The sequence below is a fragment of the Salvelinus namaycush genome, chromosome 22 (assembly GCF_016432855.1).
Source record: "Salvelinus namaycush isolate Seneca chromosome 22, SaNama_1.0, whole genome shotgun sequence".
In the NCBI taxonomy this organism is placed as follows: Eukaryota; Metazoa; Chordata; class Actinopteri; order Salmoniformes; family Salmonidae; genus Salvelinus; species Salvelinus namaycush.
In genome coordinates this window covers 29,690,258-29,825,765 of record NC_052328.1, presented here as the reverse complement: position 1 = coordinate 29,825,765, position 135,508 = coordinate 29,690,258, and the positions used below count along the sequence as shown (strand labels likewise).

Below are 135,508 nucleotides of genomic sequence, written 5' to 3'. Positions count from 1 at the left end.
AGTGTAGCTTAATCTTCCAGTGTGAAGTAATTGGTAACCTAAATTTTCAGAGTAGCTACCCCAACACTGAATGTTTCTAGTTATTTCATGACATTTAATTTAAGCTTTGCTTTCTGATATCTGGGGCATGTATGCTACCTAGGCACATCTTGAGTAATTTGACATACAGTGGGGCAAAAAAGTATTTAGTCAGCCACCAATTGTGCAAGTTCTCCCACTTAAAAAGATGAGAGAGGCCTGTAATTTTCATCATAGGTACACTTCAACTATGACAGACAAAATGAGAAAAAAAATCCAGAAAATCACATTGTAGGATTTTTAATGAATTTATTTGCAAATTATGGTGGAAAATAAGTATTTGGTCACCTACAAACAAGCAAGATTTCTGGCTCTCACAGACCTGTAACTTCTTCTTTAAGAGGCTCCTCTGTCCTCCACTCGTTACCTGTATTAATGGCACCTGTTTGAACTTGTTATCAGTATAAAAGACACCTGTCCACAACCTCAAACAGTCACACTCCAAACTCGAACAGGCCTACACCATGCCATTGTAACGGATGTGAAATGGCTAGCTAGTTAGCGGGTACGCGCTAGTAGCGTTTCAATCAGTTACGTCACTTGCTCTGAAACCTATTAGTAGTGTTGCCCCTTGCTCTGCACGGGCCGTGGCTTTTGTGGAGCGATGGGTAACGATGCTTCGTGGGTGACTGTTGTTGATGTGTGCAGAGGGTCCCTGGTTCGCGCCCGTGTCGGGGCGAGGGGACGTAATAAAGTTATACTGTTACATTGATGCTGTTGACCCAGATCACTGGTTGCTGCGGAAAAGGAGGAGGTTGAAAGGGTGGTGAGTGTAACGGATGTGAAATGGCTAGCTAGTTAGCGGGTACGCGCTAGTAGCGTTTCAATCAGTTACGTCACTTGCTCTGAAACCTATTAGTAGTGTTGCCCCTTGCTCTGCAAGGGCCGCGGCTTTTGTGGAGCGATGGGTAACGACGCTTCGTGGGTGACTGTTGTTGATGTGTGCAGAGGGTCCCTGGTTCGCGCCCGTGTCGGGGTGAGGGGACGGTTTAAAGTTATACTGTTAGACCATCTACTGGACAGGTTAGGGTACTACTTCTACACTGTAAACTACATACATGAAGGTACTTAAGATGAAACATAATATAGCCTGCATATCACTTGTAAGTACATTAATTTATTTGACACTTCTCAATATAACTGACCACATACCAGGGGAACGACTGCCCCCTTTCGTTAAAACCACGGAAGTTCAAGGCATTAGCGGTACTACAGGCATTAGCAGAAAACAGGATTCCCCATGATAGTGTATGGAAATATGGCAATCTTCGTGTAAACATTTTTTTAAGACAATCGTGGTACAAATAATTGCTTCTAATACATCAGATGTATGTCCTTGAACCAATAATTTTAATATCGCACTCAAAAGAAGAAGATAATGTACAGGTAACTGCCAAAATAATGGAAACACGATTAAATGAGGGATACAAAGGATATTGAAAGCAGGTGCTTTTCCACACAGGTGTGGTCCTTAGTTAATTAAGCAATTAACATCCCATCATGCTTAGGGTCATTTGTAAAAATACTGGGCAGGGTATTATTTTGGCTACCATGTCTATGCCCCATAGGATGACATTGCCCCCATCCACAGGGCACGAGTGGTCACTGAATGGTTTGATCAGTCTGAAAACAATATAAACCATATTCTATGGCAGTCTCAGTCACCAGATCTCAACCCAACTGAACTCTTATGGGAGATTCTGGAGCTGCGCCTGAGACAGCATTTTCCACCACCATCAACAAAACACCAAATGATGGAATTTATCATAGAAGAATGGTGTCACATCCCTCCAATAGACACTTGTTTGAATCTAAGCCAAGGTCCATTGAAGCTGTTCTGACTCATTGAAGACACTTTATGTTGGTGTTTCCTTTATTTTGGCAGTTACCTGTAGTTGCAGCCTGCAGTACCATAGTCGGCCTTCAACATAAGATACTTAATGAGAAGGGGCAGCACTGAGCTAGCCTGCAACATCACTTCCTATGGTAGCTCAAACTGTGCATGTTATGTTTGGGACGCCATCTTAACCGACTTCATCTGGTTTCAATGCGCTATTGAGTCTTCACATAGGAATTATCCAGATTTTCAGCAACTAAACTATTCTAAACACTAGCTTTTGAGTTTTGAAAAACAAAAACACTTAATCCTGATTAAAGTTCGGATTGGATCACCAAATCCAAATCCATATCTGGATGATCAGAAGAAAAATGTTCTGTTTTGAAGTTTCCAATTGTAACATTTCATCCAAACCGATTGCTGAAATGCGATCAGAAAAGTGGTCCCAGATGTGCCGTGGCTTTAAGAACTGTCATTATTACCCCTTCTTCTTGGGGGTCCCTAGTTACCACAGCCACAAAGTAATAAAGCTTGCCCATTTCTAAAATGTTTCTACAATCTGACCCCAACCTTAACCCTAACCTTAATCACACTGCTAACCTTATGCCTAACCCTAAACTTAAGTTAAAACCCTATTTTATTTTATTTTTTATAAATGTTTACAATATAGCCAATTTTGACTTTGTATCTGTGCTTGGTGGGTATTATCAAATCATTGCAAAATCACAACTTAAAATTGTGTAACATATGGCCAGCTTTAGTCCTGCTTGCTACCAAAATCTTTCAAGGTTCGCCCTCTGGTGGATATTATGATCGGAACAACATTATCCAACTTTCAAGCAGACTGTAACGTCCGTCGTTAAATGAAGACCGTACATTTTCTTAAATTTTATATGTTCCACCAAAAAACAATAAACAACTCAACGAACGTAAAGCTGGTGCAACACATGCAACACACAAAGACAAGATCCCACAACAGAAGGTGGGAAAAAGTGCTGCCTAAGTATGATCCCCAATCAGAGACAACGATAGACAGCTGCCTCTGATTGGGAACCATACTCGGCCAACAAAGAAATATAAACATAGATTTCCCACCCTAGTCACACCCTAACCTACCAAATAGAGAATATAAAGGATCTCTAAGGTCAGGGCGTGACAGTAACCCCCCCCAAAGGTGCGGACTCCCGGCGGCAAACCTGAACCTATAGGGGAGGGTCCGGGTGGGCATCTACCCTCGTTGGCGGCTCCGGTTCGGGACGTAGCCCCCGCTCCCTACGCTGATCCCTGCGCTTCTGTGGAACCGGACCGTGGATCGTCGCCAGAGACTCCGGACCGTGAATCGTTGCCGGAGGAACCGGACCGTGGATCATCGCCAGAGGCTCTGAACTGGGAACCACCGCTGGAGGCTCCGGACTGCAGATCGTTGCCGGAGGCTCCGGACTGGGAACCCCCGCTGGAGGCTCTGGACCGTAGCTCATCGCTGAAGACTCCGGACCGCAGACCGTCGCTGGAGACTCCGGACCGCGGACCGCCGCTGGAGACTCCGGACCGCGGACCGCCGCTGGAGACTCCGGACCGGGGACCGTCGCTGGAGGCTCCGGACCGGGGACCGTCGCTGGAGGCTCCGGACCGGGGACCGTCGCTGGAGGCTCCGGACTGGGCCATGGATCATCACTGGAGGCTTCGTGCCATGGATCATCACTGGAGGCTCCGGGCCATGGATTATCACTGGACGCTTCGTGCCATGGATCATCACTACAGGCTCCGGGCCATGGATCATCACTGGAGGCTTCAAACCATGGATCATCACTGGAGGCTTCGTACGTGGAGCCGGAACAGGTCTCACCGGACTGAGGAGACGTACTGGAAACCTGGTGCGGGGAGCTGCCACAACGCGTCCTGGCTGGATACCCACTTTAGCTCGGTGAGTGTGGAGAGCTGGCACGGGACACACTGGGCTATGAAGGCGCACTGGAGGCATAGTGCGTAGAGCCGGCGCAGGATATGCTGGGCCGTGGAGGCGCACTGGAGGTCTGGAGCGTAGAGCTGGCACAACGCGTCCTGGCTGAATCCCCCCTGTAGCACGGCAAGTGCGGGGAGCTGGCACAGGCCGCACTGGGTTGTGCTGGCGAACTGGGGATACCGTGCGTAGCGCTGGCGCAGGATATCCTGGGCCGAAGAAACGCACCGGAGACCAGGAGCGCTGAGCTGGCACAATCCTGGCTGAATGCCCACTCTAGCACGGCAACTGCGGGGAGCTAGCACAGAGCGCACCGGGCTGTGAATGCGCACTGGAGACACAGTGCGCATCATCGCATAACACGGTGCCTGACCGGTCACTCGCTCCCCACGGTAAGCACGGGGAGTTGGCTCAGGTCTAAACCCTGACTCCGCCAATCTCCCCGTGTGCCCCCCAAATATTTTGGGGAGGGGCTGCCTCTCGTGCTTGCTTTGTTGTTTTTACTCCTCGTAACGTCGCCGTTCCGTTTTCGCTGCCTCCATCTGCTCCTTCGGACAACGATACTCCCCGGCCCTTGTCCAGGGTCCTGCTGCCTCCAGGATTTCCTCCCAGGTCCAGTCCTCCTGACCACTCTGCTTGGTCCGTTGGTGGTGGGATCTTCTGTAACGTCCGTCGTTAAATGAAGACCAAGGTGCAGCGTGGTAGGCGTACATTTTCTTTAATTTTAAATGTTCCACCAAAAAACAATAAACAACTCAACGAACGTAAACCTAGGAGTGCAACACACAACAGAAGGTGGGAAAAAGGGCTGCCTATGTATGATCCCCAATCAGAGACAACGATAGACAGCTGCCTCTGATTGGGAACCATACTCGGCCAACAAAGAAATATAAACATAGATTTCCAACCCTAGTCACACCCTGACCTACCAAATAGAGAATATAAAGGATCTCTAAGGTCAGGGCGTGACACAGACTAAGGCCAATTTATCTATATGACAATCATTCTGTACCCTAGCTGCGGGAAGTAGGTGTGCTGAGGGTGCTGCAGCATCCCTGAGAAATCAGGAATACATTTTAAAAATGTAATATTTAAAATAAAATAATATTTTTACTAGTCCTGTATTAGCCAACCTTTATAGCCGTCTGTAGCATATGTAAAAGGTTTTCGTACCACTCCCACCCCCAAACATCTTCCTGTGGCTTTGTTCCGTACAACTGAAATAAAGTATTTCATTGTCTACTGCGGAAAATCTACTGTGGCAATGATTACCCGACATGTTATATGAATGAAACACTAACATTGGTGTAGGCTACTGTTATTATTTTATTAGTCTCCAATTTATATAATCCATTAAATACAACAATAAATCTGTCTCATATGGCCATTTCTTATCAAGATCATGATTAAAAATCCCTGGACTGCACATATTTGAAATGTGTAATTTTATGAAGTAATATACTCCGTTTTTGTATCAAATGAACATTTTGTTTAAAAAAGTTATTTCAAATGGCATATATTATATCATTTAGCCATTTAAGGTGAGATAGGTTGCATTTAGACAGGCACCCAATTCTGATATTTATTTCACTAACAGTTAAGGTCTGAAAAAGATCTGATGTGAAACGATCTGATGTGATTGGTCAATAGACCAATTAGTGGAAAATACATCTGAATTGGGCTGCCTGTCTAAACATAGCCTTATAGGCCTACTACTTCTGTATTATTAAACTGTAATAGGCTAGGTATTTTTACATTAATCAGTCTTACAGTTTCCGAAGCTCCTGATAGTGTCACGTTCCTGACCTTATTTCCTTTGTTCAGTCTTGTTTAGTTGGTCAGGACGTGAGCTGGGTGGGCATTCTATGTTATGTGTTTCTATGTTGGGTTTATTGTTTGGCCTAATATGGTTCTCAATCAGGGGCAGGTGTTTGTCATTGTCTCTGATTGGGAACCATATTAAGGTAGGCTGTTTCTCACTGTTTGTTTGTTCCTGTTCGTGCGTTCATTGTTTTTTCATTGTTCACTTGTTCAGGACTGTAGCGTCGTTGGTTTCGTTTTGTTTATTGTTTTGTTCGTATTGAAAGTAAGTGTTCCAATAAATATGGAAACGTACCACGCTGCATATTGGTCTGATCCTTGCTCCTCCTCAGACGAGGAGGATTACGACGATCGTTACAGATAGGTCGATATTTTCATGGGGGCGAGAGTAGAGAACCTAGATACAGATGTCTGGTATCATAATCACTTAAAATCAAATCAAATCAAATTGTATTGGTCACATACACATGGTTAGCAGATGATATTGTGAGTGTAGAGAAATGCTTGTGCTTCTAGTTCCGACAGTGCAGTAATATCTAACATGAAATCTAACAATTCTACAACAACTACCTAATACACACAAATCTGAGTAAGAAATAGAATAGGAATATACACAAATAAATATACGGATGAGCAATGGCAAAGCAGCATAGGCAAGATGCAATAGATGGTATAAAATACAGTATATACATATGAGATGAGTAATGCAAGATACAGTGGCTTGCGAAAGTATTCACCCCCCTTGGCATTTTTCCTATTTTGTTGCCTTACAACCTGGAATTAAAATCGATTTTTGGGGGGTATTATCTTTTGATTTACACAACATGCCTACCACTTTGAAGATACAAAATATGTTTTACTGTGAAACAAACAAGAAATAAGACAAAAAACTGAAAACTTGAGCGTGCATAACTATTCACCCCCCCAAAGTCAATACTTTGTAGAGCCCCCTTTTGCAGCAGTTACTGCTACAAGTCTCTTGGCACATCTAGCCACTGGGATGTTTGCCCATTCTTCAAGGCAAAACTGCTCCAGCTCCTTCAAGTTGGATGGGTTCCGCTGGTGTACAGCAATATTTAAGTCATACCACAGATTCTCAATTGGATTGAGGTCTGGGATTTGACTAGGCCATTCCAAGATATTTAAATGTTTCCCCTTAAACCACTTGAGTGTTGCTTTAGCAGTATGCTTAGGGTCATTGTCCTGCTGGAAGGTGAACCTCTGTCCCAGTCTCAAATCTCTGAAAGACTGAAACAGGTTTACCTCAAGAATTTCCCTGTATTTAGCGCCATCCATCACTCCTTCAATTCTGACCAGTTTCCCAGTCCCTGCCGATGAAAAACCATCCCCACAGCATGATGCTGCCACCACCATGCTTCACTGTGGGGATGGTGTTCTCGGGGTGATGAGAGGTGTTGGGTTTGCGCCAGACATAGAGTTTTCCTTGATGGCCAAAAAGCTAAATTTTAGTCTCATCTGACCAGTGTACCTTCTTCCATATGTTTGGGGAGTCTCCCACATGGCATTTGGCAAACACCAAATGTGTTTGCATATTTTTTTCATTAAGCAATGGCTTTTTTCTGGCCACTCTTCTGTAAAGCCCAGCTCTGTGGAGTGTACGGCTTGAAGTGGTCCTATGGACAGATACTCCAATTTCCGCTGTGGAGCTTTGCAGCTCCTTCAGGGTTATTTTTGGTCTCTTTGTTGCCTCTCTGATTAATACCCTCCTTGCCTGGTCCGTGAGTTTTGGTGGGCGGCTCTCTCTTGGCAGGTTTGTTGTGGTTCCATATTTTTTCAATTTTTTAATAATGGATTTAATGGTGCTCCGTGGGATGTTCAACGTTTCTGATATTTTTTTATAACCCAACCCTGATCTGTACTTCTCCACAACTTTGTGCCTGACCTGTTTGGAGAGCTCCTTGGTCCTCATGGTGCCGCTAGCTTGGTGGTGCCCCTTGCTTAGTGGTGTTACAGACTCTGGGCCCTTTCAGAACAAGTGAATATATACTGAGATCATGTGACATCATGTGACACTTAGATTGCACACAGGTGGACTTTATTTAACTAATTACGTGACTTCTGAAGGTAATTGGTTGCACCAGATCTTATTTAGGAGCTTCATAGCAAAATGCATATGCACGCACCACTTTTCCGTATTTTATTTATTATAATTGTTTTTAACAAGTTTTTATTTAATTTCACTTCACCAATTTAGACTATTTTGGTTATGTCCATTACATGAAATCCAAATAAAAATCCATTTAAATGACAGGTTGTAATGCAACAAAATAGGAAAAACGCCAAGGGGGATGAATACTTTTGCAAGGCACTGTATGTGAACATTATTAAAGTTGTAACGAAAGTCGTCTGGAGAAGGAGAGGAGGACCAAAGTGCAGCGTGGTACGTATCCATAACTTTTAATCAAGATGAATACACGAACAAAAACAACAAAACGACCAACGAACAGTTCTGACAGGTGCAACAAACACTAACCAGAAAATAATCACCCACAACTCAAAGTGGGAAAACAGGCTACCTAAATATGGTTCTCAATCAGAGACAATGATAGACAGCTGCCTCTGATTGAGAACCACACACGGCCAAACACAAAGAAATAGACAACATAGAACACCAGACATAGAATGCCCACCCAAACTGGGCGTGACAGTACCCCCCCCCCCCCCCCCAAAGGTGCGGACTCCGGCCGCAAAACCTGAACCTATAGGGGAGGGTCTGGGTGGGCATTTCATCGCGGTGGCGGCTCTGGTGCGGGACGTGGACCCCGCTCCACCTTAGTCTTGGCCCACTTAGGTGGCGCCTCTGGAGCGGGGACCATTACCGCCGACCCCGGACCGGGGACCCTCGCAGCGGGCCCCGGACAGGAAGGCGACTCTGGCTGCTCCGGACAGGAGGGAGACTCTGGCTGCTCCGGACAGGAGGGCGACTGTGGCTGCTCCGGACGGGAGGGAGACTCTGGCTGCTCCGGACAGGAGGGCGACTGTGGCTGCTCCGGACGGGAGGGAGACTCTGGCTGCTCCGGACAGGAGGGAGACTCTGGCTGCTCCGGACAGGAGGGAGACTCTGGCTGCTCCTGACTGAAGCCCATCGCTGCAGGCGCCGGACTAGAGGGCGTCGCTGGAGACTCCGGACTAGAGGGCGTCGCTGGAGGCTCCGGACAGGAGGGCGTCGCTAGAGGCTCCGGACTAGAGGGCGTCGCTGGAGGCTCCGGACTAGAGGGCGACGCTGGAGGCTCCGGACTAGAGGGCGACGCTGGAGGCTCCGGACTAGAGGGCGACGCTGGAGGCTCCGGACTAGAGGGCGACGCTGGAGGCTCCGGACTAGAGGGCGACGCTGGAGGCTCCGGACTAGAGGGCGACGCTGGAGGCTCCGGACTAGAGGGCGACGCTGGAGGCTCCGGACTAGAGGGCGACGCTGGAGGCTACGGACTAGAGGGCGTCGCTGGAGGCTCCGGACTAGAGGGTGTCGTTGGAGGCTCCGGACTAGAGGGTGTCGCTGGAGGCTCCGGACTAGAGGGCATCACTGGAGGCTCCGGACTAGAGGGCATCACTGGAGGCTCCGGACTAGAGGGCGACGCTGGAGGCTCCGGACTAGCGTCCTTCGTTGGAGACCTCGTGCCATAACTCCTCACTGGAGGCTTCGTGCCATGGATCATCACAGGAGGCTTCGTGCCATGGATCATCACAGGAGGCTTCGTGCCATGGATCATCACTGGAGGCTTCTTGCCATGGATCATCACTGGAGGCTTCGTGCCATGGAGCATCACTGGAGGCTTCGTGCCATGGATCATCACTGGAGGCTTCGTGCCATGGATCACCACTGGAGGCTTCTTGCCATGGATCACCACTGGAGGCTTCTTGCCATGGATCATCACTGGAGGCTTCGTGCCATGGATTATCACTGGAGGCTTCGTGCCATGGATCATCACTGGAAGCTTCTTGCTATGGATCATCACAGGAGGCTTGGCTCTGGGAGAAGGCACAGGACTCACCAGGCTGGGGAGACATGCAGGAGGGTTAGAGCTTAGCACAGGCACAGGACTCACCAGGCTGGGGAGACATGCAGGAGGCCTTGTCCTTGGCCGAGGCACCGGATACACTGGGCCGTGGAGGCGCACTGGAGGTCTCGAGAAAAAAGCCTGCACAACCCGTCCTGGCTGTATGGTAACTTTGGCCCTGCACCTGCGGGGTGCAGGCACAGGACGCACTGGGCTGTGCAGACGCACAGGAGACACAGTGCGCAAAGCTGGCGAAGGATAACCCGGACCGAGGAGATGCACTGGAGACCAGATGCGCTGAGCCGGCATCATCCCTCCTGGCTCGATGCCCACTCTAGCCCGGCAGATGCGAGGAGCTGCGATGTAACGTACCAGACTAAGCACACGTACTGGAGACACCGTGCGCTCCACCGCATAACACGGTGCCTGACCAGTACGACCAGTACGACTGACCAGTGCAGCGTAGTACGTATCCATAACTTTTAATCAAGATGAATACACGAACAAAAACAACAAAACGACCAACAAACAGTTCTGACAGGTGCAACAAACCCTAACCAGAAAATAATCACCCACAAATCAAAGTGGGAAAACAGGCTACCTAAATATGGTTCTCAACCTGCTGATTTATTTTTGTGTGTTATTGTTTGCAAGCATGTTTGCCTCAACACGTACGTGCATGTAATAGCGTTAGTTTTAAGAAATCGATTGGTAATGGCAAAGATGGTGTATAATGAAGATGATGCATAAAGGCTGTTTACCATTGACACACACACACTCTTCTTAAAAATAAATAGTGTTAGTTGTGTCTCTCCAGTACTGAGTCATGCAACAGTAGCCCAGAAGATTGTGATGGACTGAATTGTCCTCGTTATTAGACCTTGAGAGAGGGAGGATTTACCCAGTTGATCACGAAGCCACTGTCTCCTGCATTGTTCCATTTCGACTGGAGATGTTTTTTATTTTATTTTAGAAAATATTCTGAGAATTGCATAATGGGAATGCATAATAAGAACATTTATAATGCCTTATGAGTTATGTATGATGCTTCATCATGTTTAGTTTTTCTCACAATACATTTCTCACAAAAGTAGTACTATGTGCTGAGAAATACATTAGTATAATTTAGGTCACTTCATGACAACTTTCAGTGTAAATAGATCAGACCTGGGTTCAAATACAGTGCATGTGTATTTGACTATTTGTTATAGGGGTTCACATCAAAGCTCTCAGGCTGAATAGTTTGCCTCAAGGACCCATACGTTGATTTTACTCCATCTTGGACATTTTGGAACACCTTTGAAAAACGTATACTCATGAACCATAATTCCAAATAACACCAGCATGTAGGTCCATGGTACATCTCTTAACTTAGTTTGAGAAAAGCTAAGGTTTTTTTAAGAGATGGCTGAATGCTAATGCTTAAAATAATCATAAAAAATCTTCTTATGGATTTAAAGTCAGATTCACTCCAAATGTGTTATTTGGACTCATGACAATAGACCCTAAAGAGTTTGAGAAAATAATGTTAATACATTGAAAGATGGCCAGTATGAATATTAGCACAAATGCTAATATGCTAATTCTCATTAACTGCAGGACGAAATTACACCAAAATGTCTCAGCTTAGTTTGAGAAAAGCTAAGGGATTGGTCAAAAGTTAGCTGAGTTATTCACAAATCAAAAATCTGATTTTACATGGCCATTTTAAACTACTGTAAATCCACAGTGGCCTATTAACTTGATCCTTCGGTCATCGGTTTCATTGACATCCCTAAGATGAACCACACTGAATTTGGTAGTGATATCTCAAAAAACAAGGAAACTATTAACTCATTCTTTCCATATGTAACTCCAATGCTCAAAATCATCTGCAATAATTTTCTCCTCGTGAACCATACATCAGATTCACTCCAGATTTTGTATTTATACTAATTACATCAGTCTTTAATGGTTTTGAGAAAAAAACAAATATGGCTGCACTGTACATATACTGTAGAGGCACGTTAGCACATATGCTAATGTTATTTATTTTTTAAATTTTTAAATTTATAAATACTTTTAAATCTTCTTATCATGAACCGTAAGTCAGATTGACTCCAGATTTAGTATATAGACTCCGTGAATTAGGGCTTTATTAAATCCGTATCATCGGAATTCACCGTTACAGTGTGATTGAAATTTAAACCAATGTTCCCGCGTTAGCGGAGACAGCAGTCACGGTAAATGCAGCAGATGTCGGATCAATAGGAAATTACATTTACATGTCAGCGATACAGATTGAATAGAGAGAGCCCTTAACCTCTAATGACTTTGAGAATGATTAGTTGCTGCATTCAAAGTCGGCCGTGCTACACCAGATGGCACCATATCACACCAGGGCTATAAGAACTGATCCGATGGACATTGGACCATACAATTTAGAATGTAAACCTTATGTATACAGTGCCTTCGGAAAGTATTCAGACCTCTTGACTTTTTCCAAATGTTGTTATGGTACAGCCTTGTTCTAAAATGTATTAAATAAATAAAAATCCTCAGCAATCTATACACAATACCCCATAATGACGAAGCAAAACAGGTTTTTAGACACTTTTGCAAATGTTTTAAAATTTAAAAACAGAAATATATTATTTGCTTAAGTATTCAGACCCTTTACTATGAGACTCAAAATTGAGCTCAGGTAAATCCTGTTTCCATTATTCATCGTTTAGATGTTTCTACAACTTGATTGGAGTCCTGGGGTAAATTCAGTTGACTGTACATGATTTGGAAAGGCACACACCTGGCTATATAAGGTCCCACAGTTGACAGTGCATGTCAGAGGAAAAAAACAAGCCATGAGGTCAAAGGAATTGTCCGTAAAGCTCTGAAATGGGTACCATTTTTTTTTCAGCATTGAAGGTTCCCAAGAACACACTGGCCTCCATCATTCTTAAAAGGAAGAAGAACAAGACTCTTCCTAGAGCTGGCTGCCAGGCCAAACTGAGCAATCGGGGGAGAAGGGTCTCAGTCAGGGAGGTGACCAAGAACCCAATGGTCACTCTGACAGAGCTCCAGAGTACCTCTGTGGAGATAGAAGAACCTTCCAGAAGGACAACCATCTCTACAGCACTCCACCAATCAGGCATTTATTATACAGTGGCAAGACAAATCAAATCAAATTTTATTTGTCACATACACATGGTTAGCAGATGTTAATGCGAGTGTAGCTCCGACAATGCAGTAATAACCAACGAGTAATCTAACCTAACAATTCCACAACTACTACCTTATACACACACAAGTGTAAAGGTATAAAGAATATGTACATAAAGATATATGAATGAGTGATGGTACAGAACGGCATAGGCAAGATGCAGTAGATGGTATAGAGTACAGTATATACATATGAGATGAGTAATGTAGGGTATATAAACATAAAGTGGCATAGTTTAAAGTGGCTAGTGGTACATGTATTACATAAAGATGGCAAGATGCAGTAGATGATATAGAGTACAGTATATACATATGAGATGAGTAATGTAGGATATGTAAACATTATATTAAGTGGCATTGTTTAAAGAAGCCACTCCTCAGTAAAAAGCACATGACAGCCCGCTTGGAGTTTGCCAAAAGGCACCTATAGACTCTTAGACCATGAGAAACAAGATTCTCTGGTCTGATGAAACCAAGACTGAAATCTTTGGCCTGAATGCCAAGCGTCACGTCTGAAGGAAACCTGGCACCACCCTTACAGTGAAGCATGGTGGTGGCAGCATCATGCTGTGGGGATGTTTTTCAGCGGCAGGGACTGGAGACTAGTAAGGATTGAGGGAAAGATGAACGGAGCAAAGTACAGAGAGATCCTTGATGAAAACCTGCTCCAGAGCGCTCAGGACCTCAGACTGGGGCGAAGGTTCACCTTCCAACAGGACAGCGACCCTAAGCACACAGCCAAGAAAATGCAGGAGTGGCTTCGGGACAAGTCTCTGAATGTCTTTCAGTGGCCCAACCAGAGCCCGGACTTGAACCCGATCGAACATCTCTGGAGAGATCTGAAAATAGCTGTGCAGCAACACTCCCCATCCAACCTGACAGAGTACTGAGTAAAGGGTTCGAATACTTATGTAAATGTGATATTTCAGTTTTTCATGAGAGCCAATGAGGGCTCATGAGAGCCGATCACTCAGTTTTTCACAATTCCTGACATTTAATCCTAGTAAAAATTCCCTGTCTTAGGTCAGTTAGGATCACAACTTTATTTTAAGAATGTGAAATGTCAGAATAATAGTAGGGCGAATGATTTATTTCAGGTTTTATTTCTTTCATCACATTCCCAGTGTGTCAGAAGTTTACATACACTCAATTAGTATTTGGTAGCGTTGCCTTTAAATTGTTTAACTTGGGTCAAACGTTTCGGTAGCCTTCCACAAGCTTCCCACAATAAGTTGGGTGAATTTTGGCCCATTCCTCCTGACAGAGCTGGTGTAAATGAGTTAGGTTCGTAGGCCTCCTTGCTCGCACACACTTTTTCAGTTCTGCCCACAAATTTTCTATAGGATTGAGGTCAGGGCTTTGTGATGGCCACTCCAATACCTTGACTTTGTTTCGTCTTAAGCTATTTTGCCACAACTTTGGAAGTATGCTTGGGGTCATTGTCCATTTGGAAGACCCATTTGCAACCAAGCTTTAACTTCCTGACTGATGTCTTGAGATGTAGCTTCAATATACCCACATAATTTTCTCTCCTAATGATGCCATCTATGTTGTGAATTGCACCAGTCCCTCCTGCAGCAAAGCACCCCCACAACGTGATGCTGCCACCCCCGTGCTTCACGGTTGGGATGGGGTTCTTCGGTTTGCAAGCCTCCCCCTTTCTCTCCAAACATAACGATGGCCAAACAGTTCTATTTTTGTTTCATCAGACCAGAGGACATTTCTCCAAAAAGTACGATCTTTGTCCCCATGTGCAGTTGGAAACCGTAGTCTGGCTTTTTTATGGCAGTTTTGGAGCAGTGGCTTCTTCCTTGCTGAGCGGCCTTTCAAGTTATGTCGATATAGGACTCGTTTTACTGTGGATATAGATACATTTGTACCTGTTTCCTCCAGCATCTTCACAAGGTCCTTTGCTGTTGTTCTGGGATTGATTTGCACTTTTCGCACCAAAGTACGTTCATCTCTAGGAGACAGAACGCATCTCCTTTCTGAGTGGTATGACGGCTGCGTGGTCCCATGGTGTTTATACTTGCATACTATTGTTTGTACAGATGAACGTGGTACCTTCAGGCGGTTGGAAATTGCTCCCAAGGATGAACCAGACTTGTGGAGGTCTACAATGTTTTTTCTGAGGTCTTGGCTGATTTCTTTTGATTTTCCCATGATGTCAAGCAAAGAGGCACTGAGTTCGAAGGTAGGCCTTGAAATACATCCACAGGTTCACCTCCAATTGACTCAAATGATGTCAATTAGCCTATCAGAAGCTTCTAAAGCCATGACATAATTTTCTGGAATTTTTCAAGCTGCTTAAAGGCACAGTCAACTCAGTGAATGTAAACTTCTGACCCACTGGAATTGTGATACAGAGAATTATAAGTGAAATAATCTGTCTGTAAACGATTGTTGGAAAAATGACTTGTGTCATGCACAAAGTAGATGTCCTAACCGACTTGCTAAAACTATAGTTTGTTCACAAGAAATTTGTGGAGTGGTTGAAAAATGAGTTTTAATGACTCCAACCTAAGTGTATGTAAACTTCCAACTTCAACTGTATATATACACAGTAGCAGTCAAAAGTTTGAACTCACCTACTCATTCCAGGTTTTTATTTATTTATACTATTTCTACATTGTAGAATAATAGTGAAGACATCAAAACTATAAAATAACACATATGGAATCATGTAGTAAACAAAAAAGTGTTAAAGAAATCAAAATATATTTTATATTTGAGATTCTTCAAAGTAGCCACCCTTTGCCTTGATGACAGCTTTGCACACTCTTGGCATTCTCTCAACCAGCTTCAGGTAGTCACCTGGAATGCATTTCAATTAACAGGTGTGCCTTCTTAAAAGTTAATTTGTGGAATTTCATTCCTTCTTAATGTGTTTGAGTCAGTCAGTTGTGTTTTGACAAGGTAAGGGTGGTATACAGAATATAGCCCTATTTGGTAAAAGACCAAGTCCATATTATGGCAAGAACAGCTCAAATAAGCAAAGAGAAACGACAGTCCATCATTACTTTAAGTAATGAAGATCAGTCAATATGGAAAATTTCAAGAACTTTTAAAGTTTCTTCAAGTGCAGTCGCAAAAACCATCAAGCGCTATGATGAAATTGGCTCTCATGAGGACCGCCACAGGAAAGGAAGACCCAGAGTTACCTCTGCTGTAGAGGATAAGTTCATTAGAGTTACTGGCCTCAGAAATTGCAGCCCAAATAAATGCTTCACAGAGTTCAAGTAACACACGCAGCTCAACATTTCAGAGGAGACTGTGTGAATCAGGCCTTCATGTTGAAATTGCTGCAAAGAAACCACTACTAAAGTACACCAATAAGAAGAAGAGACTTGCTTGGGCCAAGAAACATGAGCAATGGACATTACACTGGTGGAAATCTGTCCTTTGCTCTGATGAGTCCAAATGTGAGATTGGTTCCAACCGCTGTGTCTTTGTGAGACGCAGAGTTGGGGAACGGATGATCTCGGTATGTGTATTTACCACCGTAAAGCATGGAGGAGGAGGTGTGATGGTGTGGGGGTGCTTTGCTTGTGACACTATGTAATTTATTTTGAATTCAAGGCACACTTAACCAGCATGGCTACCACAGCATTCTGCAGCAATACGCCATCCCATCTGGTTTGCGCTTAGTGGGCCTGTCATTTGTTTTTCAACAGGATAATGACCCAACACACATCCAGGCTGTGTAAGGGCTATTTGACCAAGAAGGAGAGAGATGGAGTGCTGCATCAGATGACCTGGCCTCCACAATCACTTGACCTCAACCCACATTTTTTTATTTAACCAGGCAAGTCAGTGAAGAACAAATTCTTATTTACAGTGATGGCATACACCGGCCAAACCCGGACGACTCTTGAGATGGTTTGGGATGAGTTGGACCGGCAGAGTGAAGGAAATGCAGCCAACAAGTGCTCAGCATATGTGGGAACTCCTTCAAGACTGTTGGAAAAGCATTCTAAGTGAAGCTGGTTGAGAGTATGCCAAGAGTGTGCAAAGCTGTCATGAAGGCCAAGGGTGGCTACTTGGAAGAATCTCAAATATAAAATATATTTTGATTTGTTGAACACTTTTTTGGTTACTACATGATTCCATATGTGTTATTTCATAGTTTTGATGTCTTCACTATTATTCTATAATAAAGAAAATAGTAAAAATGAAGAAAAACCCTTGAATGACAAGGTGTGTCCAAAGTTTTGACTGGTACTGTATATATATTTCAAAATATTTATATTTATATTCGAACGAAATGCATTAAGTAATGAAGAATAATTACCTGCTGCATTCAAATATAACTTACAGCACTAGACTAAACTTCATCCTGGTATCGAGAGATAAACATGGTACTACTTTCACTGATCGCACATAAAAGAAGATAGTTCCATCATGAGAGTGCTTGGTTTGTTATCCAACTGATCTTATGTACTTTCTGTCATCCTGTGAATCCCAAATGTCTTGTACTGAAAGAAATATTACCACTACCTTTTTAAAACCATGTATAGCTTTATTTTCTCAAAGACAATTCAATACAATCACAATCATTTTTTTGTATTTTAGTAATTTTAAGCATCTTTTAACACAGGGTCACCTAATAATCACGTTGTGCATTTTCAAAACACTTTTAACAAGGGCTAGGCCCTGTTGCTACCTCATGTCCCAGCGATAATGCCTTTGTTTTAGATACAACAATCATGAAACCTCTAACACAATACATTAATTGGACTTTGTGAAAATCGTTTTTTTGGACCTCACTTGATTATCACTTTTTCCATGTGGTTTCTTCCTTCCCAGGCTCCATGAAGTGAAAAAGCTAGGTGTTCCATGAGAGAGGGAGGAGGAGGAAGAGGAGAGGGGAAGACCCCCTACTGTGCTGTTACCTATGTAGCGAGCCCTGCTAGCAGCATGACATCAAGGCCAAAGACAAGAAAGAAAAAGATGAGAATCAAAATGTATAAGCAGCTAGCCTTACCTTGACGTCTCTCTCCCTTCGAACAGCACAAGCTGTTTCATGATGCCATCTCTCTCTTTAGCACCACCTATATATTATTTAAGAAATAGTATGTGTCTGAAATAGCACCGTATTCCCTTTATAGTGCACTACTTTTGGAGCAGTGGAGGCTGCTGAGGGGGAGGATGGCTCATAATAATGGCTGGAACGGAGTGAATAGAATGGCATCAAACACATGGTTTCCATGTATTTGATACGATCCCACCTATTCCGCTCCAGCCATTACCACGAGACCGTCCTCCCCAATTATTGTTATACGAGCTTATTCATCAGATTTTTATTTATTTTTTTATTTCACCTTTATTTAACCAGGTAGGCTAGTTGAGAACAAGTTCTCATTTGCAACTGCGACCTGGCCAAGATAAAGCATAGCAGTGTGAACAGACAACAACACAGAGTTACACATGGAGTAAACAATAAACAAGTCAATAACATAGTAGGAAAAAAAAGAAAAAAAAAGAGAATCTATACACAATGTGTGCAAAAGGCATGAGGAGGTAGGCAATACATAGGCCATAGGAGCGAATAATTACAATTTAGCAGATTAACACTGGGGTGATAAATCATCAGATGATCATGTGCAAATAGAGATACTGGTGTGCAAAAGAGCAGAAAAGTAAATAAATGAAAACAGTATGGGGATGAGGTAGGTAAATTGGGTGGGCTATAAACCGATGGACTATGTACAGCTGCAGCGATCGGTTAGCTGCTCAGATAGCAGACGTTTAAAGTTGTTGAGGGAGGTAAAAGTCTCCAACTTCAGAGATTTTTGCAATTCGTTCCAGTCGCAGGCAGCAGAGAACTGGAAGGAAAGGCGGCCAAATTAGGTTTTGGCTTTAGGGATGATCAGTGAGATACACCTGCTGGAGCGCGTACTACGGGTGGGTGTTGCCATCGTGACCAGTGAACTGAGATAAGGCGGCGCTTTACCTAGCATAGCCTTGTAGATGACCTGGAGCCAGTGGGTCTGACGACGAACATGCAGCGAGGGCCAGCCGACTAGAGCCTACAGGTCGCAGTGGTGGGTGGTATAAGGTGCTTTAGTAACAAAACGGATGGCACTGTGATAAACTGCATCCAGTTTGCTGAGTAGAGTATTGGAAGCTATTTTGTAGATGACATCGCCGAAGTCGAGGATCGGTAGGATAGTCAGTTTTACTAGGGTAAGTTTGGCGGCGTGAGTGAAGGAGGCTTTGTTGCGAAATAGAAAGCCGACTCTCGATTTGATTTTGGATTGGAGATGTTTGATATGAGTCTGGAAGGAGAGTTTGCAGTCTAGCCAGACACCTAGGTACTTATAGATGTCCACATATTCTAGGTCGGAACCATCCAGGGTGGTGATGCTAGTCGGGCGGGTGCAGGCAGCGACCGGTTGAAAAGCATGCATTTGGTTTTACTAGCGTTTAAGAGCAGTTGGAGGCCACGGAAGGAGTGTTGTATGGCATTGAAGCTCGTTTGGAGGTTAGATAGCACAGTGTCCAAGGAAGGGCCAGAAGTATACAGAATGGTGTCGTCTGCGTAGAGGTGGATCAGGGAATCGCCCGCAGCAAGAGCAACATAAACAAAGATGATCCCATAACTTTACATTACTTTTAATGCTATTTTAGACCAGGACGTGAAGTTATAGGTAGCAAGCCACTTAATAATTGTTTGTATTTTTTTTATTCTGCCATCATGTGGCAACCAATTTGTCTTCTTAAATTGTTGGTCTACTTTGTTTATTCTGCTTTTCGCTGGACGGCCTTCCAATAATGAAATGATGTCATACCACCTCATCCATGTGATGCAGAAGCTATATAATTAGAGATCACATCCTTACCCTTGGGGGAGCAATGAACCTACATCCTACACTGACTCCATTAGTGGCCCATAGCTACCATTTCCGTACCGATAATAACAAACCATAACTCATATTTTCATAGCATGCATATGGTAGCTCTTGTTCGTCATGAAGTACATCCAGGACATTGGATCTCCGGATCTTACATCTCTTCTCCCTGAAACCGAGCAGAATTCCAGTTTCTCTCCCTTCCATTGAGAAAGAATGAGACCTGAGGTAACTGGAATGATACGGATTGTCATCATGATCGCTGCCATTGAGAGACAATATTTATTCCCAGCTGCTGTAAGGGGGTAAACCTGATCTCACGTCTCCTCACCCTGGAGGCAGGCATTCCACCGCCACCATCAGTTTCTCTATCTCTCCTTGAGAAACAATGGGACCCAAGGAAACCCAGAGTAAAATGTACATTTGAAAAGTTTTTCCCTCATGTGATAAAGAAAATTCCCACATCTGGAACTTTTTCCCAAAACATTTATTTTTCACAACTTCCGTCTAGTCTCCTATCCATGGACCGACCAGGATCAACCCTGTTTAGCTTTAGAGGCAAACCAGTAGCAGGATGCAGGGTGCTATATTGCTGGAATTAATGAGCCAAAACTTGCTGGAAAGTAGGAAGCGAAAGCAAAGGCCAGGGTAACATAACGAATGCTCAGTGGCAACTTTAGAATGTATATCTTGGTGGGGCAAAAAATAAAAATAAATGTTTATGCATGCCAACAAAACCACAATACAATACAACACAACACAACACTAAACAATACCTTCATTGCACTATAACGGTGACAAACGGTGCCCACAAACTGTTAGGGCCTACATAACAGCAGAGTCCCATCAGCAGTCCCAACACCTTCCCACTGCTACACCTGGCTATCAGTGGCGCCTTGTCTGGCAACGAAACAGTTAATTCAGCCTCATTTACTGACTTTTAATTACGCTCAGATCCCGCTACCGGGATCGATTTGACAACATCCGTTGAAATTGCAGAGCGCGAAATTCAAATGACAAAAATCCTAATATTAAACATGAATGAAAATACAAGTGCCATACATCATTTAAAAGCTTAACTTCTTGTTAATCCAGAGGCTTTGTCAGATTTCAAAAAGGCTTTGCGGCGAAAGCACACCATGTGATTATCTATGGACAGTGCCCCGCACACAAAAGCATTACATACATTTCCAACCAAGCAGAGGCGTCACGAAAGTCAGATATAGCAATAAAATAAATCACATACCTTTGAAGATCTTCATCTGGTTGCAATCACAAAGGTCCCAGCTACATAACAAATGGTCCTTTTGTTCGATAAAGTCCTTCTTTATATCCCCAAAAAGTAAGTTTAGTTGGCGCGCTTGACTCAGTAATCCACCGGTTTCCCTCGTTCAAAATGCATACGAATGAATCCTGTAAGTTACCAATAAACTTCTTCCAAACAAGTCAAACAACATTTATAATCAATCATCAGCCACCCTAATATGTAAATAAACGATACAATTTAAGACGGAGAATAGTATTGTCATTACGGGAGATAAATAACGAAGTGCGCGCCCTCATCGGAACGCGCTACAAACACTAAAGCCAAAATGGGAGCCACTTACAAAAACTACAAATTCTAGCTCATTTTTCAAAAAACAAGCCTGAAACTTTTTCAGGACACGGGCGTTCTTAAAGTATTCTCCCTGTACACCAAATAGGAACCATAGGATAAGAACCATAGGATAAATAAAGGGGGCATGTAAGCAGACAATGAAAGCTCTTACAATATTTGATTATTACATTTCTCTATAGGTTACATGTACACCACCAAGTCAGAACAATAGGCTAAATTATGAGGGGAAAATGGACCAAATTATTAGGGTGAGGCACATGGGCTACTAACAGCTTACTACACAACATACACTTAGTATTGTCACACCCTGATCTGTTTCACCTGTCTTTGTGATTGTCTCCACCCACCTCCAGGTGTCACCTGTTTTCCCCGTTAGTCCCTGGGTACTTATTCCTGTGTTCCCTGTTTGTCCGTTGCCAGTTCATCTTGTTTTGTCAAGTCAACCAGCGTGTTTTTCTGTGCTCCTGTTTTTCCTCATCTCTGTTTTGCTAGTTCTCCCGGGTTTTGACCCTTGCCTGCCTTGACTCTGAACCCGCCTGCCTAACCATACTGCCTGCCTGACCTCGAGCGTGCCTGCCACTCTGTACCTCCTGGACCCTGACCTTGTTTATGATCTTTTGCCTGTTCACAACCATTCTCTTGCCTGCCCCTTGGATTATAATAAATATCAGAGACTCGAACCATCTGCCTCCCGTGTCTGCATCTGGGTCTTGCCCTGTGCCCTTATAAGTTTTACTTTCTTAGCTACATTATACACATCTCCCTGACATATTACATAATTTATGCAGCAGCATACAAGACACTTTTTAAGCGGCAATCCTTAACTGAAACATTAACAAATTATATTCCCCGCCACAGTTTTGGTAAAAAGCTGATGGATCGGGCTGGAGAAATTCAACCACTCTTAAATCCATAGACACTGTGGATGCATTATATAAAATTCTAGTTTTAACCATGTTTGTCACGGATCCCTCTGGAACTGTCATTACACACACATGGTCCCTATTCCCATTGATTAGTAATTGTATAAGTGTGCCCTTTGTTCACCATTGTGCTGTCGATTATTGTTCCAATGGCCGTTGGTCGTGTGCTATGTTTTGGCTTTCATGCCACGTGTATTGTGTGATAATCATTGTGCCTTTGTTATTTATTTGAGGTACTCCTCGCTCTTTTGTTTGGGTTTCAACCCTGTGTTTTGTATAGTGTTTGTTTGGTCTTCGTCCCTGTGCCTTTACATGGCACTCTGTAATTTGGGTAAAAAAAAAATATATTACGCATCCCTGCGCCTGTCTCCCGACCCTTTATACCAACGTGATAATGTTTGTAGGCCATACAGTGTTAGTGTACATTTACTTGGTTGACAAACATTGGAGTAAAAGCAGAGTTTTCTTACATGTGACACTGCAAATATGATTTTGTGGAATTGGAAGTTAAACAATCAAATGTGCTGTTTCATATGTGAAAAACCTTTACATGTGAAAATCTCACTTTCCCATGTGGAATTGCAAGTTCACATGTGAAAAACAATCATGTGTAAAAAATCTAATTTGAAGTTTCTTATGTGAAAATGCAATTCCACATGTGAAAGTTTTTTACATAAGAAACTGCAAATTAGATTTTTACACAAGATTGTTTTACACATGTCAAACTGCAATTCACACTAGGTGAAAACATGTTATATTCTCCTCACATGTGAAAAGATGGTGTTAACGTGTGACCTGAAATTATATACATGTGAAAATACGGTTTCACATGTGAAATGTAAGCTCAACATGTGAAAACAGCTATTTCACATGTGAAAATTTAAATTTGACATGTGTTTTTTTTGTAAGGGCTCTGCCTGTCACATCCAATCAGTCCAGAGGCTGAGGCTCATGTGTCAAATTCATGCCCAATTTCCCATGCAGTGACATTGCAGTCTTTCCCCCCACTTCTGCTCCTTGAGTGCAGGGGTAATAGCAGACTAGGCCCATTATCCAAACATGTAACACACATGGTACAAGGACCATGCAATGGGGTGGGTGGTGGATGAAATTTAGAGAATCCTTAAATTCTATGGTTATGTAGTTGCTGGGTAAATGCATTAGATGCTTTCTTAAAACCTAGACTTACTGCTGTAGCCCCAGATCCAGAAATGCCTTTTCTGGGTCAGTTGTATTGTGGTCTGGTCAGAATTTCCACTGTGTCAACATTACACCTAGGGTTGCAAAATTCCTGGAACTTTCAATAAATTCCCTGGTTTTCCCGAAATATCGTTTGGAGGATTTCTGGAATAAGCAGGAAACCCGAAGACCTCCAACCAGTATTTCTGGAAATCCAGGGAATTTATTGAAAGTTACCAGAATTTTGCAACCCTAGTTACACCTCACCAAGTTAGTCTTGTTAGTCTAGCATCCTTAACACTTGTGTAGGCAACCTTAACACCAGTAGATGCATCATTTTCATACTGTATAGTTGAGGTACTGTTGCTATGGTTGTTTGCAGTATAGTGTTGATATCACTTCGTACATAAGCACGGGTCGTGATGAATGCGAGACATGCACAGTCTTCACAATAAAGACGAGCGATAGATGTACTAGTCAGTCCCATTTCCCATCTGAATTCAATTTAGCTCTGTGTATTCATGTGTGCGTTTTCAATCAAAACATTTTTTTTCTACCCCCTCGCTCTCCTTTGCCGGCACACTGATTGCTTTCTGTGGAGAGGTCAGATTATCCCCTTCACATACTGGCTTTAGAGAAAGGATCGCAACATGTTTATTTTCAGCTGAGGAATAGTAAAGATGGTATCAGTTAATACACTATTTCAGTTACAGCGTGTCTAAAGCAGAATTCCCCCTGGGGCTGGCTTATCCTACCTAGGACAGAGATGGGGCTGGCTTATCCTACCTAGGACAGAGATGGGGCTGGCTTATCCTACCTAGGACAGAGATGGGGCTGGCTTATCCTACCTAGGACAGAGATGGGGCTGGCTTATCCTACCTAGGACAGAGATGGGGCTGGCTTATCCTACCTAGGACAGAGATGGGGCTGGCTTATCCTACCTAGGACAGAGATGGGGCTGGCTTATCCTACCTAGGACAGAGATGGGGCTGGCTTATCCTACCTAGGCCAGAGATGGGGCTGGCGTAAAAGAGGAATTTATTTAGGCAGGACAGTAATAGGTAGGAGAGTGATATAAAGTGATATAAGGTGATTCCCAGCAGTGCATTATTGCCACACTCATCCCACTGTGTACACACTGGTTGAATCAATGTTGTTTCCACGTCATTTCAATTAAATAACGTTGAACCAACATGGAATAGACATTGAATTGACGTCTGTGCCCAGTGGGATGATCTTTGTTACATCCAGAGTGTGGGACTATAAGGTTCTATTTGCAAAAAATATGAGTCTGAGATAATTTACTCTGAGAAAACCCACATTAATGCAAATCATTTTTTCCCCTGCCAAGAAGTTTCCTTTCGTTTGAAACAAAATTTGAAAAAATTCAATGGGGGAATAGCCCACTTATGATGCCCACTGTAGATATGAATTTACCTTTGATGTGTAATTGCACGGGCAGGTGCTACACATTTCATAACACATGACAGTGGGTGCGTTTCAGTGGTAAAGCAATTGACTGTAGACGAAAGTCAAGGAGTGAAGTTGGGGAAGGTGCATCTGCGACAGCCTAAAGTTGGACACTGATGTGGTTTTCCAACAGCAAGGCTCAGATCAACATGGCAGTGTTTCCATTGTTTATAATGTCAAAATAAACATGTCTCCAACCCCCATATCACACACTCACAAACTGATATCATATCCCACTGGGCACTCACTGGTTGAATCAACGTTGTTTCTACGTCATAGACATTGAATTGACGTTTGTGCCCAGTGGGATGTGTGTACATTGTATAATCAATTAGTGAGATTAGCCTTAAATATCACATTCATTTGTATCAACTGTATGAATAGCAGCAAAGTTGGTTCCTGATTCCGTCTTCAGTCATCTCTTTGTGACATTTGTTTAGGTCAAAAAAAAAAAAACGAAGATATGTTGACAATAGAGCCTTCCACAATGCAGGGGATGGCTGTGATGACGTTGGTGAAGAGCAACTGCAGAAACTGGTAGTCAACTGCAGTCAAAACTTCATGACCTTTGATCACAAGATTTGTGTTAAGTTCATGCAGTGGACAAGTAGGCGCAAGTCGGACAATGCAACACACCTTGAAAGGCGGTGACCAGACTTGTCAAAAGTGATCGGCTTGAACGCGCCCAGTGTCACCCCAGTCTCTCTCTCTCTCTCTCTTTTTTTCTTTCTCCCAGCAGCAGGAAGGCGCAATCAGGTCGCATCATACTCCTCTTCTCATCCTCGTGAAGAGAAGCTAGAACGAAGTGCCGCGCGCGTTTTCTAACCGCACCATGTTGGGAATGACGGAATTGGGGTGCCTTTTCGTCCCGGTGATGATGCTGGTGGGGTTCACCTTGCAAGCGGAAATTAACAACGGGAAAGAGGAGGAGAAAACGGGGAATTTCATGGAAGACGAGCATTGGCTGTCCACCATTTCACAGTACAGCCGCAAGATCAAGCATTGGAATCGCTTCAGAGACGTAAGTCGCTGTTTTGGTTGATTGAGAGATCTGCCGTAATGCGGTAAGCTATATTGATAGGGAAACAGAAGCCAGCAGCACGATTCCGCTTGGCAAACGTCCTAATAACCGTGATGCGTTTGCTAGGCTACTCCGATTTTATTTGGCAGATAATTAATATCAAGGGTTTGGTGTCATTGCTTAAGATACACATCTGAAGCGTTTGTGTAGCCAGATGTTATGGTGTTTTTTTTATTGTAAACATTATCTTATGTAAAAAAAAAATGTTGGGCATAATCATTCAGATGTAGCCTAGGATGTTGACCTCAGATATGCCCTAGAGGAGTGTAGCCTAGGGTACAGCCTCATTGTGGTCATGGTGCACTGATCTATTGCATTTTCTGGAGAACTGGAGAATGTAGGGTTGCCTATGTAGTCATATCATTATTATACATCATTTGTAAACACTCAAAGGACCTCTAAAAGGTAACCTACATTTAATTGCGTAACTGCCAAAATAAAGGAAACACCAACATAAAGTGTCTTAATAGGGTGTTGGGCCACCACGAGCCAGAACAGCTTCAATGCTCCTTGGCATAGATTCTACAAGTGTCTGGAAATCTATTGGAGGGATGCAACACTATTCTATCCCAATAAATTCTATAATTTGGTGTTTTGTTGATGGCGGTGGAGAACGCTGTCTCAGGGACCGCTCCAGCATTTCCCATAAGTGTTCAGTTGGGCTGAGATCTGGTGACTGAGACAAACACACACCCTTTAAACCCCATATGCTTCTTTGAGACCCCTCTTTCAAAGTCGTTTAGATCTCTTCCTCAAGCCATGGTAGCCAAAATAATGGGAAACTGGGCATGATGGGATGTTAATTGCTTAATTAACTCAGGAACTACACCTGTATGGAAGCACCTGCTTTCAATATACTTTGTTTCCCCCATTTACTCAAGTGTTTCCTTTATTTTGGCAGTTACATGTACATACATGCAATGCATAATGTGTGATTTACACTACTACATAGGTACCTGCCATCTTCAAACCAATACAAGATTGAAAGCGTGTTTTGAAACCATCATATCAGGATATTTTCTACCACCTAGCCTCACTGTCCATAGGCCTACCTGTTGATACTTTACCATTCTTTGGCATATTATTGGCAGTAGTAATTATGCACATTGCAAATTTGCAATGATTTAGAATGACATTTGTTCCCCTTTAAAGATCCGTCCCCACATTAACCCCTTATACTTATTCCATCATGCTTTTCACGGTATGCATTCTGGCCTGCTGTCCTACTGCTAATGACTCAGCCTAGTGTTTGCAAATGATCTGTTACAAACAGAATAGGCACAATGCAACAATGCAATTATAATACAAGTTCTGATCATTGATTGCTGAGGTAATGCGGTTAGCTTTAAACTGAATCCGGCTGTAGCGAATGATTTTAGCCTAAAGGGCATGTAAATATTGCTTTGTTTACGAATATTGTGTGTGTGTGTGTGTGAAATCCTGCATCCAGTAATGATTACCAAAGATCACAGCAGGGCATTTGCACGGTAATGGAATTTCGTTGAGACTCAGATTTCTCACTTAAAATGTAACAAAAAACATTGATTTCAAAGTTATAACAAACCATACAACACTATGCACAAGGAACACTTTAAACAATGTACACAGAAAATGTTACAAAACACATTTTACTGGAAGAACTGTGCAGATGCAAAGTTTGGTAACAGAATTTCTGTCAAATCTCCCTCAGTTTTTTATATGACCACGTTTTCCAAAAAACTCAGTTAAATATCTGCTCAGAATTAAGATTGAAAGATGTCTGCAGAACTAATGGGGTTTCAGCGATGACATGACACCTTGAGTTTGAAAACATCTCTTTTGGTATTGAGCTACAATAAGTGAAGTGGATTTACACCCGGTAACGGAATTGTGGTAACGGAATTTCTTCATGGGTCCCTGATCTGTACAACACAGAAATGCATAATTATGGATATGAGTGTCATTCTCTTCATGGTGATGTATCCTGAATAGGTACACAAAGGTAGAATTATGCAATATCCTCATTATTTTAATGAGCTCCACCACCAAACCAGACCAAATTTGGTTGGTCCGAACCGGACCAAATCTGAACCAATCATAGACATCCTTGTTTCACAAGTTTGGACATCAACGTATAGCCCAGTACAGTACAATACAGCAAAGAACAGTAGTGTTCAGTACAGTACATTTTAGTGTACTCAAGTCTTGTGTGTGCTGAACTATAATCTACTCTATTCTACTGTACTGAACTATAATCTACTGTACTGAACTATAATCTACTGTACTGAACTATAATCTACTCTATAGTTCAGTACAGTGGATTATTGTTCAGTACAGTAGAATAGAGTAGATTATAGTTCAGTACAGTGGATTGTAGTTCAGTACAGTAGAATAATCTACTCTATTCTACTGTACTGAACTATAATCTACTGTACTGAACTATAATCTACTCTATTCTACTGTACTGAACTATAATCTACTCTATTCTACTGTACTGAACTATAATCTACTATAATCTACTGTACTGAACTATAATCTACTCTATTCTACTGTACTGAACTATAATCTACTCTATTCTACTGAACTATAATCTACTCTGTGTAGCGAAATGCTTGTGCTTCTAGCTTTGACAGTGCAGTAATATCTAACAAATTACACAACATATACTCAATACACACAAATCTAAGTAGGAATGAATATATACATATGGACGAGTGATGTCGAGATCTATGATTGGTTCAGATTTGGCCTGTACCGGACTAAATCTGAAACAATCATGGACGTCTATGTTTGGGCCAAATGAAGGCCGGTCCAGACGTTTGTAGACTTTGAAATCAAGGCTAGACCAAAAAATGACATCTGTGAGTGATGAAATCAAAGTTTCAAGTGTATTTAGTTGTATGTACAGGATACACATGGTATACATTGTTCAATGAAATGCTTACTTGCAGCTTCCTTCTTGACAATGCAACAACAATAAGAAATAATAAAAGATAAGAATATGAACATAAAGTAAATGGCTCAGTAGAATATAATAAACATTTTACCATAAGTATAATACAGGAAGGCACAATTTATAGTCTAATATTTACACATGTTTTGGGGAAGGGGGGGAGACAATTGTTTCAATCATAATAAAAGTCTGGTAGCAGCAGTTGTGATGTGTGTGTGTGTAGCATGAATGTACTGTATATGTGTGTGTGTGTGTGGAGTGAGTGCATGTGTGCTAAGGTGTGGAGAATCAGATCAGGTGGTCAGTCCAGTTTGGTGCTCAGTGAGGGAGGATGCTAGGTACAGTGAATGGAAAGAGAGGGGGCTCATGGGTAGGTGTCAGTAAGAGCCGGGAGAGGTGACATAAATTGGAGAGAGAAAAAGAGAGCGAGGTTGGGGTTGTCCAGATTTTTCACACTCTTGCTTTGACCACCAGATGACAGAAAGATAAATACAAAAACAGTGGGCCCTATAAAATCAGTTGTTTCCCAAAATCTATTTTCTCCATTTTGTTTTTCCAGGTTTATTTCTCCCTGTTTTTAAGGTTTTCACTCTCAAAATCACACTTTTAATAGTAAAACAACTTCATTGGATGTTCTAAATCCACGCTTAAACCACATCAGAAGGCTACTTTTGAGGTCTGGAAAAATGTGGATACATTTATATTTTTGAGTGTAGTTACCCTTTAACTCCAGTGAGCACCTAACAAGAGGCTGTTTGCCATGTTTTCTTGTAGCACACACGTGATGGTAGGGTTTGCAAAAGCAAATAATCATAATATCATTCTGCCAGGCAAGCAAGCATAGGCTACTTTGTAGTTATATTTAATTGAGAAGGTTGTTAGGAAAACCTTTCCATCTACCAGAAGATGTTTTATTAGTATCATTGCTAACGGCTACACGATGTGGTAGCTGCGTGCTCCGCACATAGACAGGGGAAATTCTCGTTGCCTCTTCAGAAAGTTGCAGGAAATACCGAATCACTGATGCATTCTGTTAATGTCTTATGATTAACTTGGGTAAATTAATACATGTTCAATACATTTAGTTGATTCCCAACCAAGTTCAAAGTTTTACTATTGTTGAATTCCATTTTATTGTCTGGACTCTGTGATTCTGTCCACTTTTTCCGTATCACGGATTTTATAGAGCCCTAAAACAGTTCAGCTGAACATAACAGTATGCCAGTGGAAGAGAGGACAGTAGCAGGTGACCCAACTGTGGTTTGTGACAACTATGATTTCCCATTGCAGCCAATTCAATTGCAGATATTCCGTTACAGATTTTTCGTAAATTCTGTTACCTATTTGGTAACAGAATTGAGTTTTAATCACTTAATAATTCATAACAAAATGTATATCAGTAAAAACACTAACTAATTGATAGGTCTACCTTTTACTTGTTACTTCTGTGAACTTGTATTATTCTCCCTCATGAGGCGCGTACATAACGTGAGAGAAAGCAATAACACCTAGTGACTGAAGACCACTGAGGGCTAAATAAAGGAGGAGTAATCAAGGAGAAATTATGAGCAGGTGTGCACAATGATGGTTGCCAGGTGTGCGCAATGTGTGTTACCAGGACCGGTGGTTAGTAGACCAGCGACGTCGAGCGCCGGAGGGAGCAGGAGTAGGTGTGACAGGAAGCTCCCCAGCTCCTGGTTGGTCCTCTCCACCTGCCCGTTGGACTGAGGCCGGTACCCGGATGTGAGGCTGACTGTGACCCCCAGCTTCTCCATAAAGGCTTTCCAGACCCGCGACGAACTGAGGACCACGGTCGGAAACGATGTCCTCTGGAAGGCCATAGAACTAGAAGACCTGCTGGAACAGTGCCTCAGTGACCTGGAGATCGGTGGGTAGACCAGAGAGAGGGATACAACTGCAGGACTTAGAGAATCTGTCCTCTGGCATCCTGGTCCCCAGATGGTAATTTTCATACTCGACGTTGGAGTCACGGGAGGCCGAGGATTACCTGGTATACAGAGGTGATGAAGGGAAGGCTTTCTTGGTGCATGGGTCCCACTCCAACGCCTGTCCGGTCTGCAGGGAAATGACCGTGGCAACCTTGGACCTCTCGGTGGTGGGGCTTCCCGTTTGATATGCGAAATAGAGGGAGCACTGGCGTAGGAAGCCACGGCATTTCAATGGAGTGCCGTCATATTTCTCCGGAAGTGATAGTTGGGAATCGCTGACCTGGGTGGATGTCTGGGTAGGCTGGGGGACTGGCTCACTGTGACGACCCGTGGTAGGAGGCCCTCTGATAGGGGAATGGAGAAACCCGCTGGTGATGGTGAGGCGGTGGAGAACTCTGACGACCTCCTCCATGGCCGTACCCAGTTTCGCCAGCTGGTCGTGGTGTTGATAGAGTAGATGACCTTGTTCATTAACCGTCTGGAAGAGCGTTGACTCTTCTGCTGCTTCCATGTTTTACAGGTGTTATTCTGTAACGTATACGCCGGGAGCCAGGAAACGGAAGCAGAAGATGATTTTAATAACCAAAGCAAGTGAACAAACATGAGTACATAACGTGAGAAAAAACAATAACACCTAGTAGGCGTGAACGCAGGGTTCTTTACTTTAATGTTATTGTTTTGATGTATTTCTAATACCTTTTATGACTTTATCTGGTAGAAATTCCTTATTCCTAATTCTTAGGGTGGAAAATGGTTGAAAAATGTATATATGCTAAAAAAAATTAGAAAGACTCTTAGCTGTTATTTGACATCCAATTTGACATGCTCCTATGCACTACACATTGGTCCTTTTACATGGAAATGACCAGCATTACTTGGATGAGAGGCCTGTTGTATTATGTTCCAACCTTATAGGCCTATCATGATTATATTCCTTGAGAGGAGTTTTAGTTGATCCCGTATCTAGGTTGAGGGATCGTATGACTTCATTGGAGCATACAATACATGCTTTTTTCTGAGTTGATTATTGGATTGAAATATTATAATAAATACTATAATAAATATCCTTATTTTGTTTGAAGGAAATAGCCGAGCCCCTCCATGTCCAAAATAATTCTGCCATACTGTGTCATTAGTGTCATATTGTAATCATTCTAAATTAAACCCTCTGCTAAATGACAAAAATTTCAACAAAATCTATTATTGCACAAAAATGACAAATCCCCACTTCCCAAGTATGTCTAACTAAGCTTCTATATCAGTGTTATGCAAATTGTTAAGCACTTTCTAATGCAATTATGAAATGTTCCCAACCCCAGTAAAGCAGGTAAATGTGTCTAAATTGTTGTACGTCTTCCCTGCTGTCCCGGGTGCACACACACACACGCATAGACATACACACACACACACACACACGCATAGACATACACACACACACACACACACACACACGCATAGACATACACATACACACACACACACGCATAGACATACACACACACACACACACACACGCATACACACACACACACACACACACACACACACACACACACACACACACACACACACACACACACACACACACACACACATGCATAGAGACATACACACACATGCATAGAGGCGCACACACACACACACACACACACCAGAGTACTCTCCTGGCATAGCAGGATTAAGTTTAGATATATGTTCTCTGGAACTGTATTGTAGAAATAATGAAATTGTGGGCATGAAGATTAAGTATGAATTACAGTGGGATTATTATGATGGGCCTGGATGGGTGCTGCTGTGTCTTTACACTGGCAGTGGCACACACACACACACACACACACACACACACACACACACACACACACACACACACACACACACACACACACACACACACACACACACACACAATGGAATCTGTACACAACCCTGCACACATCACAACCATCCCCCACCCGCTCCTTTTTTGTAGAAAAAAAACAAAAAAACTCAGCTCTTCTCAGTGGGTTTGCCGTCCAGAAGAGTTAAGATTTCTCTTTTCCTCAGTTTGAAATCAAACCCCAGATGAGGCACAAACAGAGACCACAGCTCTGCCTGCATGCCCTGAATGAAGGAGTTTATGTATTTTTCTCTCTGAAGTCTGAAGATTACTGTGTATGATGTCAGAGGTGACATGGAATATCTTTGTGGTTACCATTCCCGGAGGGAGGTGTGGATGTGTGTGTGACGGTTTGTTTGTGTTTGTGGGGGAATGTTGTGTGTGTGTTTGTAGGGGGGTGCATGGTGTGTGTGTGTATTTAAGGGGGAAAAAGTGCTGATATGTCTCTGGTGATGTTGACAGAAGAAACATCAGAGGCAGCACATCACAGAACTCCCTGGGGATCGCCAATAGCAACATCTTTGATGTCAGTGTGCAGCCGTAGCAACGGAGGTCCTCTGAAATGGGCCTGAAAGTAACTCGTTTCAGAGGGAAGTTGATGACTATTCCCCCACCACTCTCTGTAAGAGGATGGAGGGGGGGTAGAGTGGTAAAGTACATCCAGTTTGTTGAGGGCGGACTTTGGGCCGTGCTGTAGATGACATCTCCATAATCCAGGATGGGTAGTATTGTCATTTGGAAAAGGATGTGTTTAGCAGAGTGTGTGAATGAAGATTTGTTCCGGTAGGGAAAGCCTATTCTGGACTTGACCTTTGCTTGAAGACTTTTGATGTGTGTGTGGAATGATAGTGCCGTGTCCACACAGATTCCCAGGGATTTGTATGAGCCCATCGAGTGAGTAGATGTCAAGGGGAGGGTTGATGTGCCTTTTCCTTTTGTTTTGTTTGTGTTCATTATAACATACAGGTAAGTGCCAAAATAATGGAAACACTTAAATGAGGGATACAAAGTAGATTTGAAAGCAGGTGCTTCCACACAGGTGTGGTTCCTGAGTTAATTAAGCAATTAACGTCCCATTATGATTAGGGTCATGTATAAAAATGCTGGGCAGACCATTATTTTGGCTATTATTTTGGCTACCATGTCCTAAGGGGGCATAGCCAACGCTCCCATTCACAGGGCACGAGTGGTTACTGAATGGTTTTATGAGCATGAAAACAATGTAAACCATATGCCATGGCCGTCTCAGTCACCAGATCTCAATCTAATTGAACACGTATTGGAGATTTTGGCACCTGTGACAGCGTTTTTCACCACCATTAACAAAGCACCAAATTATGGAATTTCTCGTGGAAGAATGGTGTCACATCCCTCTAATAGAGTTCCAGACACTTGTAGAATCTATGACAAGGCGCATTGAAGCTGTTCTGGCTCGTGGTGGCCCAACACCCTATTAAGACACTTTATGTTGGTGTTTCTGTTATTTTGGCAGTTACCTGTACTTTTAGTATCATTACAGGGAAAGATTATGGATTCATCAATACCTTCCTTATTATCCATATGGATAATGATACAGTATCATTTGAGAGTTATACACTCTCCTCAGTCCTCATATTAAGCATTAGTCTGAATCCCCATGCAGCTGATGAGACAATCAGACTACTAATGATTTTACTCCTATGAACCCTGACCTGAGCTGCATGAAACATTGGTTCATTACATCAACCCCAATAACCAAATGGTCAGAGGACCCATAATCAGAGGATGTATGTGTGTTCATAGAGACTCCAGAGTAATGTGTATTCTCTGCTGCAATATATTGGTTTACTCCGAATATACAGTATTATATTTTAATCACTATTGTTGTTTCCCATGATGTGTTTGAAGAAAAATAAAATACAAAAAAATGCTAACAAAACCAGAAAATGAGTTCAAAGGGTATTTTTCAGGAAATAATTTGGTTAATCTATGAAGGGTCGCCCATGATGCTACCTAATAAGCCAAATTACTAAAATTGGTGTTGACTCACTGAGTTTTTGAGGGGAAGAATTTTGAATTTTAATGCAACAATGTATTTATACATGAATATTCTATATTTATTTTTCTCCTCTTTCAAGTATAAGACCCACGGTACAGTATGCATTGGATAGAGTGTGGATGACGGCTGTTTCGTATTCGATAAAAATAGCCATCACCACTCCACACTTCAATCAATCCAATTCCCGTCATTGAAAAGACAAGGCGATTAGAAGTAACAATTACCGTCAACAACTACATTTAATACATCCAATCCTTTAATCTGGCAGACAGGTGCACTGGACAATTCTTCATTCCACTAATGCACCCAGGCTGGAAATCCCAAATCAAAGGAAAACACAATAATGTTGATTGGCTGCTGGAGGAAGAAGGCCTTACAGTGGTTTAAAGGCCTTACAGTGTCACGAGTCCCATTGAGAAGACCACCCTTTGACTGAAACTGTTGGCACACAAGCCTTACAATTTAATTTCATGTCTTGATTTGACGACGTGAGTGATTTATAATTTAAAGAACAACATCTCATCTCCCATCTCTAAATAGACTTCATTCATCCTTGAATATTATTCTTAACTTCTTCTTCTATACAGCAGTATCTCTATATTCCTGGTGTAGTGTCTTCTGTACCCTAGCGTGATTCACAGTTGAGTCAATATGCTGTATCCCCTGGCCTCCTTTTCAAATGACTATTATGATGATGAGAAAGTCAATTAGAACTCCATGTTCTATTTGAACTCTGTTACTGCAGATCCAACGGACACCGTTGGAGGCTGTTGATCCAGCAAATGTCTCCAACTCCCCTTTTCCACTCAGGTTTCACAGTCACACAAACTGGTCAAAATGTTAAGATGTTTAATGCAACTCCATTATAGGGCCGATGATATGGCTGATGAGCTATGACGGCTGATATTAGTCTATCAACCTGGATCAAACTCAGATAGGAACATCCGATGAGTCTGGCTACATCTCAAATGGCACCCTGTTCCCTATTTAGTGCAGTACTTTGGACCAGGGCCCATAGCTCTATATAGACAATAGGGTACTATTTGGGACGCTACCTCTGTCATTGTGCAGCAGCTCACAGGTCAAGCCACCATCTCATCCATCCTTGTAATAATAGGAAATTGGATGGCATAGTTAAACCTGCTTTGTTGAAAATGCAGTGGGTCTGCACGTTATGCATAATTTATCTGATTTAGTCTCTGACTGAATACAATTTTATGCTCAACTAACTTCCCCCTATTAATGTCACATTGTGAAGTCACACTTTGGAATCAGTCTGATCAGCCTTGGAGACAGTGATTGTGTCCCAAATGGCACCCTACTCCCTACACAGTGCACTACTTCTGACCAGAGTCCTATGGTGTTTTCTATCTTTGATGATGACCTAGAATAGATAGACTGCTAATGAGACCCACCTGTGGGAGAGGATAACACTCATTATTGTTAGGAGAGTGTGTAGTGGCACCGACATGCACGCACAGCTGACCTATCATTAGGTCTCTCTCTCCAATTCAGCAGTAGCTCATTAGACCACAGTAGCGGTCCAGGGCTGTGCCACCAGGTCTCTGGTAGCTCATTAGACCACAGTAGCGGTCCAGAGCTGTGCCACCAGGTCCCTGGTAGCTCATTAGACCACAGTAGCGGTCCAGGGCTGTGCCACCAGGTCCCTGGTAGCTCATTAGACCATAGTAGCGGTCCAGGGCTGTGCCACCAGGTCCCTGATAGCTCATTAGACCACAGTAGCGGTCCAGGGCTGTGCCACCAGGTCCCTGGTAGCTCATTAGACCACAGTAGCGGTCCAGGGCTGTGCCACCAGGTCCCTGGTAGCTCATTAGACCACAGTAGCGGTCCAGGGCTGTGCCACCAGGTCCCTGGTAGCTCATTAGACCACAGTAGCGGTCCAGGGCTGTGCCACCAGGTCCCTGCCTGCACCTGTTCTTCCTCTACTCCACTTAATTTTTAATGAACAGAAAACGTTCTGTGCGTTCACACAAACCTTGCCTCAGCACACACACACACACAAACACACACACACACACACACACACACACACACACACACACACACACACACACACACACACACACACACACACACACAAACCTCCCCTCAGTCCCCCAGTCGAAGCCAGGCTGATTAAAACTGCAGGATGGGTGTGTGTGTTTGTGTTTGGTGGGGGGTGTTTAGGCGGTTTGGCTTACCGGAGCGAAGCTCATTATGAAGTTTCAGTGATTTGTGCCAGAATGTTGTAATTATGGTGTTGTGTTCAGTGTGTGTCTGTTTGCAAGCTTGATAATCAAATCAGTTGGATGCAGTTTTGCAGGTGCTCGTGAATCCTTAAAGCTATAAAGCAATGCAAGCAGTTGGCGTGGTGGCCAAAACAACATATAACCTGCTGCGTTGTACCTAAAACAACATATAACCTGCTGCGTTGTACCTAAAACAACATATAACCTGCTGCGTTGTACCTAAAACAACATATAACCTGCTGCGTTGTACCTAAAACAACATATAACCTGCTGCGTTGTACCTAAAACAACATATAACCTGCTGCGTTGTACCTAAAACAACATATAACCTGCTGCGTTGTACCTTGCTTTGACCTGGGTTCTGAGACAATTATCTTGTTGTTAGTGGTTGCATGACACATGTAGTGTGCTCCCAAATGGCAACCTATTCCCAATCTAGTGCACTACTTTTGACTAGAGCCCTAGTAGAGAATAGGATGCCATTTGAGTTGCAACCATTCACACTCTCGGACGAAACAAAACACACACAAAAACAAAGGTTGTTTGATGAACGCCAATCGTGGCACCTGTTCCTCTTCTTTGATTTTGGCATAACAAACACCCGCCCCTTCAGTCCTCCGAACCAGAAAGTGTTAGGGCCACACTGTAGAGTGAAAACGGAACCCATGGGCCTTGTGTTGTGCTCTGCTGCACTACCCAAGTTCACCACTAGTGACATACATGCATTATAACATACACTGCATCCGGAAAGTATTCAGACCCCTTTTCCCACATGTTGTTACGTTACAGCCTTATTCTAAAGTGGATCAAATTGTTTCCCCCCCCCCCTCATCAATCTACACAAAATACCCCATAATGACAAAGCAAAAACAGGTTTTTAGATCATTTTTTTGGTGCAAATGTATAAAACTTAAATATCACATTTACATAAGTATTCAGACCCTTTACTCAGAACTTTGTTGAAACACCTTTGGCAGCAATTGCAGACTCAAATCTTCTTGGGTAAGACACTACAAGCTTGGTACACCTGTATTTGGGGAGTTTCTCCCATTCTTCTCTGCATATCCTCTCAAGCTCTGTCAGGTTGAGTGGGGAGTGTTGCTGCACAGCTATTATCAAGTCTCTCCAGAGATGTTCAAGTCCGGGCTCTGGCTGGGCCTCTCAAGGACATTCAGAAACTTGTCCCGAAGCCACTCCTGCTTTGTCTTGGCTGTGTGCTTACTGTCGCTGTCCTGTTGGAAGGTGAACCTTCGCCCCAGTCTAAGATCCTGAGCGCTCTACAGCAGGTTTTCATCAAGGATCTCTCAGTACTTTGCTCCGTTCATCTTTCCCTCGATCCTGACAAGTCTCCTAGCCCTGCCGCTGAAAAGCATCCCCACAGCATGATGTTGCCACCACCATGCTTCACTGAAGGGATGGTGTCAGGTTTCCTCCAGACGTGACACTTGGCATTCAGGCCAAAGAGTTCAGTCTTGGTTTCATCAGACCAGAGAATCTTGTTTCTCATCATCTGAGAGTCCTTTAGGTTCCTTTTGGCAAACTCAGCAGGCTGTCATGTGTCTTTTACTGAGGAGTGGCATCCGTCTGGCTACTACCATAAAGGCCTGATTGATGGAGTGCTGCAGAGATAGTTGTCCTTCTGGAAGGTTCTCCCATCTCCACAGATGAACTCTGGAGCTCTGTCAGAGTGAGCACCGGGTTCTTGGTCACCTCTCTGACCAAGGCCCTTCTCCCCCGATTGCTCAGTTTGGCCTGGCGGCAAGCTCTAGGAAGAGTCTTGTTGGTTCCAAACTTCTTCCATTTAAGAATGATGGAGGCCACTGTGTTCTTGGGGACCTTCAATGCTGCAGATATGTTTTGGTACCCTTCCCCAGATCTGTGCCTCGACACAATCCTGTCTCGGAGCTCTAGGGACATTCCTTCGACCTCATGGCTTAATTTTTGCTCTGACATGCACTGTCAACTGTGGAACCTTATCTAGACAGGTGTGTGGCTTTCCAAATCATGTCCAATCAGTTGAATTTACCACAGCTGGACTTAATGGAAACAGGATGCACCTGAGCTCAATTTCTAGTCTCATAGTGAAGGGTCTGAATACTTATGTAAATAATGTATTTCAGTTGTTTTTTTTTAATACATTTTCAAACATTTCTGAACCTGTTTTCGCTTTGTCATTATGGGGTATTGTGTGTAGATTGATGAAGATGAACATTTATTTCATACATTTTTAAAATAAGGCTGTAACGTAAGAAAATGTGGAAAAAGTCAAGGGGTCTGAATACTTTCCGAATGCACTGTACCTATTACATAAAGAACGGAATAACTGGTGAGATGATGTAGTGATATGTAGAAGAAGAGTATGCATGTGCTAATGATGTATGCTAAGCTTGCTGAGTAAACTTCCCCTTAATTATACCCATCGTGTCCTCATGTTACTGATTCTACTACACAACACCTTGTTCAAATACTTTAGAAATATATCCTTCCTTGAGCTAAGCACAGATTTACAAGTGATTGATAGGTGAAAGCAAGGTTATCATCCTATTGCTTACATCAATCCAATTGAATCAGATATGTGATTCCTTCAAGGAGGACAGGAAGAAAGGATGCATTTTTAAAATATTCAAACATCAAATCAAGCTTTATTTAGACACTTACAGCACATTTCAGACATGGAATGCAACGCAATGTGCTTTACAGGGAAAAACAAATAAAAAACAATGAAAATAAAAGCTGAAATATTTACTACACAACAAACATAAGATAAACTGAACAACTAAAAAGCACCCTGAGGAAAAGCAAAACTAAAAAAGTGTGTTTTAACCTGTCTGGGAACGCGGAACCCCTCGCCAACAGCCAATGAAATTGCAGGGCGCCAAATTCAATCAACAGAAATCTCATAAATCAAATTTCTCAAACATTTTAAAGATAAAATTCTCATTAATCCAGCCACAGTGTCTGATTTCAAAAAGCCTTTACAGCGAAAGCTCCACAAAATGCAAATTAATTACTTAAAAATCATACAATGTGATTTTCTGGATTTTTGTTTTAGATTCCGTCTCTCACAGTTGAAGTGTACCTATGATAAAAATTACAGACCTCTACATGCTTTGTAAGTAAGTAGGAAACACTGCCGATTTTGCAGGTTATCAAATACTTGTTCTCCCCACTGTATATACCGTAAACTGAACAGTACCGGACCCAAAAACGAACCTTGTGGAACACCACATTTGATATATAAACTCAGCAAAAAAAGAAACGTCCCTTTTTCAGGACCCTGTCTTTCAAAGATAATTTGTAAAAATCCAAATAACTTCACAGATCTTCATTGTAAAGGGTTTAAACACTGTTTCCCATGTTTGTGCAATGAACCATAAACAATTAATGAACATGCACCTGTGGAACGGTCGTTAAGACACTAACAGCTTACAGACGGTAGGCAAAACTTAGGACACTAAAGAGGCCTTCCTACTGACTCTGGCAAAACACCAAAAGAAAGATGCAGATGAGCAAGGAGCCTGGGCGTGAACGTGCCTTAGGCATGCTGCAAGGAGGCATGAGGACTGCAGATGTGGCCAGGGCAATAAATTGCAATGTCCATACTGTGAGACGCCTAAGACAGCGCTACAGGGAGACGGGATGGACAGCTGATCATCCTCAGACCACATGTAACAACACCTGCACAGGATCGGTACATCCGAACATCACACCTGTGGGACAGGTACAGGATGGCAACAACAACTGCCCGAGTTACACCAGAAACGCACAATCCCTCCATCAGTGCTCAGACTGCCATCAATAGGCTGAGAGAGGCTGGACTGATGGCTTGTAGGCCTGTTGTAAGGAAGGTCCTCAACAGACATCACCGGCAACAACGTTGCCTATGGGCACAAACCCACCGACGCTGGACCAGACAGGACTGGCAAAAAGTGCTCTTAACTGACAAGTTGCGGTTTTGTCTCACCAGGGGTGATGGTCGGATTCGCGTTCATCGTCGAAGGAATGAGCGTTACACCGAGGCCTGTACTCTGAAGCGGGATCGATTTGGAGGTTAAGGGTCCGTCATGGTCTGGGGCGGTGTGTCACAGCTTGTTGTCATTGCAGGCAATCTCAACGCTGTGCGTTACAGGGAAGACATCCTCCTCCCTCATGTGGTACCATTCCTGCAGGCTCATCCTAACATGACCCTCTAGCATGACAATGCCACCAGCCATACTGCTCGTTCTGTGCGTGATTTCCTGCAAGACAGGAATGTCAGTGTTCTGCCATGGCCAGCGAAGAGCCCGGATCTCAATCCCATTGAGCACGTCTGGGACTTGTTGGATCGGAAGGTGAGGGCTAGTGCCATTCCCCCCAGAAATGTCCGGGAACTTGCAGGTGCCTTGGTGGAAGAGTGGGGTAAAACATCACAGCAAGAACTGGCAAATCTGGTGCAGTCCATGAGGAGGAGATGCACTGCAGTACTTAATGCAGCTGGTGGCCACACCAGATACTGACTGTTACTTTTGATTTTGACCCCCCCCCCCCCCTTTGTTCAGGGACAAATTATTAAATTTCTGTTAGTCACATGTCTGTGCTGTGGAACTTGTTCAGTTTATGTCTCAGTTGTTGAATCTTGTTATGTTCATACAAATATTTACATGTTAAGTTTGCTGAAAATAATTGCAGTTGACAGTGAGAGGACATTTCTTTTTTTGCTGAGTTTATTTTCTCTGAGTTATGTTCACCAACGGGTTAAATTTAGAACTGGACCAGAGATGCCAACCCACTTCTCCAGTCTGTCCAGAAGGACATCATGGTCAACAGTGTCGAATGCAGCACTTGAATCTAAGAGTACAAGGACAGAGAGCTGTTTGGCATCTGTGTTGCTTCTAAGATCATTTACCGCTTTAAGGCTGTTTCTGTGCTGTGGTGGACATGAAAACCAGATTGGAAATATTCCAAAATACAGTTGCCATTAAATGTTTTTTGCTGTTTGAACACAAATTTCACCAGAATTGTGGTCCTTTCAAATGGCTGTAGCCCAGTGGTGTATGTGCTGGACAGCGGACAGTGAGGGTGAACCTGTACCATTGTAACTCCAGAACAGCATATGGATCATAATTATACATAATAGCATTGGTGACAGTGTAGCCAAATATTCCATTAAAGATGATCCTATTCAGGAGATTACTGTTAAGGTCATGCCCAGGAATTATTATTGTAGCCTACTGTACTAGTCCTGGATATTGCCCTTGTTCGGACTGTCACAGAAAAGCTGTAGGCCAGGGGTGTCGAACAAATTTTTCCCCGGGGGCCGCATTCGGTCTTCAATGAAGTCCGGAGGGCCACACTGAAAATGTGTTATATTTCCTTGCCCTCAAAATTAGTACTCTATCAATCCAGCGGGCTGGATTGGACCCCCTCCAGCGGGCTGGATTGGACCCCCTCCAGCGGGCTGGATTGGACCCCCTCCAGCGGGCCGGATTGGACCGCCTCCAGCGGGCCGGATGGGCCGGATTGGATCCCCTCCAGCGGGCCGGATGGGCCGGATTTGACCGCCTCCCGCCTGTGCACAGGCTGTATGTTTGACATCCCTGCTCTAGGCATTCAGCTGTTTATTCAATTATCTTGACTATTATTTATTTATAGGTTGTTTATATTTTCAGATTAAGATGTTTAATGTGCTGCTCTCATTTGGTTCATATGTACAGCTTTGTCAAGAGACATCATCTCACCGACAGTCTTTGATTGTGCTGTTCTAGAGCTCTGATAAGCTTCCGGCCTTTTTCACATGCAGCAGACATTTGTCTGATCAAAGGCAGATTAGATGGAGTGTGAACATAGATCAGCGGGCAGGGCGTGGATGGAGTGCGCCTAGATCAGCTCCTAGACAGCGCTGTGGGGTGTCCTGGCCCAGCACCAGAGGTTGTGGGCTCTTGGGAAGTCACCGTAGATAGAGTGCACCTAGTTCAGCATTGACAGCGATAGTGGATGAGAGCACCATGCTACACTGTGGGGTGTCTTGGCCCAGCAGCAGAGAGATAGGTGGGATGTAATTAAGAGAGAAAAAAATATCCTTTCATCATCGTCTACTATGCACTCCCAGGATGCGTTCCAAATGACACCCTATTCCCTATATAGTGCACTACTTTTGACCAGGGCCCATAGGGAAAGACACAATAATTATTGTGTTTTCCTAGAAAGACACAATCATTCTTAAAAAGTGGCATAGTCTGTCTCTGAAATGCCACTGAACTTGTGTTGTTTTGCCTTGAGCCACCTGGGTCCTGGTCAAAAGTAATGCACTTCATAGGCTATAGTGTACCATTTGAGACACAGCCTGTGTTTCTGTGCAGGCTCTTGTGTTGTGTTGAATGTAGACCTTTCTGTTTCTCTTCCTCCCGTTGTACATGTGTGTGCTGTGGAAGAGAACTGCGCTGTGTTTGAAATATTTCAATAGTATTGAAATAATCCCAGTACTGAATATTTCACACATGGATTAACCCAGGATTGTTGTTCTATTTGGCTTGAATCTCCCTCTAGACCTCTCCCCTCTATCTCTAGTGTATCAATTACAGCTGGAGACTGTAGAAGGCACTGTGTGTGTCTGACAGCACCAGAGGACAGAGGGATAAAATCAGCGTTGTGGAGAACGTGAACGGAATCAGACATTAAAATAGAATTCAACAATATATATATATTTTTAACTAAGTAGAAAATCAACCAAATGTATTGAATTGATTAGAAAATGCATTAATTTGCCCAAGATTTTCACAAGACATGAACAAAATGCATCAGTGATTCGTATTTTCCTTCAACTTTCTGAAGATGCAACGGCACAGGAATGCCCGTGTCTGTGTGCGAGCATTTGTCTACCACTTTGTGTAGCTGTTAGCGATGATGCTAATGTGTTGACAACCGTCTTCTGGTAGTGTCAGATGTGTGCGTACTGGTAGCGAAGTCAGGTGCAGGAGAGCAGAGATTTGTGAACAGGCGCACACTTTATTTAGGCAAAAGTGCAATGCGCAAAACAGTCACAAGAATTATGTTTAACAATAAACATCTTCGTGAAAAATAACACGGAAAAAAACAAGCCAGTCATGTAGATTGATTGGGGAATGAAAACCAGGTGTGCAGGGAACAAGACAAAACAAATGGATACATGAAAAATGGAGCGGCGATGGCTAGAAAGCCGGTGACGACGCCGGCCGAACAAGGAGAGGAGCCGACTTCGGCGGAAGTCGTGACAGGTAGATGGAAAGGCTTTCCCAAAAGCCTTCTCAATTAAATGTTAACTACAAAGTAGCCCATGCATGTTTTGCTCTAGAAAGCGGACAGGCCTCACAAGACTCACAAGTACTAGTTGAAAAAATATATGGAGACTGTTTAGGGGTTAAATATAAATAAGGGGTTAAATATATATAAAACAAAATGTTTCCTGATTATAGGACAGACACTTCAGAACAAATTTCCTTTCGATTTTTTGGGGGGGACTCAAAAGTGAATCTGTTATTCAATGCGTTTGTATGGGCTAATAGCAGCTAGGACCCAAAAATATTCTGCAAGTAAAAAATAAATAAAAATGGGATACTTCAAGGGGTCTTAAAATTCAAAATTAAATAGAAAAATTATCCTTGGAATGACCCTTCTTAAAACAATTCCATATAGTTTAGTAGTAAACCCGCCTCCCTGCTTAGACAGGTCTTAGACTCTTATGGGTTAAAAAAGTGTGATTTTTGAGAGCGAAAACCTGACAAAAATGGAAATAACAGAAACCTTGAAAAACTAAATAAAGAAAACTGAGTTTGGTGGAAAAATGAACAGAATCAGGCAAAAAATCTAACAGATTTTATAGGGCACTAGATTAGTAACACAGCATGGGGAAATGGAAACACTTAGAGGCTTTTAACATTTCAGTCAATTTCTGCTCTTTTCCCCCCTCATCCTGTAAAATCAAATACTGTTCAGAGCAATGAATTGGGCCTGTATTGAACCAATATTGAAACAATGTCTATCATCTCATGAGTCACCAAGTCGGCTAATGTGGATCCACTGAATATAGTTCCAATGTGCCTTTTCTACTGGGAAAAGGCTATAGAAAATTGTGCTCCAGTGCCAAGCTTCCTAATCATAATCTTGCCCACTCCCCTGACTTCATGCGAGAACATTGTGCTGGTAGTCAATTAAGGTGAGATTTAAATAAACATGTACTTTCCTCTTTACCTCCTTTTATGAAGACAAAAAAAATATTGTCTCAGCAACAGCATTGGCAGTGGAAACTGAAACACACACACACACACACACACGGTGTCAAGGTGTTGTCTTTGTAATGGAAAGAGTTGAGAGTGGTCACCTCAGGGCACTTCCTGTGATGTCAACATGTTTACATTCCCTAACACTCTGTTCAGTTTGATCTGACAATCTATTGATCTCTCTCTCATGCTCTCTCTTTCTACCTCTCTCTCTCCCTCTGTTCTTATGTGCGTTCTGCTCTGTCCTCGCCCTCTCTCACTTGCTCTACCGCGCTTTCTCTCTCCTCCCACTTTCCCTCCGTCTCTTTGAGTCATACCCCCTCAGTGGTACTTAACACCTCTCTCACCTCGTCACCACTCTGACAGCTCTCAAATACCACTTACTACTGTAGCCTCTACCTCCCTACCATCCCAGCTCTCTAAGCCCTCCCTGGATCAGCAGCTTCTGAGCTGGATCCCCACACGAGCCCTGACCCTGTCTCCCTAAACCTCCCTACAGCCAGAGAAGAGAAGTGGGCTGCTGCTACTGCAGCGTGTGATCTACCTCCATTCCCTCCACACTTCTAATCTTGAAACCCCTGGTTGAAAGCGAGGAATACCCCTGTGTGCATACATATACATATAGACCAATTAGCACGCTCTAGTGATCTAATCTGTGCCTCACAGCTCCTTTAACGCAACGCACTGCGCCATAACACAACGCACTGCGCCATAACACAACGCACTGCGCCATAACACAACACCCTGCGCCATAACACAACGCCATAACACAAGGCCATAACACAACGCCATAACACAACGCACTGCACCATAACACAACGCCATAACACAACGCACTGCACCATAACACAACGCCATAACACAATGCCATAACACAACGCCATAACACAACGCACTGCGCCATAACACAACGCACTGCGCCATAACACAACGCACTGCGCCATAACACAACACCCTGCGCCATAACACAACGCCATAACACAACGCACTGCACCATAACACAACGCACTGCGCCATAACACAACGCACTGCACCATAACACAACGCCATAACACAACGCCATAACACAACGCCATAACACAACGCACTGCGCCATAACACAACGCACTGCGCCATAACACAACACCCTGCGCCATAACACAACGCCATAACACAACGCACTGCACCATAACACAAGGCCATAACACAACGCCATAACACAACGCACTGCACCATAACACAACGCCATAACACAACGCACTGCGCCATAACACAACGCCATAACACAACGCCATAACACAACGCCATAACACAACGCACTGCACCATAACACAACGCCATAACACAACGCACTGCGCCATAACACAATGCCATAACACAACGCACTGCGCCATAACACAACGCCATAACACAACGCACTGCGCCATAACACAACGCCATAACACAATGCACTGCACCATAACACAACGCACTGCGCCATAACACAACGCCATAACACAATGCACTGCACCATAACACAACGCACTGCACCATAACACAAAACAGTGTTGCCATAACACAAAACAGTGTTGCCATAACACAACATGTTGGATGAGAGAAGACTGGAGAGAGGAGGATAGAAGAGAGGTAAAAGGGGATGAGATAAGAGGGAAGATATGAGGCAGTGGAAAGAAAAAGAAAGTGAGATAGAAACAGAGGGAGAGAGAAGAAGACTGAGGAGAGAAACTGAGAGCCAAACATATAGAGAATGATACGGAGACTGAGAGGACACTAGAAATGAGGACAGTACAGACTACAGAGTTTTACACAGGCTAAAATCAGCAGTTGGATGCCAGGCCAAATGAGAGCTGCCCAGCAGGTAGTGTGATGCAGCAGGGCGGAACTGAATTTACTCGGAAGCAGAGGCAGAGCAGAACTCACTATATCTTCCTCTCCCTGTCATCTCAGAGGGTAATAGCTTCTGTAGAGAAACATCCCCCATTGTTACCATTTAATGATGAGCGGTTGTAGACTCAAGTGGTAAGAGTGTGATGCTGGCAACCCCATGGTTGTGGGTTCAATTCCTGCAGGGAACAGATACGCATACTGATACTGAAGTCAGTCACTGAGTAATGTCAGGAGTGAAGGTATTCATATGGCCTTTCCCTATGAGATCAGTGTTGCTCTGATACGATACGGATATTTGCTCCTTCCTCGTCTAGACATGATATTGTGTATGGATAGTCATGCATGCATAGATTGTCATCTGAGGTGCATGTCCCACTACCTTCTGTTTTGCTTTTGTGATCCACCCCATCCCCAGCGCTTTCTTTGGGACAACTGAACAGGATACAGTATGTGACAGCTGACATTGACTTAGAAATACCCATCATTCACAGACAAGCATGTGCACATGACCACATCCACACATACAGACTGAGTCTCGTCCCAGTGATATGAGGGATTATACTGTCAGTCAGGGTGAATACACAGCAGGGGGGAGCTGTCTGCCATGTCAGATACTGAGACAGCCCAAGTTAAGCAGACATGCCACGTAACTTTGGCAACTAGTAAGTCTTTTTTAAACCTCCCGCTTTGAGCTGGATGTGTCAATGTGTAGTTCATACATGCATAATCTATGAGCAGAATTACTGTTTTACCTCAATTAGCAATGTTTGAAAGCAACTGTTTACTGTAATCTGTGTGGCTCCATTTTCCCTCATGTTAGTCAGCCCCCAAACAATTTGAGTTCTAGCCAATGAGCTTTAGCCCCTCGCCATTTCATTAACCACTAGCAAGATGCACACACAGCAGAGCGAGAGAGAAAGCAATGATGTGGTGCATATATCTGCACATACATTATGTGACATAGTTCGCAATTTTCCGGGGACCACTTTTGGCTCATGAGCGCTACTTTCAGAACTACTGGCTAAAAGTGCCAGATAATCTCTTTAAAGGAGTTAAAACTGACAGTGTTACTATATCCCACTTTTAACAGACTTGTGATACGACTGGATATTTGTCAATTGGGTTTGAGGTCTTTTGTGTTAGCTACATGCATGCAGTAAGAAAAAGTACAAAAATGTATCCACTCACTAACTGTAAGTCTCTCTGGATAAGAGCGTCTGCTAAATGACTAACATGTAAATGCATATGCATCCTTGAGGCTTGGCAGGCATTTGCATAACAGAATGATTTGGGATATCGTGACCTTCTTTCAGCCTTTTGACATTGCCTAGTTGCCACAAACTGCAATTAAACTTCAAAGTCACCTTGCTACCCTGTGCAGTTTAGAAAATGTGTTCTACTTCTCGACGCACACTGTTAAATAATGCAAGAGCTTCATCATCAATAACAGAAACATCAGAGGCATCCGATTAATGGTCGGCCCGTAAACTCTGACTCACACACTCTTCCCACTGGGCACAGACTTACAGTTTTCCACAATTGTTTACACATGTTTGCTGAATCTTTGGGCCATTTTCCCAAAACTCTAAACACAAAACCACAAACACAAAACTCTATAAATCTCTAGCAAAAGCAAACACTGTATTCAAACTGTTTTCTCTCTTTCCAAAATATTTTTTTTGCATCAAAATGATGCACACATGCGTCATATGAAGAGATCTGTCTACCAACCAACAACACACTGATGTGCTCAACACAAAACACTACTTATGAATATCCCATCAGTAGGTTTATGCATTTTCAGTGTTACACTGTAGCCGGTTGTAAAAGATTGTTACAGTAATGTATACCTACTCAAATATACATAAATAAACACACAAATGCAATACAGTAACAAAAAACATTGTCATTTATTTCCAAAATGCAGTATTTTTGAACACTTGTGTTTTGTATGTAACACTTTCCATCCCCAACAGGAGAAAACCGGGAAAAACATTCAGTAAGATAAAGGGTTTTCTGTACAAAAAAATGAAAGCGGTTCATTCTTTCAAAACTCTAAAGACAAAAACACATGCAAAATGTAAGAAAAAAGACATTAGGCTGCCTCCTGCCTCCTATCCTGCCTCCCCCACATCAACTTCACCACATGCATCCTCCATTGCCTGGAGAAGATGCATGCGTGCGAGTGGATGGCGGTCATACACCTTCCATCACCATGCCGGGAAAAAATTGGGTTTAGGAATGGGGAATATGGTGGGAGATATAGAACAATAAATTGTGGGTGGTCGATGACCAGTTGCGGACCAGAGCAGCCCGGTGGAAACGCACGCTGTCCCAGATGACAACATACCTGGGCTGCTCTGATCCACCCCTCTGCTCGGCTGGAATGAGGATGCCATGTAGTGTGTCCAGGAACGTGATGAGAAGGGCGGAGTTGTAGGGACAAAGGTTGGCATGGTGATGGAGGACGCTGTGCTGGCTAACGGCTGCACACATGGTGATATTCCCTCCACGCTGTCCGGGGACATTCACAATGGCACGGTGGCCTATAATGTTCCGTGCCAGTCCCATTCTTTTGGCTAGGTTGAAGCCAGCCTCATCGATGTAAATATAAACGTGCAGAATTGCAGCGGCTTCCAGCTCCAAGACTCTCTGAAACAGACAACAAGACAATATGTGACATAGACCGAGAGCAGTCAATATGGTGAGGCACAATACACTGGATTACAGTACTGTAATGTGTCCATACAGTGCTGATATGATAGTAAATTAACAGTATAGTACTTACTTGGACATATTCATAGCGCTGTTCTTTAACCCTCTCTGAGTTTTGCTCAAATGTACACCTGTTTCATCTGAGTTTGGTTGCGCTGTAATACACGGTCCAATGTAGACAAGCCCACCTGGTGAATGTCATTGCATTTTGTGTTGTCTGCAATTATGTGGTTCTGGATTTCTCGTAGTCTAATGGTATTGTTTGCCACCACCATGTTCACAATAGCGGTCTCCTGTTCTGGTGTGAACAGCCGGTGTCTTCCACCATGGCCTGGCCGTCTCTCAGTTCTGCAGAAGATCCACAAATATGATATGATTGGTTACAGTAAGCTAAAATAAATCTATTTTCTTTCAATATGAAATGACGTTACTGTAACATTGGCCAACAATCACTGAGTAACACAGGCCTACTGATATGTCGGACTGCAGTAAACATGCATAAAGAGCATAGTGTAGGTGGTAGGTAACTTACCGGTTGTCATTTCTGAATGTACGGATGATAGATGCAACCGTGTAGCGGCTTAGGTTGGGTTGAGCTCTCTGCCCAGCCTCCCTCATACTCAATCCATGGTTGAGCACATGGTCAACCAATGTGGCCCTGATCTCATCTGAGACAACTGTCCTTCCTCATCCTCCTCTTCCTCCCACTCCTTCACCTCTAGCTCTTGCTTCACCATTGACTTCCATTTTCCTCCAGAACAGGAGAGCTCATCTGTGGCCTTTTATAGCGCTAAAACTCTGATTTCTAAGGATAAGGGAGGTAAGGCAATACATAGGCCATGGTGACAAAGTAATTACAATATAGCAATTAAACACTGGAATGGTAGATGTGCAGAATATATATATATATATATATATATATATATGTATATATATATATATATATATATATATATATATATATATATATATATATATATATATATGTATGTATGTATATATACATACACACACATGTATATATATATATATATATATATATATATATATATACATATGTATACATTTACACCTGTGAGGAGTGGGTGTTGCCAATTGGTGTATAAAGCTTGACATTGTGATTGGCGTTGCTTTCCAAAGGGACTGAAGAGATTTTAATTTTGAATGTTGTGCCTAATGTAGAGAACTGTGTGTAGTGTTTTGCAGAAAGTGTGATATAGATATGAAAACTGAGTGTAAAGCAGGAATTGTGCTTGCAATTTTGCAGACTTGGTTTAAGGATTTGTTACATGAGTTTCAGGTTTCGGTGATTTGCGTTTCAAGTTACAATTTTAGTGTGTAAACAATTGACAAATACTGTAAGTTCAACGCCTAGTTTTGATTTACATTTAGTTCAGTTGTCAACTAATGTTAATTCAACATGAAATCAAGCAAACATTTTTCCCTGTCATTGGATTTAGGATAAAAGTTGGATAAAAAAATGAATAATGAAATTCCCTTAGGTTGATGACTTTTTGCAAATCCAATCTGTTTTCCACGTTGATTCACCGTGATCACATCACATCTTTGGGTTGAAATGACGTCTGTAAAACTATCTGTAGAGTTTAAAATGCGATGGGAACACATTGAACTGTAGATTATTCGGTACATGAAAACTTCATCAAAAAAGTACATTATGTGTGCACTACTGTCATCACACCCTGATTTTTATCTGCAACAAGTCCGTTTGGTGGAAACACACCACTGGTGGGGAAAATGTGCATAAAATATTTACCTACATGATAACAGGCCACCCTGGATGTAGAGAGAGGAGAGCGAGGAGAGTGAGCAGAGCGAGGAGAGAGGGCAGAGACCCCAGGACGCCTTTATGAGTGTGTCACGCTTTATTGTTTCCTCCAGAGAGCTTTTTGGCACCCCCTCTTCCAGTACAGTAAGTGTTTATGGTGATGTATATCCTACGGAGTATACCATCGCTAAGGAGGCAGACCGTATATTTCTCTAAAGGGCTATTTACTGTTTTGAGGCCAAGCGATAGGCCTATGTCAGTATGCTTAATTTCTTTGGAGTTTGCTATAGAGAATATCACAACCAAACTAATACAGGGACCATATCACAATGTAAATGTATGCTTATCTATTGATACTGGGAAAATATGACCTTTACCTCTATTGGTACTGGGGAAATATGCCCTTTACCTCTTGGTACTGGGGGAAATATGCCCTTTACCTATATTGGTACTGGGGGAAATGTGCCCTTTACCTATATTGGTACTGGGGGAAATGTGCCCTTTACCTCTATTGGTACTGGGGGAAATGTGCCCTTTACCTCTATTGATACTGGGGGAAATGTGCCCTTTACCTCTATTGGTACTGGGGGAAATATGCCCTTTACCTCTATTGGTACTGGGGAAATATGCCCTTTACCTCTATTGATACTGGGGGAAATGTGCCCTTTACCTCTATTGGTACTGGGGAAATGTGCCCTTTACCTCTATTGGTACTGGGGGAAATATGCCCTTTACCTCTATTGATACTGGGGGAAATATGCCCTTTACCTCTATTGATACTGGGGAAAATATGACCTTTACCTCTATTGGTACTGGGGGAAATGTGCCCTTTACCTCTATTGGTACTGGGGGAAATGTGCCCTTTACCTCTATTGGTACTGGGGGAAATGTGCCCTTTACCTCTATTGATACTGGGGGAAATGTGCCCTTTACCTCTATTGATACTGGGGGAAATGTGCCCTTTACCTCTATTGATACTGGGGGAAATATGCCCTTTACCTCTATTGATACTGGGGGAAATGTGCCCTTTACCTCTATTGGTACTGGGGGAAATATGCCCTTTACCTCTATTAATACGGGGGAAATATGCCCTTTACCTCTATTGGTACTGGGGAAATGTGCCCTTTACCTCTATTGGTACTGGGGGAAATGTGCCCTTTACCTCTATTGGTACTGGGGGAAATGTGCCCTTTACCTCTATTGGTACTGGGGGAAATGTGCCCTTTACCTCTATTGGTACTGGGGGAAATATGCCCTTTACCTCTATTGGTACTGGGGGAAATGTGCCCTTTACCTCTATTAATACGGGGGAAATATGCCCTTTACCTCTATTGGTACTGGGGAAATGTGCCCTTTACCTCTATTGATACTGGGGGAAATATGCCCTTTACCTCTATTGATACTGGGGGAAATATGCCCTTTACCTCTATTGATACTGGGGGAAATATGCCCTTTACCTCTATTGGTACTGGGGGAAATGTGCCCTTTACCTCTATTGGTACTGGGGGAAATATGCCCTTTACCTCTATTGGTACTGGGGGAAATGTGCCCTTTACCTCTATTGATACTGGGGGAAATGTGCCCTTTACCTCTATTGATACTGGGGGAAATATGCCCTTTACCTCTATTGGTACTGGGGGAAATGTGCCCTTTACCTCTATTGGTACTGGGGGAAATATGCCCTTTACCTCTATTGATACTGGGGGAAATATGCCCTTTACCTCTATTAATACGGGGGAAATATGCCCTTTACCTCTATTGGTACTGGGGAAATGTGCCCTTTACCTCTATTGGTACTGGGGGAAATGTGCCCTTTACCTCTATTGGTACTGGGGGAAATGTGCCCTTTACCTCTATTGGTAATGGGGGAAATGTGCCCTTTACCTCTATTGGTACTGGGGGAAATGTGCCCTTTACCTCTATTAATACGGGGGAAATATGCCCTTTACCTCTATTGGTACTGGGGGAAATGTGCCCTTTACCTCTATTGGTACTGGGGGAAATGTGCCCTTTACCTCTATTAATACGGGGGAAATATGCCCTTTACCTCTATTGGTACTGGGGGAAATGTGCCCTTTACCTCTATTGATACTGGGGGAAATATGCCCTTTACCTCTATTGATACTGGGGGAAATATGCCCTTTACCTCTATTGGTACTGGGGGAAATGTGCCCTTTACCTCTATTGGTACTGGGGGAAATGTGCCCTTTACCTCTATTGATACTGGGGGAAATGTGCCCTTTACCTCTATTGGTACTGGGGGAAATGTGCCCTTTACCTCTATTGGTACTGGGGAAATGTGCCCTTTACCTCTATTGATACTGGGGGAAATATGCCCTTTACCTCTATTGATACTGGGGGAAATGTGCCCTTTACCTCTATTGGTACTGGGGAAATGTGCCCTTTACCTCTATTGGTACTGGGGGAAATATGCCCTTTACCTCTATTGGTACTGGGGGAAATGTGCCCTTTACCTCTATTGGTACTGGGGGAAATATGCCCTTTACCTCTATTGGTACTGGGGGAAATGTGCCCTTTACCTCTATTGGTACTGGGGGAAATGTGCCCTTTACCTCTATTGGTACTGGGGGAAATATGCCCTTTACCTCTATTGATACTGGGGGAAATATGCCCTTTACCTCTATTGGTACTGGGGGAAATGTGCCCTTTACCTCTATTGGTACTGGGGGAAATGTGCCCTTTACCTCTATTGGTACTGGGGGAAATGTGCCCTTTACCTCTATTGGTACTGGGGGAAATGTGCCCTTTACCTCTATTAATACGGGGGAAATATGCCCTTTACCTCTATTGGTACTGGGGGAAATGTGCCCTTTACCTCTATTGATACTGGGGGAAATATGCCCTTTACCTCTATTGATACTGGGGGAAATATGCCCTTTACCTCTATTGGTACTGGGGGAAATGTGCCCTTTACCTCTATTGGTACTGGGGGAAATGTGCCCTTTACCTCTATTGATACTGGGGGAAATGTGCCCTTTACCTCTATTGGTACTGGGGAAATGTGCCCTTTACCTCTATTGGTACTGGGGAAATGTGCCCTTTACCTCTATTGATACTGGGGGAAATGTGCCCTTTACCTCTATTGATACTGGGGGAAATGTGCCCTTTACCTCTATTGGTACTGGGGAAATGTGCCCTTTACCTCTATTGGTACTGGGGGAAATATGCCCTTTACCTCTATTGGTACTGGGGGAAATGTGCCCTTTACCTCTATTGGTACTGGGGGAAATATGCCCTTTACCTCTATTGGTACTGGGGAAAATATGCCCTTTACCTCTATTGGTACTGGGGGAAATGTGCCCTTTACCTCTATTGGTACTGGGGAAATGTGCCCTTTACCTCTATTGGTACTGGGGGAAATGTGCCCTTTACCTCTATTGGTACTGGGGGAAATGTGCCCTTTACCTCTATTAATACGGGGGAAATATGCCCTTTACCTCTATTGGTACTGGGGGAAATGTGCCCTTTACCTCTATTAATACGGGGGAAATATGCCCTTTACCTCTATTGGTACTGGGGGAAATGTGCCCTTTACCTCTATTGGTACTGGGGAAATGTGCCCTTTACCTCTATTGGTACTGGGGGAAATGTGCCCTTTACCTCTATTGGTACTGGGGGAAATGTGCCCTTTACCTCTATTGGTACTGGGGAAATGTGCCCTTTACCTCTATTGATACTGGGGGAAATCTTATATTATGTTTTTTTTTTGTTATTGCATAATCAATTATATGTTAATTCACTGCTAGCTAAAGCTCGTTGCTATTCATTGTGTCTCTGTGGAGACCATGAATCAAGAGACGCTGTATATTGAACATGGTGATAAATGTTGATGAATACACCTCAGTATATCTGATGTTACACATTCTTATCGTCTAACTATCCCTCTTTTCTTCTTCTCCTCTGCCTCTCGTTCTACCAGGAAGTAGAGGTCAGTTTATTTCTTCATCTATATTCTACCCATCCCTTTTTCTTTGATGTCTTTTTTGAATGCTTGTAACTAATTTTCATTATGTCTCTGTCTCTCTATCGCCATTTACACTCTCTCTACCCACCCACCCTAACCTCTCTCTCTTACATATACTGTACATCTCTCTCCCTCTCTCTCTCTCTTTCATATACATCTCTCTCTCTCTCTCTCTGTCTCTCTCTCAACTTGTCCATTTTAATGAGAACGATTAATGTTCTAATTAAGAAGAAAAAGTAACAAATACAATTAAAAGACTGGTCCCCCTGATGCCGTATGTTCAACAAACGGCGCTTCAGTCCCTATATAGTGCACTACTTTTGACCAGAGCATATAGGGTAAGTAGTGCACTATATAGGCAATAGGGTGCTATTTTGGACGTAACCAGTGACTCACTCACTCAGTTAATCATGATGCTTATTTTGCTGTGGGTTAACCTGGATCTCTCTGTCTCTGCAGGATGACTATGTGAGGACCTGGGATGAGAATCAGGGAGGCTCTAATGAAAGTAAGCTCCCCCTCAGTTCTTTAACATACTGTATATTATGCATCTATTGTACTGGTGTAGGATCTTAATTTGAGCCAGTTTGCTACAGCAGGAAAATAATTCTGCAGCAGAAGGAAAAGTGGTTATAAACCATGGCCATTTTTGTAAGGGTTGATACATTTTTCGTAAAGGAAAATCAAGTCTGAAATTTCAAAGAGGATATTACAAACTTCAGTAGCCTTTTTAAACCTGGAATACACTACAATTTTTACATTTGCTACATTGCAAGAAAAGGTCTGCAACAGGATGATCAGATTAAGATCGCTGTGCTGTCCTTGTCATTTACTATGGACTTTACTTACGAAGATTCAGCACCCACCACTTTTGAGAAATAACCTGAGAGTGATCATGTTATCCATTATATTTACCTCAATTTCATCAAGTGGTGAGTTGATCGATAAAACATTCTTAGAGAAAACAAAAACCGAGCTCTTGAAAGCTGACTAAATCAGTATAGGCTAGCTAGCCATCCATCTGAGGGACAGGTCGGCAACATCGCAGGGATCAGTGCCGGGCCAGGAATTAGGGGTTGACCATCACTGGGTTTATCAGACACGACAATGTCCATTAGAATGAGAGTGCACCCAGATGTGCTTCAGCCCAGGTCGCATAAAAAGGTAACCAAAAGGTGCACAACTGAGGTATCACACACTACACTGGTGTATTAGACAAGGCAAGCTACATGTTTGTTTACAATCCCATTTGTATTCTATGGTCAGATGCTGTACACACGTGGCCTCAGTGAAAACGGCAAGTGATGTTAGAGATGTTAGCTCGCTGTAACAGGAGCCGTCTGACTGTATCTTTCTCCCTGAGGAGGTTCTGAGCTCTGCTGTCGACCAACTACCAATCAACATGGAGTAGCCTAGCCTGTCTTCTCTTCTCTGCTCTCCTCTTCTCTGTCTTTAATTGAGCTACAGGCCGATGGAGTCATGACCTCCAGTCTGCATCCCAAATGGAACCCTATTCCCTATTATGGTGCACTACCTTTGACCAGAGCCCTATGGGCCCTGGTCAATTATAGTAAACTGTATATGTAAAATAGTGCAATTTGGAACACAAGCTTGAAGTTGTGTCCATGACCATTGTGTCATGATTTGCAGCTCAATAAAGTGGTGGGAATGGAATGGCTGAGTCCATTAGTACTGCTATATCTCTCCGAGCTTAATTAGCGGGTAATTATGACTTCCTGTAGAGGTCTGGAGAGAGAGGGGGAGAGAGGAGATGAGTGGAGGGAGAGATTATACTTTCTACTATGGTGTTTTCTTGCTGGAGTCCATTTTGTGGCATTGTATTTTATAATATTGTCAATAATTGAAATATCAAACAATGCTGTAGGAATTGTTGGAGATCTCAACTTTAATAGAACTGATCTCTCTCTCGCTCTCTCTCTCTCGCTCTCTCGCTCGACACATTCCAAGATGGCGTAAGAGTTCAGACATCTTTGTCATGTCCCGTGTATATATCTTTTTTTCTTCCTTCGTATATATTTTTTTTATTTTTAACCTCAGTCTCAACAATACTCTCATGCAACCCGCCTCACCCAATGTGGTATGGATCTGCTATTTTCTATACTTTAAGACCGAAACCCCCAACAGTAGCTAGCCAGCTTACTAGCTAGTAGTCAGTTAGCCACTGCCAGCAGTCATCAGCTCACCCTAGCCTGGTCAACTCTTGCCGGTCTGCACAGCGTGACTCAACCCAGAGCATACCGGACTGCTTTTTCTCCACATCTCTGGTTTCCTACCGCAAGCTCTGAACCTTTCACCTAGATCATCGCAGCTAGCTGCTATCCGAGTGGCTACCCGCTGGCTAACGTCTCTGTCCCGAAGCAAGCACCAGTGAGCCTGGAACAAGCCTCGTGCTAGGCTCATCTCTCGGCTAGCTGAAGAGGTCCATCAGCCACTCCTTGGGCTACAATACATATTTTGGCAATTGGCCCCTTTTACTGCCAACATGGAGCCCTGCCGATTCCAACACGAATGGTCTACCGACGTAATCTGCCCGAGGGGTTTCAACAGGCTCCTCTGTCACAACGTCCCCTGAAGGCCCATCCGCTAGCCTGCTAGCCGTGGCCCGCTAGCTGTCTAGAGCATATCGGACTGTTAGCTGAAGAGGACCATCAGCCAATTTCTTGGGCTACAATACCTATTTTGCCAACTGGCCTGGACCCTTTTACTGCCTACACGGAGCCCTGCCGATCCAACACGACTGGTCTGCCGACGTAACCGTCCGAGGGGGCTACAAAAGACTTCTTCCGTCACGACGTCCCCCTAAGGCCCTTCGGCTAGCCCCGGCCCGCTTGCTGTCTGAATCACAGTGTCTCCAGCTTGCCTAGCTTCCCACTGATCCCTATGATCACTCGGCTACGTATGCCTCTCCCTAATGTCAATATATCTTGTCCATTGCTGTTTTGGTTAGTGATTATTGTTTTATTTCACTGTAGATCCTCCAGCCCTGTTCAATATGCCTTAGCTATTCCTTTTGTTTCACCTCCCACACATGCGGTGACCTCACCTGGTCTAAATGATGTCTCTAGAGACAAAACCTCTTTCATGGTCACTCAGTGCCTAGGTTTACCTCCACTGTATTCACATACTACCATACCCTTGTCTGTACATTATGCCTTGAATCTATTCTTCCGCGCCCAGAAACCTGCTCCTTTTATTCTCTGTTTCGAACGCGCTAGACGATCAGTTCTTATGGCCTTTAGCCGTACCCTTATCCTACTCCTCCTCTGTTCCTCTGGTGATGTAGAGGTTAATCCAGGCGCTGCAGCACCTAGCTCCACTCCCATTCCCCAGGCGCTCTCATTTGTTGACTTCTGTAACCGTAAAATCCTTGGTTTCATGCATGTTAACATTAGAAGCCTCCCCCCTAAGTTTATTTTACTCACTGCTTTAGCACACTCTGCCAACCTGGATGTCCTAGCCGTGTCTGAATCCTGGCTTAGGAAGGCCACCAAAAATCCTGACATTTCCATCCCTAACTATAACATTTTCCGACAAGATAGAACTGCCGAAGGGGGCGGCGTTTCAATCTACCGCAGAGATAACCTGCAGAGTTTTGTCATACTATCCAGGTCTGTACCCAAACAATTCAAGCTTCTACTTCTAAAAATCCACCTTTTCAGGAACAAGTCTCTCACCATTGCTGCTTGTTATAGACCACCTTCTGCCCCCAGCTGTGCCCTGGACACCATATGTGAATTGATTGCCCCCCATCTATCTTCAGAGCTCGTACTGTTAGGTGACCTAAACTGGGACATGCTTAACACCCCAGCCGTCCTACAATCTAAGCTAGATGCCCTCAATCTCACACAAATTATCAATGAATCTACCAGGTACAACCCCAAATCTGTAAACACGGGCACCCTCCATAGATATCATCCTGACCAACCTGCCCTCCAAACACACCTCTGCTGTCTTCAACCAGGATCTCAGCGATCACTGCCTCATTGCCTGCGTCCGTAATGGGTCTGCGGTCAAATGACCACCCCTCATCACTGTCAAACGCTCCCTAAAACACTTCAGCGAGCAGGCCTTTCTAATCGACCTGGCCCGTGTATCCTGGAAGGATATTGACCTCATTACGTCAGCAGAGGATGCCTGGTTATTCTTTAAAAGTGCTTTCATCACCATCTTAAATAAGCATGCCCCATTCAAAAAATGTAGAACCAGGAACAGATATCGTCCTTGGTTCACTCCAGGCCTGACTGCCCTTGACCAGCACAAAAACATCTTGTGGCGTACTGCATTAGCATTGAATAGCCCCCGCAATATGCAACCTTTCAGGGAAGTTAGGAACCAATATACACAGGCAGTTTGAAAAAGCTAGCCTTTGCTTTCCTAACAGAAATGTGCATCCTGTAGCACAAACTCCAAAAAGTTCTGGGACACTGTAAAGTCCATGGAGAATAAAAGCACCTCCTCCCAGCTGCCCACTGCACTGAGGCTAGGAAACACTGTCACCACCGATTTAAATCCACGATAATTGAGAATTTCAATAAGCATTTTTCTACGGCTGGCCGTGCTTTCACCTGGCTACCCCTATCCCGGTCAACAGCCCTGCACCCCCCACAGCAACGTGCCCAAACCTCCCCCATTTCTCCTTCACCCAAATCCAGATAGCTGATGTTCTGAAAGAGTTGCAAAATCTGGACCCCTACAAATCAGCTGGACTAGACAATCTGGACCTTCTCTTTCTAAAATTATCCGCCGCAATTGTTGCAACCCCTATTACTAGCCTGTTCAACTTCTCTTTTGTATCGTCTGAGATCCCCAAAGATTGGAAAGCTGCCGCGGTCATCCCCCTCTTCAAAGGGGGAGACACTCTAGACCCAAACTGTTACAAACCTATATCTATCATACCCTGCCTTTCTAAGGTCTTAGAAAGCCAAGTTAACAAACAGATCACCGACCATTTCGAATCCCACCGTACCTTCTCTGCTATGCAATCTGGTTTCCAAGCTGGCCGTGGGTGCACCTCAGCCACGCTCAAGGTCCTGAACGATATCATGACCGCCATTGATAAAAGACAATACTTTGCAGCCCGTATTCATCTACCTGGCCAAGGCTTTCGAATCTGTCAATCACCACACTCTTATCGGCAGACTCAACAGCCTTGGTTTCTCAAATGACTGCCTCGCCTGGTTCACCAACTACTTCTAAGACAGAGTTCAGTGTGTCAAATCGGAGGGCCTGTTGTCCGGACCTCTGGCAGTCTCTATGGGTGTACCACAGGGTTACATTCTTGAGCCGACTCTTTTCTCTGTATACATCAATGATGTCGCTCTTGCTGCTGGTGATTCTCTGATCCACCTCTACGCAGACGACACCATTCTGTATACTTCTGGCCCTTCTTTGGACACTGTGTTAACTAACTTCCAGACGAGCTTCAATGCCATACAAATCTCCTTCCGTGGCTTCCAACTGCTCTTAAATGCAAGTAAAACTAAATGCATGCTCTTCAACCAATCGCTGCCCGCACCTGCCCGCCCGTCCATCACTACTCTGGACGGTTCTGACTTAGAATATGTGGAGATTTACAAATACCTAGGCGTCTGGTTAGACTGTAAGCTCTCCTTCCAGACTCACATTAAGCATCTCCAATCCAAAATGAAATCGAGAATCGGCTTCCTATTTCGTAAAAAAGCATCCTTCATTCATGCTGCCAAACATACCCTCGTAAAACTGACCATCCTACCGATCCTTGACTTCGGCGATGTAATTTATAAAATAGCCTCCAACACTCTACTCAGCCAATTGGATGCAGTCTATCCGTTTTGTCACCAAAGCACCATATACTACCCACCACTGCGACCTGTATGCTCTCATTGGCTGGCCCTCGCTTCATATTCGTCGCCAAACCCACTGGCTCCAGGTCATCTATAAGTCTTTGCTAGGTAAAGCCCCGCCTTATCTCAGCTCACTGGTCACCATAGCAGCACCCACCCATAGCAAAGCCAATTCCTCCTTTGTTCCGCCTTTCCTTCCAGTTCTCTGCTGCCAATGACTGGAATGAATTGCAAAAATCACTGAAGCTGGAGACTCATATCTCCCTCACTAACTTTAAGCGTCAGCTGTCAGAGCAGCTCACAGATCATTGCACCTGTACATATCCCATCTGTAAATAGCCCATCCAACTACCTCATCCCCATATTGTTATTTATTTTTTTGCTCCTTTGCACCCCAGTATCTCTACTTGCACATTCATCTTCTGCACATCTATCACCCCAGTGTTTAATTGCTAAATTGTAATTACTTCGCCACTACGGCCTATTTATTGCCCTACCTCCCTAATCTTACCTCATTTGCACACACTGTATAGATTTTTTCTATTGTTTTATTGACTGTACGTGTGTTTATTCCATGTGTAACTCTGTGTTGTTGTTTGTGTCACACTGCTTTGCTTTATCTTTGCCAGGTTGCAGTTGTAAATGAGAACTTGTTCTCAACTGGCCTACCTGGTTAAATAAAGGTTAAATAAATAAACATTGGCTGCGGAGAGCGTGATCACACAGTCGTGCGGAAATAAATAAATAAATAAAATGCAAATTAATTACTTAAAAATCATACAATGTGATTTTTGGGATTTTTGTTTTAGATTCCGTTTCTCACAGTTGAAGTGTACCTACGATAAAAATTACAGACCTCTACATGCTTTGTAAGTAGGAAAACCTGCAAAATCGGCAGTGTATCAAATACTTGTTCTCACCACTGTATATGGAGATAGATATAAAGAAAGAGATGGATAGATTTGTGTGTGTGTGTCAGTGTGATGTCTTCACTGTAGAGCCAGGCTGAGCAGGTTGGCTTTTATACCCCATTCATACACATACCAAAACTCCACTAATTTACCATGCCTGGATTTTATACCAGCTTTCTAATATATCTGAAAGGGGTAGGGGTTAAAATACACAGAAAAATAAAAGCCATCTAAAGACAGTCATGATTCCTTAACACTTCCATTGTTTAACCCTGCCCCAATTTAAATTGCCTCTTTCAGCTAATTGCAAACAAACATCCGAAGATTATCAAAGGTAAGCGATTCATTTGATTGCTTTTCTGACTTTCGTGACCAAGCTAATTTAAGGCTAGCTGTTCTAGCAGTGATTGATACACTCACAAACGCTTGGATTGCTTTCGCTGTAAAGCATATTTTCAAAATCTGACATGATAGGTGGATTAACAACAAGCTAAGCTGTTTTTTGGTATATTTCACTTGTGATTTCATGATTATAAATATTTGTAATATTATTTTTGAATTTGGCGCGCTGCAATTCAGCGGTTGTTTACAAAAATGATCTCGTAAAAGGGATCCGTGCGGCAAGAAGTTAACAATACCTCCACCCCTCCCAATTGGCCAGTTACCCACTGAAATGTATATAAGGGGTATACCTGCAAAGAAGTGGAAAATAAGGGGCTGTTTGAAAGGGGGTCATACAAACATTGCCATATATTTTTTTTTACAGGTAACATACCTCATCTTCTGTCTGAAATGGATGTTATTGCTTGCACTGGAGGCAGCTTTGCAGAGTGGTCACTAGCTAGCACAGCCACAAAGTGTGTGTGTGTGTGTGTGTGGTTCAGTGTATGTGCATGTATACACACTCATCTGTGTGTGTTCATAAACTACATGATTACTAAATACACTGAGTAAACCAAACATTAGGAATACCTGCTCTTTTCAGGACAGACTCAATATCAGGAAGGTGTTCCTAATGTTTTGTACACTCAATGTATGTCTGAGTCACATCTCCATATAATCAAATCAAATCAAACTTTCTTTGCCACATGTGCCGAATACAACAAGTGTAGACTTTACCGTGAAATGCTTACTTACAAGCCCTTAACCAACAATGCAGCTCAAGAAGAAGAAAATATTTACCAAGTAGGCTAAAATAAAAAGTAATAATTTTATTATTACAACACAACAAGACTAACAATAACACAACAAGACTAACAATAACGAGTCTATATACAGGGGGCACCATTACAGAGTCAGTGTGCAGAGGTACAGGCTAGTTGAGGTATAGCCTATCTATGTCCTGGAAAAAGTAATATGCGATAGCTCTGATGACATTAGTAGCAGAGAGTTTGTAAACAGAGGATGAGAGATGATGATGACTGAGTTGAGCTCACCGTTCTCCAGTCCCAATCTCCAGGGATTAGCCTGGTGATAATCTGGATTAGGCTGGATTACCACATGCAGTGCCTAATAAGGAGAGTTAATAGCAGCACACTCTTATGACATAACAAGGATAGAGAAGGAGAGAGAGATGAAGGAAGAAGTGAGAGAGGATGTGAGGAAGATGCATAGGGAGAAGGGGGGTGAAGGGTGGGAGACTGAGGAGAGGAGAGGGACAAAGATAAAAGACAGAGTAGAGGTGGAGGGAGACAGATAAAGACAATAGAGGTGGAGGGAGACAGATAAAGACAATAGAGGTGGAGGGAGACAGATAAAGACAGTAGAGGTGGAGGGAGACGGATAAAGACAGAGTAGAGGTGGAGGGAGACGGATAAAGACAGAGTAGAGGTGGAGGGAGACGGATAAAGACAGAGTAGAGGTGGAGGGAGACGGATAAAGACAGAGTAGAGGTGGAGGGAGACGGATAAAGACAAAGTAGAGGTGGAGGGAGACAGATAAAGACAGAGTAGAGGTGGAGGGAGACGGATAAAGACAGAGTAGAGGTGGAGGGAGACGGATAAAGGAAGATGTTTGTTTAAAGAGCGAAGGAGGGTCAGAGGGGTACTGAGAGGGCGAGAGGGACAGAGAGAGGGACAGAGAGTTCTCAGAAATATAATGTGGCAGATTGAGCTACAAATCACATACACCTTTCAAACCAAGACGTTTTCCACAAACTTTAGCATACCGTCAACATTTTGCCAATTTTTCTTTATATCTGAAAGTATTGCCGGCGACAAAGCCTGTACTTTTATTTCCTCCAGCTGACCTAGCTGGTTGAGAGAATGCCAAGAGTGTGCAAAGCTGTCATCAAGGCAAAGGGTGGCTACTTTGAAGAATCTAAAATATAACATGTATTTTGATTTGTTTAGCATTTTTTGGGGGTTACTATGTGATTCAATATGTTATTTCATAATTTTGACATCTTCACTATTCTACATTGTAGAAAATAGTAAAAAATACAGAAAAACCCTTGAATGAGTAGGTGTGTCCAAACTTTTGACTGGTACTGTATATGTAACCAGGTCAAATATCCCAACATATGGATCGCAATGCTCCCAAGTAGGGAAATAGAGCCTGCATGAAGAGCCCTGTGGCTTCAGGTTATTTGGCGTGGGAAATGTGGGGACCCGGTATCCATATATGCCACGACTATGTGTGTGGAAAACATTTCATCACAGGTAAGACATTTAACTTGTTTAGTAGAAGCAGACAACAAGACAATTGAGTTTAAAAAGGGTTAAGTTTTTGTTGTGAGGCAATGGGGTGACCTAGGTAACCACAGGTTGTTTTCCCCACAGGCAGGCGTTCTATCTAATACGGACTGGGATTATAAAAGACGAATGTGGTAAAACTTTGGCTGTTTGAAAGGAGACCATATAAAAATGTTCCCCAAAAATATTCACACAACATACTGCAAAGCCTATGTGAAAAGTAACAGTTAGACCCGCAGCTCATAGAGCCTGTTGCTATGGAGACATCATCATTGTGGTGCAGGCAATTATTTAATCCATGGAAGCCTGTTAACACTGGGCTAACCACCTTATGCTATTATACAACACACAACACAACTCCAAGCCTTTCAGCACCAGTGTTGTGGCTGCTGCTATACCAACAACATTTATTTACAATGTTTTCTATAAACGTAGATTGTGTATTTTCTATTTGCATTTATTTTCTTTCTCTTCTTATTTCTTTAGCTGAGGTTAAATCCTCTAAAGAAGTCAACAGACGGTTATGCAGTCGGCTGTAGGGCAAAGGCACGAGTCAGACAAATGGATCTCTTTCTTTTTTCCTTCTCTCTCTAAGGGCCAAGTTGGCAGGCAGCCTGCTCTGTTCTGATTCTGCTGATGCATTAGTGTGAATTAGCTGTGGGTCGAAGCATCAAACCAGCCTGGAGGATAGAGGAACAGAGGGAAAGAGAGCAAGAGAGAGAGGGAGAGACAGAGAGAGAGGCTGTGAGAGAGAGATGGGAGAGGCAGAGAGAGAAAAATAATACGAGGGAGGTTTGAGGGACAGAGAGATAGATACACAATCAATGCCAGAAGCAGAGTGTGTAGCTGACAAATGGAGAAAGACCAGTTGATGACAGACTGAAAGGGTGATGATCAGGCTGGATCATTACCGTGAATCTTTTTTTGGCGCTGTTGTATGTGTGCATGCGCACAACAGACCCGTGGCTGACGAATGGGGGTGGATTGTTTTGGGATTTGATTTTCAAACCTGGTATCTGTGGGTTTGCTATGATAATCCGCTGATGATCTCTGTATTACTGATTTAGTCTTCTTCATCCTACACTGCCATAACATGAGATGATACCTGTCACCGCAGACATAGATACCATATAAGATGACTATACATGTGAATACAACATGTCTCTGTGCATCACAATATCTGTTCCAATAGTGCCTTAAGAGCTGCTTTGAAATAGAATGAGAAGGAATGAGAACAGAGATTCTGTCAGGAGAATTCTTGAGATTGAGAATGAATAATAATGTCAATGAGTACTACACAGCTGATTCAAATACCCAACTCTTCATCAAGCTTTGATCATTTCAATCAGCTAGGGCAAAAACCAAAACGTGTGGGCCCAGGACTGACTTTGGGAAACGCTGATCTAGAAACCATTAATAAAAAACTTCATGCCGCCTTAGTCTTCCTCTACTTACCATATGGTATGGTCTCTTCTCGTAATGCCGACCTACAGAGGAGGTGTTAACTGTAGGGTTTTAGCATTGAGCAAAAAAGATTTTCAATTGTTTTATTTCACTTTTATTTAACCAGATAGGCCAGTTGAGAACAAGTTCTCATTTACAACTGTGACCTGGCCAAGATAAAGCAAAGCAGTGCGACAAAAACAACAACACAGAGTTACACATAGAATAAACAACTGTACAGTCAATAACACAATATAAAAATCTGTATACAGTGTGTGCAAATGAAGTAAGGAGGTAAGGCAACAAATAGGCCAATATTGGCAAAGTAATTACAATTTAGCAATTTACACTGGAGTGATATATGTGCACATGAGGAAGTGCAGTTAGAAATACTGGTGTGCAACAGAACAGAAAAAAAATATGGGGATGAGGTAGGTAGTTGGTTGGATGGGCTATGTACAGCTGCAGCGATCGGTAAGCTCCTCTGACAGCTGACGTTTAAAGTTAGTGAGGAAGACGGAAGTCTCCAACTTCAGTGATTTTTGCAATTCGTTCCAGTCATTGGCAGCAGAGAACTGGAAGGAAAGGTGGCCAAAGTAAGTGTTGGCTTTGGGGGTGACCAGTGAGATATACCTGCTGGAGCGTGTGCTACGGGTGGGTGTTACTATGGTGACCAGTGAGCTGAGATAAGGCGGAGCTTTACCTAGCAAAGACTTGGAGCCAGTGGGTTTGGTGATGAATATGTAGCGAGGACCAGCCAACGAGAGCATACAGGTCGCAGTGGTGGGTAGTATATGGGGTTTTGGTGACAAAACGGATGGCACTGTGATAGACTGCATCCAATTTGCTGAGTAGAGTGTTGGAGGCTATTTTGTAAATGACATCGCCGAAGTCAAGGATCGGTAGGATAGTCAGTTTTACGAGGGTATGTTTGGCAGCATGAGTGAAGGATGCTTTGTTGCGAAATAGGAGGCCAATTCTAGATTTAACTTTGGATTGGAGACGCTTAATGTGAGTCGAAGGAGAGTTTATGCAAATTGACACATCAGAACATAAGAGCAACACAACCTCACTGCCTGGAACACAACCATTGAGAGAGCACAGCCCCTTAAAGGTCCTTCCGCTAGATCTGAGAGGTCGCATTATTGAAAACGTCTGGACCTGAAGAAGTGTTTAACATCTCAGGAAACCCTTTGTGGCTTGTAAGGATGTTTTCCTGCTACCATTGATGACTGCGTTCCTAGTCGGGTATCATGTCTGAGGAAATGAGACTTTGTCGAACTCCTTGCCCTGAGGAGGAGTGTGTATCATATGTCAAGATATGCTCTAAAAAGTCCATTAGAAGTGGAGTGCATTTCTACTCTTCAGGCTGTGAACATATCATCATTGATTAATCATAGATTGTAGATATGTTTTGGGTTTATAAAGATGGGTGTTTTAGTGTTAGTTCCTTTTTGTTTATTTTATCTCATAGCGCAGCTTCATGTGCACACATTCTCCTCATACACAAGTACAACACACATTCTATAGTTTTGGACGACCGCCATCTCAGAAGAAGATGTTTGGCTAACTTCTCCACCATCAGACGTCTACATGGCTGCATTGTTCACCAAACCAGGGCATGTCAATCCCCCCAAAATTATGTAAATGTGATGCCAGCTCTATCTTTCGTAGGTATCAGAGTGTCAATGATTCTAGTTACATGTTCAAGGAGGGTCGTGTAGACCAGTGGAGGCTGGTGGATGGAGCTATAGGAGGATGGGCTTATTGGAATGGTATAAATGGAACGGCGTCAAATGTGGTTTCCATATGTTGGCGTTTGATACCGTTCCATTTCTTCCATTCCAGCCATTACAATGATGTCCTCCTATCGCTCCTCCCACCAGCCTCCACTGGTGTAGACATCTCAGCAATTGAAACCAGTTTGACCACAAATAGCAGAGGGAATAGTAGGAAATCAATATAGCTTACTCATGAAGAAAAAATGTCCCTCCTCCTATAGATCTTTACCCTTATTGTGTGGTCCCCTCCCCATGCATCTGATAGAAACCTACAGAGGAGGTATTAACTTTAGCCACATGCTCAATGCAACACAACCTCTGTTTGAACATTCTTATGCGGTAATGCACCTACAGTAAAAAGCTTGTTTGCTCTCCACCATTAGACAAAAGAACACGCCCACATTGAGAGAGCGCAGCCCCTTGAAGGTCCTGCCCCTGCACCTGAGCAGTGTGGCTCTGTAATAGGCATTGTTTGATGCCCCTTTATTTACCTCAATGAGCAGATGCTCTGAACCAGGGGTGTCAAACTCATTCTGTGGAGGGCCTAGTGTCTGCAGGGTTTTCTTTCTTCTATGGTGTAAAGGTGTTTGCAACAATTGGATGTGTGGGTAGATGTGCGGGTGGGTAATAAGGACAAAAAATAAATAAAATATCATACAAACTATCAAAAAATAAATTAACTGAACAAAATCAACCTGCTTTTATGTAAAAAACAAACAAACAATTCCAATCAGGTCAGAAGGACATTTCCTAGCAACAGTAGTCCTTGCACTGCTTCTCCCATGAAGTCTTGTTGCCCCAAAAACTTCTCGGCTGCAGATATGATGTCCAACTTCTTAGACACTTATGCTGTACAATCAATCACTGTGACTATAAATGCTACAAAATTCACCTTCACAATGATTGTATCCAGAACACTTGATTGACTTTAAACATTAGTAACTGGTTGTAATGCATGCATCGCCATATCTTCTTCAACACTGTGGCCTCTTGCCCCTTCGACTCTCTTCACTGCCTCCACATAGGAGATCTGCTGTACAGCCCTGATCCTTGACATCTCGACCTCTTTCGCCCTAACAGGGCAGTTGCAATATTTTCCTTTCACAGATTCTTCAATACTATACTTCTCCCGTCTGCAAACACTTGACACATGACCATATCTTTTACAATTCCCACACTGTAATGGTTTGGGCAGAACTGCATATTAGTGCCCATCATTTTGTTCGACTAGCAGGTGTCCACATACTTTTGGTTATGTAGTGTGTCACCAGAGAAATACTTTTTAACCACATTTTACTATCCATTTAATGGTGTGTATTAATAAGCCTAAACAACAAGGATATTGATGGAGAATGTTGGAAGCCATCTTACAAAAGGTTAGGTTGACCTAATACTGCCTGCAAGAGATGTTCCAAAAGGCTATTAATTCTGCAAGAGATGTTCCAGAAAGTCTATTAATTCTGCAAGAGATGTTCCAGAAAGGCTATTGATTCTGCAAGAGATGTTCCAGAAAGGCTATTGATTCTGCAAGAGATGTTCCAGAAAGGCTATTGATTCTGCAAGAGATGTTCCAAAAAGGCTATTGATTCTGCAAGAGATGTTCCAAAAAGGCTATTGATTCTGCAAGAGATGTTCCAAAAAGGCTATTGATTCTGCAAGAGATGTTCCAAAAAGGCTATTGATTCTGCAAGAGATGCACTAGAAATTGTGTTTAAAGACTGTTTGCAGAAGAGCTTCAGTAATGGAGTGTATTTCTACTGCCAAAGTTGTACACTAATACTTTTTATAGACTTTTTACTTGCCATTTGCATTTTATATTGTAGCTATATTTTGAGTTGAGGGTTAATAAAGTTGCTTTTATATGTTCATTATCATTGTTAGTTTCTTTCTGTATCTCTTACCACACACTTTAACCTCCATCACATACTCCTTTATTTTACCTGGCATTTTAATTAAGAGCACACCTGGGCCTAACACACCTCATACACACAGGTAAAACTCAGTCAACAGTTTGGACTACCAACATCTTACTGGCAATTCTTATTGTTTGGCTAAATACTCAAACATCAGACATTGTTCACCAAACAAGGTAGTTTTGTAGAACTGCACACTACCACAATCTGACATTGAATGCTTATTGTCTGGCTAACAACTAAATAGTGATGTGCATGTGAAAGGCTATACGGTGGAAATTTTAGGTTTTAGGTTTTATTTATTCGCACTAAAGAAAAGAAGTGAAAGACAAAACAGTGCAGATATAAACTGGTAAAAACGGTGTGCAGGTGAGGTTGGAAGCCTAAAAGGGCTGGTATGAAAACTACACCACAAATATAAGTACAAAAAAAAAAGTTGATTCAGTCAAACAAAGCATATTAATTATATTGTACATGACGTGTGTGTGTGCGTGCATGTGAGCGTTACATGGAGGGGATTATTGGGTAGTTTGGTTCATCAGGCTGACCCCCAGTCTTCGCTTGAAGTAATTGAGGGATAATGAGATTTTGACAATGTGAAGATAAGAATTCCAGAGTATGGTACCTCTATCTGATAGAGAATTATGAGGTGCGGCAGTAGGGAGGGTGAAGGTTATCGCAGTGTCTTGTGGTCCATAAATGTATTTCAGAATGAACCTGGAAGAATCCATTGAAGGGTTTAGGTAAACTGTCTGTGAGGTATGAGTATTTGTAAATGGAGTGCATAATTGGCGTGCATTAATGTCGTAAATACATAACATATTTTGTTTCTTAAACAAAGGTGCAGATGGAGCCAGGTAATTAGAGGATGTGGCTAGTCTTGCAAATGTCTTTGGTATGATGAGTAGTATATGTACAGTACATTTTTGTTACGTTACAGCCTTATTCTAAAATGGATGAAATACATTTTTTCCTCAACAATCTACACACAATACCCCATAATTACAAAGTGAAAACAGGATTTTAGAAATTTTTGCAAATGTATTCGAAATAAAAAACAGAAATACCTTATTTACATAAGTATTCAGACCCTTTGCTATGAGACTCGAAATTGAGCTCAGGTGCATCCTGTTTCCATTGATCATCCTTGATGTTTCTACAACTTGATTGGAGTCCACCTGTGGTAAATTCAATTGATTGGACATGATTTGGAAAGGCACACACCTGTCTATATAAGGTCTCACAGTTGACATTGCACGTCAGAGCAAATGCCAAGCCATGAGGTCGAAGGAATTGTCCGTAGAGCTCCGAGACAGGATTGTGTCCAGGCACAGATCTGGGGAAGGGAACCAAAACATTTCTGCAGCATTGAAGGTCCCCAAGAACACAGTGGCCTCCATTATTCTAAAGTTTGGAACCACTAAGACTCTTCCTAGAGCTAGCCACCCAGTCAAACTGAGCAATCGGGGGAGAAGGGCCTTGATCAAGGAGGTGACCAAGAACCCGATGGTCAATCTGACAGAGCTCCAGAGTTCCTCTGTGGAGATGGGAGAACCTTCCAGAAGGTCAACAATCTATGCAGCACTCCAGCAATCAGACCTTTATGGTAGTGTGGCCAGATGGAAGCCACTCCTCAGTAAAACATTTTTTGCAACAAAAAAAACGGGGAAAAAAACATATATATAAAAACAAAATTGGGGGGGGCTTGCCTGTTTTCTATGTTATTTTGGCATTAATACGGGTCACATATCAGTTTGCAAACAATGTAAGAAAATATATATATCATTGAGTTAATAAAGCCGGGTACAAACAGGCAGCTCAAAAATGCAGGTGTTTCAACCTAGCTCAGTGCTTTCTGTGGTTTTGGGGCAGGCCAGCAGAAAATATGAACATTGCACCGTGATTGGCTCAGTGTTCTGTCACTCATGGGACACTACGTCACCTGCCTTTAGTAAGGGAGACATCAAGAATGTGGGCCCTCCTGTGTACTGCCATAGACTTAGATTAGAAGTGCCCTTCCAGAAGGCTCAAGGTCATTGGCCACAGAAATTACGTCAAATCACGTTATATGTACAGTAGCTTTGATTGGACTGATCATGTCAACATCATACTTTCACAATCTTAGCTACCAGTCATCATCATGAATCAAGTCGACAATCTACTGGCAAATCCTTTTTAATCCTTGTCATATGAAGAGAAATAATGAAGAGAAAATATAGATAAAACGTATCGGTGCTCATCGGCCATTGGACAAACATTACACAACAAGTTGGAAATCGCAAATTCAACAATGAGTTGTTTGGAAGGAATCGGTGACAGTGGCTAACCGCAAGCATTGCAACTGGGAAGTCAGACTGGGGAGTCAGACTTTCTTCTTTGGTGTCTGACTTTGTTGCGTTATCAGGTTGCTGTGCAGGCCTCTCTTCCTTCAGCAAGTTGCTGACCAAAGCCCACACCTCACCCCTCTCAGGTCTGGGAAGGCACTTCAGGTCCTTAAACCTTGGGTCGAGTGCTGTGGCGATCTTCAGCCATGTGAGCTTGCTGTTTTCCTTGCGTTTCTCCAGGTCTGTTGTGAATGTTAGCTTGAATCTTATCATGTAGGCAGTGTCATCATCGGAGCTCTCCACGACCCGAAGGAGATGGCACAAATCAGACGACACAACTGAGCAGGAAATGTACTTCTCTCCCCCAGAAGTTCAGTCAAGCACCTGCAGTGAAAGATAATTCAAAATCACTTCAGTCAATTGTGAGAGACTTGTTATATACACAAACACCCTCTCTCTCACTCACACACTCGCTCTCTCTTACACACACACACAATCTTATTATAACACTAATAGTGAGATAGAGAAGATTACCTGTAGGACTCTAGTAGTGCCTGCAGCTTCTGCAGTTTCTCCAGTTCAGCTGTGGTTGGTGAAAGGGGGATACTTAGTCAGTTGTACAACTGAAATGTGAATGGCTTCAACTGAAATGTGTCTTCCGCATTTAACCTTACCCCTCTCAATCAGAGAGATGCGGGTGGCTGCCTTAACCCACTGTAGACGTGGATGTCGATTAACTGCCTTGCTCAGGGCAGAATGACAGATTTTTACGTTGTCAGCTCAGGGATTTGATCCTGCAACCTTTCGGTTACAGGTTGGCATTGTGATGTTAGTTTTCTGTTGGTTCAGAGCATCTCAAGGTATGAGCTTGAAAGGTATTTGACCTCTCTGGGATATGTGGGACGCTAGCGTCCCGCATGGCCAACATCCAGTGAAAATGCAGAGCGCCAAATTCAAATAAATTACTATAAAAATTTAACTTTCATGAAATCACACATGCAATACACCAAATTAAAGCTACACTTGTTGTGAATCCAGCCAACGTGTCAGATTTCAAAAAGGCTTTACGACGAAAGCACACCAAACGCTTATGTTAGGTCAGTACATGGCCACAGAAAAACACAGCCATTTTTCCAGCCAAAGAGAGGAGTAACAAAAAGCATAAATAGAGATAAAATGAATCACTAACCTTTGATCTTCATCAGATGACACTCATAGGACTTCATGTTACACAATACATGTATGTTTTGTTCGATAAAGTTCATATTTATATCCAAAAATCTCAGTTTACATTGGCGCGTTACGTTCAGTAATGTTTTGCTTCCAAAACATTCTGTGATTTTGCAGAGAGCCACATCAATTTACAGAAATACTCATGATAAATGTTGATGAAAATACATGTGTTATGCATGGAACTTTAGATAAACTTCTCCTTAATGCAACCGCTGTCAGATTTCAAAAAAGCTTTACCGAAAAAGCACACCATGCAATAATCTGAGTACAGCGCTCAGAGCCCAAACAAGCCAAAGAGATATCCGTCATGTTGTGGAGTCAACAAAGTCAGAAATAGCATTATAAATATTCACTTACCTTAGATGATCTTCATCAGAATGCACTCCCAGGAATCCCAGTTCCACAATAAATGTTTGATTTGTTCGATGAAGTCCATCATTTATGTCCAAACACCTCCTTTTGTTCGCGCGTTTAGTACACAATCTAAACTGACGACGCGCTGGCAGGTCCAGGCGAAAGTTCAGACAAAGTCATATTACAGTTCGTAGAAACATGTCAAACTAAGTATAGAATCAATCTTTAGGATGTTTTTATCATAAATCTTCAATAATGTTCCAACCAGAGATTTCCTTTGTCTTCAGAAATGCAATGGAACGCAAGCTACCTCTCATGTGAATGCGCGTGACCAGCTCGTGGCACTCTGCCAGACCTCTGACTCAATCCCCTCTCATTCCCCCCTCCTTTATAGTAGAAGCATCAAACAAGGTTCTAAAGACTGTTGACATCTAGTGGAAGCGTTAGGAAGTGCAATATGACCACATTTCCACTGTAACTTGGATAGGCAAAGAGTTGAAACACTACAAACCTCAGATTTCCCACTTCCTGGTTGGATTTTTTCTCAGGTTTTTGCCTGCCATATGAGTTCTGTTATACTCACAGACATCATTCAAACAGTTTTAGAAACTTCAGAGTGTTTTCTATCCAAATCTACTAATTATATGCATATTCTAGCTTTTAGGACAGAGTAGCAGGCAATTTACTATGGGCACCTTTTTATCCAAGCTACTCAATACTGCCCCCCTGTCCCAAAGAAGTTAAAGATATGAGCTCTGCTTTGTTTTTTTGCGCAGGCTGTACACACTTAATAAGTCTATCAGCATAAGGTAAGACCCAGATACAGACTGTGTCAAAGTAACAATGTTTATTACAGCAACAGAGGCAAAGGTACAGGACGGCAGTCAGGGTCAGGGGCAGGCAGAGTGGTCAGGCAGGTGGGTTCAGGGTCAGGACAGGCAAGGGTCAAAAACCAGGAGGGTGAGAAAAAGAGAAGCTGGGAAAAGACAGGAGCTGACAGGACAACACTGGTAAGCTTGACAAACAAGACGAACTGGCAATAGACAAACAGAAAACAGGTATAAGTACACAGGATAATAGGGAAGATGGGCGACACCTGGAGGGGGTGGAGACAAGCACAAAGACAGGTGAAACAGATCATTGCATCCAAGCTACTCAATACTGCCCCCCTGTCCCAAAGAAGTTAAAGATATGAGCTCTGCTTTGTTTTTTTGCGCAGGCTGTACACACTTAATAAGTCTATCAGCATAAGGTAAGACCCAGATACAGACTGTGTCAAAGTAACAATGTTTATTACAGCAACAGAGGCAAAGGTACAGGACGGCAGTCAGGGTCAGGGGCAGGCAGAGTGGTCAGGCAGGTGGGTTCAGGGTCAGGACAGGCAAGGGTCAAAAACCAGGAGGGTGAGAAAAAGAGAAGCTGGGAAAAGACAGGAGCTGACAGGACAACACTGGTAAGCTTGACAAACAAGACGAACTGGCAATAGACAAACAGAAAACACAGGTATAAGTACACAGGATAATAGGGAAGATGGGCGACACCTGGAGGGGGTGGAGACAAGCACAAAGACAGGTGAAACAGATCAGGGTGTGACAGTACCCCCCCCCCCCCCTCCCTCTACCTGGGCACATACCTGGTTGACTGGGGTGCCAGCGGTGGAAGTCGGCGATGAGGGCTGGGTTCCAGGATGTCTCTAGCGGGGACCCAGCACCTCTCCTCCGGGCCATAACCCTCCCAGTCAACCAGTTACTGAAATCCCCTGCCCCATGGTCGAACCCTCAGGAGGCGTCTCATCGTGTACGCCGGATGGTCATCGACGACACGGGGAGGAGGGGTGGGCCTGGAAATGGAAGACAAGGAACTGTGAGACACAGGCTTGATACGGGATACATGAAAGGTGGGGTGTTTACAAAAGGTACGGGGCAACAGAAGACGAACAGCAGAGGGACTAATGACCTTGGAGATGGGGAAAGGGCTGATAAACCGGGGGGATGGTTTGCGAGACTCCATACTTTCTGCCCGAGATGATACCGGGGAGCCGGAGTCTGATGGCAATCTGCTTGTCGTCGATACCTGGAGGTGGTCTTGAGGAGGGCAGACCGGGCTCTCCTCCAGGTACGATGACAGCGGCGGACAAACATCTGGCCAGAAGGTATGCCGACCTCCTCTTCTTTCTCAGGGAAGAGCGGGGGCTGATACCCCAGGGGACACTCGAAGGGAGATAGGCCCATGGCAGAGCAGGGAAGGGTGTTGCGGACATATTCAACCCACACAAGCTGCTGGCTCCAAGTGGTTGGGTTGGCGGCGACCAGGCAGCACAGGGTGGTCTCGACGTCCTGGTTGGCTCGCTCCGACTGGCCATTGGAATGGGGGTGGAACCCGGAGGACAGGCTGGCCGACGACCAAGTGAGGGTGCAGAACACCTTCCAGAATTGGGACGAGAACTGAGGACCCCGGTCGGAGACCATTTCCACAGGCAGTCCATGGATCCGGAAGACATGCTGCACCACGAGCTGGGCCGTCTCTTTGGCAGAGAGTAGTTTGGAGAGAGGAATGAAGTGTGCGGCTTCGGAGAACCGATCCACCACGGTCAGGATGGCGGTGTTGCCATCAGATGGGGGAAGACCCGTGACAAAGTCCAGGGAGATGTGAGACCAGGGACGGTGGGGGACAGGCAGATGTTGGAGGAGACCAGCTGGAGCTTGCCGAGGAGTCTTGTTCTGTGCATAAACTGTGCAAGTGGCGATGAATGAGGACACGTCCGGGACCATGGTAGATGAACGGATGTTCCGCTCGCTCCAGCCAGTGCCTCCATTCCTCCGCCAACTTCACCACGAGAAGCTCCCGATTCCCCACATCGTAGTTCCTTTCTGTGGCATTGAGGCGATGGGAGAAGAAGATGTAGGGATGTAGCTTGAAGTCAAAGGCAGAACACTGAGATAGGACAGCCCCCACCCCGATGTCCGAAGCATCGACCCTCTTGTTGTGGGTGACTTGTACATATTGAAGATATTGGATAACTGTTCACATTTACTTTTCGTCAGCCAACAAGATGAGTAGGCCTAACGAACAGCAAAAGCACTAGCCTATGTCAATCTACTATCCCCCATAGTACACATGTCGACCTATGCTATTCTGTGCGAGACATAAATATTCCAAACATAGTCTGGGACAGTTGTGGGATGCTATAGATCCCAAATAAATACAACCACTAGCATCAAAAAAACGTTTTTACGCAATGTGGCTGACGCAACAGATCAGAACGTTTAGTTTAAAATGTTGATAAACTATTAGGCTATTTCTTCACATTATAAGCGCAGCAATGCGCACATGGTAGTAGGCTATAAGTGTGAATGTTCCATTAGTGGGAAAACACCATTATCAAAAGTGACCGCAAATGCAATTATGCATGTAATGCTTTTATTATAAAGGTGCATTTTTATGGTGAAAAGGATCTTCCCCAAACTTGAAACTCACGCACTGCTTATGTATGCCAGTTAGGCTCTACACCCCTTGTAAATCGGATGAATGTGTTATTTGGCTACTTTAGTTGTTATACAAACTTTACCAAAACATATAGGCCTATGGGCTAGGCCACATGAGGTGTGCGACTATAATTAGAAAAAGTTGATAATATATCAAGTGATAATATATCATTCACAAGTGATAGGGTAATATTGTCACCCATCAGACTATTCTTGATTTAATCTTGTATTTACATATACAGTCGTGGCCAAAAGTTTTGAGAATGACACAAATATTAATTTTCACAAAGTCTGCTGCCTCAGCTTGTATGATGGCAATTTGCATATACTCCAGAATGTTATGAAGAGTGATCAGATGAATTGCAATTAATTGCAAAGTCCCTCTTTTCCATGCAAATTAACTGAATCCCCCAAAAACATTTCCACTACATTTCAGCCCTGCCACAAAAGGACCAGCTGACATCATGTCAGTGATTCTCTCGTTAACACAGGTGTGAGTGTTGACAAGGACAAGGCTGGAGATCACTCTGTCATGCTGATTGAGTTCGAATAACAGACTGGAAGCTTCAAAAGGAGGGTGGTGCTTGGAATCATTGTTCTTCCTCTGTCAACCATGGTTACCTGCAAGGAAACACGTGCCGTCATCATTGCATTGCACAAAAAGGGCTTCACAGGCAAGAATATTACTGCCAGTAAGATTGCACCTAAATCAACCATTTATCGGATCATCAAGAACTTCAAGGAGAGCAGTTCAATTGTTGTGAAGAAGGCTTCAAGGCGCCTAAGAAAGTCCAGCAAGCGCCAGGACCGTCTCCTAAAGTTGATTCAGCTGTGGGATCGGGGCACCACCAGTAGAGAGCTTGCTCAGGAATGGCAGCAAGCAGGTGTGAGTGCATCTGCACGCACAGTGAGGTGAAGACTTTTGGAGGATGGCCTGGTGTCAAGAAGGGCAGAAAAGAAGCCACTTCTCTCCAGGAAAAACATCAGGGACAGACTGATATTCTGCAAAAGGTACAGGGATTGGACTGGTGAGGACTGAGGTAAAGTCATTTTCTCTGATGAATCCCCTTTCCAATTGTTCGGTGCATCCGTAAAAAAGCTTGTCCGATGAAGACAAGGTGAGCGCTAACATCAGTCCTGTGTCATGCCAACAGTAAAGCATCCTGAGACCATTCATGTGTGGGGTTGCTTCTCAGCCAAGGGAGTGGGCTCACTCACAATTTTGCCTAAGAACACAGCCATGAATCCTCCGAGAGCAACTCCTAACCATCCAGGAACAGTTTGGTGACAAACAATGCATTTTCCAGCATGATGGAGCACCTTGCCATAAGGCAAAAGTGATAACTAAGTGGTTCGGGGAACAAAACATCGATATTTTGGGTCCATGGCCAGGAAACTCCCCAGAACTTAATCCCATTGAGAACTTGTGGTCAATCCTCAAGAGGCGGGTGGACAAACAAAACCCCACAAATTCTGACAAACTCCAAGCATTGATTATGCAAGAATGGGCTGCCATCAGTCAGGATGTGGCCCAAAAGTTAATTGACAGCATGCCAGGGCGGATTGCAGAGGTCTTGAAAAAGAAGGGTCAACACTGCAAATATTGACTCTTTCCATGAACTTCATGTAATTGTCAATAAAAGCCTTTGAAACTTATGAAATGCTTGTAATTATGCTTCAGTGTTCCATAGTAACATCTGACAAAAATATCTAAAGACACTGAAGCAGCAAACTTTGTGGAAATTAATATTTGTGTCATTCTCAAAACTTTTGGCCACGATTGTACTAAATAATATATGTGTGAAATTGATTTAGAACGGACCATTATCATGCACCTGTCTCAAATATATGTCGTCAATGCACTCAAATAGGGAATGGAGGACGCTTTTCCCGTGTTTCATTTTCATGCCAGCCAAGTAGGCTATACTCCTGTTGTAAAAATAAGCAATGTGCATAATATTAGGAAAGTTGAGAAATAAATATAGTAGGCCTAGCCTATAGAAAGCTGATGGGATCTTCCTATTTTTAGTAAAGGCCATCACTCGGTTTTCTCGGCAATTGCATAGCCTATAGAAATATTGCGCAACATGAGCTCATGGGTTCTCATTAAGTGTTTGATTAGATTTCCGATTACATTTGTATTGATGTCAGAGTGATTAGAGGGACAATAGAGTGCTGAGTACCACGCAGTTAGCAAGTTTGGTAGGCTACTAATGACCATCAGCAGCTTGGAGAAGCCTAATTACCGTGACTAAACGGTCACTAGGAATTTGACTGCCTTCATGATAAACCTGATGAACCAAAAAGAGTTCTTCGGCTGTCCTCATAAGAGAACCCTTTCAAGAAACCCTTTTTGTTCCAGGTAAAACCCTTTTGGTTCCAGGTAGAACCCTTTTGGGTTCCATGTATAACCATTTCCACAGAGAGTTCTACCTGGAACCAAAAAGGGTTCTTCTATGGGGACAGCCACAGAACCGTTTTGGAACCCTTTTTTCTAAGAGTGTGCTCGTTAGGAAGTCCAGGATCCAGTTGCAGAGGGTGGTGTCCAGACCCAGGGTTCTGAGCCTGGAGGGAACAATAGTGTTGAATGCTGAACTGTAGTCAATGAACAGCATTCTCACATAGGTGTTCCTCTTGTCCAGATGTGTTAGGGTCATGTGAATAGCGATGGAAATGGCATCTCCTTGTCTTTCCACAGATGTTGACACCACCAAAGACCCCTGTCAGAAGGTGAAGTGTAGCCGAAACAAGGTGTGTATCGCCCAGGGATACCAGAGGGCTGTGTGTGTCAACCGCAAGAAGCTCGAGCACAGGTGAGTGTGTGTAGATTGGTCTCACACCCCATTCAATGGTAATTCTAAGGTTAGTGAATTAAATAATTTTTCTACAGTTAGCTCTCTAACAGTAAAGTGTGTTTTCTTAATTAATCTCTCCCTCATTACAGCTTGATGTTTAATGATACTGCTGTGTTGCAGACCACAGGAGGCTGCTGAGGGGAGGACGGCTCATAATAATGGCTGGAACGGAGTGACCCTCCAGCCATTACCACGAGCCCGTCCTCCCCAATTAAGGAGCCACCAATCTCCTGTGCTGCAGACAGATAATTAAACACCTCTAGGTGTACTGATACTGTACGTCGCTAGCTCTATAAATACCCTGTGGTTGTTGTGATAGGATCCTGTGGATGGATCCTCAGGACATGTCTGTGGATGTGTTAACAGGTAGAAAACCTCCATCAAACTACATTATCACAACACAAGCTTTCACAAAATAAAATATAAATATATAGATTTATTCTGAGGTGAAATTCGAAGCCGAACTGATGTATGCAACACAATTCACTGTAATGTTGCTAGTGTGAAGTACATTGAACAAAAATATAAATGCAACATGTAAAGTGTTGGTCCCATGTTTCATGAGCTGAAATAAAAGATCCCAGAAATGTTCTCAAATTTTGTGCAGAAATTTGTTTACATCCCTGTTAGTAAGCATTTCTTCTTTACCAAGATAATCCATCCACCTGACAGGTGTGGCATATCAAGAAGCGGATTAAACAGCATGATCATTACACAGGTGCACCTTGTGCTGGTGACAATAAAAGGCCACTCTAAAATGTGCAGTTTTGACACACAACACAATGCCACAGATGTCTCAAGTTTTTAGGGAGTGTGCAGTTGGCATGCTGACTGCAGGAATGTCCACCAGAGCTGTTGCCAGAGTATTTAATGTTAATTTCTCTACCATAAGCCGCCTCAGTTTATGGTAGAGCAATTAACATTCAATTCTCTGGCAACAGCTCTGGTGGACATTCCTGCAGTCAGCATGCCAATTCGTCGTTTTAGAGAATTTGGCAGTTTGTCCAACCAGCCTCACAACCGCAGACAATGTGTAACCACGCCAGCCCACGACTTCTATATCCGGCTTCTTCACCTACGGGATTGTCTGAGACCAGCAACCCAGACAGCTGGTGAAACTTAGGAGTATTTCTGTCTGTAATAATAAAATAAAGCCCTTTTGTGGGGAAAGGCCCAGCCAATCACAATGGGTTATCTCCCCAGTGGGTGATACTACTAGATCGCAGACTCTGAACCTGTACCATCTACCTCATACCTGAATCAGAGGTAGCCTCTGCTGTGTTACTGCCCTCCCAGGCCCACCCACTTGGGAGCCAGGCCCACCCATGGCTGTGACCCTGCCCAGTCATATGAAATCCACAGATTAGGGCCTAATTTATTTATTTCAATTGACTGATTTCCTTATATGAACTGTAACTGTTGAAATTGTTGTATGTTGCATTCATATTTTTGTTCAGTATACATTACTGCTGCCACCAAGCCATTGGAAGCAGAACCTCTTTGTCCTCTGTGTCTTAAGTAAAGCAGCCTGCTCAAATACTGTGTGTGTGTGGTGCGTGTGTGCGCGTGGTGCGTGTGTGTGTGTTTGTGCGCGCACGCTCTGTAGACTGAAGCAGCCTGCCCTAAGGTCTCCTGAAGGTGGATGTCAGCCCTGTCCCATCTCCTCCTCTGGTCCTGTGTGTGGCTCTGACGGACACAACTACGCCTCCCAGGTACAGCAACACACACACAAAGTGACAAGTCACAATTTTCTTATATCTCAAATGAGCCTTTATATGAATCGAACTTAGTCATTTAATTTCCCTTTTCCTCTTCAACACATCATTCTCAACAAGGTCAGAGAAGATAAAGCATAAATCAATAGAAACACATGGGAGAGATGCGTCACCACAACAACTCTCTGGTCCTCAGAGGCTATTTATCACAGCCCTTTGTCTTTGTGTTGTCTATATCTATGGAGACTGTCCACACTGTTACCCTCTAACTATATCTGTATATCTCTGGAGGCGGTCCACACTGTTAACCTCTAACTATATCTGGATGTCTATGGAGGCTGTCCACACTGTTAACCTCTAACTATATCTGTATGTCTATGGAGGCTGTCCACACTGTTAAACTCTAATTGTATCTGTATGTCTATGGAGGCTGTCCAAACTGTTAACCTCTAACTATATCTGTATGTCTATGGAGGCTGTCCACACTGTTAACCTCTAATTATATATGTATGTCTATGGAGGCTGTCCAAACTGTTAACCTCTAACTATATCTGTATGTCTATGGAGGCTGTCCACACTGTTAACCTCTAATTATATATGTATGTCTATGGAGGCTGTCCAAACTGTTAACCTCTAACTATATCTGTATATCTCTGGAGGCCGTCCACACTGTTAACTTCTTACTGTATCTGAAGCATCATGTACAAGCTCTAGATCCAAGAAACACAACAACATTACAGCCGTGTTGTAATTCACTGATAAACACAAAACACAGAGATACATAGCCTGATAAGAGGTGTGTGTGCACGTGCGTGTGTGTGTGTTGCAGTGTAAACTGGAGCAGCAGGCGTGCCTCACAGGGAAGGAGTTGACTATGAAGTGTTCAGGTCTTTGTCCCTGTCCAACTGCGGCCCCAACCAAAGAGACAGAGGTCAAGCATGGTGAGTACACAAACACATGCACACACACAAACTGCAATGCTATACAATAACTTTCTCTCTCTCTCCCTATTTCTCTCTCTCTCCCTGTCCCTCTGTCTCTCTCCCCCCCCCCCCCCCCCCCCCCATAGAGAGTTGTACAGGGCAGGACCTGTCTGATCTGGGGGACAGGCTGAGGGATTGGTTCCAGCTGCTGCAGGGCAACGCCAAGCTGAACAACAACAGCAAGACTGGAGCCAGCAACACAGCAGGGGCTACCTCTGGATCAGGTAAGAGGTAGATGGTACAGGTTCAGAGTCTGTGATCTACCAGCAATACTCCCAGCTGAGACAGGTATACTCCTCTCCCCACTGCAGGTCGTGGTTCAAACTACGCTCCAACCCTTTAAAAGGTTATCCCACCTTCTCTGTCATTTCATAACTGTCTCAATAAAGTTAAGAGACAGTACAGTAGAGTTAGTATAAGGCCAGCACTGCATCAGGTAAGAGTTAAATAGGGCCAGCACTGCATCAGGTAAGAGTTAAATAGGGCCAGCACTGCATCAGGTAAGAGTTAAATAGGGCCAGCACTGCATCAGGTAAGAGTTCATTAAGGTCAGCACTGACTTGCCTAGTTAAATAAAGGTTAAATAAAAATAACATAAACAATAAAAATTAAGTAAGAGTTAAATAGGACCAGCACTGCATCAGGGAAGAGTTAAATAGGACCAGCACTGCATCAAGTAAGAGTTAAATAGGACCAGCACTGCATCAAGTAAGAGTTAAATAGGACCAGCACTGCATCAGGTAAGAGTTAAATAGGACCAGCACTGCATCAAGTAAGAGTTAAATAGGACCAGCACTGCATCAGGTAAGAGTTAAATAGGACCAGCACTGCATCAGGTAAGAGTTAAATAGGACCAGCACTGCATCAGGTAAGAGTTAAATAGGGCCAGCACTGCATCAGGTAAGAGTTAAATAGGGCCAGCACTGCATCAAGTAAGAGTTAAATAGGACCAGCACTGCATCAGGTAAGAGTTAAATAGGACCAGCACTGCATCAGGTAAGAGTTAAATAGGGCCAGCACTGCATCAAGTAAGAGTTAAATAGGGCCAGCACTGCATCAAGTAAGAGTTAAATAGGACCAGCACTGCATCAAGTAAGAGTTAAATAGGACCAGCACTGCATCAGGTAAGAGTTAAATAGGACCAGCACTGCATCAGGTAAGAGTTAAATAGGACCAGCACTGCATCAGGTAAGAGTTAAATAGGACCAGCACTGCATCAGGTAAGAGTTAAATAGGGCCAGCACTGCATCAAGTAAGAGTTAAATAGGACCAGCACTGCATCAGGTAAGAGTTAAATAGGACCAGCACTGCTTCAGGTAAGAGTTAAATAGGGCCAGCACTGCATCAAGTAAGAGTTAAATAGGGCCAGCACTGCATCAAGTAAGAGTTAAATAGGACCAGCACTGCATCAGGTAAGAGTTAAATAGGACCAGCACTGCATCAAGTAAGAGTTAAATAGGACCAGCACTGCATCAGGTAAGAGTTAAATAGGACCAGCACTGCATCAGGTAAGAGTTAAATAGGACCAGCACTGCATCAGGTAAGAGTTAAATAGGACCAGCACTGCATCAGGTAAGAGTTAAATAGGACCAGCACTGCATCAAGTAAGAGTTAAATAGGACCAGCACTGCATCAGGTAAGAGTTAAATAGGGCCAGCACTGCATCAAGTAAGAGTTAAATAGGGCCAGCACTGCATCAAGTAAGAGTTAAATAGGACCAGCACTGCATCAAGTAAGAGTTAAATAGGACCAGCACTGCATCAGGTAAGAGTTAAATAGGGCCAGCACTGCATCAGGTAAGAGTTCATTAAGGTCAGCACTGACTTGCCTAGTTAAATAAAGGTTAAATAAAAATAACATAAACAATAAAAAATAAGTAAGAGTTAAATAGGACCAGCACTGCATCAGGGAAGAGTTAAATAGGACCAGCACTGCATCAAGTAAGAGTTAAATAGGACCAGCACTGCATCAAGTAAGAGTTAAATAGGACCAGCACTGCATCAGGTAAGAGTTAAATAGGACCAGCACTGCATCAAGTAAGAGTTAAATAGGACCAGCACTGCATCAGGTAAGAGTTAAATAGGACCAGCACTGCATCAGGTAAGAGTTAAATAGGGCCAGCACTGCATCAGGTAAGAGTTAAATAGGGCCAGCACTGCATCAAGTAAGAGTTAAATAGGACCAGCACTGCATCAGGTAAGAGTTAAATAGGACCAGCACTGCATCAGGTAAGAGTTAAATAGGGCCAGCACTGCATCAAGTAAGAGTTAAATAGGGCCAGCACTGCATCAAGTAAGAGTTAAATAGGACCAGCACTGCATCAAGTAAGAGTTAAATAGGACCAGCACTGCATCAGGTAAGAGTTAAATAGGACCAGCACTGCATCAAGTAAGAGTTAAATAGGACCAGCACTGCATCAGGTAAGAGTTAAATAGGACCAGCACTGCTTCAGGTAAGAGTTAAATAGGGCCAGCACTGCATCAAGTAAGAGTTAAATAGGGCCAGCACTGCATCAAGTAAGAGTTAAATAGGACCAGCACTGCATCAAGTAAGAGTTAAATAGGACCAGCACTGCATCAAGTAAGAGTTAAATAGGACCAGCACTGCATCAGGTAAGAGTTAAATAGGACCAGCACTGCATCAGGTAAGAGTTAAATAGGACCAGCACTGCATCAGGTAAGAGTTAAATAGGACCAGCACTGCATCAGGTAAGAGTTAAATAGGGCCAGCACTGCATCAAGTAAGAGTTAAATAGGACCAGCACTGCATCAAGTAAGAGTTAAATAGGGCCAGCACTGCATCAGGTAAGAGTTAAATAGGGCCAGCACTGCATCAGGTAAGAGTTAAATAGGACCAGCACTGCATCAAGTAAGAGTTAAATAGGGCCAGCACTGCATCAGGTAAGAGTTAAATAGGGCCAGCACTGCATAAGGGAAAACTGTTATGAATATTTGATCTGTCTGTGTGGGTTATAACTCATTCCTCCTCTCCCCTTTTCACTGTGGGTGTGCGTGTGTATCTCAACATGTGTGTGCTTGCGTGTGTGTGTGTCTGAACATGTGTATGTTTGCCAGCTTGTGCGTGTGTCTCTATGTGTGTATCATATCTCCCTCTCTGTCTGTAGTCCTGGACAGGAGCGTCGTGGTCAGCTGTAAGGACTCTGTAGGCTGGATGTTCTCTAAGCTGGACACCAACAGTGATCTGTATCTGGACCAGGCCGAGCTGGCAGCCATTAACCTGGACAAGTATGAGGTCTGCATCCGATCCTTCTTCAACTCCTGTGACTCCTACAGGGACGGGAAGGTTTCTACAGCCGAGTGGTGCCTCTGCTTCTGGAGACAGAGTGAGTATACTGTGGGGAAACGTGTGCTTGTGTGTCCGTTGATGTGTCTCTCCTATCTCCCCTCTCTCTCTTCTCCCCTCTCTCTCTTCTCCCCCCTCTCGCTTCTCCCCTCTCTCGCTTCTCCCCTCTCTCTCTTCTCCCCTCTCTCTCTTCTCCCCCCTCTCTCTTCTCCCCCTCTCGCTTCTCCCCTCTCTCTCTTCTCCCTTCTCTCTCTTCTCCCCCCTCTTTCTTCTCCCCCCTCTCTCTTCTCCCCTCTCTCTCTTCTCCCCTCTCTCTCTTCTCCCCCCTCTTTCTTCTCCCCCCTCTCTCTTCTCCCCTCTCTCTCTTCTCCCCCCTCTCTCTTCTCCCCTCTCTCTCCTATCTCCCCTCTCTCTCTTCTCCCCTCTCTCTCTTCTCCCCCCTCTCTCTTCTCCCCTCTCTCTCTTCTCCCCTCTCTCTCTTCTCCCCCCTCCCCCCTCTCGCTTCTCCCCTCTCTCTCTTCTCCCCCCTCTTTCTTCTCCCCCCTCTCTCTTCTCCCCCCTCTCTCTTCTCCTAATCTCATCTCCTCTTCTCCCCCCTCTCTCTTCTCCTAATCTCATCTCCTCTTCTCCCCCCTCTCTCTTCTCCCCTCTCTCTCTTCTCCCCTCTCTCTATTCCCCTCTCTCTCTTCTCCTCTCTCTTCTCCTCTCTCTCTCTTCTCCCCCCTCTCGCTTCTCCCCTCTCTCTCTTCTCTCTTCTCTCCTCTCTCTGCTCTCCTCTCCTCTCTCCTCTCCCCTCTCTCTTCTCCCCTCTCTCTCCTCTCATCTCTATCCCCTCTCTCCCCTCTCGCAGTCCATCACTGTAAGTCTTCCCCCTAGTTGTTTTTAGTTGCCCAGTGGTGGGGAAATGGCCACAGTGGTGCAGTAACAACATCACTGTAGCTTGTTGCCAGGATGGTCCTCCCACAGCTCTCACAGATTGTGTCTGTCAGCCAAGCAGCCGGCCAGAAACTAGACAAGACCTGTGTTTACCACTGGACCCATGGCTGGAGCCACTGCATGCGTCCCAAATGGCACCATATGCCCTATATAGTGCACTACTTATGGCCAGAGCCCATGAAAGTAGTGTACTATATAGGGGATAGAGAGCCATTTTGGGTACAGTCTCAGTCTCTAGTCCAAATCCACTCCATAGCCTACAGAGGGAAGAATCTGACCTGAGAAACACAGTAGTTTGAAGTGGCATATAAATCATGTATCATTTCAATGGGAGATTTGTGTGAATGTTCGACAGATTTTCTACGCCTATCTGAATTTTCTACAATTTGGCCAGTTGTGTGTGTGTGTGTGTGTGTGTGTGTGTGTGTGTGTGTGTGTGCGTGTGTGTGTTGAAGTGATGTACTGAAGTGTTGGTGTGTTTCCTCCTCAGAGCCCCCCTGCCTGGCTGAGCTGGAGAGGATCCAAGTACAGGAGGGAGGCAAGAACAAACTGGGTATTAATTATGTGCTACATGTTCCTGCATGGTTGACATTTCCCAGACGTGCATGTGGGCTTTGAGTGAGCATACCCCTTACGGAATTTCACATGATCACGTGATGGCAGGTAACCTTGCGGTTAAGAGCGTTGGGCCAATAACTGAAAGGTCGTTGGTTTGAATCCCCGAGCTGACTAGGTGAAAAATCTGATGTGCCATTGAGCAAGGCACTTAACCCTAATTGCTCTGAATAAGTGCGTCTGCTAAAATGTTCATTTAATGTGATAACGTGAAATCATGTGGTTTGAATTTGCCCCAATGCAACATTATTTACATTAACCCTTTACACTCATGGAAATTGTCCTATATGGATAGGGATACATTTAAATGCTTCTTACAGAAGAAATATGAAAAGCACATGCATAACCATGGTAGTGATTAAAAGATAACAGTTTGGAGATAATGGGGAAATGTTTAGACCGAAGCTGAGTACACAACAGTTCACCTGACACTGGATCCAATCATTGATTTTCGCCGCATTTGTCAATAACAAAATGGGAAAATACTCTGGGATACATTCAGTAACATGATAAGACAAAAACATGGGACAGGAGCATGATAAGACAAAAACATGGGACAGGAGCATGATAAGACAAAAACATGGGACAGGAGCATGATAAGACAAAAACATGGGACAGGAGCATGATAAGACAAAAACATGGGACAGGAGCATGATAAGACAAAAACATGGGACAGGAGCATGATAAGACAAAAAAATGACAAGGGTCTGAGTGAGAGGGCTAACTGGTGTCTCCAAGTGGCTACACACCTCTCCAAAGTGTGTACAGTTCCTAAGTCATTTCAATGCACTTTTATGACCTCAGTCTTCAACTATAAGGTGCTTTTTTTGAGCTCTCTTAGCTGTGCCGTTGAGGAACTAGAGCAAGCACACTTGTAGTTGTTGTATTTGGAACACAGCCCTGCATCCCCACCATCACACAATTACTGTTGTTGTTTACGCAATCCAAAAAACAGTCCAATATAAATCACAATCTGTGTCAGGTGGGCATGATTTGAAACCTTGTTCTATTGCTTTCACAAGGCAATTCAGAGAAGCAGATTGTAATTTTGGTGTACATAGAATGGAGTCATGAGAGCATTCAGATGTGTGGTCTGTGGAAAATGTTCTTCACAACAGACAAACAGGCTCATTCTGTTGAGAACAACCCAGAGGGTATGAAGCCATGTCATCTAGTAACTGTACATCAAACATAGTGATCATAAACGTTGACACTGTATATCACATGACTTTTATGATATGGAATGTGAAGTACACATTTGGAGTCACGGGTGTTTGGCTTGTTTGTATGACATCATAGCTGTATTTATTATAATCCTCAACATCTCATCTTTCAAAATACATCGAGTCATCTTAATTTGCAGCATTTCCCTCACTCAGACTTAATTTTTCTGGCAAAAGTTGTCCAATTACCGGAAGGGATGGAGGACACTTCTTGTTGCACGGTGCTCAAGTTCAGAACATCTGTCAGTCAAAACCCATACAGAGCTGTGAAGCGGAGACCCTGAGCTCTAACGTCATGTATAACATGTTACTGTACAGCCACTACGTTCCAATTTAGGAGATTAATCTGCCATTTTCAACCAGTATACAGGTACGAGTGTAAAGTGTTAACACATATTTTTCACCTTATTCTGCATTTACTTAGATATAGAAGTCCTATGACATTCTATCCCAATTTCATCCCTTTTCTGTTCCTCAGTAGGATGCCGATAAAATAATGGTGCATATCTTATATTATAATAGCCTACAGATAGATGCTGATATATTCTAAGGTGTCAGGGCTTAAGTCTCCGTAACCTTGTAAAGGTGAACTAGTCCAGATTCATAGCACGTGTGTCCTTGTTCTCTAGTTATTAGCCAGACCCTTGGTGCAGCAGCAGCCGTAGGTGCAGCAGTAGTATGCTGACCATAGAATATTAGAATTTCATTGCTATTCTATTTCTATGGTGCTGTCTACACAGTTATTCCCTTCTATCCTATACCTTCTCAATGAATGGATTTTGTATTCATGGCTTATGACATTTGAAATTGTCTGCAGAAAACAAATGCTGCATACATACAGTATCATTTAAGCTATACTACACTTACACTGACTGTGATTAGGTATGATGGTTGGCCAGAACGTATAGCTTACTGGCTTATGTAAGTCCAATTAAGTATATATGATAACCTAAACACATCATCAATTCAAATGATTTTTAAATATGTATCTCTTAATTCAAAAGAATGAATGAAGCAAAACCATAATTCACAAATAGCCTGGTTCTCCAACAAAATGATATAAAATAATAAGCACCAAAGAAGGCAAATAACAACAAAAAAAGGACCTGAATGAACAATGCCGTAAGAACCTGGGCAGTGCTATGGTGAGGTGTGCCAGTTTAGACGTACTCTCTGTTCTCATAAGTGTTGCATAGCAGACATTTTCCAGTGTTGTTGAAGGTGGCGATGCCTCTCAGATACTCCTAAAGTGGTTTATTCTGGTAGTCCTCCACGAGTCGCTTCAACTCTTGCTGGCGGCTGCGCACGCAGGGCAACTTCCGTGGCTATAGAACACCAGCGAGTTCCTGCTCCCTCTGTAGTGACGTCCTATGATGTTGTAGTTGCAAGGCGTTGAGGAACTGGCAAATTGTGGTTTGTGTCACTGTGGTATCGGTAAGACGCCCCACAAATGACTGACACCAACCATCCCTTTGTGGCGTTATTGGTCTTCCCCATGTCCTTCAGGACAGTATCGTAGTAGTTCCACATTTCTGTAATCAAAAGAGAGAAACATGTTAGACACCCATTTGCTGTTGTCATCAACCTTGTTGCAATATTCCAGTGCTCTTCTTCGGCTTCTTTGACCCTTTCCCAACGGGCGCCCAATCCATGTGTCCTCAAAGTCAGCCACAAATGTCGACAACGCTGGGTCCTGAAAGACCAGAGTTTCCTCCATCTCCTTTAAACATCTCACCACATCCGCGGACGGGACAAATGCGAGCTTGTGGAGCATCTTGAGGGCAAAGTCGGGGTCGCTGCGGTACTTTGATGCCACCTCAGGACAGCGGGACAGTTGCCGTCTGAAGTGTGGTCCCAGATGGAAGAAGCAACCCCGGTTGCAGACCTCCGGGACACCTTCTTGAAGGCCTTCACGGGAGCTGCTGGCTCGAAGTCGGTCATGACGGATTCTGGATTCAGATCCGGATTCAATTCCTTCAGTGCCTGGAATGCACAACTGTATATAAAATAGTAGGCTGTTAGATTGCATTTTTTTAAATGAACTTAATTTATGCTTTTGAATGCATCACTCACTGAAATTAACGTTTTCCACTAGCATTGCTACGTTCTCCAAAAATGCTAGCCAGATTCGTATTCTGATTCTGGACCTTCCTAAATAGCTAGCTAACACAAATTGTAAAAACTGTTGGGAGGAAATATCCACAGCCCAGGGAAGTCAAAAATACGCTAAACTTCTAAAGAGTGAACTATCCCTTTAAAACAACATTAATATGCTAGTAAATGATTATCCCTAGGCCTACCTCAGACTTATCGGGCAGCATACTAATGGCTGCTACAAGCACAGCCTCCTGACGCATATCCCGTGAATATGTGAGCATCCCATGGATGGTGTACACCTGCTGGAATGGAGGTGGGACCTTCTTGAATGTTCCATTGGCAAACCATTGCTCACAGTCGCACAGGAATTCCAAGTTGTCTTTGGTTGTGAAGATCCAAATCCTGTCTGGGTCTGGCCCACTGTCGTGCTGAAGAAACAGCTCTCCACGATGCGTAGTATGGTAGATCTCAGGTATGACCAGGTTGGAGAGGGTTGCCGGGCCTCCCCCCCCGTCGTGCTCCTCATCTGAGGGATGACTGGATCCACTTCAAGAGTGACAGGATTGGGGAGAGTTGCAGGTCCAACCTGGTCACCACCAGCTGCCGTGCCATGGTTCCCAAGGACTGTAGCCGGAACCTGCGTCTGCTTGTCTTCTTTTGCCTGTGCCTCTGTATACTGATTTTTAAGTTATATTCCGAGGGCAAATAATGCCTGACAGCATCTGACATGGCCGGTGTAGCAGACTCCAAAACGTGCAGTGTGCTTTCCATGGTCTCCAAACTCCTCTTCTTCATGTTGTTCAGTACATGTCGGACTGCTATTTGCTTTCAGTCCGGGATGTGGTTGTGGTCTCCCAACAACCCCGTCAGTGAGGATGATGCAACCTCGGCACGAGTACGAATTGTACTCTGTACCTTTCCAGAAAGATTTGTTAGCCATATCTCGCTCTTTTCTGTAAGCGTAGCCCCAATGCACCAGGATTCTGTTTCCAAGCACAGAGGACAAACTTGGGTTCCATTGTAGCTCCTTCTTGGGGACCTCCTCAGAAAGGAAGGACTGCTGGGGAAAAGGGTGATCTATTTGTACAAAATCTTGGGGTTATTAGCATTCCAGTGATTTGCAGGTCTATTGTTGGACTATCAAGATCCAAAACTGCAGTTCCTTCTACAGTCATGTGACAATTAGCTTTTTTCCCTATCTTCTAATACAAACCACTAAATATTTTCTTAAATTATTCAAACCATAGGATAATTAATAGTCTGTAATACAAACACTAATTATTTTAACTGTAACAGAGTAGGCTATGATAATTTAACATCACATCACAAACAACAACCTGTACCCCCGCACATTGACTCGGTACTGATACCCCCTGTATATAGCCTCGTTATTGTTATTTTATTGTGTTACTTTAGTTTATTTAGTAAATATTTTCTTAACTCTATTTGTTGAACTGCATTGTTGGTTCAGGGCTTGAAAGTAAACATTTCACGGCAAATGTGACAAATAACATTTTATTTGATATATGTATTCTATCTAAAAACGTATGTGTGCCTCCATATGTAAAATCCTCTTTGTGTGTGTTAGGCTTGTTTATCCCTAGCTGTAATGAGGATGGATACTACAGGAAGCTGCAGTGTGATCAGGCCAGGGGAGAATGCTGGTGTGTCGACCAACAGGGAGGGGAACTAGCCAGCTCCAGAATCCATGGCAACCCAGACTGTGGTAAGAGACAATCAGGGTTCAATTTCTGAAACCCCCTGGCACACACTCAGTATAGAACACAACTCACATACTTAGTAGGCTACAGACCACCACACACAATCAGTATTGATACCCATACACAGTCTGTACTCCAACACATAATATATATTTTTTTAACATTTGAGTAATTTAGCAGACGCTCTTATCCAGAACGACTTACAGTAATTCGCAGTGTTGTGTTCGAGATCACCTAAAGCGAGACTGATTCAAGACCAAGACCGGAGCAAATCGAGTCCAAGTCAATATCAAGACTGGGAGGGGGACAAGGGGTCTGAAACCGAATCAAGACCGAGACCAGAACAGTGAGAGTCCAATTCAAGACCATGTTGTCATTTTGTAAAATCCCCACCATAATAAGAGTTCAACATGTCCAGTATTTCTGTGTTCATATTTCAGAACAACATATGGATTATTTAGACATTTCAGAATGGTGAAAAAATGCATGCTGAGGGAAAATAGAGCCACTATTACTAACCCAAACACAGTGGGGAACTATGAGGGCCATCTATGCCTTCAGAGAAAGCTAAGGATTTATAAATAATAATAATAACAATGATCATTTTTATGACATTATTATTTTCAATGACGTTCTGATTTAATCCCTTGTTTTTGTTGGAAACGGTTAAAACTGAAAAGAAAAAAAGATCCAATCAGGATGTTTCTTTGGTCTTCTCTGGGGAGATAAATCTAGCTAGCTAAGTCAGCCATTGGTTAGGCCATCAGATAGATAGAAGGCATCTGCCATTCAACTGTTTAAGAGCAACATTTTGGAGTGACAGTGGAATAAACCAATCTGATTTAGACTTGTAATGGGTGGGACCGTTTTTACAAAAAACATATGGAAACTTCTGCCTTCTCAAAATCCAACGGGTCGCAGTAGTTCTCCCACGGTCTATCTAGCAATCTTTTGTTGTATACACCTCACACACGTGTTTATGGGCTTTAAAAAAAATAAGACACCTGTACCATGTCAGATATAGAGTTGAAATGTATTCCATTTTTAATTTGCATCCCAATATTACACTTTATATACATCACAGAAGACTGAAATATAACAAAACTGTTTGACATAGAAACACTGGATTTTCATCTGTTTAAAATATATATATATTTATTAATTATGAAATAATATTAATAACATTCCACCCATGAGGCGAAAGAGGGCACTTTTGTTAATTGACTGCAGGAAAGGGTTGTTTCAAATTATCATCTGGAGAGTGGAACTGTGTTTTTGGTAATAATAATGTATAATTTTTTTTGCTTTTGCTCAATCTGATTGGGTGGGCCTGGAAGGGCCTGGCTCCCCGGTGGGTGGGACTCATCCTTACCTGATGCAAACAGCTCATGATGGCTTAATTGCACATCACAAATAGCCTACTAACCAAGACTTCGGACCAAACTTTTTCAATACCTGGTTTGCACACACATTATTTTTTTTTATATTTTATTTTTTATTATCCCATTTTCTCCCCAATTTTCGTGGTATCCAATCGCTAGTAATTACTATCTTGTCTCATCGCTACAACTCCCGTACGGGCTCGGGAGAGACGAAGGTCGAAAGCCATGCGTCATCCGAAGCACAACCCAACCAAGCCGCACTGCTTCTTAACACAGCGCGCCTCCAACCCGGAAGCCAGCCGCACCAATGTGTCGGAGGAAACACCGTGTACCTGGCCCCCTTGGTTAGCGCGCACTGCGCCCGGCCCGCCACAGGAGTCGCTGGAGCGCGATGAGACAAGGATATCCCTACCGGCCAAACCCTCCCTAACCCGGACGACGCTATGCCAATTGTGCGTCGCCCCACGGACCTCCCGGTCGCGGCCGGCTGCGACAGAGCCTGGGCGCGAACCCAGAGACTCTGGTGGCGCAGCTAGCACTGCGATGCAGTGCCCTAGACCACTGCGCCACCCGGGAGGCCCAATGCATACACATTATTGCCTGAGACTCCCGAGTGGCGCAGCATCTCAGTGCAAGAGGCGTCACTACAGTCCCTGGTTCAAATCCAGGCAGTATCACAACCGGCTGTGATTGGAAGTCCCATAGGCTGGCGCACAATTGGCCCAGCGTTGTCTGGGTTTGGCCGGGGTAGGCCGTCATTGTAAATAAGAATTTGTTCTTAACTGACTTGCCTAGTTAAATAAAGGTTCAATTAAAAATGTATAGTTAGCATTTACTGGTAGATATAAGTTGAAACGTCTTTCCCGGCTACCGATGATGTTCTTCTGTGAGCTGCTCCATGCCAAAACCAGTGGTGAGCTGCGCGCTCTTGCTGCCTGCAGATGATATTCCGCTACTTTGTGCATGATTTCTCTATTGTACTACATAATGGCTAATTGGGGCGGCAGGTAGCCTAGTGGTTAAAAGTGTTGGGCCAGTAGCCGAAAGGTCACTGGTTTGAATCCCCAAGCCGACTAGCTGAAAAATCGGTTGATGTGCCCTTGACCAAGGCACTTATCCTCAATTGCTCCTGTAAGTCGCTCTGGATAAGAGCATCTGCTAAATTATGAAAATTATTAAGTCATGCACCTCCACTACTTTGATATGCATCAGTGGGGATTAAGAAGTGAGTATATGCAGTGCCACATTCAAGTCAGGGATAATTTGCATTCTAAAGAACCGCTTGTCGCTGAGAGAAAAGTATTTCAAGATAAAATGGTTGTCTGGCTGGACGGAACCTGCTGTTGATTAGAATGGTTCCTGCGGCAGGGTTCAGAAACAGCCATTAAAACACAGACAAAGTCAAACGCATGCCCTTTAGTTCACCTCTCTCTCTCTCACTCTCTCTCTCACTCTTCTCCAGATGAGGCGGTGGCATATTCAGGTGATTTTGGCAGTGGGGTCGGATGGGAGGATGAGGAAGATAAAGAAGCGGAGGAGAATGCCGAGGAGGAGGAAGGAGAGGTGGGAGAGGCAGATGATGAAGGATATATTTGGTGAAGAAAACAATGAAGTCTAGCTAGTCCAACATTACTACCGGAGCATCTCAACTTCTCTCTTACACACACACACACACACACACACACACACACACACACACACACACACACACACACACACACACACACACACACACACACACACACACACACACACACACACACACACACACACACACACACACACAAATAATGATCCTGAAAACCTGAAGAGATGGACACAATTGAAAAAACACAGTCAGAACAACACTAAATCAATCTAAGGGAGGGGACGGTGGGGGGTTGGAGAGGTAGGGGGGTGTCGGTGGGGGGTTGGAGAAGAGGGGGACGGTGGGGGGTTGGAGAAGAGGAGGAGGTGTGGGGTTGGAGAAGAGGGGTGGGGACGGTGGGGGGTTGGAGAAGAGGAGGGATGGGGGCGGTGCGGTGGGGGGTTGGAGAAGAGGGGGACGGTGGGGGGTTGGAGAAGAGGAGGAGGTGTGGGGTTGGAGAAGAGGGGTGGGGACGGTGGGGGGTTGGAGAAGAGGAGGGATGGGGGCGGTGCGGTGGGGGGTTGGAGAAGAGGAGGGGTGGGGGGTTGGAGAGGAGGTGGGGACGGTTGGTGGTTGGAGAAGAGGTGTGGATGGTGGGGGGTTGGAGAGGATGGGACGGACGGTGGGGGGTTGGAGAAGAGGTGGGGATGGTGGGGGGTTTGGAGAGAAGGAGGGGTGTGGGGGGTTGGAGAAGAGGAGGGGTGGGGTTGGAGAAGAGGAGAGGTGGGGGGTTGGAGAAGAGGAGGTGGGGGGTTGGAGGTGGGGACGGTGGGGGGTTGGGTGGTTGGAGGAGGGGTGACAATGTGGGATATCAATAACTAGAAACTGTGGTCTGACAAGTCAGGAGATGTGTCCTAAATTCTTGTGAATATGTTTCTTTTTTCTGTTGTATGTGCAAGACAACTTTCTCCTGGAGAAGTTTTTAGCAGCTGAACATTTAAAGTTAAAGGCAGGAAGCAGCTGGAGGTTATGTGCTCATGTTAGGAACTGGAGATGCTTTTGGGTGCTTCTCAATTAGTCAAAAGTGGCTTCCTACCATTGGCTCCTATCCTTAATTTCCTTCTTTCGCTGCACTGATATGAAAGAACTGGACAGATAAAAGCCCATTTCCTTCAGGCTTTTGCTTACTGTTTTCACCAACCCAGTGCTTTCAAATTAGTGCAGAAGGAGAGGAGATGAGGAGAGGAATCCACTTTATACTCATTGTATTTCTATTGCATAATTGAACTATCCCCCATTCCATCCCGTATGCTTCAGCTCATCTATGACAGTAGTTCTCTGTCTCATCAAGTCTAGTAAAATAAAGTTTCTCACTCTACACTCCTAAATGTGAATAAGTGTGTCTGAAGACAGATTTGCGACTATTATTATTATTAGTCCTGTATTGCTAATGCCTTGAGATACTGGCAGACAGTACTGCTTGATTGACAAGTGTCCATTGTATCATCTGTGGATCAACATTGTGTTTAATAATAAAATACATTGGTTCTATGTGGCCCTACCAGGCCACCATACTCCTCTGTCATACGGTCTTCTCCTTAATCTTGGTTTCCCAGAAGTAGAATTCTTGCGAAGTTGTCACTTGCCATTTACACGTGAATCTGTCGGCGAGCAATTATCCTCTCCTTGGTCTTTTGTCCACTCTGGACTGTTGTGTCCAGCAGTTCAGTTCACTTCCATTCCTCCTAACCTTTTTCTGAGGCTTACATCTATAGGAGGCTAGCAAACAACCGTGGCGCTTTATGTTGTCATAGGTTTAGTATGAGCCTTCAAAGCTTTCTAAACCCTGTTAAACTCTACAGCCGTGCAATGTAATTTTTCAAATGGAAAAGTAATCAATCCCTTTTAATCATATTTCTACCATGATGGAATCCGGGATATAAATTTAAAGGTCATTTGAGTAAACCGAAAAATGCGGCGTTCACCGTGAATGCAGTCTATGCTAACGCAGGAACATTGCCTTTAAATTGCTATCACGCTGAACTTCCGCAATACGGATTTAGAGCCCTAATAAAGTGTTACCTCAAAGCGTCTACAACAGGTTCAAATACTATTTGAAATCTTTCAAAAACGTTGAATATTTGCTCCAGCCTACCTTGCGTGCCAGATGGACTATTCTATTGGTTCACTGCATCGGGGAAGCTCAATAAAGCTCAGCCAAAGTATTTGCAATTGGTACTTGAACCCAGGTCTGACATCTATAAACTCCTCTCTCTGAGTGCAAGGGAGAGAATAACAGATGTCTTGACAGCTTTTTCCTCTGAGCTACCCAAAGGGACCAATCAGTCTGTGCAACATCAGATTTCTCCTCCCATCCCGCCTGGCCGGGAGCAACTTCACCAGCTGTAAATCTGACACTTAAGGGGGTCCATGCAATGGTTTTAATTTTATGATGCTTTACTGTAATAGTAGGAATTTATCCTCAAGTTGGGTACAGTATGAAAACAGAGAAGATGACATTGTGGAAAACACTGAAGGTACTAATCTGTAGAGATAGTATCTAAAGCTTTATGTGCTCTCATGCTGTGAAGACTCACTATAGCTCATTTTATAAGATAAGTACCTGTGTGTATGACATTGGGGGAAAAAACAAGATGGGTCATTATCAATCCTATCATATAAGATCTTTATTGTCCGAGAACAATCAATCTGTTACACAAGAAGGAAGTGTCAGTGGCTCAGACAGTAGTATGAATGAATCATGTATGTACTAAAATCAACCCATTTCAAATACCAGTACTTCAGAGATGGAACGTTAGTCAGCTCTGGTCCACTCTTCGTCGTGGTAATCACGTTACCATATCATGGTGGTATTGTAAGATTGAGGAGAGACAAGACTAGTCTGGCTGACGCGCGACCCACGTGACTACACAGCGAGCTGAGACTCACGGTCAAGGACTTAGAAAGGCTGGTGTTAGCAAGCCTAAGACATGACGTGATGGTAGATAAACGTTCTCACATTTCAAACTGATATTAGTAGCACCTTAAAACAAGGTCATAGAAAAGTGAAAAAGTTATTGCCTGACAGAAGTTAGTCTTTGTAAGTACTCTGTGTGTGTAATTAGTCACAGTTTGCTCTGAGCAGTCTGTAGCCTCCACACCCTCCTGACTCCCTCATCGGTCGTATCCAAGTCCCGGAACACACCAATGTCGCCCTCCTGGGCGTATCTCCGTAGCAACGGTTCCAAGACAGTCATTGGGACACTGAAGTTCAGGTGAGGGTAGGTCACCTTGGCAGAAAAGTCTCTGGTGTTACTGGAAACCAGACCTGGAATACAATAAGGACAATCAGCCATGAGGTTTGGGTTAGAGAGAAGGGTCTGAAATGTGGCATTAGACACAGTACTGTTAATGAATGGCTGTCCTGTCATTTTCTATGGTCAACCAGTGCCCCCCACTTAAAAAAACAGTATCACTCTTTCAAAATCTGCAGTTGCAGGCTTCTGTTCCAGCCACAGCTGTTCATCAGGGCCTTGACCCTGAATCAGGTGTTTTAGAGCAGGGCTGGAACTAAAGCCTACAAACCCAGTAGCTCTCCAAGAGTAGGGTTGGCTAACTCCATCCATGGCTTACCTAACAGCTCTCCTGATCCTGCCCGCACCACAGCGCCTCCGCTGGCCCCTGCCTGCACTGCAGCAGTTGTCTGCAGCATGACAGCCTGGCTATGACAGCCGATAGCCCTGGACAGGATGCCACTGGTCAGAGAGGGACCACAACGCTGGCCGAAAGCTCCGTAACCCACCACCACCACGTCCTCACCTACGGACCGACACGAGGAGACATCTCAAACGGCACCCTATCCCCTTCGAGATCATTTCAATATCTCAATCACATTTAGTTTATAAAGACATTTTACATCCAAGGTTTTTACAGTAACCCGGCTTAGTAGACCAATCAGAAGCACAATGGCAAGATGAGGTTTCCTCCTTTCAGGCAGTTTTAGAAGAACCAGACTCAGAGGAAAGGCCCATCCTCCACAGGCTGTCCTCTTGTGAAGAAAGAAAGAGTACACATAGTGGAGTTAGTGTGACAGTGACATCATGCCTACCTGGTGTAAACGATGTGGCCAAGCGTGACACGACTACCTCCGGGGGAAGGTGTCTTAGCTGCACCACGGCTACATCATAGGGAGACGATGCCTTGGTGGAGTACAGGACATCACTCACCACGGCATGAAACCTATGGGGAGGAAGAAAGGAATGTAAGTGACAGAGCCTTCACGTTGATCTGTATAATGTTGTGTGGACTACTTTCATCTTCATGCTGGTATGGAATAAATGTTACTTTTTTATGTTTGCCCTGGATTTCTCTTGTATACCAGCTTAAGTGAAACTTGAACCAACAACCCTGTATCTCCCGTACCAGGAAGGACATGACCTCTTGGCAGAGGTTGCACTACACTTGCATACACGGGAGCTTCAGCATTAATGAACTTCCTATGAGATGCATACAGAATAGTAACCATTATTGGTGTTGAATCTTCAAAATCACTGAATGTTATGCGAGATGCAGATAGGTCAGGTGAGTAAAATGGCAGCATGGTCCCTGTCATTGGTGTTGAATCTTACCTGTCATTGGTGTTGAATCTCAAGGTGACAACAGGTTTTCCATTGACAACATGTCGACAGGTGACCACCAGCCGAGGACTAACCAGAACCCCAGAGCCCCAGAATTGTCCAGCGTCTACTAAGGCCACTGTGGGGTACATCTGAGTTTCAGTTTCACTCTGTAAGGCTAGAAAGAAGTCTGTGGATTCCTGTATGTGGTGGATCTCTTGGTGTGAATTGCAAATATTCACACACTGTGTGATGTTCCTCAGAATCATCTGGAGCGAGCACACAAGCGTCAGCCCAATCCACTCACTGGCTTTCCAGCACAAGGGGGACACGATCAAACCGACGAGGAGCGGTCGGTCTCCATGGGGCACAAAAAGCCCCCCTCCCTCTGTACCGGGCAGGCAGCGGGCATCAGTGAGAATGAGAGCGTTACCTTCCCCGGACAGGTTACTGATGATACCCTTGCTTAGTGTGCCCATGAAGAGATCGGGGCAGAAGGCGCCGAAGGGAGAGCCGCAGGCGAGGACCGCGCATCCTTTCCGGAGAGTGGAGCTGGTCGCCCATGGTATGGTTCCAACGTTGACGTTTGACGCTTTGGCCAAGGCTGGTACCTTTGTTGTTGTTGTATGAAAAGACAAAATACAGATTTATACTATCAGCATTAAATGGTAAGAATGGAAATACTGTAAAGAAAACACATGACTACAAGCGGGTTACACATTCCAACTGTCTGGTACCTTGAGTACAGCAAACCAGCTCAGAAACTCTGAATCCCTAACCATCTCTGCATCGTCATCCTCCTCCCCACCGTAAAAACTCCACTTATCAGACGCTTTGAAGATCTTCTCGAAAGCACTCTTGAACTCCAAACAGTTGGCGAGCATCAGCAGCTGTGCTGTCGCTTGGTGCTGATGCCGCGAGGTGCTGTTGCTCTCCGCGACGGTGCATGACTGGTATGCGCATTGGTTTGTGTCCAAATCTCGCTGTTCATGGAAGTTTAGGCTAATTTTGAGTTTTCCACTGAAACTGTCTGGTAGCAGGAACTGGTGATCTGAAGAGAAAGCGTCCTTGTCATTCATAAAGCGAGAAAAGATAAGACCATTGCAGAGCACGAGACTAGTCTGTGAGTTCAGGATGACTCCACTACAACTTACAGGTTTCTGATCGGAAAAATACTCAGACACCGTGACCACGCAACACATTTTTTCTGTCGACTCCATTTCGTTGTCAGTAGCTGGGGTGTAAAACGAGAGTTTCTATTGGTCAAATGCAGGTAGGTCTCTCCCCGTGTCGTTCCGTTTAAGACACGTTTTGCAAAAGAATAGGCGTAATAAATACACCCCCTGTATAACTAGCTAACATGAACTTTGTGCCAATGAAGCTAATCGACTTCCACCTACCAGGAAAAAAAGTGAGTTTAAAAGTACGACAACATATTCAAAAACCTTATGATGCTGATGGCGTTGCAGAATGACATCCAGAAATATCTATCATATCCTATCATCCAACAGGCAAAATATATATGAGTACTACTTTAACACAAACAAACAATATTATTACGATCTCGACCTTGTTGATGTGCACGCTACTTCCGAATCTCCTCTCATTGGACCAGAAGGAAAAGGGGGTGTAATGATAGCTTGAATCGTTACGTGATTGGCTTTCGCTTCTCCAGCTGTTTCCGGTTTCATTGGCTAGTGCTTGGTGGTCTACTGTCACGAGCGTCAACTCAGAATAATGCTGCGTATAACAACAGATGAATAGCTACGGAAACAACCAATGTTGCCAAATTAATTGCTTTACTGTTTGCCAAATCTACATGATAAAGATGTGTAATTTTGCGCCGTCCAGCACTATATAGGCCGTCATTGTAAATATGAATTTGTTCTTAATTGACTTGCCTAGTAAAATAAAAAATAGTATAGTGTGCACCTGTTATGAAACAGTGTCGGTCCTGTCCCTGACTGTATGACAAATTTCAAAGTTTGTCCAGTAACATTTCATACTATAGGAAAGGAATAACTTAGTGGGCAGTATTAGACCATCATTGAGGCAATTCCAATATCATAAATTGTAGTCCAAGGAGAACCAACAGTAAATGTGTCATAGATCATGGATTGTAGAACATAAAATGCAAAAAAATAAAAATCACTCTGTAATGGATTGTCCAAAATATTTATTTTGTTAAGAGGGCATGCAGAATAATTTCACATTATTTACAAAAAGGATAAAAAGTACCCTCTATCTATTGCACTCACATATTGTGTATTTCCTACAAAGCCTATATTCTTCAGTACCACACAAGTACCCTCATATTATAGCTATTAGCAGCCAATAATCACCAAGTACTTATTTTACAGTAACAAAAACCATCGATACAGTAGGTACGTACTGGTAGTTGAAATGACATACATCGTCTGTGACTGACAACGTGGTTGTAATAAAACCCTGGTATTACAAAATACTGCACCTTTGTATTACAAACAAGCATTAATAAATAAAAAGTGATAATGCACTTGTAGTCACATTCATGGCATCAGTTGGTAGTGATTCAACTTGAATTGATCGATCAAAAACATTCATTTGACAACTTTGTCCTCATTGGTAAAATACTCCAGCTGTGCTTGATTGAGCTTGCCTGTTGCAATGGAACCAACAGAAAAGTCCCAGAAGTACAAAGTGTTTGAAATATTTTGAATAGTATTTGAACCCAGGCCTATATTACGTGGAAGGCAACATCAGCAATGGCGAAAAGACAACGCGGAACTGTTACACCAATAAGCACTCCTCTGTAATCAAATGCCACCGATTGAAAAATAAACCAGGGTTACGAACTGGTTCAAAGCGATGGCATGTCCTACCCTATAAGTGTAGAGGTAACGTCGCCGAACATAGAGGGGATTCCCTAACTAACTTAATCATATTAATAAGAATAATATGGTTTGACAGACATGAGGTATCCTTCAAAATGTTCACCACCAGTAAGTAACCGATAATATATAATTGAAAACTACGAAATGTGTAAACTACGAAATGTGTAAACTACGAAATCTTGGGTTTGCAGGTTGATACTTGGCTTAGACAAGGAAGTTTGAATTCACTACATAGGGCTCAGACTACCAATTATCAATTGGTTCAACTGTTAGAGGGTTATCAAACAATCACTAGGCCTGCATATTTCAATTAGCGCAGTGTTTCCCCAACAGCAAATATTTTTTATTGTAGCCCCAAACAAACAAACCAGAATTGATTCAACTTGTCAATTTATCATCAAGCCCTCTGAGTTGAATGAGGTGTGCTTATCCGGGGCTACAACGAAAAATACTGAAAGTTTAACAATAAAAGTCCATTTTTCTTAGAAATATATTTACTTACTGAGGGCACACTCAAATGCAAAAATTTCAATAAATCTAGAATGCTAGCAGTTGATAGCTTTTCCAGCAGGTAGATGTGTGAGGCCTGTACTCTTGTACTCCACATCTACAAAACAGTTGATAAACAAATACTCTTCCTTTTCACACTACTGAGCCTTGCTGGCCTGCATTACACATCAATCATAGTTACTGGAACCATGCTGGAAAGGACAATTAGAAAACAAATGATGTAGCCCACCCAGTAAGGTTCAGGTTAGCTCTATCGTGTGAATCAGGCAAAAAATAAATAAGATGGGAGTGATATATAGATCAGTCAATGTACTGTGAGAGCCAGCGGAAACCATCTCCATATCCCTGTCTCTTCAGAACACTGCACATGAAGATCTCCATGGGCCTCAGGTTCAGCTCCTTCAGTGACACATTACCCTGAACAGAGAAACACACGCAGACAGAAGAGACAAGTAAAGATGAACCTCCATTCCAACCTTTTCCTTTGCGTTGCAGTGAATGCGAGACTACAGAGTTAGCATAATAAACTACCATAATTAAGTGGATGCTAACTGTACTTTAAATATAAATTTGTCATCCTAATCTAGTCATTGTCAAGACTAGACCCCTCTGCCTAACTCTGTAGGCCACCACCTTGAATTGGTTTCATCGGATGTCAGTTTCTCTGGAAGCTGCTGCTTTAGAGGGTAAACCATGTGGGGTGCATTTAACAGTAAGCCTCTCTCCTCCTGCAGGTTGGCATTTATTGTAATGAATCTTGATCTGGAGGCAGCTCTGCAGAGTCATCACTAGCTATCACAGCCACAAAGTTATCAAACCTAATCCTAACCTTAAATTAAGACTAGAAAGCACATTTTTGTTTTCATGAATTTTTACTATGTTGCCAATTTTGACTTTGCAGCTGGGCCATCTAGCGGAAATCTCTCAGTTCTGCCTCCAGGGGAAGAATCGTGACAAACATCGACCTGCTCTCCTCCCTACCTTTCCAGTAGTGTGTCCAATGAGCCCGAACATCCCTCTGAGTGCGTCTTCACTGATGGCTTCTGGACGGTCGATCTTATTCCCCAGGATAAGTACAGGCACGTTGGAGATGGTGTCGTCTGTTAACAGCGCCTGGAAAGAGAGTGTAGAGTGCCAGTTTAATGCCCCGCTCATCAGTGAAAAGCAACGGTGTATTGGTTAGCATTTAGCCATACAATATCTACTGGGTGTAGGATAGGCTGCTTATTTACAGTTTTTCCCAATGGTTAACACATGTTTGCTGAAACTAAATCTCAGGTACACAAAACTCTAACCACAAAACAGTTAGCCATCTTCTCCAAACCCCACAGACATCTTGCAAAATGAAACACAGCAATCAAAATCATGTAATCCCTGCTCAAAATGAAACTGCATACAAATGAGACACACACATCAAATTAATCTAATTTAGTGACAACCAAGATCACACCAATGTGACATATTCAAAACAATACTATCAGAACCTATTTCAGTGTAAAGACTTAAGTTTTTGTAGTTATATTGTTTGTGTTTACTCAAACAAGAAAGGAACACAAATGCAGGATGCGGGCTATGGTTGATAAGCTCACTCTGATGTTATGAAAGATGGCAGGGTTTTCAATCATCTGTTGTTGGATTTCCCACAGTCTTTTAGCATTATTTTCAGCTACCATTTGCACAATGGCAGCCTCCTTTTAGTCTGTAAATAGACGCGTTCTACCAACGTGGTGGTCGTCTTTCAGTTCTTGATAATGGAATTTATATGTTTAAATTAATGATTAGAATATTCCACCCTGAAACCATATAATTGTATGAAATTGATTAGAATCATAAAATTATATTCTGATGATGTGTGTAGTTTGTCAGAATTAGGTTAAAACAATGTATCTGTATAGTGGAAAAACCCAGACTGTCTGAGCAAGGCGTAGCTCAGGATTTGAACTTGTATTGGGGGGGGGGGCGAAGAAAGATACCGAGAACAGTTAGACTGTGTTTGAACCCACCTGGCAGGAACTGAGAACTTAGGAGGACAGGGAGGATTTCTCAAGGTTTCTCTAATCTCGGGGGAATGGAACAGCCGGCTTGATAGTGATAAACAGTGGATACAACTCACCTACTGTTCGTGTGTATGTATGTGCGTATGATATCTACTGTTTGTGTGGAAGTATGTGCGCCGCTATAAAATGGATGTCTTTGTATTGTGGACTTCAGAGTGCTCTCGTGAATAAACATTTGACTATTGTAGGCTGGGCCTCTGTCTGTTTTCATTTCAACCAGTATCTTACAAATTCTGGGTTGCAGACTGATTAGTTAATTGAAGTTCAGTTTATGAACATTGAGAACATAATTCTCTTAACAGTTCTACAAAAACAAAATTGCATACAGTACAGTAAACACTACAGTAATACAGTATACAAGATAAACATGTTACAAAGTAGTATTGCTCCCAATTTCATACATACTGTAATACATTAAACATTTACTTTGTTTCCCCTTTCAGTATGTATTGAAATCTACAGTCTTCACTGCTTTATGTTGTACTACTGTCAAGTAGTAAAAGTAGTAGATCCAATGTCTGCAGTACATACTGTACCTATTCTCATTTTGAAACATCCAGATGATGGATGCTACGGTGAAGCAGCTCAGATTGGGCTGCACTCTCTGCCCAGCCTCTCTCAAGGTCAAACCATGGTTGACCACATGGTCCACCACAGTTGCCAGAATTTCATCAGATATTACTCTCTTTGTTCTTAGTCTTCCTCCACCTCTACCTCTACCTCTACCTCTCTCTGCCAAGTTTGCTTCCATTGTTCTCCAAACACAGGAGTACTCACCTGTGGCCTTTTCATCCATACCAAAAGGTCTGATTGCAAAGTGAACATTTAGTGTTCGCACATGTGAAGAGTGAATGTGATCAATTGGTAATTTACCGTAGCTTGTTGAACAGTGTTGCTTTTCATTTGCACACAGGAGATTTTATTTGTGAAGATTGTGCCAAAGGTAGAGAATTGTGTGTTGTGTTTGGCCAAATGTTTGTTATAGAATTGCAATCTGAGTGTAAAGCAAAACATGCCAGTAGTATTGCAGATTTGGTGTATAGTTCTGCTAAATGAGTTACAGGTTTGGTTCATTGTGCCTCATGGGCCAGTTTTAGTGTGTAAACAATTGGGAAAAACTGTAATACTACTATTTGTATTCTTTGTGGAATTGTTTTTTTTGGGGGGGGGCGATGACTTACGTACATCCAGTTCAATTTTGGCTTCTTGTAGTCTCTCATGGTCTGCCGAATCCACCATGTAGACTATACCATTTATAGCTGGGAGGTAGTTCTTCCAGATTCTCCTGGCTGTGAGTGAAAATCAAAGCAGTTTCATTGTTCACAAGTGACCTGTCACTGCCACTTAAGCCTCAGTATCACCTGAAGGTTTCAAGACTTAACCATTAGAGAAAGCACAGTGTGCATACAGTTTGAGTTCTGTGTACCTTGTGTGTGACCACCAAGATCAAATGTTGTGAATGTCATCCCAGCAATGGTCAGCTCTTCTGATGCTGTTGGACAGAGGCAGACAAATAGACTAGTTGAGGAACCACCAGATAAGGGTCATTCGATGAGCACACTTAAGACAACAACAGACAGCCATAAGTAAGTAAGCAAGGTGTCTGAACATCCTCCATGTCTTACTGGGGTGTAGTGTTGGCACATGCTGTCCCAGTCGGTCATCTCTGAGCATGTGCAGTAGCGTTGTTTTCCCAGCATTGTCCAAACCAAGGAACACCAGCTTCCCAGACTTCTTATATAAACCTAGAGGGAGAGACAAGAATAGAGACAGTTTATTTACCACCAGATGTAATGTAGTAAAATATGCTGATGAAAATATGACATGGGATTGAATACCGGATCTGACCATATTATGAAACAACGCAGTTATTGGTAGAGCATGAGTGTCAAAATACAGGTACACTCAGAAATAAAGTCTCAATCTTCAGTAAGTAATTCATTTTTCTCCAGTAGTTAGTTTTAATGGTTTACATTTTAACTGTACCTAGTAACTGCAGCACACCACTGAGGCCTCTGTAGATCCAGTTAAATATAAAGGACATGTCTGTTGTCTTCACCTGAAACAGAATGGTTAGAGGTTTTAAACAGCTTTTTTCCTGCAATCTAGAGCCATGATCATTATGCGTAAATCTATGCAGAAAACATATGCATATTTTTTTTTACATATCTAAGCACACGTCTTGATGGTTCTGGTGGTTCTTTTTTTTAGGAAACTAAATATGCATCTCTGCTAAAATCTGGTTAACAGATTGAAAGGAATGAGTATGAAATAAGTGTAACAGAGAATACCCTCCACACACATGATAAAATACAATTTTGTAGTGAAAATCACAAATCACACAACGCAATAGACCTAGTCATGGCTATTTAACCTCCAATACTGAAGCTCATTTGTTCAAACTTTTTTCCCAACCCCGGATTACCTCTTTGGTATGTGTGAACTGCTCGGAGTTGTTGTGCCAAGGCGAGAAAAGTGTAATAATAAGTGGAAAATAATAAATCCACCACAAACTGTAGGTTGGCAACTGTAGCCCGTTCACACTAACAGGGAGCTGGCTAACTGATCGAGAGGTATTCATGTCTCCAGAGACCCGACCTGGGAACCCCAGGGTCCAAAATTCCAACTTTTCCCTCTGGTCTGGGTCAGGTCTCATGTCTATGTAATGACAGCTGATAGACCTGAGTGGACCCGACCACGGCTCTGCATAGCTTATAGCATATTTATTTTACGCTAATAAAGGTTCATTTATTGACTTATAGAAGGCTTAGCCAACATATAAATATCTATTTGTTAACCAGAAGAGTAACTTGGCTGATTAACATGATTTGTTTTGTCAATCGGGTCTAGGTCTGGTTGTCGTCAAGCCCGGGTCAGATTGTCCTCGGTCATTTCAGGTCCAACTTTTTGGACACGAGAAGACCTCTAAACTGATCATAGTACTCAGACTATTTTTATGAACAAGTTGTGGCTACAGATGACATTTGATACGTCCGGGGCTGTCATGGCGCACCTGTCACTTTCTTGACAGTGTCTACTAACTTGCTGTGTGAATATTATAAAAGTGACCTTACAGGAATGCAAAAACGAATTCAAGAGTTAACCTATAGCTGCCCAGCTATAATAAAATACACGGTTATTGAGTAAGATTGGTAATTTTATTGACTAAAGACGTGCTATACATTATAACTGAAATTGTTACAATGGAACTGGCTAATTATACAGTATCCTAGCTATACTGTTGTTGACACCATATTGCAATTCGGTCTGTGACTGAAAAGTTGCAACATCAGAGTTGCTGAATTAAACATCAATATGAAGTTAAACAACAAACCGAGTAGGCTAGGCTGAATAGTTCGCAATTAAAACAGCCCACTCCCAAATGATGAAACTCAAAACATGCTAGCCTGATTTTATGATAAACAAATATCTACTAGATATTGATTTTCATGTAACTATGTAACTACTGAAGGTAAACATTTCAATAATTTACCTTGTGTCAGTGGTTCTAACACTCCGTACTGTTACTTTTGGTCCAGGCTTTCTCCGTGGATGACAGGTCTAAATTTGACAGTTCACCGGAAATGCGTAAGAACTGGGGGGGTCACGTGTCAAAATACGATCCCATACATTTCTGTAATTAGATTCTGAGACAAAGAACTCAATCTCAAATCAAAACACAGTTGATATTTTTCAAATAGAAAAATACATATGCCATCTCGAATGAGAATTTATAGTCGCACGGACAACCATGTAGGGAATTACATAATTCGGAAGCACGCTGTGCTATAGAAAATTGCCGCTAGATGGCAGTATAGTGTATTTCAACATCAGTACAGTATGCGACTGTTCTAGCAAAGTGTAACCAAATCAACCCTCATCTACATAATGTCAGCTGGGTAACAGAGTAGAACTTTCTACAAAAGGTTGTCAACAAAGACCCAAATAAAATATTGAAATTAAACAAAATGATCGTAGACATTTTTTCAACAGAAAAAGCTTTATTAAAAGACGATTGAGATGATCCTGGCATACAGTGCATGAGTAGCTATAGCTAGCACACTACCAGTGCCAGCTGTTGGACAGCACATCTCCAATGAGACCTTAGTTAAATAACAGGGAAAATGCATTTCCTAAGACATGATTTCATTACTCTTTTTGTCCTTCTATCTCCTCTCATCTTCCGAGTGTGGAGAAGATAGTCTATTGTTTCTCAGTCAGACCCACAACCATCGACTATTATCTTCAAGTATGCTAGCTAAACAGATGAGACACTTCTGGTCCATTGAGTCTCCTTCGCAAAGTTACTTCTTCTCATAGTAGAACCATTTATCCACTGGAAATAGAAAAGCAAAAAAATATATAATCACATCATTAGATGTGTACAGGGTCAATTCCATTTCATTTCAGGCAGTTAACTGAAATTGCAATTATCCCCACTGAGGAAAAATGTAATTGGAATCTTAGCTTACTTCCTGAATAGCAATGGAATTGACTGTCCTAAAAGAAAATATGTGTGTACAACCATGCAATCCTTCCTTATCATTCCAGGTTGGTCATAAAAGTGGGATTTTTACAATACGTCAATTAACCATCTGATAGTCAAGGCAGGGACTTACTTTTCACAATCTTAAGGTAAAATTTATTTTAAGAGACTTACCTGAGCAGGGGATATGATCTTCAGTTCCACAAGGGCTTGTCTAAAAAAATAAAAATCCAAAAAAATACTAGCATTAATAAATACATCATTGGCTGGTCTGACTGAGCAAAGTGTAAAGATGTATGCCAGACATGTTTGACAACACCAGAGGTTTGTAGGCAGCATGTATGTGTAGAATATTACAATCCCTGCAATGCACTTTGAATTGAAGTACTGACCCCATCAACAGAAGCGAGTTTCATCCTTGAATTGCTCTATTTTATTTGAATAGCTACTGACCGTAGTACTAACCGCAGTACTGACCGTAGTACTAACCGCAGTACTGACCGTAGTACTAACCGCAGTACTAACCGCAGTACTGACCGCAGTACTGACCGCTGCAATTAAGAGCACAGCATATAAAAGGAGACAGTTCTGAGCTGACCCTGAAGTTCTAGAACATAGTCATAAAGAAGCAGGAAGTACTGACCCTGCCTACGACAGCCTTGGCCTCGTCCGTAGAGCAGCAGAAGGGGCTGTCTCCCACCGACACACACGTGTTTTTACTGCAGGATGGGAGGAAACATCAGTCAGATATGAATTAATTCTCTAATACTGTATTCAGATGAAGGGGTTAAACCAAGGCCTCATACCTTTTAAAGTGTTAATAAATTGTTATGATAAACTAAGGTCTCCTCTTCTAGGAGACCTCTGTGTGTATTAACACCTGTTCTGAGTGTTGTGCCCTTCAGACACAATCAGAAGGCAGAAACCACCTACGTTCATACATACTCCTCCTGTCTGGGCCCCACCTGGCTATCTGAGGTTCTGAGAATATGACTGGTTTTCTGAGAACACAAGGCTGCAGCAGACCTGATGAAAACAGCCACCTGTCAGAAGATGCTTGGACTCATTCACCTTGTTATGACTCTATACCTGTGATGAAAGGTCAAGTTTCGGTCAAACCCACTTCTGAGCTTTTAATTGCTGACAAGATGGTTGCTGCTGTCAGGGGGAGGTTAGATTTATTAAAATGCTGTTGCCAGGGAAACTCACACAAGGTCGACTGGGAGCGACTATATGAGTTACAGGATGTCTTAGACATTTTGCAGAACCTGGGGAGAGCTATCATATACTGTACTCTGTACCAACTTCTGCCTACAATTGTATTACTAAAGGAGAATTTTAATACTTAAACAAAGAGTCCGTGTTTCCTTTCCATTACTAATGTATGTTTGGTAATTATATAGACCTGATCATCTGTTGAAGAAATTGACCAACACAGATTCAAACAAGTTTTTGCTTGTTGCTGTACTCAAACAGAAGTCAAATAAAATTTCACAAATTAAGCGGCAGGGTCTACATGTTAGAATTACAGATTGGGCCTTTAAGAATGACTTCACAGTAATGATATTAAAATGATTGGACTGTAATAAACACCAGTTTTAGAGGTACTGTACTGTAAAAGGATTGTACATTGTGTTCTCTCCTCACCAGTTGAGTCCTCCAGCATTGGTCTTTTCAGAGATAAGTGCCTTCCAGAAGCCATGGGTGCTCTTGATTGTCTCAATGGCAAAGTCCTGACAGGGAAACATACAGACAGAGCAGAGGCTGTTGTCAGGGTAAGGAAACATACAGACAGAGCAGAGGCTGTTGTCAGGGTAAAGAAACATACAGACAGAGCAGAGGCTGTTGTCAGGGTAAAGAAACATACAGACCGAGCAGAGGCTGTTGTCAGGGTAAGGAAACATACAGACCGAGCAGAGGCTGTTGTCAGGGTAAGGAAACATACAGACAGAGCAGAGGCTGTTGTCAGGGTAAAGAAACATACAGACCGAGCAGAGGCTGTTGTCAGGGTAAGGAAACATACAGACCAAGCAGAGGCTGTTGTCAGGTTAAAGAAACATACAGACCGAGCAGAGGCTGTTGTCAGGGTAAGGAAACATACAGACCGAGCAGAGGCTGTTGTCAGGGTAAGGAAACATACAGACAGAGCAGAGGCTGTTGTCAGGGTAAAGAAACATACAGACCGAGCAGAGGCTGTTGTCAGGGTAAGGAAACATACAGACCGAGCAGAGGCTGTTGTCAGGGTAAAGAAACATACAGACCGAGCAGAGGCTGTTGTCAGGGTAAAGAAACATACAGACCGAGCAGAGGCTGTTGTCAGGGTAAGGAAACATACAGACCGAGCAGAGGCTGTTGTCAGGGTAAGGAAACATACAGACCGAGGCAGAGGCTGTTGTCAGGGTAAAGAAACATACAGACCGAGCAGAGGCTGTTGTCAGGGTAAGGAAACATACAGACCGAGCAGAGGCTGTTGTCAGGGTAAAGAAACATACAGACCGAGCAGAGGCTGTTGTCAGGGTAAAGAAACATACAGACCGAGCAGAGGCTGTTGTCAGGGTAAGGAAACATACAGACAGAGCAGAGGCTGTTGTCAGGGTAAAGAAACATACAGACCGAGCAGAGGCTGTTGTCAGGGTAAGGAAACATACAGACCGAGCAGAGGCTGTTGTCAGGGTAAGGAAACATACAGACCGAGCAGAGGCTGTTGTCAGGGTAAGGAAACATACAGACCGAGGCAGAGGCTGTTGTCAGGGTAAAGAAACATACAGACCGAGCAGAGGCTGTTGTCATGGTAAGGAAACATACAGACCGAGCAGAGGCTGTTGTCAGGGTAAAGAAACATACAGACCGAGCAGAGGCTGTTGTCAGGGTAAAGAAACATACAGACCGAGCAGAGGCTGTTGTCAGGGTAAAGAAACATACAGACCGAGCAAAGGCTGTTGTCAGGGTAAAGAAACATACAGACAGAGCAAAGGCTGTTGTCAGGGTAAAGAAACATACAGACCGAGCAGAGGCTGTTGTCAGGGTAAAGAAACATACAGACCGAGCAAAGGCTGTTGTCAGGGTAAAGAAACATACAGACCGAGCAGAGGCTGTTGTCAGGGTAAAGAAACATACAGACCGAGCAGAGGCTGTTGTCAGGGTAAGGAAACATACAGACAGAGCAGAGGCTGTTGTCAGGGTAAGGAAACATACAGACCGAGCAGAGGCTGTTGTCAGGGTAAGGAAACATACAGACCGAGCAGAGGCTGTTGTCAGGGTAAGGAAACATACAGACCGAGCAGAGGCTGTTGTCAAGGTAAAGAAACATACAGTTTGGGGGGGGTTTCCTGGACACAGACTAAGCCTAGTCCCTGACTAAAATGCAAACTCAATGGAGAATCTCAATTGTGAGTGCTTTTTAGTCCAGGACTAGGCTGAATCTGTGTCAAGGAAACCAACCCTTTGTATTTCTGTATTATTCTGAGCCGATCACTTTAAACCCAATTTTCTTACTAGTTACTATTGAACTTCACTGAACACAGGGGCACACTATGTTGCAACAGGATAAGATCACCTTGTGGGTCTTGCAACGCTAGTACTACTCTCTGTTCACCATATATGCATAGTCACTTTAACCATATCTACATGTACATACTACCTCAATCAGCCTGACTAACCGGTGTCTGTATGTAGCCTCGCTACTGTATATAGCCTCGCTACTGTTTTTCACTGTCTTTTAACTGTTGTTTTTATTTCTTTACTTACCTATTGTTCACCTAATACCTTTTTTTGCACTATTGGTTACACCCTGTAAGTAAGCATTTCACTGTAAGGTCTACACCTGTTGTATTCGGCGCACGTAACACATAAACTTTGATTTGAAATGTCAGCCCTCTATTTGGCCAATGCAATCTAGCCTGGGTACCACACCGTTTCGGCATTCAACAACACTGCATTGCTACAAGGCTACGAAGGCATAACAACACGATGGCTAATGCAGAAACAGACTGGCATACAGGCTAAATTGCTATCCATGTACCTAGATTGAAAAGGCTGTTTTAGATTATTGTAGTGCAAATGATCTGCTACAAAGTAAACAGAATGAAACTTATCTTGATGAGTGTGGACGAAGATACTGGAACACGACGCTTTGGCAATACCTTGCTTAATGCAACAGAAACATGGGCCACTCTGGCTCAGACAGGGCTGACACAACACAAACTCTTGTGTATTGTTGGGTTCTGAGAATATGAAATATACTTATTCATTTATAGGAGGAAGGTATATAGTGTGTGCAACTAAGCTTGGAATGTGTTGAGGGCAGGGAAATGATTATATGTGGCAGTACTGATAAGGGGAGAAACCACTGAAGGATCATATGACGTAGCTCCCTGCTCAGCAATAATGATGCAATGTTTAGCGATAAGGAGGAGACTCCACCCAAAGTGAAGTATGAATACTACCACGGGGGAAGCCATGTCTGTGTCTGAATTACAGCTGTATCGACCCTTTGGGAAGAATTAAACTTGGTTAAGCTTCTCTAGTGTCCGTGAGTTATTTACTCAAAATTAGAACCGAACAGTATGGAGTACAAGATGGATACCTTGTCTTTGAACGCTCCGTTGAAGGCGAACATGTTCTCTGGTTTCCCGTCTGGTACCTTGTACCTCCTGAACCAGTCCACTGTGGCCTCCAAGTAACCTGGCTTCAGCCTCTGGATGTCACTGATGTCTGAGGTACACAGGATAAGGAGACAGGTGAGAGGATGACTGTGGCAATAGGAATAGAAAACAATAGCTCAATCATTGCATTCTTCACTTGAGCAATCATATTCTAGTACTACTACTTGCAGTGACTGGACCAATGGGCAGCATTAAGGAGTGGCCTGTTGTATTAGGGATGATCAGTTTAGCCCACATGCAGCTCCTCCGGTGGTTACCGTTCAGGTCCTTAGCTTCAGGGTCCTCCACGTTGATGGCCATGACTTTCCAGTCCGTCTCCCCCTCGTCGATCATGGCCAAAACCCCCAGTACCTTCACCTTGATCACTTCACCACGCGAACACACCTGGAGAGGAGACAGGGATGTGATCAGTACAACATAGAGAAGTAGGATATTGGTATGGGAATAGGTCAATTTCAATGATAGTATGTCAAATATAGATCACATGCCTGAGGAAAGTTAATTTCATCAGACACCCACACATGAAGCTCACACCACAAATTCACTACAGACAGCTGATGGAGTAACAAAACAGCCAAATTGTTACCAACATACTTTTCAATATTGGACACTTAGCTTAGGTGACAAAAAGCTGCTTTGAATGACACCTGAAGCAAGTAAGAATGTCAGAGAGTGAATGGAATAAACCAGATCAGCTCTAAAGGTTTAATGATTATAGGATAAAGAACAAGTGCTGTACCTTGGTACCGATTTCACAGACATCAATTGGGTCGTTGTCACCACAGCAGCCAGTGTCTCCATCTTTGTGCCCGGGGTCCTCCCATGTCTATCAAGAAAGAGAAATATCACTGTCAAAAAAAGATTGAGATACTTAGTTCATATCACTACAGAGAAATTGGCAATCAATGCCAACTCAGTTCTAGGTGATCAATGAATTCAGTTAGACACGGATAGCGTAGTCTACATTGTCAGACCATATGTAGCTTGATACCAGGTTAGTGACTGTCTGGTGGCAGGTTAGTGACTGTCTGGTGACAGGTTAGTGACTGTCTGGTGGCAGGTTAGTGACTGTCTGGTGGCAGGTTAGTGACTGTCTGACCTGAGGGATTGCTCCATAGTTCCAGATGTAGCCTTTGTGGGGGAAAACGTTGGCAACATAACGCAGGTTCCCCTTCTTCACATCCTGCTTGATCGGATTCAGGGGGTCTTTGGTCGCAATCTGGAAGTAGCAAAGCCAAACATTATTAAATGTGCTTCCATCGTCTTGAAAAACAATCTGGCTCTAATGGCCACACGTACTCTTAAATCTCCACCCAGTACAGCCAGAATAAGACTGGCCACCCCTCGGAGCCTGGTTCCTCTCTAGGTTTCTTCCCAGGTTCCTGCCTTCAAGACTGTGTTTCTACCTCTGCATTGCTTGCTCTCTTTTTGGCTGGGTATCTGTAAAGCACATTTTATTTCACCTTTATTTAACCTGGTAGGGTATTTGAGAACAAGTTCTCATTTACAACTGCGACCTGGCCAAGATAAAGCAAAGCAGTTTGACACATACAACAACACAGAGTTACACATGGAATAAACAAACATACAGTCAATAATACAGTAGAAAAAGTCTATATACAGTGTGTGCAAATGAGGTCGGATAAGGGAGGTAAGGCAATAAATAGGCCATGGTGGCGAAGTAATAACAATATAGCAATTAAACACTGGAATGATAGATGTGCAGAAGACGAATGTGCAAGTAGAGATACTGGGGTGCAAAGGAGAAAGATAAATAAATAAATACAGTATGGGGATGAGGTAGTTGGACTGCACATTGTGACTGCTGATGTAAAAAGGTCTTTATTAAATAAATTTGATGCCTTATTTTGCCTACCTCTTGACTAGCCAGGGGCCAGATTCCCAGACAAAGATTAAGCTTAGTCGAGGATTTTTCAAACGCATGCTCAATGGAGAATCTCTATTGAAATAACTAAAAAGCTAATGGACAAGGCCTAATCGGGATCCAGGAAACCGCCCCTAGATCGTAAAAGCCAGACTAATCTGGCTAAATAAAGGCTGAGTTGTTCTGATTAGTGACAAATGGATACAGGTAAGTAGGTTTGCATTATTATATTAGGCTTATAGACTAAGACCTGGTATATTACTGTAAAAGTAAAGTTAGCAGGAGAAGGAGAAGGATCTCCGCATGGCCTAGAGCACAACGTACACACCAGAGTTAGGCTCAATTCGAAATGAAGGCAGTCAAATCAGGAAGTATACAAAAATTCTAATTCAAATTGAAAAAAGGGCATTTATTTTCAATGACTCCTCAATAAACAAAAAAAGCTGTAAGTTTTAAAAAAATCTGAATTTAAAATTCAAATCACTTCCTGTATTGACTGCATTCAATTCGAATAGAGCCCAACCCTAGTACACACAACAAGTGTCACGCCCTGGCCTTAGTTATCTTTGTTTTCTTTATTATTTTAGTTAGGTCAGGGTGTGACATGGGGGATGTATGTGTTTTGTATTGTCTAGGGTTTTTTGTATGTTTATGGGTGCTGTGGCTTAGTTGGTTAAAGTGTCTAGTCTAGGTGTCTATGGTTGCCTAGATTGGTTCTCAATTAGAGACAGCTGTCTATCGTTGTCTCTGATTGGGAACCATATTTAGGCAGCCATATTCATTAGGTAGTTCGTGGGTGATTGTCTATGTTTAATGTCAGCACTATTTGTTATATAGCTTCATGTTTGTTGTTTTGTATAGTTTGTCAAGTGTTCTTCGTCTTCGTTAATTAAATATGTATTCATTTCACACTGCGCCTTGGTCCTCCTCTCTTCCACCATACGACGATCGTGACAACAAGGTTGTTTCTGCACCCTGCACATGGAAATACGCCACTGACTTTATTGTGGTATGCCGGTCACGTTTTTCACATACTGTGTATTTTTTTTAAACTGGCTCATTAAATCAATCAATCAAGGTGAACCTACCTCCATCTTTGAGTTGGTCCATCTTGGTACTTCAACAACCACGTGGAAAATGTTCTGAAAGAGAAGAAAGCAATAAATCATTCTGCTTTTTTGTGTGCCTGTGTCACATACACTACATCTCATTCCAAAATCAGTTGGTCCCCCCTTTGCTGCTAGAACAGCCTCCACTCTTTTGGGAAGGCTTTCCACCAGATGTTGGAACATTTCTGCAGGGACTTGCTTCCAGTCAGCCACAAGAGCATTAGAGGCCGGGCACCAATGTTGAGCGATTAGGCCTGGCTCACAGTCGGTGTTCCAATTCATCCCAAAGGAGTTTGATGTGGTTTAGGTCAGGGCTCTGTGCAGGCCACTTAAGTTCTTCTAAACAGATTTCAACAAACCATTTCTGTATGGACCTTGCTTTGTGCATGGGGGCATTGTCATGCTGAAACAGGAAAGGGCCTTCCCCAAACTGTTGCCACAAAGTTGGAAGCACAGAATCGTCTAGAATGTCATTGTATGCTGTAGCGTTAAGATTTCCCTTCACTGGAACTAAGGGGCCCAAACTATGAAAAACAGCTCCAGACCATTATTCCTTCTCCACCAAACTTAGTTGGCACTATGCATTGGGGCAGGTAGCGTTCTCATGGCATCTGACCAAACCCAGACTTGTCCTTTGGACTGACAGATTGTGCTGCGTGATTCATCACTCCAGAGAACGCGTTTCCACAGCTCCAGAGTCCAATGGCGGCGAGATTTACACCACTCCAGCCGATGCTTGGCATTGCGCATGGTGATCTTAGGCTTGTGTGCGGCTGCTCGTCCATGGAAACTCATTTCATGAATCTCCCAACAAATAGTTATTGTGCTGACGTTGGAACTCGGTAGTGAGTGTTGCAAACGAGAACAGATGATTTTAATGCACTTCAGCACTTGGCGGTCCCATTCTGTGAGCTTGTGTGGCCTACCACTAGTCACTGAGCTCTTCAGTAAGGCCATTCTAAAGCTAATTATTTCCTATGGAGATAGCATAGATGTGTGCTCGATTTTATACACCTGTCAGCAACGGTGTGGCTGAAATAGCTGAATCCACTAATTTGAAGGGGTGTTCAAATGTACATACGTGTGAGATATATATATATATCTATGTGTGTGTGTGTGTATATATATATACAGTGGGGAGAACAAGTATTTGATACACTGCCGATTTTGCAGGTTTTCCTACTTACAAAGCATGTAGAGGTCTGTAATTTTTATCATAGGTACACTTCAACTGTGAGAGAAGTAATCTAAAACAAAAATCCAGAAAATCACATTGTATGATTTTTAAGTAATTCATTTGCATTTTATTGCATGACATAAGTATTTGATACATCAGAAAAGCAGAACGTAATATTTGGTACAGAAACCTTTGTTTGCAATTACAGAGATCATACGTTTCCTGTAGTTCTTGACCAGGTTTGCACACACTGCAGCAGGGATTTTGGCCCACTCCTCCATATAGACCTTTCCCAGATCCTTCAGGTTCACCCATACTGCGTCTCACAAAGACACGGCGGTTGGAGCCAAAGATCTCCAATTTGGACTACAGACCAAAGGACAAATTTCCACCGGTCTAATATTCATTGCTCATGTTTCTTGGCCCAAGCAAGTCTCTTCTTATTATTGGTGTTCTTTAGTAGTGGTTTCTTTGCAGCAATTCGACCATGAAGGCCTGATTCACACAGTCTCCTCTGAACAGTTGATGTTGAGATGTGTTTGTTTCTTGAACTCTGTGAAGCATTTATTTGGGCTGCAATTTCTGAGGCTGGTAAATCTAATGAACTTATCCTCTGCAGCAGAGGTAACTCTTGGTCTTCCATTCCCGTGGCGGTCCTCATGAGAGCCAGTTTCACCACGGAGCTTGCTCGTTTTTGCGACTGCACTTGAAGAAACGTTCAAAGTTCTTGACATTTTCCATATTGACTGACCTTCATGTTTTAAAAGTAATGATGGACTGTCGTTTCTCTTTGCTTATTTGAGTTGTTCTTGCCATAATATGGACTTGGTCTTTTACCAAATAGGGATATCTTCTGTATACCCCCTACCTTGTCACAACACAACTGATTGGCTCAAACACATTAAGAAGGAAAGAAATTCCACAAATTAACTTTTAAGAATGCACACCAGTTAATTGAAATGCATTCCAGGTGACTACATAATGAAGCTGGTTGAGAGAATGCCAAGAGTGTATAAAGCTGTCATCAAGGCAAAGGGGGGCTATTTGAAGAATCTCAAATATAAAATACATTTTGATTTTTTTGGTTACTACATGATTACATATTTGTTATTTCATAGTTTTGATGTCTTCACTATTATTCTACAATGTAGAAAATAAGAAAAATTTACAAAAAAAAACCTTGAATGAGTAGGTGTTCTAAAACTTTTGACCGGTAGTGTAGTGTATCATAATATCAATATACCCAGTTATAATTTATATATGACTATGGATGAGTTGGAGGAAACGAAAGGCCATCCAACTGGGATATATTGTTCCAGATAGATAAGATAACAGGAAATACAGAATTACTGCATAATGACCGAAGAGTTCAGTGTTGGAGGGGTAAAGACCATTGCTTTGACAAACAGACTATGACCTTGCTAGTGCTACTCCTACTCTCCCACACGCATAATACATTAAAGCTATTCTGACCACAAGGTTTCACCATGGAATCAAAAGTTAAACTTAGTGGGCGTCTTTCTATGAAGAAACAGTTGAATAGATATCCCATCTACATTCAGTGTGTGTTATTGTGTAATGGGGTGTTGTAGCGGCATAAAGGTGACATACTTTACCTGGCTCTCATCAGCGTACATGGGTATGTCATGGAATGGGGAGACATACTTTCCATCAGCATTTTCTACAGAGAACAGACAATAACATACAAGTAAATTAATCTATATGAATCCAATCACTTTGACTGCATCCCTTTTGATTTAAACAAAAACATTTGCATGCATGTTTGCCCATGGAAGAAGTGGTCTGAAAGTGACTTTTTGGATCTGAATACCAAAACATTCAGGAGATAGAGGTGCTCAAAGTTGACCCATTTTGCATACCCCACCATACCATGAGTACATTCACGTCTTCTTCACTGGAAAAGATAAACGGTTGAGATTTATATAATTGAAATGCTTAAAAACAGGGTTGTCAAACTATTTTATTATTTATTGAAAAAAAAAGTTTAAAAATTGTTTGACAATCCTGTTAACTTTTCAATGATATCAAATCTCAACCGTTTATCTTTTCCAGTGATGAAGACGCGAATGTACTCATGTTGGGGTATGCAAAATGGGTCAACTTTGAGCACCTCTTATCTCCTGAATGTTTTGGTATTCAGATCCAAAAAGTCACTTTCAGACCATTTCTTCCATGGGCAAAAATGTATAGATTTATTTTGTTTTTTTTACCTTTACAAAAAGGTGCAATATACAGAAATCGCTCCGCTTGTTTTTTCACATAAACTGAAATTAGGCAATGTAGAGAATAATTGCACCATCTAAACAGCTGTGAAATATCTTTCAATAACCAAAAATATTGTATTTTCAGCTGTTTGAAGCTAGTGACTTGCCTAGTTAAATAAAGGTTAAATAAATAAAATAAAGTGTACAAAACCAAAAGTAAAAGATGCAAAAATGAAACTTAAGAACAGGAAGCATAGAAATAGCACACGTAGAACAGAACTAGCATAACTGTGCCGATTAAGCTCACCAAAATCTTAGTTTAGACATTTAATGTATACAGCCCTAATTGTCTTTTTTTTTTTTTAAGTGGACATAAAAAGAAATATGAATCTGTCATTAAGTTTTATGACTTTACTTACAAAGATATGTGAAAAGCCCGAGCTGGGCTTAATGGGTACTTCTTTTACTTTCAGTTTTGTACATCAGCTTCAAACAGCTGAAAATACAATATTTTTTTTAATGGAAAATATATTTCACAGCAGTTTACATGGTACAAGGATTCTCTACAATATACTCTCATGTTTTGTCACAAACTGAAATTAGGCAAACTATTATTATTTTAGCAACCACGAAATGGAGGCACTATTCTGCATAGTGTAACATTTAAATTTAATTTAAAGATAACTTCTAATTACTACAACAAAGATGGCCCCCCGTCCACCCACTGTCGAATGTCAACATAAATGGCCATCCATAGCAACGGCTCCGCTTGGGCTGGTAGCTTAGTGGTTAGAGCGTTGGGCCAGTAACCAAAAGGTTGTTGGATCGAATCCCCGAGCTGACAAGGTAAAAATCTGTCGAGTTCTGCCCCTGAGCAAGGCAGTTAACATACCGTTCCCCGGGTGCTGAAGACGTGGATGTTGATTAAGGCAGCCCCCCCGCACCTCTCTGATTCAGAGGGGTTGGGTTAAATGCAGAAGACACATTTCAGTTGTACAACTGACTAGGTATCCCCCTTTCCTTTATTTACTCACCGAGTCAGAGCTGCCATGACCGGAGTGCATGCAGAGCAAGCTACCTGTGCACAGGGAGCGAGTGACCGAGAGAGGAGCAGCTAATGGATTTATTAATGGAGGAAGTTATTTCTGATTTCGGGCAATCACATTCAATATGAACAAGGATACATTCAGTCTAACTGGTTAAATGAGAAACACCTTTGACAGCTCTTGAAGCCTCATCTTAGAAACTGGGCGTAACCCACACAGTTTAGAAACTGAATTCTCTAAATTGCTGGTGTGGTAGTCCTTTCAAAAGATGGTAATGTTAACCATATACAGTCATTTCACGAAGCTGTCTGCCGCTCAAGGGCAATGCCCTGACTCTCCAACTATTTACTTTCATATGACATCAAAATAATTTCAAAAGGCTAAAAATACACTTATTGTACACTGTTTTAACCGGCTTTATCACAGTTACAGCAGACATTTTCCAGTGACAACACGTTTCTGGCAGCCTTCTTCCTTTATGCTACATCTACACACAGGTGTTCGGAGACGCAGATTGATAATTACCACAGGTGGTCCCTCTGTCTTCATTAAACATGCGCTGTAACATGGAGATATGGATATGTGGGAAAACTAACCCTATAAAAGGTGTGTATCAATTTAACCTATTGTTTTTGTATTTATTATTTCTCATAAGGTCCGTATGCTTCCAAAACCATACTGCAAGCTATACGTGTTAATGTTCAGAGCAAGTATCAGGGCTCTTAACAAAACTCCCCATACAGATGATGTCTTCGTCCAATGACTTGTGTAATGTATGGAACAGATACTCATGATCAAGGGCAAGGAGCCAGCTGTGGTCGATACATTCAGCTGAGAACCCAAGACAGGGAAGCTGAAAGCCCCTGGCCTTGGGCCCACTTGGGTTCTCGAGAGCTACTTGTGTGGTATCCCAACAACACTCGTTTATATCAGAAATACCACATCTGCAGAATTAATCTAATAAACACTTAACATAGGAATTAATTGGATCCTGATACCAAGTCAAGTTAAAGTACAGCAAGTTCGATAGCAGCATACGTCAGCCAACCGGCAAAACTGGTCCATTCAATTACTAGTTTGTCAGCTCAAATCAATCAATGTGGGGCAAAGGCCAAGCGATGGTACACGCCTATAATTATAAATCCACGATACTAGGTGACAATATGTGAAATCTAGCTACACTTGAACGTAGCATTAGATAGGACTATAAAAACAGTGCGAAAGCAATGAATAAAAGTGACACGTGGGAGGTCGGGGCCCGATCCCAGTAGCAAACCGGCGAACCACAATGGACACGATTATAGCAAGCTAATAAACTAAACTAATATGTTCATTAAAAAGTGAACCATACTTACTGAAAAACAAACGATAGCTCAATGTATTGGGGTTCCCCCTCTCTTCGACTGTGAAGCTCATATTTAATCTGTGTTGGTTTCTTGCGGAAGCTGCGGTGATGGTTAATGCACTTTGAGTGTTCAAAAGAAGTCCACCCAGAACTACACTGCACATGCGCATTTCTAGGCGGAGAGCTTGGAAAGTGCAGCAACTGCGCATAACGAATAATCATATCGCGTTGAAGATTACGTATGCATACTGATACTGTCTGTTGTTCATTCTAAGAATTTCTTGTTTTTGCAAACCAGCTGAATGTAAGGCAGGTCTCCAACCCATTCTACTGTACATTTTCTTGAATATGGGAGATATCATGATATTAATCCGCTAAAACGATGTCCTGCTATATATAGTTTGTTAGAGTAGATCATGTGCTACGTGTAAACGGTAAAGCAAAATATCCCTCAACCTACATCAAATAACATTTTTTTTTTTTCTAAACACGTGTAGTGGGTCTCTTCCATTAGCCCTTAGTTATTATTCCAAAGACAGTACCATACGGTTTGAAGCAGAGATCAATATATAATGACGAGATGCTCATGTCTCCGCCCTAACAATGGGAGTCGTTGTCATAAACTGTGTTCGAATACTCATACTAACCGTACAATTTGTGACATAAATTGAGTATGTAGTATGTTTATAAGTCATAGTATGGATATAGTTAGTATGCCAAAGGTTCCCGGATGTCGTACTAGATTCGCTAAAATACGAAGCATACAAGCGACGGACACTATTTCCGTGCTTTTTGGGCCCATAATGCAATTCTCCAGAAAATGGGCGTGGCTTTACAACGGTTTCAGATTTGAAGAAAATTGTGGAAAATATGCAGCCGAATCTGACGAGAGCAATAGAAATTCGTTGCTTAAATTATGATAAATGTTACGAACATGTTGAGCAATGTAATAAAGTAATGACTTTTCAAATAAGTTACACTTTGTTGGCTGACAATTTGTTAGCTACTCTATCCTTACAAACCGCATAGCATATCATTACAGCATTATGTTGTGTTAGCTACCTACTGTAACGTTAGTTGGTTACTAATACATTGCACTTGCCAGTATATTTACTTTGTGCAATCTAACTAACTACCCAACTTTTAGTGACTTGATTATTCACGTCATTCATAGTTTAGCTAAGTGGTATAGTCGTTTGAGTGAGTTTGTAAATTGTCTCTAGCTATCTACTCCGATTTCAGAGCACTCTCGTGCTTGCATAGCATAGAATAACTGATGAATTTACCGCTCAACTCCAGTTGAATGTGGCCGTGTCAGTAATCATCTGCAAAAAAGCGTAATTCAATTGTTGCCAGCAGCATCGTTACAGTCACCAACACTCTGGATAACATGAAAACTGCCTAACCAGCTCTGCTAGGCAGAGTAAACTGGTCAGAATGAGGTGTTCTCTCATTTGTGTCTGGAAGTAGCTAGCAAGTTCACTTGGGTGCTTGACTGCCGTTGCGAGGTCAGATCGCTTTCATCTACCCTGCTCGGATCATCCCTACTCCTTGGCCAGAGCATCCAGTGTGCAACAATATGACAACGCCCTGAATTTAAACGCACAGAGCAGACCCTGGCACCCCAGATTGAATTTACGAACACACCCTAAATCTAGCTAGTAATTTGTTAATATGCTAGCAAGAGGTTGTATAGCAACAGCATCAACTTCTGATAGACAGGCGAAGCGCTAGTATGCTCAACTGAAAGGTTACCGTTCGTTTACAGTACACTCAAATTAACTTGTAGTATATACTCATTAAGTATACAGTATGTTAGTATGGGTATTCGAACACAGCTAAAGACTGTAAAAATAGTTTGTTGTCCCAGCAAGCGACAAGCTTAGGTCTGCTTAACCCAGAAACGCATTGGGAAATTTTTGACAGATTTCGGCGTAACCATCTCGCTTTGCCTCTTCCTCTCTGTTTGAAAACTGTGATTATTCTTTATCGTTTGTCATTGCATAATAGCTCCACCAGGCGACAGCGGGTCTATTCTTCCACAACGTCATATCCGGTCTCCTTGTGTTGTTGTTCTTCCTGCCTGGCGGAGGGAGTGGGGCTGTGCTGACGGCTGGGAGGACGAGAGGAGCCACAAGAAAAACTTGGGAAGAGATAAGAGAGAAAGAGAAAAGGCCGTGGGTTCCACCGTCCGTCGGGTTAGGCATCAACCACCTACAGATTACAACACCGTCTGACCAGTCACTAAACCGGGGGTGAAATGTCGTCGTCTACCAGTCGTCAGTTTAGCGAGAGCAGGGTCATTCCGACCAGGACGGTGTTGATAAACGATACAACGCAGCTACCTCATGACTATTGCACCACCCCAGGAGGCACTTTATTTTCGACCACTCCGGGAGGTAAAAGCAACACAAATGTATAAATTGCATATTATTGCTTGTTTGTCCCGCCCCTGCCGTCCCGTTTGGCAATGTGATTGGTTAGTGTTCAACAGCAGTGATATGAATCATGGTGGCTGCCTACATAACAATGCAATAGATTATTTATTGTAGAGGGGGCTGGTGGGAGGAGATATAGGAGGACGGGCTCATTGTAATAGCTGGAATGGATAATGGAACGGTATCGAACTCATCAAACATATATTCCATTCAAATCAAATGTATTTATATAGCCCTTCTTACATCAGCTGATATATCAAAGTGCTGTACAGAAACCCAGCCTAAAACCCCAAACAGCAAGCAATGGAGGTGTAGAAGCACCTGCATTCCTGCCATTACATTGAGCCCACCCTCCTAAAGCGCTTCCCACCAGTCGCCTCTGATTTATTGATTTATGCTCGATTGTGTCATTTGTCATTTTCAATAATTAGTCATGTTTTGAGCTAGTCTCTATTAAAAATAGATATGTCCATTTTATATATTATATAATAATTAACAGATTGCATTTTGCTCCCCCGTCGCCTACTGGTTTTGCATACTGGAAAGATTTGCTTCCCTCCTGCGCGCCACTGTTCTGGTTCAGTGCAGTTAGAAAGCCGTAGTTGCACCACTGATATTTAAAATGAAAAGGCACCTGCAAAATAAAATATTGTATCAATTAGGTTGTGCTGTTACATTTGTATCATTGTTTCATGTCCGATGTCATTTCACTTTGCCTGTAAGAATCACGATGATCATGATGATTAGGCTTCACTGTATCGCAGCCTCTGGGAGAATCTTAAAAAGGATCGGACCCTTTTTTTAAATTTTCGCCTGAAATGACATACCCAAATCTAACTGCCTGTAGCTCAGGACCTGAAGCAAGGATATGCATATTCTTGATACCATTTGAAAGGAAAAACTTTGAAGTTTGTGGAAATGTGAAATTAATGTAGGAAAATGTAACGCATTAGGTCTGGTAAAAGATTTTAAAAAATTGTTTGTACCATCATCTTTGAAATGCAAGAGAAAGTCCATAATGTAGTATTCCAGCCCAGGCGCAATTTACATTTGGTCCACTAGATGGCAGCAGTGTATGTCCAAAGGTTTAGACCGATTCAATGAACCATTGCATATATGTTCAAAATGTTGTATCAAGACTGCCAAAATGTGCCTACTTGGTTTATTAATACATTTTAAAGTTCAGAATTGTGCACTCTCCTCAAACAATAGCATGGTATTTCACTGTAATAGCTACTGTAAATTAGATAGTGCAGTTAGATTAATATGTCTATGTCATGGGATTTCTTTTTGTTACTTATGTAACAGTTTAGCTTTCGTCTGTCCCCTCGCCCCGACCCGGGCTCGAGCCAGGGACCCTCTGCACACATCAACAGTCACCCTCGAAGCATCGTTACCCATAGCTCCACAAAAGCCGCGGCCCTTGCAGGGCAAGGGGAACAACTACTTCAGGTCTCAGAGCGAGTGACGTCACCGATTTGAAACACTATTAGCGCGCACCACCGCTAACTAGCTAGCCATTTCACATCGGTTACACTTACAACCTCATGCTAATCACATTAGCCTACGTTAGCTCAACCGCACCGTAGAGGTTGCTCGTGCTCTCTCGCCTCCTTCTCAAAACCAATTGGAGGAGAAGGTCAGAGGGGAGAGACCTCTGGCTTTCTCATCCAGTGGGTTTTGAGGAAGAAGTGAGGACTATGCAAATGAGATCTCCCACTGACCCAGAGTAGCCTTCCATCAGCCTACCAAAGGTTCCACCGTTGTACAAAACTGCATATCTGGTAGCTCGCAAGTAGATACTGAGAAATAATCAGTAGGCCTAATGTTACATGATTAAATCTGTGAAATAATTTCTCCCCCAAACTCTTTACAGGCATTTAACACCATTCTGCATTTTTTGACATCTATTTTCCCAACATCAATCACTTAAGTCACATTGTTAAAATGTTTTCATTCAGTTACAAAAGTAACAGTCCATGGCTGAGCCCTATATGTGAGTGCGCCATGGCTGCTTCGTGGTTAAAACAACATTTGTATAAGTACTGAAAAGCTTGGTTCTGGTGACATTTTAAAAGGAAAAAACTAAAATTAAAATAATATTTCCAACCCCAGAAATGAGCTCAATAACGTATTGGTAAAATTATTATAGTATACAGGATGCAATTTCTTTCTGAAATAAAACATTTATCTTGACAAAATTAAGAGGGGAACATTTGACTGAACATGAATTAGAGCCAACAAAATCATGTTCATCACAAAAGGAGGGCGTTGGAAATCTCTTTCCAGGTTCTTACAAAAACCTAGTTCTTCATCAGGCATCCATATATAGGTGGGGGGTGAAAGGTCCTATATATAGGGGCTGTACTCAATGACATCCCTTCCTGAAACAGGAGGTAAAAGAATGTAGAGGTTCACAATATTAACATTCAATGAATTAAAATATATGATCATACACAAGGAATGTGATCAATATTTACAGTAATATACATACAATATTCAATTAGGATAAAATCAAATAAAAACTATAATTTGGACATTTTGAAACTATAAAAACAGTTTCAAGTCAAACTCCTCGTTAAGGCCAAGAGGAGGGTGTGCTGAGCCTGTGGATCCAGAAAGAATCCCTTTGAAGAAGTTTCCTCTCAATGTCCCCGCCCCTGCGTGACATCTTGGCCATTTCTATTCCAATGTATCTCAGAGAACTAATAGGATGTCCAGCTTGTATGAACAGCAATGAACAGCAACCGGATTGTTTCTCACCTGCCCGTATATTGCTGCTGTGCTAAGTGATCCGTGTCTTAAGGCTTCTATGGGTTTTCTCTATGTAAGACAGACCACAATGACATTTCAACATGTAAATAACATTGGTGGACATGTAGATAATCAGGCCTTTGATCTTAAATCTTTGTCCTGTGCGGGGGTGGGTAAATTAGTTGCATTTGTAAGTGTGGCCAATGTGCTCAATGCAGCTTCATTTGTAATTACCCTCTGAAACCTTGTCCAAGCAAGTTTCCCTTTTCTCTGGTGGGTAATCAGATTTAACCACCATGTCTCTCACCTTTGGTTTTTAAAAGACCATACGTGAGGGATATAAAAAAATGGGTTTCAATCAAAGCTGTCATCAAGGCAAAGTGTGACTACTTTGTAGAATCTAAAATATAAAATATACTTTGATTTGTTTCACACTTTTTTGGTTACTACATGATTCCATAAGTGTTATTTCATAGTTTTGAAGTCTTCACTATTATTCTACAATGCAGAAAATAGTAAAAATAAAGAAAAACCCTGGAATGAGTAGGGTGTGTCCAAACCTTTGACTTGTACTCTATATATATATGGAGCAATTTAGCAAGTAAGATTTGTTATCTGTAACGGTTATGATAAATTAGGCATTGTTGTGCACTTTTGGTGTATAGATAGATACTGTAATTTGCAACAAAAACAAATCTGGCATTGTGTTTTTAAAATGTTTTTTTTTTTTTGAGTACTGAAGTTCAATATAATTTATTGTGGTAGAACTTAAGTAAAATAATTGTGTTCTATTCATAAATATCGATTCCCCCTGTGTAGAATTGCATGAAATTGTGAAAAATGTAAATAATAATTGTGCACCACCACTTTGACAGTCAGGCGCCCATGCCAAGGCAGTGTTGCTCATAACATACGTCATCTTTTGTTTAAAATGGGTCTTTAAATATATATAGAGCTAAACCGGTTTATGCTCTTGCCCTTTTTATTCACAGATGTGTGTATTTGTGTTCTGTGACTGTCATCACCCATTGTAATTATGACAGGACGAAATGTGCAAGACTAATGAAATTTGACCTTGATTGGCTTGTATTTGCACTGCTACACAGTGCTACACTATTGCATGTTGATTGACGGTAAATTGAAGAAAACAACAATGACTGTTATAGATGTAATATAATCAACATATTATTATCCATATGGTGTATCAGTTCTCTAAAGCAGGTTTGTAATACATATGTTGTCACCTTATTTCTATACAGTCAACGGTTGGAACTAATATGTCAATGATGTTACTAAATAATCACTCTCCTCCATCGTAGGGACCCGGATCATCTACGCCCGTAAGTTCCTGTTGGACCGGCGTAACTCCCCCATCGCCCAGACCCCCCCGGCTCACCTGCCCATCATCCCCGGGGTGACCAGCCTCAACGTCCTGACTGAGAACGGGAGGAACGAGGTCAACAACCGCATCAAACCCAACAACAGTCATGGCAAGACAGCCACCGGTCAGTAGGCTACTATTACACAGAGAAGTATTGTTAGAATATATATCGGGCAGGTTTCCCAGACACAGATTAAGCCTAGTCTTGAACAAAGAAGCAACCAAGAAACTCCATTGAAAGTGCTCTTTAGCCCAGGACTAGGTTAATCTGGGTTCAGAAAACCATCCATACATGTACCTCTATGGAGCTGCTACTACTAGCCATTTTAATATTAGAATAACTATCACATTACACATTTAGTAATGACAGGATGCTTTTGAAAGTTCAGGCACGGTCAAACTTTGGTATGACTTAATTATGTTATCGATCGGAGAGGGGGAAAAAGGTGCTCGTACATTGATAAGCACACCAATGACGGCATTAACGATACGTAATAAAAGAAAGACGGCATTAACGATACGTAATAAAAGAATGACGGCATTAACGATACGTAATAAAAGAAAGACGGCATTAACGATACGTAATAAAAGAAAGACGGCATTAACGATACGTAATAAAAGAAAGACGGCATTAACGATACGTAATAAAAGAAAGACGACATTAAAGATACGTAATAAAAGAAAGACGGCATTAACGATACGTAATAAAAGAAAGACGGCATTAACGATACGTAATAAAAGAAGGACGGCACTTCTTCCAGCCTATTTCACACCGTAGCCTGCTGAATTTACAAGATGATCTTCTTTCATGTTGATTAAAATGTGTCACTGACTCGCCCATGGATTGATGGTCCAGCATTTTCTCAATTAATATTTTGTTGTTCGGCTAGCCATGTGCAACATGTACGGCTAGCCATGTGCAACATGTATGGGCAGTTACAAGCCTGCTGGAGGTAGTGCCAGCTGCGTGGTCAATGTCCACCTTCATAACATGGATGAAGCCTGAGCTGGAATGTGGCTGGCTAGCTTTATAAAAGCCTAAGTAGGTCTAGCTTCCATCGTAGTATAGAGTACAATGCCTTAGAGTACACTGTTGGTTACATTTTATTTGTGTTCTTGTGTTTAAAGGTGAGGACGCTCAGTTCGAGATGGACATCTAACCACCTCTGAGGAACCTCAACGGAACAACAGAAGAAGGAACTAACCTTGTACCTGTGCTGTGCACCAGTGGCTTGGCTTGTAGAAACCAATGTTGTGAGCCCTCACGTCACTCATGGCAGCCATCTTCTTTAGCTCTCTGTCTCGCCGTCGCTGGGTGTGATGTATGTAAACCATGCAGATAAACTATACCATATAATACGGTGGCTCTGTTTCAATGTCCATGCTAGGATACCACTTAGAATGAAGCAATGTATTTGACATGTATTCCCCTAAGTGGTATAGTAGTGGGATATTGGAATGCAGTCTCCATGTACTGTAGCCAACTCTTCTATGGCTTGACAACGAAACTACACAGAGGCGTTGGCTACAGTACAAACCAACTGGGCAACCAGGCTATGGCCAACCCTGAGACCTAGTGGGAGACTGCTGGTCTATTCGAACAGGTCTCAGGGTTACAACTGGCATATTTGTATGTACTTCAGCAACACAGCAAGAGAAAGGGTCTGAAACCAAGGCAACCAGAGATATTCTTACCCATTAACTAAATGTAGATGCCCAAGTCAATGCAGTAATCTAAGATGTCCATTCTGTATGTCTGTACTACCAGAGCACACTGTAAACAAAGCCTTCTTTACCACTTCAGACTTTTTATAATGGGGCCCAGGAAACTGTGCAACATTTACTACTTGTACTAATTTGTAGAGCAAAGTACCGGCCTTAGAATCTTCAGTCAAAAGGATTGATATAAACAAATAGTTTGGTTTACATTTTCATTTCTTTTTTAAATGACTGAATATGCTCCAAGGTCTCATGGCTGCCTGTTTTGTAGTTCATTAGGTTACCAACAATTAAATTAACATGGAAGATGTGACCAATTTTTTTTTTCTTCTTCAGATTAGCTGAGAATTTCATCGTCATTCCAAGCCTTGAATTATCCATCACCAATACAAATCTGATGTTATGTTGTGTTTTGAGTCTTTCTGGTAAAGGATTTTATGAAGATTGGGCTTTTGGTTTGTGGTGATGATTTGATAGATTTGCAAATGGAAGGAGCAAATTAATTGATACATTACTTACAAGATTACAAGACAATAGTTAGGTTTAAACAGTCTGATATTTGCTGCATTTGAATGAACAACATAAACTGTTAAAGAACACTGAGATTTATTAGAAAATGAGACAGGAAAAAGTTTGAAAACGGGAATCGTTTCCAACCATTTTTCTATGCATTTTATTACATACATTACTTCTATCTTGACATTTAACTTTTTTCAATGTCAAATACCAAATGGACATGAAAGGAAGAGCTGAGACCATTTTTTCATCAGACGTTGATACTGTATTACAGACATCCCCCGTTTAGGTAATAGACCATTTCCACCGTCTTTCTTACCTTAATCTCTTCTTTCAGTCTACTGTGCTAAGTGTCTCCACCCCATGCCTTACACATTACATACCAAGATAAAAGGTTGCAATGGAGTTCCTTGTCTACTGATTCAAATGACCCTCAACCAGAAAATAGTTATATTTTAAACAGACTTTTATGTTTGTATTTAGCACTTGAAAATAAATATTTTTTTAAACAGTTTTATTTTGTTATTCAGATTTTTTTTTTTTTTCAGCAGCTAAGACTATGTGCTTTCTAAAAGGGGAGGCTTTTAATCATGGCCATTTATTGTTTTGGATGATCATACTGTTACCATAACTAAAACTGTTAGCAATTAAACCACATTTTCATTCCATCTCTGGGTCATCGCTTATTCAGATTATATATATTTAAAAAATGATGATATATTAAATGCAATTATTGGATTTGATTGGAGGAGAGAAACTGTTATTTGGCTTTATGAGAAATTATGAAATCCCAGTCTATTAATGTGGAAAATGTTTATAGTGTTAAACATACGGAGCGATTGTATCCATTTTGAATTGCACATGTTTCTGTTGGATTAGGATTGTATCTTTTTGTTTTGAAGTAGGCCTGCAGCAATTGTTTTATGGGAAACCAGCTTGAGACCAGTTTGGTTCTACATGGAGGGCTTTTTACATTGTATTTTTTTTCGTAAAAAAGATTTGAAACAAGAAACCTAACTTCTGTTCCGATTTGAAATAAATTTATTTTCAGAGAAATGCCAATGCCATTGGACACTGTTACAGCAAGATCAATAAAGTTCCTTGAAGATTATGCTGTTGTTCTCTATTTTGTCTTTACTTCAAACAGTTACATGGTTGAAATCACACGTGGTTTTACATGGTTGAAATCACACGTGGTGTTACATGGTTGAAATCACATGTGGTTTTACATGGTTGAAATCACACGTGGTTTTACATGGTTGAAATCACACGTGGTTCTACATGGTTGAAATCACACGTGGTTTTACATGGTTGAAATCACACGTGGTTTTACATGGTTGAAATCACACGTGGTTGTACATGGTTGAAATCACACGTGGTTGTACATGGTTGAAATCACATTGATAACAAAGGAAGATTACTTTATTGTCCAATGTACATGACTGTCCAACAGAAATGTGTCTTCTGCTTTATCCCATTCCCATAAATACAGTGCCTTGCAAGAGTATTTAGATCTCTTGAACTTATTTACATTTTCTTGTGTTATAAAGTGGGATTAAAATTGATTAAATTGTATTTTTTTGGTCAAAATACTCAAAAAAATAAAGGGAACACTTAAACAACACAATGTAACTCCAAGTCAATCACACTTCTGTGAAATCAAACTGTCCACTTAGGAAGCAACACTGATTGACAATAAATTTCACATGCTGTTGTGCAAATGGAATAGACAAAAGGTGGAAATTATAGGCAATTAGCAAGACACCACCAATAAAGGAGTGGTTCTGCAGGTGGTGACCACAGACCACTTCTCAGTTCCTATGCTTCCTGGCTGATGTTTTGGTCACTTTTGAATGCTGGCGGTGCTTTCACTCTAGTGGTAGCATGAGACGGAGTCTACAACCCACACAAGTGGCTCAGGTAGTGCAGCTCATCCAGGATGGCACATCAATGCGAGCTGTGGCAAGAAGGTTTGCTGTGTCTGTCAGCGTAGTGTTCAGAGCATGGAGGCGCTACCAGGAGACAGGCCAGTACATCAGGAGACGTGGAGGAGGCCGTAGGAGGGCAACAACCCAGCAGCAGGACCGCTACCTCCGCCTTTGTGCAAGGAGGAGCACTGCCAGAGCCCTGCAAAATGACCTCCAGCAGGCCACAAATGTGCATTGTGTTGTTTAAGTGTTCCCTTTATTTTTTTGAGCAGTGTATATTTAAGATTAATAAATTAAATAACTAAAAAATGTGTTGTGGCATACAGCTCCCTGAGTCAATACATGTTCAACTCCTTTGGCAGCGATTAAAGCTGTGATTCATCTTGAGTAAGTCTAAGAGCTTTCCACACCTGGATTGTGCAATATTAGCCCATTATTTTTTTTCATAGTTTTTCAAGCACTGTCAAGATATTGGGGATCATGGCTAGACAGCAATTTTGGATCCTTGCTATAGATTTTCAAGCAGATTTAACTCAAAACTGTAATTTGGCCACTCAGGAACATTCACTGTGTTCTTGGTAAACAACTTCAGTGTAGATTTGGCCTTGAGTTGTAGGTTATTGTCCTGCTGAAAGGTGAATTCCTCTCCCAGTGTCTGGTGTAAAGCAGACTGAAGCATGTTTTCCTCTAGGATTTTGCCTGTGCTTAGCTCCATCCCGTTTCTTTTTGTCCTGGAAAAA

The 135,508-nt window shown here is 42.8% G+C and overlaps 5 protein-coding genes across 6 annotated transcripts; 2 read left to right on the top strand and 3 right to left on the bottom strand.

Moving 5' to 3' along the window:
• The first annotated feature begins 25,825 nt into the window (after positions 1–25,825).
• Positions 25,826–96,107, top strand: LOC120017836 (testican-2-like). The gene is made up of 11 exons (XM_038960801.1): positions 25,826–25,972; positions 55,618–55,626; positions 56,122–56,170; positions 80,341–80,455; positions 82,104–82,209; positions 83,042–83,153; positions 83,282–83,426; positions 86,333–86,538; positions 87,925–87,987; positions 92,958–93,095; positions 95,935–96,107. Exons 1-11 carry the CDS (start codon positions 25,826–25,828, stop codon positions 96,069–96,071), a joined length of 1,227 nt encoding a protein of 408 aa, XP_038816729.1. The 3' UTR covers positions 96,072–96,107.
• Positions 96,108–98,708: 2,601 nt separating this feature from the next.
• On the bottom strand, positions 98,709–102,230 carry tysnd1 (trypsin like peroxisomal matrix peptidase 1). The gene is made up of 5 exons (XM_038960700.1): positions 101,393–102,230; positions 100,668–101,266; positions 100,148–100,278; positions 99,673–99,858; positions 98,709–99,367 (listed from the first exon to the last, which is right to left on the bottom strand). Exons 1-5 carry the CDS (start codon positions 101,873–101,875, stop codon positions 99,165–99,167), a joined length of 1,602 nt encoding a protein of 533 aa, XP_038816628.1. The 5' UTR covers positions 101,876–102,230; the 3' UTR covers positions 98,709–99,164.
• A 584-nt stretch (positions 102,231–102,814) lies between these two features.
• On the bottom strand, positions 102,815–109,674 carry LOC120017741 (GTP-binding protein SAR1b-like). Of its 2 annotated transcripts, none has more exons than XM_038960698.1 (7): positions 109,589–109,674; positions 108,082–108,154; positions 107,721–107,840; positions 107,522–107,587; positions 107,281–107,384; positions 105,020–105,151; positions 102,815–104,455 (listed from the first exon to the last, which is right to left on the bottom strand). In XM_038960698.1, exons 2-7 carry the CDS (start codon positions 108,137–108,139, stop codon positions 104,339–104,341), a joined length of 597 nt encoding a protein of 198 aa, XP_038816626.1. In that variant the 5' UTR covers positions 108,140–108,154; positions 109,589–109,674; the 3' UTR covers positions 102,815–104,338. The 2 variants fall into 2 exon arrangements, with proteins under 2 accessions (XP_038816626.1, XP_038816627.1); XM_038960699.1 differs by lacking the exon at positions 109,589–109,674 and adding an exon at positions 108,521–108,647.
• A 398-nt stretch (positions 109,675–110,072) lies between these two features.
• Positions 110,073–124,191, bottom strand: LOC120017739 (inorganic pyrophosphatase-like). Its single transcript, XM_038960696.1, has 11 exons — positions 124,043–124,191; positions 121,033–121,097; positions 118,219–118,272; positions 116,345–116,464; positions 115,985–116,071; positions 115,503–115,629; positions 115,167–115,294; positions 112,229–112,314; positions 111,225–111,300; positions 110,756–110,795; positions 110,073–110,431 (listed from the first exon to the last, which is right to left on the bottom strand). Exons 1-11 carry the CDS (start codon positions 124,101–124,103, stop codon positions 110,400–110,402), a joined length of 876 nt encoding a protein of 291 aa, XP_038816624.1. The 5' UTR covers positions 124,104–124,191; the 3' UTR covers positions 110,073–110,399.
• Positions 124,192–126,089: 1,898 nt separating this feature from the next.
• LOC120017740 (eukaryotic translation initiation factor 4E-binding protein 2-like) lies at positions 126,090–133,951 on the top strand. Its single transcript, XM_038960697.1, has 3 exons — positions 126,090–126,431; positions 130,544–130,729; positions 131,734–133,951. Exons 1-3 carry the CDS (start codon positions 126,293–126,295, stop codon positions 131,763–131,765), a joined length of 357 nt encoding a protein of 118 aa, XP_038816625.1. The 5' UTR covers positions 126,090–126,292; the 3' UTR covers positions 131,766–133,951.
• Positions 133,952–135,508: the final 1,557 nt, after the last annotated feature.

Coding starts and splice junctions, on each gene's coding strand:
- LOC120017741 (XM_038960698.1), bottom strand. CDS start 108,139: ATGTCCTTTATATTTAACTGGATCTACAGAGGCCTCAGTGGTGTGCTG. Junction 107,385..107,521: donor TCTTGGTGGTCACACACAAG/GTACACAGAACT, acceptor TTTCACTCACAG/CCAGGAGAATCTGGAAGAAC. Junction 105,152..107,280: donor AAGCCAAAATTGAACTGGAT/GTACGTAAGTCA, acceptor CTCTCTTTCCAG/GCGCTGTTAACAGACGACAC.
- LOC120017836 (XM_038960801.1), top strand. CDS start 25,826: ATGATGCTGGTGGGGTTCACCTTGCAAGCGGAAATTAACAACGGGAAA. Junction 80,456..82,103: donor CGCAAGAAGCTCGAGCACAG/GTGAGTGTGTGT, acceptor CACGCTCTGTAG/ACTGAAGCAGCCTGCCCTAA. Junction 87,988..92,957: donor GGGAGGCAAGAACAAACTGG/GTATTAATTATG, acceptor TGTGTGTGTTAG/GCTTGTTTATCCCTAGCTGT.
- LOC120017740 (XM_038960697.1), top strand. CDS start 126,293: ATGTCGTCGTCTACCAGTCGTCAGTTTAGCGAGAGCAGGGTCATTCCG. Junction 126,432..130,543: donor ATTTTCGACCACTCCGGGAG/GTAAAAGCAACA, acceptor CCTCCATCGTAG/GGACCCGGATCATCTACGCC. Junction 130,730..131,733: donor TCATGGCAAGACAGCCACCG/GTCAGTAGGCTA, acceptor TTGTGTTTAAAG/GTGAGGACGCTCAGTTCGAG.
- tysnd1 (XM_038960700.1), bottom strand. CDS start 101,875: ATGGAGTCGACAGAAAAAATGTGTTGCGTGGTCACGGTGTCTGAGTAT. Junction 101,267..101,392: donor GCTGGTTTGCTGTACTCAAG/GTACCAGACAGT, acceptor ACAACAACAAAG/GTACCAGCCTTGGCCAAAGC. Junction 100,279..100,667: donor AGATTCAACACCAATGACAG/GTAAGATTCAAC, acceptor TCCTCCCCATAG/GTTTCATGCCGTGGTGAGTG.
- LOC120017739 (XM_038960696.1), bottom strand. CDS start 124,103: ATGAGCTTCACAGTCGAAGAGAGGGGGAACCCCAATACATTGAGCTAT. Junction 118,273..121,032: donor TGTACGCTGATGAGAGCCAG/GTAAAGTATGTC, acceptor CTTCTCTTTCAG/AACATTTTCCACGTGGTTGT. Junction 115,630..115,984: donor TCTGTGAAATCGGTACCAAG/GTACAGCACTTG, acceptor TCTCCTCTCCAG/GTGTGTTCGCGTGGTGAAGT.